Source organism: Dipodomys spectabilis, unplaced genomic scaffold, assembly GCF_019054845.1.
Source record: "Dipodomys spectabilis isolate Male_0828 unplaced genomic scaffold, ASM1905484v1 ptg000341l, whole genome shotgun sequence".
Lineage (NCBI taxonomy): Eukaryota > Metazoa > Chordata > Mammalia > Rodentia > Heteromyidae > Dipodomys > Dipodomys spectabilis.
In genome coordinates, this window is record NW_024871018.1 from 1,101,937 (window position 1) to 1,246,115 (window position 144,179).

General features: G+C 41.5%; 2 protein-coding genes and 1 pseudogene across 2 annotated transcripts; 2 read left to right on the forward strand and 1 right to left on the reverse strand.

Annotated features, from left to right (window-relative positions):
• The first annotated feature begins 35,206 nt into the window (after nt 1-35,206).
• LOC122095233 (tubulin beta chain-like) lies at nt 35,207-40,716 on the forward strand. The gene is made up of 4 exons (XM_042665686.1): nt 35,207-35,263; nt 36,113-36,221; nt 38,890-39,000; nt 39,656-40,716. The coding sequence occupies exons 1-4, from the start codon at nt 35,207-35,209 to the stop codon at nt 40,714-40,716; spliced, it is 1,338 nt and encodes a 445-aa protein (XP_042521620.1).
• Nucleotides 40,717-41,352: 636 nt separating this feature from the next.
• On the forward strand, nt 41,353-87,266 carry LOC122095234 (histone acetyltransferase KAT2B-like). The gene is given in 17 exon segments (XM_042665687.1): nt 41,353-41,389; nt 41,483-41,574; nt 47,207-47,388; nt 53,875-54,066; nt 57,724-57,807; nt 57,810-57,829; nt 62,770-62,892; nt 63,145-63,281; nt 66,565-66,773; nt 67,968-68,094; nt 72,426-72,536; nt 73,566-73,709; nt 78,649-78,763; nt 80,841-80,877; nt 81,118-81,181; nt 81,281-81,354; nt 85,508-87,266. Coding segments are annotated over 17 exon segments (1,977 nt in total). The 3' UTR covers nt 85,737-87,266.
• A 3,448-nt stretch (nt 87,267-90,714) lies between these two features.
• On the reverse strand, nt 90,715-104,089 carry LOC122095240 (annotated as a pseudogene).
• Nucleotides 104,090-144,179: the final 40,090 nt, after the last annotated feature.

Sequence of the window (144,179 nt, forward strand, 5' to 3'; positions counted from 1 at the left end):
CTTGGAACATACTAGTGCTTGGTGGCTTGAAAGATTGAAAACTAATAAAGGAACAGGTAACCCCATGTGATTCAGCCATACAATTGAAGTATGTTTTCATTATACATTTCAGAGTGGGAAGTGTTGCTTTAAACTTTTGTTAATGTCAGCTTTTACATTACTCTGTTTATGCTTTCTAGAATGTCATTTAGAATTGTGAAGTAGATTGACATTCTTTTTAATAATTTTTTTATTGTGAAGATACTGTACAGTGGGGTTACAATCACATGAGCAAAGTAATAAGTACATTTCTTATCAAGCATTGTTGCTTCCTCCTTTGTTTTCCCCCTACCATCCCTTCCCTCCCACCTATACAATTTACCCCCCCCCAAATTGTAAAGTTCGTTTTTCTTTTTTTGGGGGGGGGGTCCAGTCATGGGGCCTGAACTCTGGGCCTGGGCACTGTCCCTCAGCTCTTCAGCTTAAGCCTAGCGCTCTACCACTTGAGCCACAGTGCCACTTCTGGCTTTTTTCTTTTTGCTTATGTGGTGCTGAGGAATCGAACCCAGGCCTCATGCATGCAAGGCAAGTGCTCTACCACTGAGCCACCTTCCTAGCCCTTAAAGTTTGTTTTTTGACATAGCATCTTGTACATGTCATTGTTGCAATGGGTCAGCCTGTGTCCCTGTTTAAACAATTTATTTTTTCCCTTCTGCTTCCCAAATTATACACTGAAAATGGGTTATACCGTGGGGGAGTGACATAGAAAAAAACAAAAAAAAATCATGTGGTACCTTATAAATATGTTACAAACAATAGCAAGAAAGAAAAAAACCAACTTGATTCCTTATCTTGGAGTTCATTTCACTTAATATCATCTTATTTGACCTTTTCTGCTTGTCTCAGATATATACTAGTTATAGCAAATAAGGAAAACCAATGGGACCTATGTTTCTTTGCACCTGGCTTGCTTCACTTAATTTTCTTTTGGGGGGGGGGGCCTGGTCGTGGGGCCTCAACTATGGATGGGCCTGGCCTCTGTCCCTCAGCTCTTCAGCTTAAGGCTATCACTCTACCACTTGAGCCACAGTGCCACTTCCAGCTTTTTTCTTATGTGGTACTGAGGAATCAAAACCAGGGCCTCATGCATACAAGGCAAGCGCTCTACCCCTGAGCCACCTTCCCAGCCCTAATATAATTTTTTTCCAAGTCTTTCCATTTCCTAACAAATGGGGCAGTGTCATTCTTTCTGATAGAGGCATAGAATTCCATTTTATATATAACACATTTTTTTGATCCATTCATCTACTGAGGGGCATCTCGGTTGGTTCGATATCTTAGCTATAGTAAATAATGCTGTGATAAACATAGTTGGGCTGGTAGCTTTTGTATGGTCTTGTTTGTGATCATTTCAGTAAATGCCCAAAAGTGGGATTGCTGGGTCATAGGGTAGCTCTTCGTGGAGTCTTTTGAGGAATCTCCATAGTATTTTCCAAAGTGGTTGAACAAGTTTACACTCCCACCAACTATGCAGTAGGGTTCTCTTCTGTCCACATCCCCTCCAGCATCTGTTGTTATTAGAGGTCTTGATTATAGCCATTCTAAATGGGGTGAGGTGGTATTTCAATGTTGTTTTGATTTGCATTTCTTCTATCGCTACAGAGGTTGAGCATTTCTTCATGTAGATTTTGACATTCTTTATGTGAAATACTTGGATTAAGATAAGTTTAAGAATTGAGAATTTGGGGATTTGAGGAAGTTAATGGTGGTACATATTCCATGTGTTTTGCTACTGCTAGCATGGCACATAACTTTCTGCAGAGAAATCATAGAAACATGACTGTGTAAAAGAAATGACTGAATTAGCTTTGGTTTTGCAACAAAGTGAGTTTGAAAAAGACACCTTTGTTTTATGGAACTTCTTAGGTTTCAGAGTTGGGAATAAGATTTGGAACCTGTAAAATGTCCGATTTTATATCTTCAGCTGTCTTGAATATGTTATCAACTTATTCAGCTGTGTTGAAGTGTATATGACTGAATGATGGTAATTTTTTTTTAAATGTTTCTTTTAGGTAGATGAAGTTCCTGATGGAGCTGTAAAACTACCTACAAACAAACTACCCATTTTCTTTTTTGGAACTCATGAGACGTAAGTCCTGTTAGCTTTTAGATGCAAATTAGAAGTTTCAGGATTGTGCATAAAATGAAAAAGTAGAGATTAATTTAAAGAGGAATAGGAAAGAAATACAAAACTTTAAAATTATTTTTGAACTTTAGAATAAATTTTCAAGCTACCTCTTTGTGTTGAGGAAGCACTATGTATCTTTTACTTTTTGATAGTAAAGGCACTGTAGGTTTAATTTTGATTGAAAGTTTAATTTTCTTAATCAGGGAAGGAAGCAAAAGAATGGGGGAAAGTTTGTATGGGAAGTTTTTACAGGACATTCAATATTTCTGTTCAGTAAAATTACATCGACTCTTCCCCCCCCCCCCAATTCTGGGATTTGAATTCAGTGTCCTGTACTTGGTAGGCAGGTGCTCTACCATTGAGTCATGCCTCTGGCCCAACTAAGTGATTTCTTCTTTTTTTTTTTTTGTCAGTCATGGGGCTTGAACTCTGGGCCTAAACTCTGTCCCTGCGCTCTTCAGCTCAAGGCTGGCACTCTACCGCTTAAGCCACAGTGCCACTTCCGGTTTTCTAGTGGTTTATTGGAGATAAGAGTCTCACGGAGTTTCCTGCCTGGGCTGGCTTTGAACCTTGGTCCTCAGATCTCAGCGTCCTGAGTAGCTATGATTACAGGCGTGAGCCACCAGTGCCTGGCCCAACTAAGTGATTTCCATAAGGATTATCTTATGCTTTAGGTCTTAGGCTATATTGTACGAAATATGAGAAGATGAAATCTGGACAGTTCCTTTGAGTGTACTAGAGGCTTATGGGTAGTAGAGCCACTCTGATTTGTTCTACTGTCCCTAGTGGATATGGGCACAAACTGATTTGGTGAGACAATTTTAATTTTTCAAAAATTAGCTGAAAATTGAGCTGTTACTTTTGCATGCATAAGATTTTCTGGGAGCTATCTCATGGGTTTCCAATGATTATATTTGTATATACCTATCATTTAATAGCCTTCTAAGTACTATATAATTTGACTGGTTTTGAACTTAAAATAATTTCTGTAGCTTAGGCTTGCTTATTTGGGATGAAGAGAAACAAAGCTTGGTATTCCTCTTCTAATTATAATTATATTCCTAGAAATGGCTACAATGACAATGTCTGATTTAATGTTTCTTAGCAACCAGCTTTCAGTTATTAATGTGTATGTGTGGTACCGAGGTTTGAACTCAGCCTCATGCTTACTAATCAGTTATCTTTCAGCCCTTTTAAATTCTGGTTGTTTTTGGAAAGGGAGTTGTATTTTTGCCTCAGGCTAGTCTTGGACTACAGTCCTACCTGCCCCTCCAGTAACTAGGATTATAATCCTGTACCATTATCCTAGCTCTCACATAATTTTTTCAACAGTTATGTTTCGCTGTGATAATATACACAAAATGTATACCACTAAGTTGATTTTAATACGAATTTCATTAGAGTTTAGCAGTTTCTTGTATTCATGATCATTCCATTCTCTTCAGTTCTAAACAACCACTAATCTACACGGTTGAATCACCATTTCTGGCCATTTCATGTTAGTGGTATTATAAAATACCACACATTATTATTTTTTTGAAACTTAAAAAAATTGTCTTTAGTTGTACAAAGGGATTTCAATTCAACAAATTGATAAATTTATAAGTACAATGCATCATTTTTGTGGGGGGCGGCCTGAACTCTGGGCTTGGGTGCTGTCCCTCAGCTCTTCAGCTCAAGGCTAGCGCTCTACCACTTGAGCCACAGTGCCACTTTGGTTTTTTTCTTTTTATGTGGTGCTGAGGAATTGAACCAGGGCCTCAGGCATGCAAGGCAAGCGCTCTACCAATGAGCCACCTTCCCAGCACTCTACCACTTGAGCCATAGATTATTTTCTGGAGGTCAGAGTTTTATTGACTTGCCTGCTGGTCTGGCTTCAAATTGTGATCCTCAGCTCTCATCCTCTCAGCTTACTTAGTAACCAGGATTATAGGCAGGAGCCTCTGGTGCCCAGCTATTATCAGTGTTCTTTTAAGTATACCATTTACATTTGCAAAGTCAGTACCTCCCAAAAGCTTGGAGAGTAAAGTCATGTGTTGATGATGAATTTGCTTTGTAACACTTGACACAGGATTTAATACAAGTAGATTACAGCAGTCACATTTGCCTATTTTATGTGACTTTCAGCAAATTACTTACCTTTGTGTCCTTCTGAATTTGTAAAATAGGGATATCATCTATCTTAGAACTTTAGGACACAGAAAAGGTGCTTTCATAAATAATTACTTAGACTAATGCTAAGTATGTGTTGAATAAAATGCCAGTAAGAATTGTATGGCTTTGAAAGACTTGTTTTGGGAGCAATACTTGCTGGGATTTATAAATTAATAGTAACATTGCATTTTTTTTTCCTAAGGCTGTTATTGTAGTGTTACTAAGTTTAGATCAGCTCAGTTTGAATTTTGCTGACTAGTTTTGCTAATTGAGAGAATGTCTTCGAACTCTCCAAACTCTTGAAAATTTAGTCATACTTTGCTGCTTTTATCTCTTATTAATGTTCAACTTTAAAAAAATACTATATAGTATAGTGTATAGTATGCATATAATTTTTTTAAATTTTTTATTGTGAAGATACTATACAGAGGGTTACAGTTACATGAGCAAGGGAACGAGTACACTTCCTATTGAGCATTGCTACCCCCACCATTGTTTTCCCCCTACCATCCCCTTACCTCCCTACCTTCCCCGAGGTTCTTTTTTTTTTTAAATTGTGATTAAGTGATTACATAATTTCCCAAATTTCACAGTATTGTGGAATAATGATGCTCATTTAAAGTCACAAGTTCATTCTAACTTTCCTGGAGCAAATTGTCTATCGTGGTCTATAACATATAATGGTGTACACATATGCATATAATTTTTAATTACTGTGAATTTACAGAGATTTCATAGTTGTATTTTTGTACATGCATATAATGTACATTGTTGACATTATGTTCCTTTTTTGGGGGGGGGTCAGTTGTGGGACTTGAACTCTGGGCCTGGGCTCTGTCCCTCAGCTCTTCAACTCAAGGCTAGTGTTCTGCCACTGGAGCCACAGTGTTACTCCAATTTTTTGCTGATTTATTGGAGATTAGAGTCTCATAGACTTTCTGGCCTGGGCTGGCTTTGAACTGTAATCCTCAGATCTCAGCCTCCTGAGTATCTAGGATTACAGACGTAGCTACTGGCACCCAGCTTGTCCTTTCTACTTCTGCTGGTCGTCTTTCCCCAACATTTTACCTTTTACTGTCATAGCATCTATTTATTTATTGAGCCAAGCCTGGGCCTTCACTCAGGGCTTGGACACTGTCTCTGATTTCTCTCTCTCTCTCTCTCTCTTTTTTTTTTTTTTTTGCTCATGGCTTGTACTTTACCGTTTGAGCTGTAGTTCCACTTCTGAATTTTGGGCAGTTAAAAGTCTCATGGGCTTTTACCCATGATCCTCAGCTCTTACCTTCCCAATATGTTAGGATTACAAGTATGAATCACTCGTGCCTGACTTGTTATAAAATTTTAGTAAACATCCTTTTTAAGATTTGTTTCATATTTTGTGATTTTATACTAGGTAAATGAAGCAGCAAGTTAGAGTTGATAACTTGAAAATGAAACGTTGTGTTTAGAAAATACTACTTAACAAAGATAAATGACTTGATCTTGATGTCCTTGTCTCTGATAGGCCTTCATATTTTGATTATGGCCCCTTTGGTTTGACTTAAAAGTACTAAGTTTGGGCTGGGAAGATGGCTCAGTGGTAGAGTGCTTGCCTTGCATGCCTGAGGCCCTAGGTTCGATTCCCTAGCACCACATAAGCAAAAAGAAAAAAGCCGAAAGTGGCGCTATGGCTCAAGTGCAGCGCCCAGGCTCAGAGTTCAGGCCCTATGACTGGACCCCCCCCCCCAAAAAAAAAAAAGTTCTAAGTTTGTGGTGACTTTGTGTGGGCTTTCTTATGGGCATCCATACTGTTTAGTAAAAAGGTAAAATCAGAGACATAACTGCTTTTCTATATATTTGCAAAAGAACTTCAATCCACATAAGTTTACTGTTAGATTTGGAATTTACTGCTTAATTTTCTCATTGCTTTTAAAAAGCAAATAATAAAAGGAAAGTTCTACAATTTAACCACTAAAGAGAAAGAATAATATTTTTATATTTTAGAATTTCTAAACCTGTGTGTTCTGATTTTTTTTTCCTCTGAACTTTCACAATTTTCCTTCCTTCATTCCTTCCTTTCTCTCTCCCTTTCCTATCTCCCTCCCCTCTCTTCTTTCCTTCTTCCCTTTTCTCCCTGCTTTCCTCCCTTTAATCTCTTTCTCGAGCTGGTACCAGCACTTGAACTCAGGGCCTAGGCATTTTCCTTTAGTGTTTTTGTTTTTGGTGCAAGGCTGGTGCTCTGCTACTTGAGCCACAGTTTCACTTCTACCTTTTTGATAGTTAATTGCAGATAAGTGTTTCATGGCCTTTTCTGCTTGAGCTGGGTTCTAACCATGATCCTCAGATCACAGCCTTCTGAATAGCTAGATTACAAGTGTGATCCATGGGTTCCTGGCTTCACAATTTTTTTGTATTTGCTATCAAAATGTAATTAGATTATGTCCTATTTCCATTTTGCATATAAAACACTTTTTGTAGGCCATTTGAAAATGGAACATTTCTAAGAGAAAACCATAGCCACAGCCACCATAAGGTGTTCCTTGGTAACTAGCGGTGGGGTCTCTAGGCTAATTTATGTACTATTCAGGAATCTTAGGGGATTGTATCCCTATGGACAGTTCTTTTGTTCATCAGCTTTGTTTTTGACTTATCAGTCTTGAGCATATTCTTTACCCCACCTATACTTGGAATTGATTGTGAAGATCAAACATTGAGCAGTATATTTACTGTTACAATATTTATTTTATTTTTTTGTGTGCTGATGCTGAATATTGAATTCAAGGTCTTATACTCTTGCTTGGCTTTTTCAGTGGTCTGGTATTTGCTACTACTTGAGCTACACCTGCACTTCCAGGATTTTGCTCATTAATCGGAGAGTCCCTTGGACTTTTCTGCCTGGCTGGCTTCAAACCAACATCAGACTGAGCCTCCTGAGTAGCTAGATTACAGGCATGAGCCACTGGTCCCAGACTCTTAAAATATTGCAGCCTCCTGGCTACTTAGGAGAACTGAGATCTGAGTATCTTGGTTTGAAGCCCAAAGAAAAGTGCTTGGGAATCCCAATTAACCAGCAGAAAAGCAGATTGGAGTGTGTGACTCAAGTGATGGAACACCAGCTGTGAGCAGAAAAAAGACAGCAAGAGTATGAAGCCTTGCCTTGAGTTCAAGCCCTCACTATTGGCACAGAAAAAGTGCTCAAACAATAGATTGATAGGTCCATTTAGCAAAATGTATTAAATAATTACTGACATGAAAATCTGTTCATATTTAATTAGAAGTATATAATGATGTTTAAATTAGATACTTTCTGTTTTTTCACAGTAGTAGAGTTTGAGCTTGAGCTTTGAGACGTTGAGCCTGGTTCGTTTGCTTGGCTGGTTCTCTACCACATGAACCCTGCTTCCAGACCATCTCTTTGCTGGTTATTCAGACTTGGTGATTTTTTTCTCCCCAGCCTGGCTTTGTCCAGTTTGGGGGGGAAGTTTTGTTTTGTTTTGTTTTGTTTTGTTTTTTTTTTGTCGTTCATGGGGCTTGAACTCTTGGCCTGAAAAGCCTGTTCAATTAAACTGAATGAGACCAGGTGCTGGTGATTCCTGCCTCTAATAGCCACATGAGGGTGAGATCTGAGAATTGAGGTTCTTAGCCAGTCTAGGCAGAAAAGTTCATGAGAATCCCATTTTCAGTAACCAGTGGAACTATGCCTCAAGTGGTCTAAAGCTGTAGCCTTGGGCACAAAAGTTCAGGGACAGTGCCCAGGCTCTGAGTTCAAGGCTCAGGATCAGTACCAAAAAAAAAAGTTTATGTAAATGAGATGGTGTTATGGATCTAGGAACTCATTACTGAATTAATAAAGTATATCAGATTGATATGTAGTTCTGTGTTTTAGTGCTTGACTTGTTTCTGTGAGACCCTGGATTCAATCCTTAGTACTGTAAACGAAAAAAAAACAATAGTATTTGGAATAAAATATAGCCTACTTTATCCCTACCTCTAAACAGAAAACATTTATTGTTCTGCAAAGAAATGGAACCTAAAAATCTTTTAGAAGCCAGGTGGCTGGTGTTTCAAACCTATACTCCTAGCTATTCAGCCTGAGATATGAGGCTCAAAATTCTAAGCCAGCCTGGGAAGAAAAGTCTGTGTGGCTCTCTTGTGTTCCAAACTGGAAGTGGAACTATGGCTGTAGTAGAATGACTGTAGCCTTAAGTAAAAAAGCTAAGCAATAGTGGGAGGCTCTGAGTTCAAGCCCCAATATCTGCACATGTACTCCCCCCAAAAAGACTTTTCCAACATTTGTTCTGCCAGTACTTAGAGCCTTCTCATGTCTTGGTGAGATTGTGTTCATTGAAATGAATTCATCAGACTTTATATCCTTGTCTTCCCTTTAATTTGTATTTTATGAAATGCATCATATAATAGTGTTATTTTAGTAATGTACTATGCATATATCTATTTGGGGTTGCATTGCACTTATTATCTTCTTCTGTTTTAGTGCTTTTTTAGGACCAAAGGATATATTTCCTTACTCAGAAAATAAGGAAAAGTATGGCAAACCAAATAAACAAAAAGGTTTCAATGAAGGCTTATGGGAGATAGATAACAATCCAAAAGTGAAATTTTCAAGTGTACAGGTGAGTCATTGGATACCCACTTAGTTTAGTATTATTTATTCAGTCTTGGAGGAAAAAATACCATCATAGCTAGAGGAAAATAAGATGGCATTTAAGAGTCTTAGTAATTTTGGATTAAATTGTGTTCTTATTTATGGAATAAACTTTGACTTTTTATGTCTAGATGAACTACTGAAATTATTATACTGCTAAAGAGACCTCAGAAAACCGAGAAATGCTTGGTTATTTACTCCTAAGAATAAAGTTTAATATATTAGATTTAAAGCCATATGTACTGTCTTTTTTTTTCTTTCTTTCTTTTTTTTTTGTCAGTTGTGGGACTTGAACTCTGGGTCTGTGCACCATCCCTGAGCTCTTCAGCTTAACGCTAGAGCTCTACCACTTGAGCCACAGCACCACTTCTAGTTTTCTGGTAGTTAATTGGTGATAGAGTGTCAGGGACTTCCCTTGCCCAGGCTGGCTTTGAACCTCGATCCTCAGATCTCAGCCTCTTGAGTAGCTAGGATTACAGGCGTGAGCCACCAGTGCCTGGATTCTACTATATTAGCTCCCAGACATTTCCATACATGCATACAAATCGTTGAAAATAAGTTTTATTCTATTTTCACACATGTGTAAAGTACTTAATTTGCCCTCTCCTTGGCCCTCTTCTCTCCTGCTAGTACCTGATCACCCAGAAGAGCCTATATTACTTTCCTATCATTCATTTTTTTAAGTGTGTATTGCACAAAGGAATTTTGCCATGTTATTTCACATATATACATATATGCTATGTTCAGTTCAGGATATTTTTTTGGAGGGGTCGGTTGTGGGGCTTGAACTCTGGGCTTGGGTGCTGTCTCTGCTCTCTTCAGCTCAAGGTGACAGATCAGGGGGTTTGTGTGTGTGTGTGGTGTGTGGTGCATGTGCGAGTGTGAGTGTGGGTGGTGTGTGGTGTGTGTGAGAGTGAGGGGTGTGTGTGTGATGTGATTGAGTGTGAGTGTGTGTGGTGTGTGTGGTATGATTGAGTGACTGAGCGTGTGTGGTGTGTGTGTGGTGTATGAGTGTGAGCATGTGGAGTGAGTGTGGTGTGTAGATGGTGTGATTGTGAGCAAGCATGTGTGGTGTGTGTGATTGAGTGTGAGTGTGGTGTGATTAAGTGAGTGTGAGCGTGTAGTGTGTGGTATTTTTGGTGTGTGGTGAGTGTGAGCGTTAGTGGTATGGTATGACTGTGTGGTGTGAGTTTGGTATGACTGTGAGTGGTGTGAGTGCTGTAGGTGTGGTGTGATTGAGCGTGTGTGGTGTATGTGAGTGAGCGTGTGTGGTGTGTGGTGTATGAGCGTGTGTGGTGTGTGGGTGGTGTGATTTGAATGAGCCTGTGTAATGTGATTGTGAGTGTGAACGTATGTAGTGTGAGTATAATGGGTGGTGTGATTGAGAGTGTGTGTGGTGTGTGGTGTGAGTGGGGTATGGTGTGTGAGTGAGCGTGTGTGTGGTGTAATTGAGTGTGAGCGTGTGGTGTGTGTGGTGTGATTGAATGAGCATGTGTGGTGTGTGTGGTGTGTGGAGTGTGACCGTGTGTGGTGTGTGTGATTGTGTGTGTGGTGTTAGTGTGAGTCATTCCGTTGTCCTAGGTGCTGGGTGTGAATGTTGCCTTATGCTCCGGGCCGCCCTTCCGTGGCTGTCCAGGGAGCTGAGCACAGAGCTTGTGGGTCACCCGCTGCTCTGCGCGGGGCCGGGGTCGTAGGGTCGCTGGGTCAGCGGGGTCAGCGGGGCCAGCGGGGCTGAGGGTTGGCAGGCCCAGCCCGGCCTTGGCTCCCACCCTGACTGTGCCCAATGCCCACCACTCCGTGGTCCCCGCGGTCCCGGAGGCAGAGGTCGGAGGCACTCAGTTGGAGGCAGTCTGGACCAACTTCACCCTCATCTCAGAGTGACTGGTGAGGAGGGCACCTGGCACGGCAGGGAGGCCGGGTGGGGCCCTGTGCCTGGCGGGGGAGCTGCCTGGCCAGGCTCTGGGCCCACCCCCCTGGACAGGGCAGCTGGTGCTGCTCCGCAGGTGGCCGCTGGAGGGCGCTGTCGCCCCGGCCTGCAGAGCCGACAGAGGCCTTGTGCAGCCAGGATCCCATTAGTGGTGAAGGGGTGTCTGGTCCAGTGGGAGGGCGGCCCAGGTCAGGGGGTGACTGGTCAGCCGGGAGTGGGGAGGCCCACACGGTGGGGATGGAGGGGTGCCGTGGGAGCAGTGGGGGGCGTAGTGGGGGCGAGGTGTAGGAGGAGGTTCTGGGTGCAGCATGGGAGTTCTGCCCCTGATGGCTTTCTTCTCTGCACAGCACCTGATGCCTGGCATTTCCTCAAATCATCTTCACAACACATAGGAGGTGGGCACCTCTGCAGCCCCATCTTTTTACACAAGAAGTTAAGTAATTCAGCGTCAGGTAATCACGTGAACTGGCATTGACTTCAGGTCTGCCAAAGTTGGAGAACTTCGTCTCTTTGTTCCAAAGGAAATTGGACTGTCTGTCTCCAGAATGTGGCTTTGCTCTGTTAAATGGCCCCAGGACTGGGAAGGTGGCTTAGTGGTAGAGCTTGCCTTGCATGCCTGAGGCCTTGGGTTCGATTCCTCAGCACCACATAAGCAAAAAGAAAAAAGCCGGAAGTGGCGCTGTGGCTCAAGTAGTAGAGTGCTAGCCTTGAGCTGAAGGGCTGAGGGACAGCACCCAGGCCCAGAGTTCAGGCCCCATGACTGGACCCAAAAAAAAAAAAAAAAAAAAAAAAGAAATGGCTTCAATAAAAGCTGATGTCTTCACTTGAAAGGTAGGGGAATCAGGAGATACTTTAGGTGGGGCATAAAAGCCTGTGCAAACATAAAAGATCATCATTCTATTGTTGATCTATATCCTAGTAAGGACATTTTAAATGCAATGCAAACAACACAGATTCCCTGCTGATGTTTCTAACTTAGTAATTTGTGAGTTCGACTTCTGAGCAGATCTTCATTGAGACACTTGAGTCATAGAGAAAAATAACACTTGGCTTTGGAGTTCATCAACTTGGAAATTTTTTTTTACATTTTTTTTTATTGTGAAAATACTGTACAGAGGGGTTACAATTACATGGGCAAGATAATGAGTACATTTCTTATCAAGCATTGTAGCCTCCTCCTTTGTTTCCCCTTCCCATCCCTTCACATTCCCCCCCTTCCCCCAATCCTCCCCGCCCCCTCCCCACCGAAGTTGTAAAGTTCGTTTTCGACATGACAACTTGTACTTCTCATTGTCGCAAAGGGTCCACCTGTATCCCCGTTTAAATGACTTGTTTTTCCCTTTCCCCTCCACAAATTATACCGACATCAAATATAGTGAAAGCATAGGTTATACTGTGGGGGAAGGACATACAAAGCAACAAAGAAATAATCTTATAAATGCGTTAGAAACAATCGCATGAAAGAAAACATTTGAATACATATCTTAGGGTTCATTTCCCTAACATCACCTCATCTGACCTTTTCTGCTTGACTCAGACATATATTAGATATTGCAAATAAGGGAAACCATGGGACCTATGTTTCTTTGGGCTTGGCTTACTTCACTTAATATAATTTTCAACTTGGAAATTTTTTTATTTTACTTTGTGAAGACAAGGCCTTACATGGAAATGAGAAACTATTTCATAAGTGTACAAGTAAACAGACACAGTTTGTATGCAAGTGTACACAGATGTATTAACTGAAGTATGATATTTGCAGGGGAGAATTCGGATGGTAAAATTCCTCAGGAAAACAAACTCATAGTCCAACGAAATGAATACCAGGAAACTGGCACTTTAAAGGTATGAGTAGGTCAAGGGGAGGGACGGTTCTGTGAAACCAAGAATTGAGAACAGGGCTGGTTTTGGGAGGGTTGGGAGAGAATGATGAAGGGGTGGCATAATCAAGGTGCATTGTATTTATAAACTGATGTGTGGCACCACTGATAGCAAAACCACGATATAAAAGGGGCAGCGAACACTGGGAGACATTGGCATAGGTGAGAATTACCTGCCTGACCACTCATAGAACCACACAGGCATTTCAATGGGGAAAGCCATTTCCCAGAAATCATCTCAGGGAGACAGTGAATGTTTTGTCTTTAGGGGGTATGCAATATTTGGATGTCATAGAAAGGAAGGATTCGAGGCACGAGCAGGGGTGGTGGGGGAGGAATATGCCCGGTCCCTTCCTTTGCTGGTTAGGTGCAGAGGGACAGTAGGGTTGCGGTGGAGGCGTGGGGAGAGGAGGCTAGAGGAGGCCTTGAATGTCACATTGAGGATGGGTTTTGTGCTGCAGCAGCAGGAGTACAGAGGGAAGATTTCCCCGGTGGTGCTGTGGAGGCAGAGACAGGAACCAGAATACTAATTAGGCATTCATTGCTAATATGCTCATAGGAGGGGTGGCCAAGAGAAGGATGTGAGAAATGTGGAAAGTAAGTATGAAAGCACAGCTGAGTTACTCAAAGACAAATTTCCAAGTGGGTAATGAGAAGAGGAGAAACTTTCTGACACAAAAATAGAACAAGGTGAAGGAATTTGGTGGGGGCGGGTGGTTAAGAAGGTGCCTATTTTGAGATAACGAACTTGCTTCTGGATGTAATGAGTTTTGATGTGCTATTAGAATGTGACGTGTAGACATCCACATATAAAATTGCCAAGTGCAGATATCTGAATTCTGATGGTGTGAAGCCCTGGAGTGCCAACGTGAACCGTGAAACCAAGAGCTTCTGAAAAATTTAGGCCCCAAATGCTTTGAGATGTCAAACCTCAACCCATCACTAAATTATTCACATTTGATTTTGTTCTCATAATGAACAGAGCAAAGAATCCGGTTTTTTCTCACAGATTTTTTTTTGAAGTTGGCAAAAATAATGGATTTTAAAGAAGTCATCAATGATCACTGAACTTACTTGGTAGATTCTTTTTTTCTTTTTGGTGAGGAATGACTCACATACTAGAAAGTATAAAATCCAATGGCAAAATATACACACGAGTCCCCCTATACGTACCACTCCCATCAGGAAATGGAACGCTTCCAGCACTCCAAAAAGTGCCTTATAAGTTAAGGTCTCTCCAAGGTGCTACCTTCCAGAATGAACTTTGAACAATATCCACTTAAGTTATTTTTATGCCTTCAGCTCTGTATGAATTGAATCATACAATGATATATCACATACTATATATGATCTTGTATCTGTGATAATATATATCTATCTTTGGCTAAGATGCATTTTTCTAGTATAGTTCATGGAAACAAATCTGGAGATGTGGATGTAATTTACACTTATTGAGGAACCATGCCACCCTAGTACACCAGGCCATCGGCCACGCATAGGGACTTTGTCTGCATTGGTGTACACACACACACACACACACACACACACACACACACACACACACAGACATAGGCTGAAGCACGCGCGCGCGCACACACACACACACACACACACACACACACACACACACACACACACCACACAGACATAGGCTGAAGGCCCCTAGGTGAGGTCATGGCAGACTCAGGCACTGGTTATGGCCCAGGTTTTACCCTCTTTTCTCAAGGGTGGGGGGAATACTCTTACATCTCTCATGTGATCGTCTTAGGGCAAATGAATATTTTTATTTTACCCCCACTCTTGGGGTAGGGACAGGAAAGTTGTTTAGCCTTTGCAAACTGATTTTTTTTATCTAAGTGCTGAAAAATTAGTTTGCTCTTACAATAACATAAATAAACACTCTTGGAGCGAGAGCTCAGTTTTATTCTTCCCTCTTTAGCAAAGCATTAAAAACAAAATCACCTCCATTCTAAACACAGAACCCTAGAATTACAGGAAGGACATCTCATTTATTTAATAGTGGTAAGGAAAGTACTTTATGGAACAAGGATCAAGGACCTTAGATAAGGGGACTAGAGCCACAGCTTCCTGCAGCTGTGCAATGAGTTACAGGCAGGGAGGGAGAGGTGGAGGCCTTGCACAGAAACACCTTTCAGTAATCCAGGAGCTCAGGGCTGCCCAGCATGCTTTGTATTAGAGGCTGGGGACACCATATTTCTTTGTATCATTAGAGTTTCTGTTGCCTTCTGAAACTCTGATACCTCTGATACAACACAAATTGTGTGTGTGTGTGTGTGTGTGTGTGTGTGTGTGTGTGTGTGTGTGAGAAAGAGGAAGCACTTTAGTTCAAATGAGCACTTAATATTCGTAATTTGATCTAATTTTGATAAATTATATATGGGAAATACTGAAAGGGCCACAAAATATTTTATTATTACTATTTTTAAAAATAAAATGTTTTTCTCCATTTCTTCTGTCCCACCTTCAATTTTTTGTTGCTTTTTTTTCTTATGAGCAAGAATTATATCTCCTCAGATTCTCAAAAATTAATCTACTTTAAAATGTTGAGAACATCAAGCCTCCTGTCAGTAAGCAGACAGGGGAAGTTAGGGAGAAGAGCATTGTTTGAAAAAGAAAACTTAGTCATCCTGTCACCTGAATGCATATTTGTATACTGCTTAGATATTGCTGCTCCAAGTGATTCTGAACAGCTTTTCAAAGTGTGCGTTGGTATGTGGCATTTCAGAGGGAGATGAAGCTTAAGTCCACAAAAGGACACATATTAATTGGGGATTTTACTTTATTTTGGCACAGAGTTTTTTTAAAAAAAATCACCCGGGTGGATTTTAAGGTATAGACAACGTTTCAGATCTGGTTTTGGAAACCTGATTGAGAAAGTTCTTTCTCCCCAGCATTTAGGACAGCATGTTCTCTCTAAAGAAAGCTGTCTATTTTTCTTTTCTTTGATGGACCTTCAGTTTAGAACAGACACAAAGCTGGGAACACAACCCAAGGCAGAAAAAATTCACTCCTATGTACTATTGGTCATGTTGACTGTAGGACACAACCTCAAAGGTTATGGATAGGTGGTGGGGCCTTGTCCCTGCGTGAGCATGTTTTCTGGACTTTGGCTGGAGCTGAATTCCTGACTTCTGAAAGGAGGGATGGGTCTGGGTTTCTAGCAGGAACAGCCAATGGGAAGGAAGTAATATTCATTAAGAGTGTCTCAGGCAGGCCACACCGCTAAGGCATGCTCTGAACACACCCTCCTCCACACTCTTCGCCTGTGTTTGAAATCCTTCCAGGATACTGGGGTTACTTTTTTTTTCCAACCAGGAAGAATACATGATTGGATTCTTCTTTTTATCCCTTCCTTCCTTCCTTCCTTGCTTCCCTCCCTCCCTCCCTCACCCATCTCCCCCTCTCCCTCCTGCCCTCCTCTGGAGCTCTTCTTTCCAGCAGGAGCTTGAGAATAAAATTATTATCCAATCAACTCAATAGCAGCCCATATCAGTGTCCACGTGAGCATCTGAACCGAGAAGAGATTCATTTACGACCTGGAAACTGAAGTCTGCTTAGGTCTGTAAATATGAATAAAGCCCATTCTCCTTCATGATGAAGGTAATCTCCAGTAATTTAATTGTCTTTCTTAACTAGTGGGGATAACCCATTTCTCTCCCCGCCCCCCCTCCCCTTACACAAAAACTGTGCCTCTCATAGAGTGATCTTTACAAACACAGGGGAAATATGTCTTTTGGTTAATTGCATTTGAAAGAGCTTCCCCCCCCCCTTTTTTTTTCTTTTTTGTATGAGAGACACTTCTTTCTCTACCACAAATTATGTGTTTTTCTAATAAATATTGTGGTGAGCTGCTGGGGATCTTATGGGCTAAGTGTGGAAATGGTTGGTGTGTGTGGGATGCACTCCTGGCTTGGGTTAGATTTGGTGAAAGTTACTGCTTTGGTTGCTGCTACAGATGAAAGGCAGTTTCTTTCTGTTGCCATTGTTTGTGGAACTTTGGTGGACCTGGAGTGGATTGTGAGACCCCCCCTGCCAGCCCATCCCCTGTGAGCACAGAGCCATTGTCTCTTTCCATGTGTCATGTGCATTTTCCAAAACATTCAGCCTGCCTCTAAGAAAGAAGTACAGCTTCTTAAGATGGCCTAGGAGTGGAGTTGTTTTCTTTTCAATATGGTTTTGGAAAGAAATTATAGATGGGAGGTAGAAATCAAGATGTACAGAAGGACTTAAGTGTAAGCCAGGAATGCAAAGATTAGACTCACTGGTTTAGTTTGGGCAAATAACTTCACTTTGTATTATTTTCTTCTTTTGAGGAAAAAAAAAGTAGATCTGTGTTGAAAGCAGTGTCTGAGGAGACCAGCTTATAACACACAGCAATTGTAGAGACAAGTTAGGTGACACCAAGAGCAAGTGTGTCTAGGCAGTCCCTTTAAAAATACCCCAACCCCGAGGTTATGAAACCACACAGCTTCTTTGAGGAACAACGCATCCAGGGCTAAAGCAGCCTAATTTTATTCAAGGATTTGAAGAGTAAAAAGGGATTTGGTTCTTTACAAAAAGGAAAAAAGAACATCCTAGTGAGGATTATTGATCAGTGAGGGATTAAACATTTGCTGGAATACAAAGCATCAGGAATTATCAACATGGACATCACAGTGGCCGGCCATTCAGCACTTGGAAATGCAAACAGCCCAGTTTCCCACTGATCCAATTTCAGCAGCCTGGAGCTCTTGATTCCCTGTGTGTCCACCTCTGTACTCCCTGCCCCTGGATAGGGATGAGGAGATGGGGTAGGGGTGAAAGGAAACTTACCTTGCTCTTTTAACTTCTGTCTGTGTCCCTCTGGAGCAGGCCAAGCAGAGACCAGAGAGGGAAAGCACTGAGGAGCCTAGGAGAGGTCCTGAGGTCCAGAGAGGATCAGGAGAGCTACCGGGAAGCCTCAACTACCACTTCCTCCTGTTACCAGGGCTGTGGTCCTGTCTGCTTGCCAGCCCGCACCTGCCTCTGTGGTTCACAAGGAAAAGGCACTTGGCACTTGTACAGCTGGCCCCAGGGAGCGGTGTTGGGGCCATCCCGCCCTTTCTGGTTTTGTCATTTTCTTCCCTGTCAGGTGCCACTGGCTTTGAACCATGTAATTGCATCAATAAGCCATCTCTGGGATGGGCGGTGTGTCTGTGTGTCTGTGTGTGTGTGTGTGCGTGTTCTACTGGCAGCCTGGGCTCTGCCACCCTGCCTCCTGGAAGGCTTTGCAGGACTGAGGACATTGGTTTGGATCCTGAGGCTGATTTTTATCACCTCTGCATAAGGCTTAGCCTGTGAGGAGGGAAAGTGAGAGGGAGGGAAGAGGAAGTCTGACTTTGCACTTTCAAGAGCATGTGTGATTTTCCAGGATGTACATCATATACATTGATGCACATGTGTTGTGGGCTCCTGGGGTTTGCCTGTTCTCAGTGCCGAGTGTTTGTGCACCCTGCATACATCCCACCTTTTGGACTGGGGGAGGCAGTGGAAGATGTTGTATAAGAGGACCAGTGTCCTGACCCACGTGCTGGCTGGGTTAAAACAGGCGCACAGATACTTCAAGCTCCAGCCCACGTCTCTACCTATCCCTGGGCAGGAAGAGCCTAGGGTCACCGTCTGCCTCTTGGAGACTCAGTTTCCCCATCCACTGTGAAGTTTTTGATAAAGGCCTTTATTTTGGGTGCCACATTCTCATGCTGAGTCTCCTATTGCCTTCTGTTGTCAACTTGAGGAGCCTTTGAAACTTTGGGGGAGACATTCCCATCTTTTTCTTCCTTCTTTTCCATACATTGGACTGTGTTACTATTTTCAGGCCACAAGTGATGAGACTGAAATGGAAGTGTCTTGATGTGCCAGGTGGGGACATCAGGCCACCTGGCTCAAAAGCTGGAATTCTAGGCCATGTTAACTGTCTGAACCGCAGAGGTAGAGAGAGCACACACAGGGCCACACTCCCTGACCCGTGAATGTCACAGATGTGGCCTTGAGACCATGTCAGCCCTGGTCCAGAGGAGAAAGGACACACTTCACCCACAGCTCTTCTTAGGGAGCTGGGTTTGAGTTCCATCTGTAAAACTGCAAAGTGTTTCTGGGTTCGGAGCCACTTTCTCAGACGTCAAGTAAAGACACACAAGGTTACAATGAGGGTTATGCAAGCCTGTATGCTGGGGTTTGGCTCAGAACAAGCCCTAAAATGAGCACACTGCTGATTTTTGCTGTTCAAAATTTTGGTGATCCTAGGGTTAAACTCAGTGCTTTGCACTTGTTATATGGATGTTTTACCACTTGAACCTTGCCGTTAGGCTTCCTTTGCTTTCTGCCAATGTTGTATGACTGAGTCTGAATCCACCTCCTCTAAGTTCACTGGTGATGTTGGACTTATGGGCCCATGTCACCGCACTGTTTTTCTCCCCCAGAAACTGTCTTGAGGACCTTTCTGCCTGGTCTGTCCTAGAACCTTGATCCTCCTAATGTCAGCCTGCTAAGTAGCTGAGATGATAGTACCAGCCACCAGCATGTAGCTGAGGATGTGTTGTCCCACTGTGATCCTACTGAGCCCAAACCTTAGACGCACCCAGTGGTTGTGTTGGTGAGTTGACATCATCAGATGAGCAGCATATATGGCTTATTTATTGACAGTCCAGGTCCAAGCCCTGACTGGGCTCAAAGCCTTAGCCTCACTCTTGGTCCATGGAGATGGAAGACTATCCAGGCAGATGTGTCTAAAAACAGCAATGCTGCTGAGTTTGGTGTGTGTGGTTGTTTGGGGTGTGTGTGGTTGTTTGGGGTGTGTGTGGTTGTTTGGTTGGGGTGTGTGTAGTTGTTTGGGATGTGTGTGGTTGTTTGGGATGTGTGGTTTTTTGGGATGTGTGGTTGTTTGGAGTGTGTGTAGTTGTTTGGGATGTGTGTGGTTGTTTGGGGTGTTTATGGTTGTTTGGGGTGTGGTTGTTTGCGGGGGTGTGGTTTGGTTTCCTGCTCATCAGCCTTGGTGGGTGCCATCTTCTTCCCTCCCCATAGGATGCTCTCTGCTCACAGTGGTGTGACCTGTACCCCTCTGTATTCTCAGTGTGTGACCTGTATCTCCTCTCTGCTCTTGGTATGACTCTATCCCCTCTCTGCTCTTGGTAGTGTGACTTGTACCCCTTCTCTGTTTTTGGTGTGACCTGTACCCTCTCTGCTCTTGGTAGTGTAACCTGTATCCCCTCTCTGCTCTTGGTTTGACCTGTACCCCAAGGCTAATTTAGACCATTGAGATTTAGAATGCAGTTGGAGGTGGGAAGGAGAGGGGACTGGAGAGGGAGGCTGGGAGAAGAGGTCCCGACCCACACCTGCTCGCTGCTCCTCAGGGCACCTCTGTGCACTCCACAGGGCTACTATGAAGCCTGCTGGGGAGAATGGGAGCTCTATCCCAGCTGTCCAGGGTCCCGCGGAAGGAAAAGCAAGGGAGGAACGCGCTTGAAAATAACATCGTGACTGTTCATTGGGTAGAGTTATGCTTTCGCCAGCTTCATTTTTAATGAAAGGATGGAAATGTCCAGAGGCAGGGCGGTGACTAACGGAGTTGCATTGTCCTCTTCTGATTGGAGTTTCAACAGCAGGGCATCCAAGCTCACTCTCTCAGACTGCGTTCACACCGACATGCAATATGAAGTGGAGTCCCTTCCACATTCACCTCTCTCTAGTCTGGAGCAGCAACTTAGTCTTCACCTGGTCTGATTTGAAGGGATGATTCTCCTGTGCCCTCTCCTTTTTTTATGTTGACAGTGGTGGTGGTGGGGGGGGGAACACAGATTTACATGACAAAGGACATAGATCACCTTTTTCACCTGGGAAGTACTTGTGTTTGTTTTCTGGGTAGATAAACTACATTTAAATGGCATGATGGATTAAATAAAGTGTTATCTTTATTTCCTTACCATTGTTAAGGACTAAGTACTTCTGGGTTTTCTTTTTCTTTTTTACTATCTGGCAGCAAACATGCCAGCTCATGTAGAAGTGTGGTTCAAGTGGTAAAATGCCAGCTTTGGAAGAAAAAGCTAAGGAAGAGTATGAGGCCACCAGATTGAAGTCTAGGCTTCCAGTCCCAGAGGCAGGCTGTGTGTCACAGCCCATTGGGGTCACCCAGCCCAGCACTGCGTAACAGACAAGTGAAAGGGACAGGACATGACTGCCATCGTTTTGTTTTTGTTTTTTTGTTTTTTTTTTGCATGCTAGGCTTTGAACTCAGGGCCATGCCCTTGCTAGACAGAATTTATACTATCTGAGCAATGCTTCCAGCCCTTTTTGCTTTATTTATTTTTCAAATAGGGCTTCCAGGCTGACCCATCAGCACCTCTCATGCATAGTTGGATCATTAATGTCAGCTGCCCATGGCACTCATCCCCTCCCCCCTCAAATCCTTGGAGTCCAGCTGGAGGCTCACTGCGGATACATCCTCATGGCTGCTGTAAATGGAAGGGACCCTGGTCATCAGCAAATGCCAGTGTGAGGCCAAGCAAGGTCAGAACTGGTCAGGAATCAGGACTGGTAATGACCCCTGTGCTTAGGGGCAGGCATAGCTCCTGATGAGTGGGTGGAGGACTGGACTATGTAGCTTCAGTGTATCTGTTTTCGGGCAGTGTGACTGTCATAGACACATCTGGATCTTGTGAGGTTTTTGAGCTGTGAGGATGGAAGTCAGCTTGAGACTCAGAGCTGTGGATGGGTTGGTTGGTCTGCCCCGTGTGCCTGAGACACCTTAGCTTGCTTTGGCAACTACGTAACAAGACTTTCTCAAGTAGAGAGCATATTAAACTCCACAAAGGCACAAGGCTTGACTTGTCCTGGCCACAACTAGTTCCTCCCATTGTCTCCAGACAGAGCAGCAGCTCCACAAATAAGGGATGGGAGGGGGGCATGGGGAACGAGAAGGAAGGGGTGGCATTGCCCTGGAAGCATTGTACTTGTAACCTGACTTCTGGAATTGTTACCCTGGGAGCAACCCCATCAAAATACTAATAAAAAGGGAAGTCATGTTTTCTTATTTGTTATGAACAAATAAGAAAAATAATTTTAAACAACCACATTTTATAACCCATAGATAATTACTTCTATTTTTTTTTTTTAAGAAACAATCATTGTTGGAGAATTTTCTTTGAAATACAGAAACTCTCCTTGAAAGCTTATCTGTGCATTAGACAACAGAGCCCCTGAGTTTGAGTTTGCAAAGACTTGGAAATGGAGACTTTCAGGATGATTGCACTCCTTTCCGGCAGTGTGTTTCCATACCCATGCATTCCCACAAAAATTTCCTCCAGTCATTTTTGGCCTTCTAATCTTTGTTACCTAGTTTAGAAAACAAAAGTTGGGGAAAGTCATGTGAATTGAAAGTTGTGCTTTTCTGTATATGGTTAAAGAAATCTTCCTTTGGGAACTACCTACATTTCTTTGCTGTTTTCGGCAAGTTCTCCTGGCTCTTGCTGCTCTCTTTCTTCCTTAGAGGATTCTCTAAGGTCTATCCATCATCCAGTTACCAAAATGCACCTCACTGGGGAAGGAAAATTAGTTGGCGTACCTGAGTGTTTGAAAGGAAATAGGAGAAAAGAAATCTCTGACATATAATGCCTTCAGTATGCCTCCACACATCGAACCATCTCTGATGCGCTGTTGGAAATTCATAATGACAGATGGGTTGGGAAGAAGGAAGCACACTTCACAGTGGGCTTCCTTTCAGACCCATAGCTCCTTCCAAGGTGTTCTGAGCTAATCTTAGCAACTGGGGCTCCACACATTCACACACACACACCCAGAGGAGAAGACTGTTTGAGGCAGCTTTGTTGCTTAGCATGTTGCTCCAAATAAGAGCCAAACCAGGCAATGCAGGCATAGATGTCGAGAAATCTAGAAGCCTATTTCATAGAACTTGAAGGACCAAGGCACCTGACTTCTCAGGACCTTGCTTCTTCAGTCCTCTAATAGGAGTGTGAAGTTCTTTCTGTCGCATTTCGAATTCTGAAAGAAGTGATGAGAATATTTGTAGGGAATGGTGGAGATAGGAAGGTTCTGTAGTCCCTATCTTTTGGACACTTGCGTGGAAATCATTGAAATTGTTTTCCCCTTCTCTCGTTTATTCAACTCTACCTATCGTTGGTTGATGGCTAAGATTATCTCCCTTCCCACCCCCCCCCCCCACTCCCCAGTGTAGTAATGCATTTCAGGGTAATGCAGAATTTCAATTTGGGGTATAGAGTGATATGGTTTGATCATGTGTCCCCACTCCCCAGTGTAGTAATGCACTTCAGGGTAATGCAGAATTGGGGTGTAGAGTGATATGGTTTGATCATGTGTTACAGAGTTGAAGTTCTGAGACCCCCACCCATGGAGTTAGGAACTTTGCACCATGTAGTCACTCTAAGAGCACCTGTGGATTCTTTCCTAGGCTCTCATACTTAGCCACGGACCATGAGCTTGAGCTCTGCCTCTGAGGGGCACCAGTTGAGTATCCGTTTTCACCGGGAACACATTTGCGTGGACAGGACCTTCTGTTGGGGGCGGGGGCATACTGTGATGGCTGTGGCAAGACAGAGAAAATACCTACGTCTGTAAAGGTATACCTAAGCTGAATCCACAGACTTCTATTCCCAGAACGGCCTCAACTGGTGATTCTCCACATCTGAGTTCCCTGAGTACCCAGGATTATAGGAACCAATCATGGATTCCTGGCATGATGCCTAAATGTTGCAGCGGATGCAAGGAGTTTGAGAAGTGGTGACTGCCTTACAGGGGGTTGCGAACTCCATAGGGACCACAAATGCCTTTGGGAGGGAAGAGGAGGAAAAACCCTAGGATGTCTTTTAATTTAGTATACTTACTGGAGATACCAGGAACCACTGGAAGTGCAGAAACTTAAGCTTTTGACCTTGTTTCTCTGGCCAGAGACTATTCATTGAATTTGCAGCCCCTTATTCTGCTGTGGATGTCAAATCAGAAGCTATCTATCCACCACAGGCAGGTTTATTAGATGTTCAAATTGGTTATGGAAGTGCCCTGCCCTGCACTGGCCTCTCTTTCCCGAACCCAGCTAAGGAGACTCCTTGCAGACACATCCTCATGGCTGCTTTGCCTGCTGTGATCTCCACTCCTTTCCAAATGCTTGCCTGGGCAGCCTTCCCCTCCATTGTGCCTGTGCCTCTTGGACTGGGTTCCCATCGTGGTTGGATATTGAGCTGCTTGCTAGAGGAGGACACAAGGGCTGTTGTGTACAATGGCAGGCCTGAACTGGCCCCGAGGCAGGGCAGACGCTCTCCCTGGTGGGTGGGCCCTGGGTCACTGTGGTGAGCAGCGGTCACACTGGAAATTCTCTCTCTCAGAGAACAGCAGGTTATGTCTGACCAGATTGCCTTCTCTAGGGAATCTGGTTCTCAACCAACTCCTGGGGGATGCCTAGGGCTTGAGTCCATGCCAGGCTCCACTCCTGTCCAGAACTTTTCATTCCAGAAGTTTCAACCACGCAGCCAACCCCCCCTGCCCTTTGCTGCATTCTCTTCTCTGATTCTGTGGCTTACACTCTTCATTTTCTATGAACTGTGAGTTTCCCTTCTGGCTATCCTTGGTTCCTTCTCTTTAGTTTGATTGTGAAGCTTTTAATCAATAGGCGCCTACTTTGCTTCTAGAAACTTCTTTCCTTGTACCTCTCATTTGGGGGATACATCACTATACTCCTTTTGGGGGATTCAAGAGTATTTATGAATTGTTTCTTAAGTGGGCAAACTGCACATACTCTAGAGCAGTGTGTGTGTGTGTGTGTGTGTGTGTGTGTGTGTGTGTATGTGTTGGCGTGTGTGTGTACGTGCACATATGTGCTTCAACACAACTTCAGAAGAGAGGTTCCTCTCCTGATTTCCTGATTCAGAGAATGAGGTACAGAAGATTCAACCCTGAATAGTGAACAGGGGAGGGCCAGTCCGCCTGAGCTCCAGACCTTGTTCTCTGTACATTGCCATCTTATGTGACAATGGTACAAGTCTCAGTGTCAGAGCACCAAAAGTACTGAGTTGAAACATTCAACCAGGGAAATCTTTTACAGATTATGCCCTCATGAAACGGATCGATTTGGCATGGGTTTGGAGTAACACATGTAGGAATTTATTGTAGGAATGTATTGGATCAGTTCTCTTCTCCATCCTGAGACTTTGGGATGGTTGCTGAATGGTTCACTTGCAGGAGTTTTCCTATTCATAGCTCATGAGCAAAACGAGGGTGAGAAAGTGCACAGAGGAAACTGATCATTGACAATGATTTGGGCTCTTCTGCTCCCTCTATCTGATAGTGCCAATGACTTCTTAACTGGCATGGACTGTTTGCTGTAAGATAGTTTCCTCTTTTCACACAAACTGGTAAACTGTCATACTGTGTCTTTTCAGGAGTATCCAAATGTAAAGCGGGATGACAGCTAGTTTGTTGACTCCTAGAAGATAATAGCTATTGTCTCCGAACAGATTTGTTTCAAAGATTCATTACCTGAGTTCTAGAGCCACTTGTGAGGTGAAAGATACCTATCAAGCTGGGAGGAAAGGCCACCATGTTGCGGGTAGCCTGCAGGGAGTAGACTCAGCCATTCTATTTGTATACCCTACATCTCTTTGTGGCTGTGGAGGACCAAAACTTTGAATGCCCTTTCACTATTTGCTTCAAAATGTCCCAGGCTTTTCATATCTTACTTGCTGAATGGCTTTGAATGGTCAATGCAATCTTAGGTATACCCATGGGAACTCAGATAAGCTATACAGGGAATTGTAGTTAATCAAAGACTTCAAACAATAGAAATTAAGAGGCAATGGTGTGTTTGTATATTTAGGTTTCACTCTGTAAAAAAAATAAAACCAAACTGGACAAAAACTGATCTCAGTGTTTAAGAGGAAAATCTGCTTTTAACAACTTCAACAAAGGTTGATCCTTCCCATCTTAAAAAGCCCTGTCAAACTAACTTCTTAATGATTTATTAACCAATAAGGAAATAATATGAGGATTACAATTCCTTTGAATTGTATAAACCTGTATAAAAGATAGATAAAAATGACAGTCCAAGATAAATGAATGTTGAACTGATCTATTGAACTCTTCTAAAACACTCAGGTAGAAAAGAAGCCTAGATCCATGCTACCTACTTAAAAAATAAAAAGACCAGAGCTTTCTAGAATTTAGCTTGAATGAGCACAGGGTTAAGCTTAATTTCCAGCTCTTGTTGGTTCCAGTTGAGGATGTGGATGGTATGCTTTAGTTCCAGGAGGAAGGTCAATCAGCTAAATATGTCAGAATCCTTGGAGCAGAGGGAGAGCTGTGTGGATAGGCCTTGGGTTTGACCTCAGAGCCTCATCCTGGGTAAGCTGGCCACCACCACTTGGCCGGTGCTCATCACAGCCTTATCTTTTGTGTTTTGAATCTGCTTTTTGTCTCGTCATGGTCTGATGAATATTTGCTAAGTTCTTGTTACTGCTGGTACCAGCTGCATGCCATGGCCACTATGGTAAAGAAGACACATGCTTTCTGCCCTTCAATGGTAAGATCTGGATGAGAAAAACCACTTATTCATCATGTATCGCTACACATGCTTGTAATCCAAGCTACTTGGCAGGTGAAGGTAGGAGGATTAGGATCTGCGGTCAGCCTGGGCAAAAGAAGAGACCTTATCTAATAAAAGAAACTAAAAGCAAAAGGAATTGGTGTGGCTCAAGTGATAGAGGTCTTACCCAGCAAACATGAGACCCTGAATTCAATTTCCTACACTGCAAGAGAAGTAGAAGAAGGAGGAGGAGGAAGAGGAGGAAGGAAAGGAGAAGAAGAAGATGGAGGAGGAGGAGAAGCAGCAACAGAAGGAGGAGGAAGAGGAGAAAGGGAGGAGGAGGAGGAAGAAGAGATGGAAAAGGAGGGAGAAGAGGAGGAAAGGAAGAGGAGTATGAGAAGAAGAGGAAGAAGTAGAAAGGAGAGGAAGCAGAAGAGGAAGAGAAAAGATGAGTGAGTTATTTCCAGATACAGAGAAGGCAGTTTGGGAATGGGGATATTCGGTAAGCTCACAAATGGATTTACTGTTACAATAAACACACTATAATTTGAAAGCATCGGAAGTCATAAATACATGAGATACCCGTTATCCACTGAACCTCACAGCTTAGCAGCAACTGTCCACCTTTGTGGTCATGTGGCTGACTAGGGGCTTCTAACTGCAGCCCACTGCCCCAGTTTTGAGAGCAAAGCCTCTTGCATAGTCCTGGCCTGGGAAAAGATCCACATGCAAAGTTCTAAGTGGAACGAGCAGGATCATCCATCTAGAGAAGGACTGGTGTTCTGTCCACTGTATCCTGTCTTCCCTTCAGAGTAGAGGACAGATATCCTTCTCCGCTGTGGTCACAGTTGGGAGGGATTGCTTTGTGGGGAGAGGAGGTGTGGTGTAACAATGCCTTGTGTATGAATAGGGCAAGCTATTTTCTCTTCTGGACTCTGTGATCTCAGGGTTGGCCACACTAGCAAAGGGGCTGAAATTGAATTTGAAAGGGTTGTGGTTGGGGCATAAGATCCCACCTTGAGACAACCAGGAAAGCTAGGAGTCAAAGAGGTTAATCAAATCAAAATCCGCAGGTGGGAGGTCAGGCTGACAAGAGCACCTACAAATTCAAGTGTGACACACCCAGAGAAATCTGGGGCTCACCTTCAATGAGCTGGTGAAATGAGAAGCAAAGCACTTCCAAGAGAGAAAGGTGGATTGCTTGGGGACAGAGGGGCAATGCTGTGCGTGCAGGGACAAGTGGCCAGTGCACGGATGCTCAGAAAAAAGCTGGAAGTGGCGCTGTGGCTCAAGTGGTAGAGTGCTAGCCTTGAGGTGAAGAGCCGCGGGACAGTGCCCAGGCCCAGAGTTCAGGCCCCACGACCGGACCCCCCCCCCCAAAAAAAAGATGTTATCAGCTTGCAATAGGGGCCACCTTCCCAGCCACTCCACATTGTGGGGCCTCTCCCCCAGTCCAGTCCAGTAGATATCCTGATTCAAAGTGTGGTGTGGGCTGCAGTGGAAGGCTGCATGGCACATGGATGCCTTGTGGGAAGTGGTGGTTGGTGATGTGTTGTTCTGTCATTGGATAGGGGGAAGTGTTCTTGCCTTGACCGTGTTGTTTGGTCCAATTGGCCTGCTTTCCATACCCACCCTTCCCCATTTCTGGTAAGTGGGGGGCTTGAGTTGTCACTCTTCCTACCTGGTGTCTGCACTGCCAAGGGGGTGACGAACGGAGACAAGTGTCCTCAGTGTAGCTCAGTCCAAATTCTACCTTTGTGCCCATGAACAAGGGGGTGGCAGGGCTGCTTATGATAAGCTAACTTGTATAGTATTATGGAAATGTAAACCCCAGTTGAATTTCTGCAAACAAAATGCCCAGGTGCATGTGGGCTTTGACTTCGACCCTGGCTGAGCATCCGTGCACTGGCCAACCCTGAGACCCAGAAAGTCTACACATCTGTCTTAGCCTACCCAAAGCCAGCAGAGAACATGCACAATCATTAGACAGCTGGGTAGGTCCGTCTTTCAGCCCACGTGGAGATGAACTAGAAAATGCCTTCAAGCTTCCGTTTGCTACAGAGAATTTAAACCCGAGCACTAGATAGAACATGTGGCCCTTGGGAGGGTTGGATGCAGCCACATGTTATGGTAGTGAAATGATAAACAGGTGGGGATGATGCTAGGAAAATGACCACTCCGAGAGAGTGATAATTCCCAAATGAATGAATGAACTCACATGGCTGCCTTTGGTGGCTTGGCTCTGTAAACTCTCTCTTCTTCCCACAGTCCATTCACAGGCCATGTGGCATAGTTCATCAGCACTCTGTACTGAAGTTCAGTTTGATGAGGATCTAAGGAACTTGAGAGGGAGATGAGGGTGACCAGTCACTCAGGCATGGATGCCCAGTTTGGGCGTCCATTGTCTGGACTTGACATTGGCCCCATTGCATGCTGGCTTTGTGATCCTGGACAACTCACCTGACCTCTCAGGGCGTCCATATCTTCATCTGCAAAAACAGTGATGGTGACATTGGCGCCTACTGCAGAGGGGTGCTGTGAAGACTGAGGGGTTGTGAGACACAAAACTTCGCATGGCACAGATTACCTGGCAAGGTGCACACAGCCAGTGAGTGGGAGCTGCGCGTCTTCTCTCCCCGAGAGCGTGGCAGACATCCTCTCCACAACACCAGCGGACTTAATAGGTTTTCAGTTTCTAAAAGCCTCCCCGTGTTTTCTATCAACCACGCATAGGTAATGAACTTGATGTCTTCATAAAGCATGGTATTTTGTGGTGATTATTTTAAGCTCTCTCATGCATTGTCTCATTTCGTTAGTTAATGATCATTATGACACAACAATAAAAAGAGTCCTTTAAAAATGCTTCTAGTGGTACAGATGTCAAACACCAATTACCATAAACGTGATGGCAAGAGTAGCATTGTTTTTCTCACATGATGCTGTGCAATCGTTTTCATTGTATGATTTAACTTTTTCACTGTAGAAAAATTCCTTTTCTCTACATCCCACCTGCCCTGCTCTTGGTGCCTCTGTCATGGAGGGACATGTGCTTACGAAGTGGACACTTAGCTCCCCACCCCTGGTGGAGGAAACCCCAAGTGGCCAGGGCCTCCACAGCACATGGCATTCTCGATTTCTTCTTATAGTTCCATGGCAGAACTTAAGTCCTCATGTTTTGTCCAGTCTAAGTGTTGTTGGGATTCATGGGAAGGCATGTTGATGTGACTGTCCATGGCCTGTCTGTCCCAGGGCCCATGGATATTTATTTCCTGTGTGGATCTGAGATATGTGATTTGTCATGGGCCATAGTCTTCATTCTTTTTTTTCTGTCGGTTGTGGGGCTTGAACTCTGGGCCTGGGCGCTGTCCCTCAGCTCTTCAGCTCAAGGCGAGCGCTCTACCACTTGAGCTACAGCGCCACTTCCGGTTTTCTGGTGGTTTATTGGAGATAGGAGTCTCATGGTCTTTCCTGCCCAGGCTGGCTTTGAACCACGATCCTCAGATCTCAGCCTCCTGAGTAGCTAGGATTACAGGCGTGAGCCACCAGCGCCCGGCTCGTAGTCTTCATTCTTTATGTCTTCTACAAATGCTGTGATCAGAGCTAAGTGGAACTTAGGATTGAATGCAGGACATCATGGTCACTCCTGGAGCCTTGGTGCGCTCAGCCTTTGAAACATTGCTGCCTGTGTATGGCAATAGTGATGCTACCCTTTGGTTGTATAGTGCTGGACTGATCATTGTGTTCTATATGCAGCATCTCATTTAAGCAGCATGGTTTGGTTACCTTTTTTTTAAATTGCTGGTTTATATGTGGAAATCTAAGAATTGGAAGAGGAAAGGGCTAGCCATTACATGATATTTTATATGCATTCTCTCTTTCAACCTTCATAGTAGCTTTTGAGGTAAGCATATTCCTTCCTTACTAGTAAAATACTCAAGGTTCATCAAGAGTGTGGTGGTACATGTGTGTAATCTCAGCAATCTAGGAGGCAGAAGCAGGAAATGGTGAGCTTGAGGCTAGCTTAGGGAAGCTTAGGGAAGACCTTATGTCAAACAAGTGGTAGAGTGCTTGCTTGGTATGTTCAAGGCCTTGGGTTAATCTCCAGCCTAGCCAAGCTATCAATTGATTAATGAACCATTCAATCCAATCTGAATTTCAAAGGTGCTAATTAATGTTTGGTGCTGGTGGCTCACACTTATAATCCTAGTTACTCAGGAGGCTGAGATATAAGGATCACAGTTTGAAGCCAGCTCTGGTAGGAAAGTCTATGAGACTCTTATCCAGATTCCAGAAGTAGAGCTGTGGCTAAAGTGGTAGAGCACCAGCCTAAAAGAGTTCAGGGACGGTGCCCAGGCCCTGACTTCAAGCCCCAAACCCAGTGAAAAGAAAGTGCTAATTTAGTGTATGATTGAATTGATATTTAAACACTGGTACATTGGGCTATATAACCAATATTCATTCTGTTATCTAGTGGTGGGCCAAACTGTATTATCGAATCAATGTAGTAGAAAGATTTTACTTCTCAGGATTAAAGTTGTTGTTTGAAAGCTCCAGAAACACCAAAATGAAGAAGTGCTGGAGGACAGGGGACATCTTATATCAGCCCTCCTGTGTGTCAGGCCCACCACAGAGAACTCATCCTTTACCATCCCAGTGCACGTGGTGGCGGAGTTCAACACAGACAATTCACACATGGTGGGGCTGGCGTGTCTGTTACTCCACAGAACCCCTAGCTCCAGCAGTACTTGATAGTGTAGCTAAACTCAGCACCGCTCCCCAGTTCCTCTGTGCAGACAGAATGCCACAGACCACCAAGAGGTAGTTCAGGAATGGCTGAGGAAGAGAACAATGGCTTTCCTCCCATATGCTCTAATGTGCATTTCCAGGAAGTGTGCTCCCCAATCCTGAGCAATGACCCAGTTGACCAGACATGTGTTGGCATCAGGGGGCTCTCCCACATAGACAATATCCTGCTTCCCCAGGTGCATCCCATCATTGCATGCTGATGAGCCTGGCCTGAAGGAAGAACCTGGGCATGTGGTCAGAGTCATTGCTTGCTACGTCAAGAGAAAATTCATTTTCCTTGAGGTTTTTTTTTTCCCCCAAGTCACGTTTTATGGCTGGAGTTACTCAGCAAATTACTAGGTATAGAAATGCAAAGCTCTTATTGCATTCTATCGATCTGATTGCAGTGTCATTAATTGAAAGATGGGGTGAGCATGATGGATAGTTGAGAACAGGATTTTACATTCCTGTTGGCCTATGGAAGAAAGCCGCATGGAGCAGACAGAAGGAAGCCTTTTGGTCTGACATGAATGATTCTCTCTTTGTCAGTTCTTGTGAGAGCATTATTCAGCCCTAGTGAGATTTACAATGTGAAAGGGTGAACTGTGACTGCCCTGAAAGGAAAAATCAAAACCCAGGTTGCTTATTTCTGGAGTTGGAAATAATCCATGTTGTATAACTTCCTCTTAGCGATTCCTTATAGATCACATTTACAACACCCCAATCTGACAACAGCTGATTTTAATCCATTTCACTTGTAATAGTGTAGTATTTGCATTCATCCTCATCCCTATGACAGGCCTATGTGAAACTTTAGGAAAGGTGGTATGTGTTTGGGGATATTTGTTTTTAACGTTATTTCCCTTATTTGATCACTTGACCTACTATTCCTTGGAATTTGCCCGTAAATTCAATCGAGGAGTTTTGTGTGTGTACAGAATTGTCCCCATACAAATTTCATGGCTAGTTTGTGTGTGAAGGAAAAATTCTTCAGACTGGAAAAGAATATGCCAGATTATGTTTCACCTGTTTGCAAAGGCAAAGAGCATGATTTTGCTTCCCAGTTCATCGGATGTTAATGAAGCTTGGAGTGAATGGGAGGAACAGCTACATTTAAAGCACATCTAAATAGGCCACAGGTCTTCACCCACTCTTCCTGAGCCACATGCCTTTGAAAACTTGCAGAGTTTGGTCCACATTCTTAATGACTCACCTCCTGTCTCCTCCTCTTGGCCCTCCCATCCATGTTGTTCAGCTTGTCTCTCTCCAGGTGTGGTTTTTTTTTTTTTTTTTTACCTAGCTGTTTGCAGATGTGGGTAGGTAGGATGCAGACATGGTCATGCCTGTGGCATGGTGTCTCTTTGGAGCACCTAATGAAGATGTATGGAGAGCTTTCTGAGCAGAGACAATGGGTGTTGGCAGAGGGTACCACCTCCCTGACCTTAAGAAGGCAAGGAGAGGAGTTTATTCTACACAGCTCTCCACCACATGGAAAACATGTGTGTGAGCAGCTCAGGCAGCCTAAGCCACGTCCCACCCCACTTGAGATGGAGGACTGCTGGGGATCTATGGAGGACTCTTCCAAATGCAGCCCCCAAGGCCAGCACGGCAGCTGCGTCCCAGCCAGAGTGCCCTGCTAAGCCTTTTCCATAAGAGCTATTGGTCCATTTGGCTGTCCTCAATGTATTACTCGGTATGTATTGATAGCACAATTGTCAGCCCAGCAAACTTTTCCCATTTTAATAGTTCACATGAGATGCTTCATTATTGATCTTACAGCACTAAATAAAAATCTCCTTTGTCAAGGGAACATGAAATGGCTTTTAATGGACACAGCCAAATACCTGCTACTAGTTATGGGAAGAAAAATAATCAGCCTGATAGAGGAGATTTGGCTTGGGGATTTTCTGGCCTTTTGGTGACACTGAATATTCCTTCCCCAGCCGACCATCCAAAGGCTGACTCTCAATGAGAGGAGAAAGAGGAGCCGTTGGCCTGAACTTTGCAATGTGCAGGTGGCATGCTTTCTATGCCTCATCTTCCATAGGTCCCCCCACCTCCCTGACAGCCCAAAATGCATGATTCTATCCCCAATAAAAGCAGCTAGGCACTGAAGACATTAACTTCTCACTCAGCCAAAATCTGTTAGTGGATGGTTCCAGGATAGATCCTTCCATCTTGTTGGTTTTCTCCTCACTCCAGTTAGAATGGCAAAAATCAAGAACTCTAACAACAACAGATGCTGGAGGGGATGTGGACAGAAGCGAACCTTACTGCATTGTTGGTGGGAGTGCAAGCTTGTTCAACCACTTTGAAAAGCAGTATGGGGGTTCCTCAAAAGACTTCACATAGAGCTCTCCTATGACCCAGCAATCCCACTTTTGGGCATTTACCCAAATGATCACAAACAAGACCACACTAAAGCTACCAGCACAACTATGTTTATTGCAGCATTATTTACCATAGCTAAGATATGGAACCAACCCAGATGCCCCTCAGCAGAGGAATGGATCAAGAAAATGTGGTATATATACACAATGGAATTCTATGCCTCCATCAGAAAGAATGGCATTGCCCCATTTGTTAGGAAATGGAAAGACTTGGAAAAACTTATATTACGTGAAGTAAGCCAAGCCCAAAGAAACATAGGTCCCATGGTTTCCCTTATTTGCAATATCTAGTATATGTATGAGTCAAGCAGAAAAGGTCAGATAATGTGATGTGAGGAAAATGAACCCTTAGATATGTATTTTAATGTTTTTTTCTTTCATGCATTTGTTTCTAATGCATATATAAGATTAGTTCTTTGTTGCTTTGTATGTCCCTCCCCCACAGTATAAACCCTGCTTTCACTGTATTTGATGTCTGTATAGTTTGTGGAGGGGAAGGGGAAAAACCAGTTGTTTAAATAAGGATACAGGTGGACCTGTTGCAACAATGAGAAGTACAAGTTGTCATGTCCAAACCGAGCTTTACAACGTTGGTACGGGGGGGGGGGAAGGGGGGGAAAGGGAGGGAAGGAGAAGGATTGGGATTAGGGGGGGAGGGGGGAGGCTGGGAAGGGATGTGAAGGGTAAACAAAGGAGGAGGCTGCAATGCTTGGTAAGAAATGTACGCATTATCCTGCCCATGTAACTGTAACTCCTCTGTACAGTATGTTCACAAATAAAATTAAATTAAATTAAAATAAAATAAAATAAAATATGTTTGTGATTTCAAGTAAATATCACTATTCCACAATTCTGTGAAATAAGAGAAATTAAGGTAATCATCTAATCTCAATAATAATAAAAACCTCAGAAAGAGTCACCAGGCCTTAATTTCAAGCCCTTAGTCACTAACCTGCCCCAACTCCGACCAAAAAAAAAAAAAGACACTCTGACTAGGACCTGAGTTCTTACACTAGGAGCAGAAGCCAAATGAAACAAAAAGTAGACTGTAGTAGTCCTATGGCCCAAGGAATAAAGCAAGCTACTTTTAAGAGGAAAGAAAAAGAAAACCTGAGAATGAAGACTAGACCCTAACCCCCTGACTCTTCCCATAATGGAAAGTGAATCAATCATGGAATCTAAGTTTGTGCTTGCTCTTGGGATCACAGCTGAAAATGTCCCTTCAGTTCTAGGCCCTCCAATCAAAAATGGAAGGCAGGCTTGTTCTGGGCTTCTGGCACACAAGGACCTTGTGTAGAGGAAGTTCCTCCTCTTCTTTCCTGGATCCCAGGTTTCAGCCTCTCTTGTGAGTCAGAGTGGGTAGTGGATGGCAGGGTGACCAGAGGATCCAAATAGAATGGGAGCTGTGCTAATGGACTTGCAGCTGGGAGCTGGATACAAGGGTAGGTGGGAACTGGTAGGGCCCTCTGATTACCCAGCAATAGGGAGATTGAGTTGGAGCACCTGCTGGCTCCACCTGTAATCAAGTCCGCCCCACCTCCTCTGCCCCTGTAACAACCAGAGGTATAAATGGGGATCTGAGTTCACTGTGTCAGATTCCTGCTTCCCAGCTCTACCTGTTTGCCTCTGTGGGCACCACTGCTGAAGACACACATCCATCTGTTCTGCAGCCCTGCACCATGAGGGAGATTGTGTACATACAGGCAGGCCAGTGTGGCAACCAGATTGGTGCAAAGGTGAGCATGGCACTGGCCTAGGATCCATGTCTCAAATTTAGGGGAAGGAGAAAAAGGATGGGGTTGGAGTGTGGAGGTGGTGGTGGTCATGGCTAGGCTGAGGTAGGTGGGGCTCCATAGTGGTCCCTAACCTTCTGCAAATGAAGCCCCCCAGATAGCTTCTCCAATTTCCCTAATTTGTGTGGCCCTGGTGGGTGTGGTTTTTAAGCAAGGCTGGGGTGGTTTCAAATCCCTTGCATGTCTTAGTCTTACCTGAGACTCAAGTCTTTGTATTTAGTTTCCTGGGAATAGACTAATGCACGTTTGGTCTGGTTTGAATGAAAGGAATGCAGTGTCTTTGAGCTGAAAGATACAGAGAATTCCCTTTGTGTCAACTGATGAGTGTCAGATAATTGAGAACATTTCTTCTACCTTAATGCAAATTTCTCTGAGTTTCATGCTCCATCTCAGCTCCCTTAAGTTGGGTGTTTTCTAAATCATTGGTTGTCATGTATGCTCTGAGGACACTTGGGGTTCTGGAGACCCTTCTAGCTGAGTCTTCAAGTTACTGCTTTGGTAATTTCATGTCCATGGAAGGCCAGTTACTCATCATAGAATACAAACAGAATATGGTACTGCATAAGATGGAACTCATAGGAGAAACCAGATGTCTTCTATTCAGCCAGATAAAAGAGATTAACAAAACTAAAATACCACCATTTTCTGTGCTTTTTTTAATTTAGAAAATGTAATTATTTTTTACAAATATATTTGTGTCAACAGGACATGAGTTTCTTAGTTACTTTAAAATGCATTTTTTGGACAGTTAACATTCTAGGTCATAATATACTTCTATTTCTTCCATCTCAGTTTTGGGAAATGCTAAGCGATGAGCACAATATTGACTGCACTGGCAACTACTATGGGGACAGCCATTTACAGCTGCAGAGAATCGAGGTGTATTACAATGAGGCAGCTGGTAAGTTTCTTCCATCTTGTTTCCCATACCGTGGCAAAATAGTTCCCAGGGGAATACTAATGAAAAGGAAGGAGTTCCTGCCTTTCTTATGGTAGTATTGTAGTTTTAATTTGGGACCTTGATCTTATAAGTCAAGTGCTGTACCCAACTGAGCCACTCCACCAGATACTTTGTTTTAATTTTTGAGTATACTCTTGTGAATTACCCCAGGAAAGCCTTATACCTGAGTTCCCCCTACCTCTACTTGCTGACTAACCACACCTGGATTTGTTTTTTCCGGTCATGGAGCTTGAACTCTGGGCCTAGGCACTGTCGCTCAACTCTTCAGCTCAAGGCAAGCAGCTCTACCACTTAAGCCACAGTGCCACTTCCAGTTTTCTGGTGTTTTATTGGAGATAAGAGTCTTGCAGGCTTTTTGTGCCCTGGCTGGCTTTGAACCATGATTCTCTGATCTCAGCCTTCTGGGTAGCTAGGATTAAAGGCGTGAGCCCATTTCACATAATTAAAAATGAGACTGCCTAAATATGCATTCTAAAACAATTGATAAAATATAATCCAATGCCATTTGGTTGTGTGCTGATCATCCTAAGCTCAAGCCTGGGCACTAACTATGAGCTTCTTTTGTTTTGGGTAGTTTCTTGGAGATGAGTCTCCAAGCCTTTCCTGCCCCAGCTGAATTCAATCTGCGATGCTAAGGTCTCATCTCAGATTTTTGAGTAGCTAGAATTACACCCTTATGCAACCAGAGCCCAGTTACATTGCCTCTTTAAAATACAGATTAAATTTCTAAAACAATATTTTGAAAAAGAAAATTTTAAAAATTTTAAAGAGGGATGTTCAGTCACTAATATATATGAGAATAGTCCAAATCACAAAGCATAGTCTCACCCTGAAATCTATAAAATTTCTGGTCTTGAGCATTTTGAATATGAATACTTAGCCAACAGTAAATTATTTTTAAGGTTTTTAAAGTAAGAAAACATTCTTGTGATGTAGAAAAAATCAATACTAATTTGTAAACATGGCTTTTAAATGATTCATATTGTCTTTCCTAACATAAACAGCCTAATTGAAGTCTACAGAGTAGATTTTCAGTTTTTGTAACTGTCAATGTAAAGTTCATTTAATTTTATATTGAGTTTCCATTCTACATTATTGTATACAAACAGAATCATGGATAATTGGCTTTCCTGTGTATTAATCCAATGAACAAGTACAAACAAAATTACAAAGCTATTTAATTTATGTGAGTTTTATAGATCTACATTTTGGGATGTCCTCACCTTGGTATTTTGTGTTAATATTGTTGAAGTAACATACAAGGTTTTAATCTTCTGATTCCTTGGTTGAGAGTGGTTGGTTTGGATTGTGTCACTCCTATGAACAGAATTTTAGGTTGTGTCTTTATTAGATCCTGTATATCCAGCAGGATGGTCAGTTTTCTTCATGTGAATATTTAGGAAGGGGGTATTCTAAAACTGGTGTTTACATCATGTTAACTGCTTTCCCTTGGGCCAAATCATGTTAAATGGGAAATTTCAAGTCATTGCCCAAGGTTGCTCTGAGTATTTGAATAAAGGGTATGTGCTATTTGATAACCATTATTGAAACATTATAAGACAAGAAATATATATATTGTATATATGTTTTCTCCAGGAAAGCCTTACACTTGAATTCCCTTACATCTACTTGGTGAATAGCCATACCTGGCTTTTTTTGGCCCGGGGGGGGGGGGGGGTCGGTCATGTGGCTTGGACTCTGGGCCTAGGCACTGTCCGTCAACTCTTCAGTTCAAGGCAAGCAGCTCTACCTCTTGAACCACAGTGCCATTTCTGGTTTTCTGTTAGTTTATTAGAGATAAGAGTCTTAAGGACTTTTCCTGCCCCAGCTGGCTTTGAATAGTCATCCTCTGATCTCAGCCTCCAGAGTAGCTAGGATTACAGGCATGAACCTGGTTCATTTCTTGAGAAAGGTAATTTGGGAAGGGAAGGGATAGTGGGAGAACAACAAAGGAGGGGGCTAACAATTTTTGACAAGAAACGTTCTCATTTCCTTACTCATGTAACCAACTCCTCTATACAGCACCTTTACAATAAAATAAAATTAACAAAAAAGAGGAAGTTTCTTGCTGATAGGCACTGGTGACTCATTCCTGTAATGCTGGCTACTTAGGAGGCTAAGAACTGAGGATCATGGTTCAAATCTTGCCTGAGCAGGAAAGTCCCTGTGACTCTTATCTCCAATAAGAAAACTGAAAGTGGGGTTGTGGCTCAAGTGATAGAGTGCTAGCCTTGAGCTGGAGAGCTGAGGGACAGTGTCCAGGCCCAGAGTTCAAGCCCCACGATGAACCAAAAAAAAAAGGTGTTGTCACCTTTCTTTTGCACCATTAGACTCAAAGCCTGATGCTCATCTTTGCCTCCTGTGTAGCTGAGATTTCAGCCACCATGCCCAAAGCAAAGGAATGAATATTCATGGAAATAGACAACTGCAAACATCCTTAAACTTGCTGAAGCCTCTTGCATGGGGATCCATGCTCAAGATATCTTTTCTGTTTCCATGTCTCAAATGCTGTAATTTTTGTAATGAATGCTGAGAGTCACTTAGAATCATAAGCTCTGCCCTTAGTTCCTTGTCAAGTATAGGCCTAAGTCAACTCTTTTTCTCACAGGCAACAGATATGTTCCTCGGGCCATCATGGTGGACCTAGAGCCTGGCTCCTTAGACTCAGTAAGATCGGGACCACTTGGCCCAATCTTTCATCCAGACAACTTCATATATGGTATGTCATCATGGTCCATGGGTCCTAACATCCAGGCACTCCAGTGCTGGGCTGAGCCTTTATCCACCTAGATATTGTCCTCAGCTAACCCACCTATTCCAGTCCATGGAAGTCATGCCCCTGGCCACTCAGACAGCTCAGATCAGTGCAACTCTGCAAGTTCTCCATGACAAAGAAGCCTCTGAAGGGAAAGAGCAGCAAGCAGAGAAAGCCACCAACAAGGTTTCAGCACTGCTGGTCATTTTAAAGGCCTGGCAATAATAGAACCACTTCAGGACACCAGAAATCAAAGCACAGCTATGTGTGAGCAAGGAGCAGACAAGTGCTTGCAGTTTAGCTTCCCTCTGACCACACTGTGCTCCTGTCCCTGTTGTGAAAGTAATTACATTTCCAGTATTGAGGCAGGCTCAGTTCTTCATTTCTAGAAGTACTTGATTTGGGTTAAAATGTATTTTCCTCCACACTCTCTACTTTTCTTTAGAACCTGGGTGATTTGTAGGGTCCCAGATACATTGGAAACATTTCCTTTATTTCACCATAGTGTATCTAAAATAATAGCAAAGGTTGGCTCAGAACACTCCTTTGTCTTCACAATAGGACAGGCACAGTCATTATTCTTGGAGTGTGTGTCTCATCATGTCTTTATGTCTGATAGGCCAGAGAGGGGCAGGCAATAACTGGGCAAAAGGCCACTACACGGAAGGAGCCGAGCTGTTAGAATCGGTGCTGGATGTGGTACGACGGGAGTCAGAAAGGTGTGACTGTCTCCAGGGTTTCCAGCTGGCTCACTCCCTGGGAGGTGGCACTGGATCAGGCATGGGCACCCTGATTCTCAACAAGATCCAAGAGGAGTATCCAGACCGCATCATGAACACCTTCAGCATCATGCCCTCCCCCAAGGTTTCAGACACCGTGGTAGAACCTTACAATGCAGTCTTATCTATCCACCAGTTGGTGGAAAATGCAGATGAAACTTTCTGCATCGACAATGAGGCCCTGTATGACATCTGCTTCCACAAACTGAAGCTGCCCACACCCACCTATGGAGACCTGAACCACCTGGTGTCAGCCACCATGAGTGGAGTCACCACCTGCCTGCGCTTCCCCGGCCAGCTGAATGCAGATCTGCGCAAGCTCGCCGTGAATCTGGTCCCCTTTCCTCGCCTACACTTCTTCATGCCTGGCTTTGCACCCTTGACCAGCCGGTTCAGCCAGCAGTACAGTGATCTCTCAGTGCGGGAGCTCACCCAGGAGATGTTTGACGCCAAGAACATGATGGTCGCCTGTGATCCCCGCCATGGTCGTTACCTGACAGCAGCTGCCATCTTCCGAGGCCGCATGTCCATGATGGAGGTGGATAAGCAGATCATCAACATGCAGAACAAGAACAGCAGCTACTTTGCAGACTGGATTCCCGACAATGTGAAGACAGCTGTATGTGACATCCCCCCGCGTGGCCTTAAGATGTCGGCCACCTTCATCGGCAACAACACAGCCATCCAAGAACCCTTCAAGCGCACCGCAAAGCAGTTCAGTGCCATGTTCCGGCGCAAGGCATTCTTGCACTGGTACACGGGAGAAGGCATGGATGAGATGGAGTTCACTCTGGCCGAGAGCAGTATCAACGACCTGGTGTCCGAGTACCAGCAGTGCCAAGATGCCACTGCTTATGAACGGTGTGACATTGAAGAAGACTTGGTGGAGGAAGAAGTTTAAGACTTCCCATTGGTAGCAGTGCAACAGGACTGTCAGAGCCTGCCTACTACTTCTCAAATGAATGGTGCTTTCCTGAGATCCTGTTGTCATGCATTGAGGTTCCTGCTGTGTATCATCATGCACAGCCTTTCCGGTCAGGAACTAAATGATGGTGAATGAAAAAAGGCAGATTTCTTTTAAATAGTATTATTTTAAAGCCCTATTTATATAAATAAAGAAGTATACATTTTGTACTCTTGAGTCCTTATTCTTTAGAATCCCTTTTATTCTTTCAATATATTTGAAATATAAAATTGGCCAGAAGGATTTAATCTTAGCAACATAGGACTGGTGCTCAAGAGGAGTTTCAAATTCATGGTGTTCCTATTATTTTGAACAGGAGGATGACAAGTGCCAATGTTGTTTATTTTCCCTGGCCTAGTTTTAAAGTTAGCAGTCTCTCAATAGCATGCCAGTAGCATAATAGCAGTTTGAAGAGAAAGTAAACCAGATTCAGATGTTAAAAAATTGTCCTAGTACCAAAGTGATGTTTGGAGTACTGAAGGGATTGATGTTCAAGACTTGTCTGGGCACTGAGGTAGCAGGGCCTCTTCCTCCTTTATTCTGACACAGGACTTGCTTTACCTGCCCCCTAGTATGCATTCCTCTTTGGGAATGGGACCACAAAATGCAGGTATGAATACTGGCCATTAAGGATCTACTTCTTCAGACAACCACAGGTTCTGGTCTCATGCCCCATCAGAGGGATTTCATTCACATTCCCCAGAAACAGTAGCAGGAACCCCAATCCCTGTGCTTACGGTTCAGTTGGCAGCGAAGCAGCACTCACAAGATGAGTGCAAGATCCTGGTTGCCAGGGTAGTTTCTCAAGTCATCTGGCAGCTCTAAGGACAGAAGTGAGTCTAGCTGTTTGAGAGAGTGAGAAGCTGACCAGTCCCATAGCGTATCAAGATCTGCTTGATTCAGTACTTACAAGTCAAGGAGTGGAAGGGAGACATGGCCCAATGACCTATTCTCATACTCATTTTCCAGCATTCAAAGCTGTCTGAGGCCCACAGAGGGTTGTAAGGGAAAAAGATGCAGCCTGTTGGGTATGTTTACTTTACATGAGTGAGACAGAAATCTCAATTGCTTAGAACCTACACAATGGCCAGGAAGAGGGTGAACACTTCTGTTTTCACCAGAGGCCAAAATCATTCGCTGGTTCTTTTTGCCAGAATCTTTCACTCTTCTTGCAGTGAGGCTCCAGGTAGGTTGTCTGTGTCAGGCATTCCTCCATGGCCACCAATAACTTGTAAGAGCCCCTTTTTCTTCAGAAACAGGACCTATGGGAATCCAGCAACTTTTAGGAAGCTCTAAGGAAAGATACTACTGGGTGAGGTGCAAGTTCCTTGTTTCTAGTAAAGTTGGGAGAGGGCTGGGAAGGTGGCTCAGTGGAAGAGTGCTTACCTTGCATGCATGAGGACCTGGGTTTGATTCCTCAGCACCACATAAGCAGAAAAAGCTGGAAGTGGCACTGAGTGTCAAGTGGTAGAGTGCTAGCCTTGAGCATAAGAGCTGAGGGATAATGCTCACGCCCAGAGTTCAGACCCCACAACAGACAAAATAAATAAATAAATAAAACTCCTTTAACCTTTAACTGTGCCTAGGTGGATTTTCTTGTTCACCAGGTAATTCGCATCAATAAGATAGAGTACTAACTTTGAGCAAAAGGGCTCAGGGACAGTTCGCAGGCCCCGGGTTAAAGCCCCATGGCCAACAACAACAAAAGAATCAGGCTACAAAAGGAAGAGAACAAATGGGCTAAGATTTTAATTCCAGGGGTTCAACTTCCATTTGTATAGTTAAGTTGGTACAGTGGCTTGTTATTCATTACTTTAATGAGGAGGAAAATATTTCCAAATTCCCTTCAGTGGATTCCAAATTAGAGTTGGTAAAAATTTGAAATAAGAAAGTCAATGTGGTGAGCCTGGGAAAGTGGCTCAGTGGTAGAGTGCTTGCCTTGCATGCATGAAGCCCTGGGTTCGATTCTTCAGTACCACTTAACAGAAAAGGCCAGAAGTGGCACTTTGCCCCAAGTGTTAGACCACCAGCCTTGAGCAAAAGAAGCTCAGGAACAGATCTCATGCCCTGAGTTCAAGCCCCAGGACTGGCAAAAACAAAAACCAAAAGCCAAAATCAAAAAGTAAAAAAAGCAACAAAAACAAAACAAAACAAAACAAAAAACTCTGGATTGCTGGTGCAGTTGATTCATACCTATACTTCTAGCTACTAATGACACTGAGATCTGAATGTTCCCATTTGAAGCCAGCCTGGGCAGAAAAGTCTGAGACTCTTATGTCAAATTAATGACAATAATCCAGAAGTGCAGCTGAGGTTCAAATGCCAGAGTTCTAGCCTGTAATACAAGGAGCACAGGGACAGCACCCAAACCAGAGTTCAAGTATCTCTAATTGTTGGAGATTGTGGTTCGGTCTATTGAGCACTAGTCAATGAGTGAAAATGGCAAGTCTTGAGTTCAAGTCCTGGTTTGAGACCAGAAGAAAAAACAGAAAGGAAAATCAAAGAAACAGACATTATAATAATAACTGGGGGCGGGGGAGGTGGTGGTCACAGAGCATAAGCAGGCCCTGCCTCCATTTCTCCTGGATTTTGTTTTTGTTTCCTTTTGCAGTCCTAGGACTTGAACTCAGAACTTGCTGCATACCATGCATGTGCTCTACTGCAGAAGTACATGCTCCGCCCCTAAAGGCTTATTTTTGAATGACTAATGTCTATCCACAGAAGAGGTTATGTTTTGAGTCCTTTCCAAGTTTCTGAACCACCTTAGCACCTGAGCCACTTTAGTTCCTAGAGTAGGCTACTTGATTGCCAAGTTGGAAACATATTTAAGAGAATATATTTGTGCTACACATTGAAAAAATGTAACTCCTCCAAAGAACAGAGTACATGTATACACTAATCTGTATCCTTTTTGCTACACATTGAAAAAATGTAACCCCTCCAAAGAATAGAGTACATGTGTACACAAATCTGCATCTTGGCTAACCTAGTATTTCATTTTGCCTTATTTGATCATAACTCAACTTCTGGTATCCAATCTAGTGATTTACTATAGGTGGCAAATGAATACAATGAAGAAAACATACAACTTAATCTATAGTTAGTATCTGGCTTTGAGTCTAAGAATCAAAAACAACAGAACATAAACTGTAATTGTCAGTTATTTGAGCAGACACAGGGATTGTGAACCTTTAAGTGTAAATAACTGACTTTCTTAATGCCTTATTTTTTAACCTGTTTTGGGGTAGGTTTATAAACAACTTAATAAATCAGTATTTGGAGCCAAGTGCTAGTTGCACACACCTATAATCCTAACTACTTATAAAATTGAGACATGGAGAATCTTAGTTTGAAGCCAGCCTGGACAGAAAAATCTGAGAGTCCCTGCTTCCAAGTAGACATCAAAATGTTGGACTGAGCCTGGCACCGGTGGCTCACGCCTGTAATCCTAGCTATTCAGGAGGCTGAGATCTGAGGATCACGGTTCAAAGCCAGCGTGGAGAAGAAAAGTCCGTGAGACTCTTATCTCCACTAAACCACTAGAAAACCAGTAGATCTATGGCTCAAGCGGTAGAGCACTGGCCTTGAGCTGAAGAGCTGAGGGACAGTGCCCAAGCCCAGAATTCAAAACCCATGACCAACAACAACAACAGAAAATGTTGGACTGAAAGCATGGCTGAGGTAGAAGAGTACCAACTACAAGCAAAAATCCAAATGAGAACACAAGGCCTCTGAATTCAAGCCCTAGTACTGGCACCAAAGTAAATAAGTTTTTAGGAGTATTTGTCCTGTTTTGCTTCCATTTGTTTTGTAGTGCTAGGGATCAAACCCAGGGAGCTGAGTGCTACACAAGCCTTCTATCCCTGGTAGTGTTTTTTTTGAAGGAAGTGATTTCTTCCATTTAAATGGTAGATGTAATTTTTGAGCTTACATCTACATTCCATATGTTGCTCGTTTGACAGCACATTTTATTCAACTGTTTTTAATAAGACTAACACACTGTTACAATTCAAGAATCTTTCCCATTAGAACTCATAATGCATTAAATAACTTATTTAACTCTATTCTTGTCATGCTTTATTGCCATAATTTAAAATTATTGTGACACTAGTGAAGATGATATTGGTCCCTTTGGACCAATTAAAATTTGAAAAGCTTCTTTCATTCCGATAAGCAATAAATCTAATGAATAATACTTAATATGCAACCTCAGCATTTTAATCTTATTCTCTTCTAGGTAACAACATCCATTTTATACATCGTGATAAGAATAGGTTGGATCACAAACCTATAAACTCTGTTTTACAGCTTGTAGGGGTTCAGCAGGTGAACTTCACAAGCAGACCTTCAGTCATCAACGTGAAATTCATATGGAAATCTGCAGCTTACAAATGGGCACTTAAAATGTGATCTTAACATCCTCATGCAGTGTCTACCATGCTGGTTCTCTAGCCATTTAATGGTTAGGAAAATATCTCAAGATCAGTACCAAGTGAACTGCATGCAGACAATATCAGTTGTCAATAAATTTTCAATTTTATAGCTTCCACAGTTTTATGCAAAGTGAATATAAATGCACAAAAGACAATGTCAAAATTATAGAATGTAGTTGGGCGTTGGTGGCTAATGCCTGTAATCCCAGCTACTTCAGGAGACTGAAGTCTTTGGATAGTGGTTCAAAGCCAGCCTGGGCAGGAAAGTCTGTGAGACCCTTGTCTCCAATAAACTACTAGAAAACCGGAAGTGGGGCTTTGGCTCAAGTGGTAGAGCACTCGCCTTGAGCTGAAGAGCGCAGGGACAGCGCCCAGGCCCAGAGTTCAAGCCCCATGACCAATTAAAAAAAATTATAGAATGTATAAACACTATTGCTATAATTATAGCATATTCATTTAATAAAATGTTTTCAGCAATTAAAATATATAAGGGCTAGAAAAAATATATTTTTTATTCAGTGCAAAAAGCCATTAACAAGCCAGGCGCTGGTGGCTCACCAGCTACTCAGGAGGCTGAGATCTGAGGATCGCGGTTCAAAGCCAGCCCGGGCAAGAGAGACTGTGAAACTCCTATCTCCAATAAACCACCAGAAAACCAGAAGTGGCGCTGCAGCTCCAGTGGTAGAGCGCTCGCCTTGAGCTGAAGAGCTGAGGGACAGCGCCCAGGCCCAGAGTTCAGGCCCCACGACCAGACCCTCCCCCTCCCCAAACAACAAAAAAAAGGAAAGAAAAAGTGCTTAACTTGGTATAAGATTTTTTTTCTTCTGATATGATTAATAATAAAGTTTTAAATTTGTAGTGGTTCAGTTCATGGGTAGGTGTGGTTTGTTTATTTATTTATGTATTGGTTTTAACGTTCTTTTTTTTTCCTTTTCTTATTTTTTTTATTTTTATTTTTAATTTTCTTGAGAGAAGGTCTAGCTATGTACTTTAGGCTGGCCTGGAGCTAGACTCTCCTTGCCTTCACCTCCTGAGTTCTGGAACTACAGATGTGTGTCACCATGCCGGGCTAGAAATTTTGTTTAGTTCAGCAGAAGATAAAATTTTGATTAAATTTTTTACAAAGAAAAGCTTTATAATTATCCAAGAACTGCATTATATGTGAATGACTCTGCTGGTAGTAGGATTTATTCTTCAGAAGAGCTATAATTTATTTTTTTAACTTTTATTTCTTTTTGTCGGTTGTGGGCTCGAACTCTGGACCTGGGCACCATCTCTCAGCTCTTCAGCTCAAGGTGAGCACTCTACCACTTGAGCCACAGTGCCATTTCTGGTTTTTTTTGGTGGTATATTGGAGATAAGAGTCTCATGGACTTTCCTACCCAGGCTGGCTTTGAACCATGATCCTCAGATATCAGCCTTCTGAGTAGCTAGGATTATAGGCATGAGCCACTGGTGCCCAGCAATTTATTGTTTAAAAGATTGTACTGGGGCTTGTACTCAGGGCCTGAGTGCTGTTCATTAGCTTTTCTATTCAAGTCTGGTGCTCTTCCACTTACCACAGCTCCACTTTCAGGTTTTTTTGGTGGTTAATTGGAGATAAGCGTCTCACCAACTTTTCTGTCTAGTCTGGTTTCAAACTGCAATCCTCAGAGCTCAGCCTCCTGAGTAGCAAGGATTACAGGTGTGAGCCACTAGTGCCCAGATAGTTCTTGGTTTTTATTTTTGCTTTAATGCCTCAGGATTGAAGCAAACACAGAATAACCACTCCTAGTTTTTTCTATCTTGATCTCTTTTCTACACTGACCTCAGGCACAATTCTCTCAGGACATAGTTGTTTCCTTTCAAGGCCAGAGGAGAAAACTTGGTGAATTAAAAAAAAAAAAATCTGTTCTTTAGTGATAACCCCAGTGGTTATAGATGCTGGTTATAGACGCAGGTGTTTAGAATCATGTGATTGCATAGCTTCAAGAATAATTTGCTCTCCGTTTCAGGGTGTGAATAACTTTGTACAGTACAAATTCTGCCACCTGCCCTCCAAAGAAAGGCAAACAATCATTGAGTTGGCAAAGATGTTCCTAAACCGCATCAACTATTGGCATCTGGAGGCGCCGTCTCAGCGCCAACTGCGCTCTCCCAATAATGACATTTCTGGATACAAAGAAAACTACACAAGGTAAGCTGGTGATGAACCCTTCGCCCGCAGCGGCCGCACAGAGCATGCAATAGACAGGAAATTACTGTGTTCCTCTGTGAGTGGAAGGTTGTCCAGTTATGATGGTGATTCCAGCCATTTGGACAGATGTTTGTATAATGAAGCTTTCCATTCCTGTCACAGTGTTCTAAGGGTCACGAATGGAGATCCTCCATCCAGACCTATGCCATCCAATATGATTGTTTCCTCAGGTGGCACTTGTAAACACTAGAGTGACCGCTTGAGAAGGGGCTAGAGTGACTTGAGATTTCATCTTTAAAAATTCTGTATGTGTATATAAAGTACTTTATTCATGTTCATTCCTAACACTTTCTTCTTCTTCTTCCTCCTCCTCCCCTTCCTCCTCCTCCTCTCTTCCACTTCCTTCTACTCCTCCTCCTTCTCTTCCTTCTCTTCCTCTTTGTCCTCCTCCTTGTCTTCCTCCATTTCTTCCTCTTCTGTGAGGAATCTTGAGATGTGCTCAGGTTGGTGTCTCAAAGATATGATCTTCCTACTTTAACCTCCTAGATGCTAAGACTGCAAGTGAGTGCTACATGCCCAGCTTGAATTGAAAGAGTACACATGTGTGAATGTCACACGACACACATACAGTAACTTTTATATTTTTTTATTGTCATAAAGGTGATGTACAGAGGGGTTACACTTACATAAGTCAGGTAATGAGTACATTTCTTTTTTTTTAACAAAACAAACTTGTTTATTGCTTAGGAAATCCAATAATGCATTCCATATTTAAGAGAGCATTCAGTGTCAATAGTGTAGTTGGCATACTAATCAAATACTTTACGACCAAGTAGTTACATGACACTTGACATTTGAAAAGGATTTTATAATAGTAATGCACTTGCGAAGCTCCAAGAGCTAAGTAATCTGTATTCTTATTTTTTTTCCAAATTCTTTATTGTGATTAAGTGATTACATAACTTCCCAAATTTCACAGTATTGTGGGATAGTGATGCTTAGTTAAAGTCACAAACACATTCTAACTTTCATGGGGCAAATTGTCTATCGTGGTCTGTAACATTTGTGAGTTCTATGAGCTTTGCGATACAGTTATTTCTTCCACATTGGGTGATATGTACATTTCTGTTGTTTTGCATAGCGTCAGCTGTTCCCTCTTTCCCACTGGTTCCCTCCCTCCCATCACTGCCATTGAGTTGCTTAGTTCGTTTTGATCAATGTCCAGTGCAGCTGATGGGTCCTGCTGTTGTATGTTTTTCCCTGATTCCCTCTAGTTCTGTGTCCTCCTCCTGGTTTCCCTCCGGTGTGCACATATATATCATATATGTGATCAGCAGCATGAGGTTATTTAGTAGTGATTCGACCAGATGAGTGGAAGTCCTTTGTTTCTTCAGCCTTGTTAATTTTGACGTATCACCTTACGTTTTGGATTTAACATCCACTTATCAGGGAGACTATGTGCAGTTTGTCTCTGTCTCTTTGCTCTTGGCTTACCACGCTCAACATGATTTTTTCTAGCTCCATCCATTTCCCTGCAAATGCCATTATTTTGTCCTTTCTAATGGCTGCATAATATTCCATTGTGTATAGATACCAGTTTTTGGATCCATTCATCTGTGGTGGGACATCTGGGTTGTTTCCATATCCTGGCTATTGTGAACAGTGCTGCAATAAACATGGAGGTGCATGTGTCCTTGTATCCTGGTTCCTGTTGTTCAGGATAGATGCCTAGAAGTGGTATGACTGGGTCATAAGGGAGGTCAATCTTTAGCTTTCTGAGGACCCTCCAGACTGCTTTCCAAAGTGGTTGTATAAGTGTACATTCCCACCAGCAGTGTAATAGGGTTCCTCTTTCTCTGCATGCCCTCCAACATTTGTCCTTGGCTGACTTGAGGATGTGGGCCATTCTGACTGGGATAAGGTGGTATGTTAAGGTTGTCTTTATTTGCATTTCCTTTACAACCAGGGATGGTGAACATTTCCTCATGTGTTGCTTTGCCAAGTACATTTCTTTTTGAACAGTGTCATCCCCAGACAGTAACTTTTAAATGGTTGGAGACATGGTCCAAGTGGAACAAGTGCAAAACCCTGAGTTCAAATTGCAGTGCTGAGTGAGCCTATTAAAAAAAGGCCTTTGAAAGCTTTGTTTCCATATGCATGCATTTCTATTTGTAGTGGTAGAGACCGAGCAGGGCTTTGCACATGCAGGCTAAGCACTCTACCCCAGTTACATTTCCAGTCCCAGTAGTTATTATTTCTTAATATTGATCACATGCAGAAACAACAGTATTTGTGATATATTGCAGATACCAAGTAGCTGGGGTTATAGGTGAAGCCAGTGACACCTAGCCACAATAACTCTCATGAGAGATAGCAGATCTCTCAAAAATATGTCTTTTAACCCTATAGATGAACAATTGACAAGGTTGAATCTTGTCAAAGCCAAACCTCCAAATGCCTTTGCAACTGATAACCCAGAAAATGATTGCTGCATTGAGAAAACAGCATAAATGTGGAGCAGCAGACACACGCCTTCATTCTAGAAATCAAGATGAAGTCTTGAGCTAGTGGATCATACCTGTAATCCTAGCCACTTTACAGAACTGAGAGTTAGAGGATCGAGGTTCAGAGTCAGTCTGGGCAGAAAAGTCTGTGAGACTTCACCTTTAAAATAACCAGCAAAAAGCCAGGCTGGAGGTATAACTCAAGTGGTACAGTCTAAGCAAGCAATTCCAACAAGCACGATGCCCCAAATTCAAACCCCAGTACCTTAAAAACAACAACAACACAACAAACAACAACAACCACCAAAAACCAAGCCAGGTACAGTATTCAGGAGGCTGAGATCTGACGATGGCAGTTTGAAGCCAGCCTGGGCAGAAAAGTCCTGGTGAGACTCTTATCTCCAATTAACCACTCAACAATCAGAAGTAGAGCTGTGGCTCAAAGTGGTAAAGCGCTAGCCTTGAGTAAAAGAGCTCAAGGACAGTGCCCAGGCACTGTCAAGTTCAAGCCCCAGAACTGACAGACAGGAAAAAAAAATTAAAATCAGGATAAAAATATAGGGCAGTATTTGGAAATTAGTCAGGAACTAAGTTGTACTTACAAATACTTATGGAATAACAAACGAGGCTGTGAATCACTAGGTTTGTTTTGTGGCTGCGTGTCTTCCTAGCTGAGTGAACTTTTGAGAGACCTTATCTCCTCATTTCTTTGACCTCTCATTTTTTCGGTCAAGACTTTTGAGCATTGGGTTCCACAGACATGTGGGAGCAGGGACCCAACAGCTTCAGGAAGATACTACTCATTATTTTCTCCCACAGCCTTGTTCTCTAAGTCAGTTCTTCCTGAGATCAGGCTGGTAAGCTACAGACTTAAGTGGACAGTGAATTGGGAGTATAATTATTTGAATATCACATGTCAGAAGCTAAGATAATAGGGAATGGAAAGATGAAAGAAGAATATTTTACAGCTCAGAATCTGGAGGCAACTCTGAAGATGGAACCGTGGCCAGCCCATGGTGAAGAGATAAGAGGAGCCGGGCGCTGGTGGCTCACGCCTGTAATCCTAGCTACTCAGGAGGCTGAGATCTGAGGATCGCGGTTCAAAGCCAGCCCGGGCAGGAGAGACCGTGAGACTCCTATCTCTAATAAACCACCAGAAAACCGGAAGTGGCGCTGTAGCTCAAGTGGTAGAGTGCTCGCCTTGAGCTGAAGAGCTGAGGGACAGCGCCCAGGCCCAGAGTTCAAGCCCCACGGCCGACCAAAAGAAAAAGAAAAAGAGATAAGAGGAACGGAAATGAATATGTCCTGATGACTTCTGACACCTGCTGATTTCTAGTGGAACAGAATCCAGAGTCCCTATTAGTAATAAATGAGAAAATGAAGGTAGATGATAGCCACATCTGAAGGATCAAACTCTACAAGTTAGGAGGGTCAGGCTCCCTTGCAGAATGAAGACTTACTGCCAGGACTCCATGTGCAAATGGCTATAATCCACACAGCACCCCAGCATGGTGTCTCCCTGATACTAGGGGTCAACACTGGTTAATGTTATTTAAGCTGCAGGCCCCTGGAGGTTTTGTCTTCATGGGTAAGAGAAGCTCAGCATCTCCTGTTGACTCAGATCATCATTTACACCCTGGTGGCAGTTAGAACAAAGGAACCTAAGACTTCTCATGCTCAACATTAGCATGATAATAGGGTGAAACTGGATTCTTTGTGGGAAAGGCTGATTTTATTACCTAGCCAACTAGTGAAACTTCATCTTAAAAAGGATCAGCTAGGTGCCTGTGGCTCATTGTTATAATACTCCAAGCTACTCAGGAGGCTGAGAAGGGAGGATCCCAGTTCAAAGCCAGCCCAGATAGGAAATCCCATGAGATTCTTTTTTTTTTTTTTTTCTTTTTTGCCGGTTGTGGACCTGAACTCTGGGCCTAGGTGCTGTCCCTCAGCCCTTCAGCTCAAGGCTGGTGCTCTACTGCTCGAGCCACAGCGCCACTTCCAGCTTTTTCTGTTTATGTGGTGCTGAGGAATCGAACCCAAGGCCTCATGCATGCAAGGCAAGCACTCTACCAGCCCCATATACTCATGCCCTTCTTTGTGACAAGACATGCAATCACCATGTCAGTTTATTAAAAACAATATCACCCAATTATGGGTATCGACTCAGTCTCCTTATCTTATCTACTATGTACTTGACAGATTATAAAAAAAGGTTAATCCTAGAAATAAAAACAAGGCTGAAAAGCCTAAGTTGATGTCTGTAAAATGACTCAGAGGAAATGAGAGGGAACTGGTTATTTGAACAATTTCACTGGATAATATCAATCTGTGCTGTTTTCCTTCACACTGTGAAGAATGAATGGCCTCTTACGTACTTTTGGATAAAGTGAATGAGTTTCATGATAATATTTATGATCTATAATTTCTGTAGCAGAAATACCATTAGTCTCAGGGTCTCTGGTATCTGTGGACCTGTCAGCAGAGGGAAAATGTTCTTTAGGTTCTAATTCAGCATATAGATGTAGGTGTGAGTCATAAATAAGAGTCTTGTAGACATTTCTGCTTGGCCTGGCTTTGAAGCACTATCCTCAGATCTCAGCCTCCTGAGTAGCTAGGTAGTTACCTGGCTTGAAAATGGTTACTTTCTGAATTACAGAATATAGTATAGTAATTCTATTTCTAGGGTTTTTTTTTTTTTTTTGCTATGAAGATACTTGTTTCTGAGTTGACTGGATACAACACAACACTTAGGATTCTCACTTCAGTATTATAAATATAAAACATTTAGATGTTAGAAAATAGAGATGAGGTGAGAGAAGAAATAGAAGTGGTTAGCAGGGTTTTAAGATTGTGAATTTAGGCAGAGGCAATAACGCTAACCACCACAGGGGTAATGTACAGAATAAGATTTAAAAAAACCTCAAAACCCAAAACAAGGCCAGTGAATATTGCTTCATTCTTTACTCAGGGTTAAAGTTCATCAAGCGCTTCCTGTAATAGCTTGGGCTCAGTTGCTTTCCCTCTTAAATGAGGAGAGGTGGTAGTTTTTGGAAAGGATCCAATGAGTAGAAGAAGGTGATTTGTGTCTGACTGGTCTCAGGGAGTAAGGATCTATATAATACCCCTTCCTGACAGGATTCCCCTGGTTTGGGGCCACCATCTATGACTCGTACTGTTGTATATTATCGCATGTTGCTCTGTCCTGAACTCTTACAGAACTTGAATCTCTAGGAGATGCCTCTCCACAAAGAAGGTGGTCATATCTGAAGGGGCTTTCTAAGTTGAACGGCTTCTGTGGCCCACATACTCCCTGTGCTAAGATCTAAGAACCCCTTAAGGAGCCCCCCTGTGTTCTGGACATTGCTCCAGCCCTGTGAAAATGTGGAAGTGCATTTTTGACATTGAGTCTGAGTCAATGCAAAGCATACTTGGACCATAGCAGTGGGAACTTATTCCTTCCTGCATTTATACTGAGTTTCTGACCATAGTGATATATGAATGCTGAGCAGGCATCTTAAAGAAACTTTACATTTTACTTGGGACTAGGTAGCAGGATTCTGCTTCTCTCCTCAAAGGAGCTTCCTCAGCTTTCTGGTTTTTTTTTAAACATAATCATATCATGCAGGTGATTTAGCAATCCACAAACCCAGTGACATGCTATCATTGTGCCTGTTATCTAGGTAAGGAAGTAGAGACTGAAGAACATAAAAATTTCCAAAGCAAGGTAGTCAGTTAAGTTGCAAAGTGGTAATTGGATCCAAGGACTTGCGGCCTGGTAGAGTCCAATGTTCCCAATAGACTCAGCTCTAAGTACTAGTGTGTGTGTTGGGGGGGAGGGGGAGGGGTTGAATCTAAGCCCAAGTTTCACTAGCTAGTGACTAGTATCTTGGATCAGCACTGAAGACTTGGTTTTGTCTGCTGTGGTTAGCCATGTTTAGAGTCCGGTATTTGTCTTGACGGTACTTGTCTCTTCTTGTTGCAGATGGCTGTGTTACTGCAATGTGCCGCAGTTCTGTGACAGTTTACCTCGGTACGAGACCACCGAGGTGTTCGGGAGAACGTTGCTTCGCTCAGTTTTCACCATTATGAGGCGACAACTCCTGGAACAAGCAAGGCAGGAAAAGGACAAACTGCCTCTGGAGAAACGAGCCCTAATCCTCACACATTTCCCAAAGTAAGGGGAGAACTCTCCACGTGGTTGGGTTGATTCCATTTAGCAACTTGAGGTTGCCAAATACATATACCAAAGATTGCATAAATAATAAAATCAAGAATGACAGAAAAGCATCCAAAGAGGAGAGAGATAAAGGACCCTGACTCCCTTTGTGAATCGTCAATGAATCTTTTCTTAGCATCTCCCATCTTCCCCCTCCCCCACATGGACCATTTTCTATAGTGAGCTTCCATTTTGTTTTAGGTGTGTCCCTAAACTCAGAGCCTGGGCGCTGTCCCTTAGCTTTTTTTTCCTTTTTTTTTTTTTCTCAAGGCTGGTACTCTACCACTCGAGTCACAGCTCCACTGCCAGAAAACCAATATGGGAAATTGGTGACCTGAATGTTTTAGTGTTTTCTGAAGCACTTAGGCCAAAGTTTGAAAGTCTCCCTAAGTCATAGTATGATTTCTGGGCATGCGAATATATTCAGTGGCTGTCTTTCAGATATATTCCTTTCCAAAATATTAAAGCCATTTTACTTATTTCACCATTACAGTTGCTACATAAGTGGCATTTATATTTTTATGTGATAGTTGTCATTGTGTTAATGGTCAAAGGACAAAGAAGGACCCTCCCACCCCAACATTAGGGTAGTAAAAGAGAAATCTTAATTACTTTGCATAGTAAGTTTTTTTTCCCCCATAGTAAATGCATCTTGCAGATATTTGCTAATTATAGTGTGTTTTGTTCCTTCAACCCATAGTTTTGGCATGCTTATGCTATTGAATTTTCTTTTGCTACTAATGGTAGGGTAAAAACTACCACCTACTTCTCCTCAAATCCTTTTTCATCAAATATGACAACATCTGAGACCATTGTGGATCTATACCAACAGCTCTGGCAGTAGAATCACACTTACTGTGGTCTGACGGTGCTTATTTGAGTCTTGATCTCTGTTTCTGGGTGAGAGCTAGGACCCACATCCCAGCACCCAGTGACCCAGTGGGGCCTCTGATTCTCTGATGCATGTTCAAAGTTCAGACCCCCATCTTTTCTATCCTTGTATGCTTTCTCTTCTTTAACTAGTGCCTTCCTCCCCCTAATCTACAAATTATTTACAATTTTCTAATGGCTGATTTCTGTATTTCATTTTTTTTAGTTGTTTGTCTCTTTCTTCCTTCCTTCCTTCCTTCCTTCCTTCCTTCCTTCCTTCCTCCCTTCCTTCCTTCTTTCCTTCCTTCCTTCCTTCCTTTCTTTCTCTCCTTCCTTCCTTCCTTCCTTCCTTTCTTTCTTTCCTTCTTTCCTTCTTTCTTGTCAGTTGTGGGGCTTGAACACAAGGCCTGGGCACTGTCCCTGAGCCTTTTTGCTCAACACTAGCTCTCTACCTCTTGAGCCACAGGTCCACTTTCATGTTTTCTGGTGGTTAATTGGAGATAAGAGTCTCACGGACTTTTCCTCTGCAGGCTGGCTTTGAATCATGTTCCTCAGATCTAAGTCTCCTGAGTAACTAGGATTATAAGTGTGAGCCATCAGTGTCCAGCCTGTTTGGTTTGTCTGAACAAAACAGCCTGGCCGCTGTCCCTCAGCTCTTCAGCTCAAGGCTAGTGCTCTACCACTTGAGCCACAGCACCATTCTGCTTATGTGGTGCTGAGGAATCGAACCCAGGGCCTCATGCATGCAAGGCAAGCACTCTTCCACTGAGCCACCTTCCCAGCCCCTGTTTTATCTTTTTGAGATGGGTCTTGTTCCATAGCCCAGCCTCCTGAGTGTGGGGTATGAGTTAATAGGCCCCACAGTGTCATTCTAAAAGAAGTAAATGTACAGCTTGAAAAATGTACGCTGAAATACTTTTAGATATTTCTATTTTTCATTTATGTATTAGAGAAAAAAACTCAGTAAGCCTAGGTGAGACTTGAATATCTGCCTGTCCACCTACCTTCCCTCCCTCCCTCCTGTCCTTCCTTTCTTCCTTCCCTCTCTCCTGCCAGCACTGGGGCTTGATTCAGGCCCACACACTTTGGCTTGGCTTTTTCAGTCACAGATGATGTTCTAGCACTTTAGCCATGTCTCCAGTTCAGTTTTGCTGATTAATTGGTCCTGGCTAGTGTTGTACCACTTCAACCACACCTCCAATCCAACTTTTTTAAAATTATTTTTTAAAATTTTATTGTAAAGATGATGTGCAGAGGGGTTACAGTTATGTGTCAGGCAATGAGTACACTTCTTTTTGAACAGTGTTTTATTAGTGTACACAGTGAGGGGTTGAACTGAAAGTCTGCCTCATGGCCATCTGGAATTACAGGTGTGAGCCACCACACCTGGATCATTCTTCTTTAGGATTGAATACTACTCCATTGTATGTGTCTACTGAATGTTCTTTATCCCTTATCTTTATCTCCCAGTATCTTTTTCCTTTATCCTTATTTCCTATTTGTTATTTCTTTTTTTTTTTTTGGGTCCGGTCGTGGGGCCTGAACTCTGGGCCTGAGCGCTGTCCCTCAGCTCTTCAGCTCAAGGCTAACGCTCTACCACTTGAGCCACAGCGCCACTTCCGGCTTTTTTCTTTTTGCTTATGTGGTGCTGAGGAATCGAACCCAGGGCCTCAGGCATGCAAGGCAAGCGCTCTACCACTGAGCCAACTTCCCAGCCCCCATTTGTTATTTCTTCATCTTTTGATGGGCACCTAGGTTGATTCTATAGTTTATCTATCCAATCCAACCTTTTGCCAGTTAATTGGTCATAGCTGATGCTCTTCTATTCGATCCATAATTCCAGTCCTGATTTTTGTTCTCTTATTAATGATAGAGTTTTATTTTTCTAGATAGCTTTCACACTTGGATCCTCAGATCTTGACCTCTTCAGTAGCTACGATAACAGATGTGAACCACCAGTACTTGGTTGAGTGTCTGTTTCTACCAACATTTCCAGGTGTTACTTATGGGTCCCAAAACTTTGCTTTATAACATGGTGAGAAGATAAAATAATAATGAATTGCTGGTCACAATTCTGTCCTCACTGTTGTATTTGTCAATTTTTTTTGTGTGTGTGTGCACCAGTACTGGGACTGGTGTGTATGCAGTAGTACTCTGGGACCTGGAAGCTTCTATTTGCCTTTTCATTCGAGGCTGGGACTCTACCACATGAGCTACACCTCCACTTTTGGCTTTTTTTGGTGGTTAATTGGAGAGGAGAGTTTTCTAGACTTTACTTCCCCAGCTGGCTCTGAGCCAAGATCCACTGATCTCAGCCTCCTGAGTACCCAATATTATAGTCATGAGCAACCAGCACCTGGCTTCAGGGTGGGAATTTGACAGTTATTTAACCTCTCTGTACTTGGTCCTTTTCATCTGCAAAATGCATGTAGTAATGATTCTGTTTCAACTGTCCTTATAACAATCTGCTAAATTAATGCACATCAACCCCTTCCAACACTACTTATTGTGTTGCAGTGTATGTGTGATAAGTCAAAATAAATGTATGGGAAGGTGTTTCTGTCTTAGAAGAGATCAGAACTGCCCAATGATGTCATCATTTTAGTTCACACTCTCTAGGATATTTCTGAATTGAAAACCAGACCCCAATGTTAGGGGGATTGTCAAATGTCTCTAGGGCTTTTGCCTCTCTAGTAATACATTAAGGTTTTTTTTTTTTAATCTTGATTTTATTTTTGTGTCTAGGTTTCTGTCCATGTTGGAAGAAGAAGTTTATAGTCAAAACTCTCCCATTTGGGATCAGGATTTTCTCTCAGTCTCTTCTAGAACAGTCAGCTAGGAATCCAAACAGGTGAGCTCCCTTCCTTCCTTCCTTCCTTCCTTCCTTCCTTCCTTCCTTCCTTCCTTCCTTCCTTCCTTCCTTCCTTCCTTCCTTCCTTCCTTCCCTCCCTCCCTCCCTCCTTCCTTCCTTCCCTCCTTCCTTCCTTCCTTCCTTCCTTCCTTCCTTCCTTCCTTCCTTCCTTCCTTCCTTCCTTCCTTCCTTCCTTCCTTCCTTCCTTCCTTCCTTCCTTCCTTCCTGTTTCCTTTTCCTTTTTCTTTGTGCCAGTACTGGAGTTCAGAAGCTGGGTACTATCCTTTAGCATTCTTGCTCAAACACCTGAGCCATCCTCTACTTTTGGCTTTTTTGGTGATTAATTGGAGATAAGAATCTCTGCCTTGATTGGCTTGAACTGTGATCCTCAGATCTCAGCCTCCTGAGTAGCTAGGACTCCAGGCATGAGCCACTGGTACGTGGCTATAGGCAAATTTCTTTTCACAGATCTCAGAGAGCAGCTAAGAAGGTCAACCTGAAGTGTTAGTTGTAGCTCTCATTGCATTTATTTGTGGTTTTTCATTAGGAAAAGAAACAAAAACGCAAAGGCAAATATTTTCACAAATCTTCCTTTGCATTACTGTTAATGAGGAGAAAGTGAGTATAAACCAAAATCTTGCAGTTATGTCTTTGTGGATGCGAAGTGCAGGAATGAACTAAATAGTTAAAATAGTAGTATGTGCAGGAAGGCATGGCTTGCTCATTACAGTTTAATGGGAAGTATAAAATGCCAGGCAGCTCAGCCTTGTAGCCAAACACTGGCTCTTTCTGAAGCCACTTAAAGGCCCAGCCAATGGCTGGATATATCTAGGAATCAGTCTAACTCATCCATGATGTCTGTTTCATGCACAAATTTACTATGAGGGTAATGGTGCCATAGTGAGAAGAGTGGTCTTGGGTCTGGGGATGTGAAGTGTTCCCTCCAGTTGGCCAGTGGCTTCAAATGGCGTCTTGTAAGGGAAGGAGACGGCTGCCTTTTTGATCATTATCGTTCCTGCCTTTGGCATGAGTCACACTCAACGGAGCCTGGTAGAAATACCAGAACATGAATTGATGGCTGGTGATGGCACAAGACAGAAGTCTTCGCTTTGATATCAAGGTTTGGGTGTTTTGTTTTGTTTGAGAACTCTAGTTATTGGTAATATGTTGACTTGCGATGGTTGTATCCAGGAAAGGTAATTTTATTCTTAAGAAGAATTTTAGGCATAATCTCACTATTTTAAAGCCTCATTGTGAAACCCACTAGACACTATACAACTTGGGGAAGAGGGAAGCTGGAAGGGGAAAAATTTGGAGAGAATGAGAGATGGGGTAACACTGTTCAAACGAAAATTTACTCATTACCTCACTTATGTAACTAACCCTTCTGTACATCACCTTTACAATTAAAATGTAAAAATCTAAAAAATAAAAACTCATCATTTCTTAGTATGCCACAGGGGTTTATGTTTTTTGTTGTTGTTGTTCTTTTGTGCTGATACTGGGGCTTGAATTCAGGCCTGGGCACTGTCCCTGAGCTATTTGCTCAAGACTTGCACTCTACTCCTTGAGCCCCAAATACACTTCTGTCCCTTTGGTGGTTAACTGGGGATAAGAGTCTCATAAACTTTCCTGCCCAGACTTACTTTGAACCGAGATCCTCAGATCTCAGCCTCCTGAGTAGCCAGGATTACAGATGTATGCCACAGGTGCCAGGCTACCATGAGTTTTAGCAAGCATATACAGTTGGGTATTACTATCAAATATGGTGCAGTTGCATTACTCTGGACAGATCATCTGTACCCTTTGTAGGGCATTCATCATTCTACCCCAGCCCTGGCAACCTTTTATCTGATGCAGTCTAGTCTTCCAGAATATCAAATGGAAGAGATCATATAGTATATAGTTTTTTGAGTCCAATTACTTTCAGTCAGCAAAAACATTTGAGATGTTTGTTTAATTATTATTTTAAAATCTATTGCCCAACCTTGGATATATGTAATCAAATCCCTGTAAATCACAGTGCTTAGGGAATGAGGTATTTTGATTTGAATCAAAACCTGTTTTGTTTGAATGTTTGGTACCAAACTTGTCCTGTGTCTTTTTTTACTTTAGGTCATAATTTCATGTTTCTTATGCTTAAAACCCTTAGTATGCGCTAAGGTCTATGTGTGTGTAGTGCTGTCTCCTCTGTAGAACTGCACAGTCAAGAGTTGACTGGGCATACTGTGTGGTTCCTGGAGATGTCCACTGTATTTCTCTTTGGACCTGTGCAATTCACTTCACCTTTGTCCTGATCTCACCTAGCATTCGGATGCCACCTCTCCCTCAGTTGCCTAATTCCTCACCTGTTCCCCAGCAAGCACTAGAGCTCCCTTCTTTCAGAGATTCCTACAATCTTTTGTATGTATGTGTGTGTGGAGGGGAGTGGGGTGGGGTACCAGTACTAGAACTTAAACTCAGAACCTCAAACTCAAGGCCTTGCATTCTTTCTTGGTGTTTTCTGATCGAAGCTGGTGATCTACCATCTCAACCAAACCTCCCCTTCCAGCTTTATGGTGGTTACTTGGAGATAAGAGTCTCATGGACTTTCCTTTCCAGACTGGCTTGGAACCACAGTCCTCAGATTTCAGCTTCCTGAGTAGCTGGAGTTAAAGGTGTGAACCCTCAGAGCCCATCTTTCCTAGAAACTGGACCATATGTATCCTGTTCTGGGTGGTGAAACATGACTGTACAATGGAACCATCCATGGATATTTGTGATACTATAAGAGAACATGATTTTCTTAGTCTGGGTTGTTGCTGGACATTGTGGACTTTTTAAAAGCTTTAGGTGATTTTATTTTATTTATTTATTGCTAGTCCTGGGGCTTGAACTCAGAGCCTGGGCACTGTCCCTGAGATTCTTTTGCTCAAGGCTAATACTCTACCACTCGAGCCACAGCACCACTTCCAACCTTTTCTGTTTATGTGGTACTGAGGAATTGAACCCAAGGCTTCATGCATGCTAGGCGAGCACTCTAACAATAAGCCACCTTCCCAGCCGGTTGATTTGAATGTGCAAGCATATCTGAGAACTATTGTGTAATATCATACTCATGTTGCCCTAGGTCCATATTTCTCTCTAATATGAATGCAAGTCTTAGATGGTCAGAGGCCCAGTTTTACCACCACAACAATAACAGATACTGTCAGAGTACTTTGCCTCTGAAACTTCCTCCTGACAAACTCTAGGAAACTAGAATTAATATCCCTTTTACTTGAAGGACATAGAAGATCAGAGAAGGTTAACAAGTTGCCCTAGACCAGATTTTCTATGAGATGGCATTGGGTTCCACTCCCACGCCTAGTTCCTGACTCCTGTAGGACATGAGAAGCCAGAACAAGCACTAAGTGCTCTCCTGTGGCGTGGGCTAGTGTTCAGCGTCGCCGGCTTGGGGAAAGAATGAGCAGAGAATGAACACTGCTTCCTCCCTTGGGCTTGGAACATCAAAGCTGTTCAGCAGGGTCCATTTAGTTCACTTATTGAGGGCCTCCAGAGAGGGTTGCTTTGTGAGTGAGAACTCCCTTTAATCTGTGCCTGCTCAGAATCTTCCCTGTCTGCTCTGCTTCTGGCCACATGTTATCTGCCATTCCATACACAGGCTGGAGCAGGCAGCGGTGATCTCTGGCTGCATGGGAATTTTAAGCTTATTTTTTGTTATTTTTGTTGTTGTTGTTGTTTTTAAGGTTGTGCCCAGTTAAGCTGAAGAGTACACTTCAGTCTTAACCTGAAGGCTATCAGAAGCAAGCTGTCTTGTGTTTCGTCGTAATTGCAATGTGTTCTCTTCAGGGGCGAGAAGAGTGTAATTGTCTTCTTAATTGGCATGTCTGCACATCTGTGCAACTGTGAGAATGACATTTATAATGATGGCTCTAAAGTTTTGCAAGATACTCTTAAGATGTCTTCTGAATCATCCGCGCTTCCTCTTTGATAAAATCCTCTTTGAAATTCAGAAGGCCTGGGTGCTACAAGGAAAAAAAAAAAACCCAAAACATATAGCCTGGCACTTAAGTGGATTTTATTTTGGGGGCCTTCCTGGGGTTTGAACTCAGGGACTTGTATAACTTGAGCTACCCCTTCAGCCTCGTTTTATCCCTGGTTGTTGTTGTTGTTGTTGTTGTTTTGTCGGTCGTGGGGCTTGAACTCTGGGCCTGGGCGCTGTCCCTCAGCTCTTCAGCTCAAGGCTAGCGCTCTACCACTTGAGCCACAGCGCCACTCCCTCCCCTGGTTGTTTTTAAGATAGGGTTTTGCTGTCTGCCTAGGTGTGTGTGCCTGTGCCATACTCTACCTCCTTCCAGGCTTCCTGTAGTTGCTGGGATCATAGAGATACCGCAATGTCCAGGGAACTCTACGGAGATGGAGTCTCATCAGCTTTCTTGCTGGGGCTAATCTAGTATCTTGATTCTCCCAGTCTCAGCCTCTGCCATTCCTGAGATGACAGGGGCTCCTATGGGTTGAGAACGGGGCTTATGCCATTATCTGCTTGGGCTGGCTTCGTATTGCTACTTGTTTCCCCAGGCTTTATTTTTGATTAATTATGTTTTGCCAGTACCGGGGCTTGAATCCAGGACCTGGATGCTACTGTCCCTTGGCTTTTTTAGTCAAGACTAGTGCTGTAACATGTGAGCCACAGCTCTACTTGGAGTTTTATGGTGGTCACTTGAAGAATCTCAGAGACTTTCTTGGCCTTGAGCCAAGATCCTCAGATTCCAGCCTCCTGAGTAGCTAAGATTACAGGTGTGAGCCATTAGAGCCTGGCTTCTGTTCTTACCATCTTGATGCTAAGTGGTTTTTAGTTTAAAGATGACTTTCTATGGTGTTGATTTCAGGTGTTCTTGTTTCCTTGTTGCCTATGCACATAGTCATCTCATATTTTTTTCCCCCTTTTCTTGGGGCGGTTATTAATCCACCTCCTGTGGCTGGGACAGTGTCATACAATTCAAACTCATCTTCCCTGGAGCAGCCAAATGGAGGTAGCACGAGTCCTGCCTGCAAGTCATCTGGGCTTGAAGCAAACCAAGGTAAGCTCTTAAGAGGGGTAAAAGAGAGGACACCCAGATGGAGAAAATGGATCTGCGATTGGCAATTATTATGACCCCGCCCATCACTTTCCCATCTTTTACTGCCCCCCCCTTTCCTCCGTCACAGAGGATATTGACCTCCATTCCGTCAACTCTGTTAGGAAATTAGTTGTATCAGTGGGCATTCACATTTTGTTTTATGTGTATATGATGTGTACCTATCGTTTGCCTTCTAAATTTTGATCTTTGTAGGAGAGAAGAGGAAAATGAATGACTCTCACATTCTAGAAGAGGCCAAAAGACCCCGGGTTATGGGGGATATTCCAGTGGAGTTGATTCATGAGGTCATGTCCACCATCACAGACCCTGCAACCATGCTCGGGCCAGAGGTGAGCAGGGCAAACGGCATCTGGGAGCTGGTAGGCGTCTCCTGTTCTTCCAGCCCCTTAAGCTCTCAGAAATGAAGCCTTCTGTTGTCAGCAGAGAATTAGCCTTCTGTCTAGGTTTGCATGGACCCTGGTGGTCCAGGTGGGAAGGGCAGGGTTGGCTAGTCAAGAGATCATTTCCTTCAAAGAATATCACATCACAGAGCCTCATGCTAATAATCTCTCACAGTTGCAACCCTTTTTATCTTGATGTATTTCTAACCCGGAAAATGTTACAGAATATCTGTGGTTCAAAACATAAAACAAAACTCTGGACTTCTAGATCCCTCTAGTTGTTAACATTAGGCCCCATTTCACTCTATCTTCTGCTTTTCTCTCTTGTGAACCATTTAGAATGGCTTCAGAGTTGAAAAGAGATAAACACTTTACCCTTAGCTTTCATAGGAGCAACGATATTCACTTTCAAAATCACAATGCAGTTAGCACTCTTAGAACATTTAGCTTGGCATATTAGCACTCTTAGCAAAGTTAGCACTCAGAAAATTTGGTTATAAAGTTTTCTAATATAAGGTTGCAGACTATAGTCCACAAACTGGATCTAGCATTCCAGCATTTTCCTTCCTTCCTTCCTTCCTTCCTTCCTTCCTTCCTTCCTTCCTTCCTTCCTTCCTTCCTTCCTTCCTTCCTTCCTTCCTTTCGTTCAAGGCTAGCATTTCACCAACTGAACCACAGCTCCATATCTGGTTTTTGGCAGTTAGAGATAAGAATCACCTGGACTTTCCTTCTCCCATTGACTTTGTGTCTCAATGGTTAGATCTCTGCCTCCTGAGTAACTAGGATTACAGGTGTGAGCCACCAGTGCATGGACTCAAATTTGTGGCTCAAGTGACTCTCCCATGTCAGCCTCCAGAGCAGCAGGAGGCTCCTATGTGTGGCTGTCTTTGCATGTAGTAGCAGGTTTGAGTAACTGGGATCTGCCAAATATATGCATCTCAAAAGCATAAAATACACCCCTCCTACCTTGTATTGAAAAGTTTGCTGGCCCTGGTGTAATATACATCCCATATCTAAATTCCCCATCGGTCTAAATGGTGTCCTTTGTCACAATTATTGCTGTTGTTGAAGGATCAACTAGGGAACAAAGCATTGCATCTAACTTTGATTTCCTCATGCTTTTAAGTGTCTCTCTTTTTGTGGGCGGTGCTCCAGGTTGAACCCACGGCCTTAGTATGCGAGGAAAACACACTACACTCAGCTATATTCCTAGTCTGCTAAGTCTCTTTACTTTAAAGCAGTAATTTTCCAGCTTTTTCTTGGCCTTTTGATATGTTGTTGTTGATTCTTGGTCACCACTTTTGCTGTCTATTTGAATTTGTCTTTGCTTACTGGTTATTAGATTCAAGCACTTTTAGTAAAAGTACTGCTGCTATCTTGTTACATGATACTTATTGCAGAGTGGCTTAAGCCATAGGAAAAATGGCCTGGATATTATTTTATCAACAATTTTTATATCTTCTTACTATAGCTCTATTCAATTAAAAAAAAGATTAAGTTTTGCTTTGCCATTTTTTTTTTTTAGGTATTCTGTGATATTGAGGTTAATTCAGAGAACTGGACTGTTTTAGTAGAAATATATCCTCATGGACTAGGGTTAAAGCCTAACCTACATGAGGCCCCGGGTTTAATCCCTGGCACGACAAAATAATAATAATAAAGCTAGGATTATAGGCTTACGCCTGTAATCCTAACTGCTCAGGAGGCTGAGATTTGAGGATTGTGCTTCAGAGCCAGCCCTGGCAGAAAATTCTGTGAGACTTGTATCTCAAATTATTCGCCAAAAAGCCAGAAGTGGAGTTGTGACTCAAGTGGCAGAGTGCCAGGGAGAACATAATACTCCGAGTTTAACCCCCAGTGCTGCTCCCTCAAAATAATAATAATAGATCTCATCATACGATTATTCTTTCCCATTGTGATGTTTGGTCTGTGAGGACTTCAAGCACTCGTTCTTCTCTTCTCTGAGTCTTTTTTTTTTGTCGGTTGTCTGCCTTGAACTCTGGGCCTGGGCACTATCCCTGAGCTATAGGGGCTATAGCACTTTACCACTTGAGCTACAGCACCACTTCTGGTTTTCTGGTGGTTAATTGGAAATAAGGGTCTCACACAGTCTTTCCTGCCCAGGCTCTGCATCCTGAGTAGCTAGGATTATAGGCGTGAGCCACTGGTGCCCAGCTTCTTCTCTTAGTCTTTTAAGGATTGAATATCTTCACTGATCTTAGTGTTTTGAGTTCTAAAGTGGACTGCAATCATGGTTGAAATTTGTTAGATGGATTTCGTAGTGTGTGGAACTGGCTGGTACTGGCGCATGCATGGAAGTAAGCAGTTAAATTTTAGGAGTTTTCTAAGCTGGTTGTTAAATAGCTTGGTGGCTTGAAATTGATCACAGTGGTGCCTGGTCACATGGACATCCAGCTACTGTAAACCAATGAAAGCAGCAAAGTGCTACCAGTTAGGACTTTTCCTCCCTGAAGAGCTGTTTGTGGAACATTTATTTCCCTGCATTGCACTGATGGATTAAATAAGACGAGGAACACAGAGTACCGGCCCTTGCTGTAATATCTGCTGTGGTTTAGTGAGGGTCAACAGATACTCCTTAGCAAAGAAAACTGTTCTCTGAAAAGAGGTGCTAAAATAGGAATGTGACCACTGTGTTTTGGTCTTTTATGAGAATTTGGGATCTGTCATCACAATGGGTCTTTTAAAACTGAAGTAAATGAGATTATTATTATTATGTTTTTAAACAAGGGACTGGCAAACTATGGCCCATAGGCCAAATGTGATTTACTCTGTTTTATTTTGTGTTCTAGCTAAAGTCTTAACTGGAGTACTAATGCACCTATTCTTTTAGTACATCTGTTCCTTAACAGAGCATCTGTATCTTCCTTTGTACTGTAATAACAGTTGAGAAGTGAAGACAGAGATCTTATGGCTCAAACAGTCTAAGATGTTTTTTCTCAGGCACATGATGGAAAAATTGGCTGATAGCTTATCTGGCACCTTGGTGGTCCTCAGATTTCTCCCACTGCTTTACTTATCTTTCTATTTTGTCTTCAAGACTTGAGGAATGTGTGTGCATGTTCATGCATGTGTGTCTGCATGCATGTGTGTGTATTTGCACCCTGGAAATCCGCAAACGCGTACCTGACTAGAACAAAGAAGAGAAGCTTTGATGTGCCATTGCCTTCACAGAGTAGCTGTGTGTGACCTTTTCCTGTCTCCTGCATCCTAGACCAATTTTCTGTCGGCACACTCAGCCAGGGACGAGGCAGCGAGGCTGGAAGAGTGCAGGGGTGTCATTGAATTCCATGTGGTTGGCAATTCCCTGAACCAGAAACCAAACAAGAAGATTCTGATGTGGCTGGTTGGTCTACAGAACGTCTTCTCCCATCAGCTGCCCCGAATACCAAAAGAGTATATCACACGTCTTGTCTTTGACCCGTAAGCTCTTCCTTCTCTGTTTCCCTGCCCCCCTTGATCCCAAAGCTTGGGTACTGTCCTCAGGGCTGGTGCTCTCCCACTTGAGCCACAGCTGCACTTCTGGCTTCTTTATTGGTAGTTAATTGGAGATGAGAGTCTCATGGAGTTTTCTATCTAGGCTGGTTTGAACTGTGATCCTCAGATCTCAGTCTCCTGAGTAGGTAGGATTATAGGCATGAGCCTCTGGTGCTCAGCTTAAAATGTTCTTGTTAATATGCTCTGTATTTTAAGTTACTATTTGGCTGCCCTGTACTCCATTCATTTAGCAATATACACACTTAGAAGCTATATTAGCTTTTTGGTAATCCACTCATTCTTGGATTAACTACTGTGGTGCCTGATCTGTAATTTTTTTTTTTTTCTTGATCCGGTCCTGGGGCCTAAACTCTGGGCCTGGGCACTGTCCCTTAGCTCTTCAGCTCAAGGCTAGCACTCTACCACTTGAGCCACAGCGCCACTTCTGGCTTTTTTCTTTTTGCTTATGTGGCGCTGAGGAATCGAACCAAGGGCCTCATGCATGCAAGGCAAGCGCTCTACCACTGAGCCACCTTCCCAGACCCTCTGCAGTTAATTCTTACTCAAAAACATTACAGATCAGGTAGAGCGCTTGCCTTGCATGCCTGAGGCCCTGGGTTCAATTCCTCAGCACCACGTAAGCAAAAAGAAAAAAGCCAGTAGTGGCGCTGTGGCTCAAGTGGTAGAGTGCTAGCCTTGAGCTGAAGAGCTGAGGGACAGCGCCCAGGCCCAGAGTTCAGGCCCCATGACCGGACCCAAAAAAAAAAAAAAAAAAGAAAGAAAAAGAATTAACTGCAGAAATGTGTATCATGTTTGTCATGACTTTGAGCTCTCTTCTTGATTCTCACCATGGTTCCCTGGGCATAGGGTATGCCAGTTCCAAAACACCTCCACACATACTTTCTTGCTACTTTTAGACATTGGAACTTACTAGAGGACATTCAATTTTGTTCTGGTGGGTGCTCTGATGATGCCTTTTGTTGTCAAGTCCTAGGTAAAAGTATAGTGGCTAGAATGAAGGAAGTTCCCACAGAAATTCAAGACATATCCCCCCCTCCCCTTTTGGTTAGTTAGTGACCACCCAGAGCATCCTTATAAAACCAAGATTGGTAAGACTTTGACATAATTTTATCCTTTCAGGAAACACAAAACCCTTGCTTTAATTAAAGATGGCCGTGTTATTGGTGGTATCTGTTTCTGTATGTTCCCATTCCAGGGATTCACAGAGATTGTTTTCTGTGCTGTAACTTCAAATGAGCAAGTCAAGGTAAGGAAAACCCAGGGTCTTAGAAGAAAAGTGGGGTGTGGGGTTCGCACCAAAGCTGTGAAGCTTGGAGAAACTCTCTCTATTCTGTGTTCAGAGAAGACTGCAAATAGAGCTTATGGTTTTCTGAGACGAGTCTTCTTACTCTAACTGTGTGTTCATGTAAGACAGACATGGGGGAGAGAAGAGGAAAGTTGGGTTGTCAAAACGCACCCTCACTGTGCAATTCATGATGTACCTGAAGTGTACTCTGTAGCCAATGAAGAGAGCTTTGAAAGTAACGCTCAGTGTTTAACACACACACACACACACACACACACACACACACACACACACACACACACACACACACACACACACACACGGTATCATCAAGCCACCAGAAAGGTTGTAATTGATCTGGATTAGGAAGGTGATTTAGCCAGTTAGACTACAGAAAGATTCTATGATTCCTAAAGTACTTCTATAAAGGAAGTTATGAAGAATTTGAGTGCATTCATGAATCAGCATTCTTGTAGGGTTTGGAATGTGTTGGAGTTTTTATTTTCCCTACTTGTTAACTTATCTCCCCTTATCCTGGGCATGAATCCCTTCCTCCCTGGCAGGTGTGGCTGTTTTATTGCTGTTGTAGTTGGTCTGGCTAGACAACCCATGTGACAAAAAGAGGTCCTATCTAGATTATGTAATGACCTCCTCTGCTGCTCTGAGGAAACAGGGAATCAGAAATAAATCCTGAGAAGATTATGCATTGAGTATTCAGGGAGCTCTAAAAGCTACCATGGAAAAATATTATTGTGGGTGGTGGAAAGATGAGAAGAATGATTGCATGGTCTAAGATAATGTCCAGTAGAGGTCTATTGTAAGCTGAAACGTTGCAGTGATTGCATAGATGAGCTATTGAATCTTCTAATAGCCACATTTTAAAGAGAAGCAAGTGGAAACAGGTGAGATTAGTTATTAATAATATTTTGTTTTGCCCAGAATTCAATGTTATGAAATATTTTTGAGACCTTTTGGGTTCTTTTTTTTTGTTTTTTTTTTAATTTTTTTGTTACTACGTCTTTGAAATCAATTGTATATTTTACACTTCTAGTATGTATCAATTTGGATGAACTATATTTCAATAAGACACATGTGGACCCTGGCTCCTGTATTGAGCAGTGAAGGATGAAATATGTGGTTGATTCCTTCCTCAAAGAAACTGTGTCATTCACAAAAACAAAGAATGAGTATTCTCTGCTCAAAGACATTGGGTACCTCTGATTTCAGTAGCAACCTTGTTCTCTGACCACAGTCGCCATTGTGGCTTCTGTGAAGTGTTTATTCTCACAAAGCACAGTGGAGGTGTGTGAGCACATCCAGGACCAAGTAAGTCAGGTCTTATTATTTGGATTGGGGAAATAAAGAACTAAATTTATTGGAGACTCTGTTTTCCAAAGGATTCTGACAGTATGTCTTTAAATGGTATTATTTGTACTGTTACATTCTCCCCTCCCCCAGCAAAGTGAGAAATGTTCAAGTACCCAGGTGTTTCTAAACATCTAGAGTTTAGGACTTTAAGGCAAATTTTAACTGTTCATAGAGAGAGGTTGTATAACACTTACTTTTTCTCCCTTCCCTTCCCTTCCCTTCCCTTCCCTTCCCTTCCCTTCCCTTCCCTCCCCTCCCCTCCCCTCCCCTCCCCTCCCCTTCCCTCCCCTCCCCTCCCCTTCCCTCCCCTCCCCTCCCCTCCCCTCCCCTCCCTTTCCTTCCTTCCCTTCCCTCCCCTTCCCTGGCTAGCCTTGAATTCTTGATTCTCCTACTTCCTTCCAAGCGCTAAGATTACAGGCATGCCCACCTGGCTCAATTGTATAAATTGTGTTTTTAGAGATAGGTATAACAAGAACTAGGCACTGGTGGCTCACGCCTGTAATCCTATCTACTCTGGAGGCTGAGATCTAAGGATTGTGGTTCAAGGCCAGTCCAGGCAAGAAAGTCCATGAGACTCTTATCTCCAATTAATTACCATAAATCAGGAAGGAGGGCTGTGTGTGGTTTAAGTTGTAGAGAGCTAAACTTAAGCATAAAAGCTTAGGGACAGCACCCAGGCCCTGAGTTGAAGCCCCAGGTCTAGCATGCACATGTGCATGCCTCTGAGAGAGAGAGAGAGAGAGAGAGAGACAGACAGACAGACAGAAACAGAGAGACAGAGACACACAGAGACACACAGACACATAGACACACACAGAGGCACACGGCTATAGCAAGCACCTTGTTTGGAAAGGTTAATTAAGGTTGATTTGGACACTTTTAGGGATGCCACAGGGAAACAGAATATGAGTTGCTGCTTTGTCTTGTTACTTCTCACAAGGGCAGTTTATTGTATTCCCTACACTGTAAAATTTTAAAGACTTGAATGAAGTTGGAAAAAAATGTCATAAATTCAGTAGAAAGCCCTAGAAAAATAAAGTCATTTCTTTGTTAGTGATCTGAAAGTGTCGTTTTAGAAAATGAAGATTAATATTACAAAATAGAACAGGATGAACAAATTGATGAAAGATATTATGTGTATTTATGTGCATAATGGATACATTACCTTTTTAGGGACCAACTGTTTAGTACAAATAGAAATGGGAGAAACAGTTACATCATTAATTTCCTGTCTTTTCATTGCCCCATGTCTTTAGTTAATAATTAATGACCAACTCCGGAGCCAGGTACTACCTTAGATACTTAGATTTTCAAAGGTATCTGCCAACCCCAAACACTGGAACACACAGACATTCTGCTTCACCGTGGGGTAAAACTCAGTGAATCCCAGTGCTAGTAGCACTTGCTTGTGAAGTCAGCAAATCTGTATTTACTATATTAAATGTGTGGCTATGTCTTTAAAATTATATCCAGGGGCCAGAGGTGTGGCTGAAGTGGTAGAACACCAGCTGAGCAAGAGCAAGGCCTTAAGTTCAAACCCCAAAATAATATGTGTGTGTATAAGTAAAAGGAAATAAAATTTTGTCCAGTCATTTAGGTGAATCAAGGTTATCTTTTAATTCCTGTGAGTATTTTAATATTTTCATGTGAGTTTATCTGGTTTAAGAACACATAAAAGGTAATATTTGAAAATATGCCCGAAGCACCTTATCAGGTTTTAGAATATGTTTTTCATCTTAAAACTCCTTGGTCTTGATAAGTTTAAAATTATATAGCTATTTATCTCTATAAAATTATATAGCTAAAATTACATAGCTAGTGTGTTCTGGCTGACCTGGAGATTCTGGGCTTTTCCAGTCCTCTTTTCCTTATTCTTTTTTGCTTGTTTGTTTGTTTGTTTTTTGGTTGGAGACCAGGACTCAAACTCTGTACCTGATTGCCTGATTTGCTCATTGGCCAGCAATCTACCAACTGTGCCCTGCCCCCCCCAATCCCCAGATCTTTCTTGAAAAGGTCTGATGATAGCAGGTTAGAAATTCTGTGTATGCTGGGCGCTCAGGCCCACTCAGGTCTGTAATTCTAACTACTTAGGAGGCTGAGATCTGAGAAGTCACTGTTCAAAGTCAGCACAGGCAGGAAAGTCTTCCTTCAATTAAACACCAAAAAAAAAAAAAAGAAAAAGCTGAAAGTAGAGCTGTGGCTTAAGTGGTAGAACACTAGCCTTGAGCAAAAAAAAAATCTGGGACAGCACCCAGATTCTGGGTTTAAGTCCCAGGACTGGCACCAAAAAAAAAAAAAAAAGAAAAAAGAAAAAGAAAAAATCCCACAGTAATTTTAGAAGGGTTGATATTATGTAATGCAGAGCAAAACACTTGGATTAGTGATTTTCTAGTGATCATTACCACTTTTCATTTATACACTTCTTTAAATCCCAGATTCTGAAATACTTTCAAAATTAAGCAGAAATTCATTAAAAGTATTTACTCCAGGAAAACTTAACATCTTAGCTAGGAATTTTTGTATCTGAGTTTGTAGTTTCAGTGTATTATGGCCAAAGAAGCAAAAACATATTTTCCAATGTTGTTTTTTTATCTTGAACCAAGAATTTTGAAGATTTTTTGTAGTTCTCTCCCTCATTTTCAAAGTTCAGAAATTGTTATAAATTGTTAATATTAGATTTCCCCCAGGAGAGTTTCTGTTGGTAATATACACATATATATGTTATGTTAAAAATATGTTATGATCATATATATATATATATATATATATACACACACACACACACACACACACACACACACACACACATACATATGTATCTCCAAGCACAATCTCTTCAGTTTTCCAACATTTCCTGGCAAGATTGTAGGATTTTCTTTTCTCCAAGACCTAATCCATTTGTCTGCATGCTAACTTGTGCACAGGGCTATGGAACACACCTGATGAATCATCTGAAAGAATATCACATAAAACACGACATCCTCAACTTCCTCACATACGCTGACGATTATGCAATTGGATACTTCAAGAAACAGGTAAATGGCTGGGACTGTGGCTTAGTGAGTAGAGTGCTTGCCTAGCATGCACAAAGACCTGGGTTCAATTCCTCAGCACCACATAAACAGAAAAAGCTGGAAGTGGCGCTGTGGCTCAAGTGTGGCTAGGGTGGCTAGCCTTGAGCAAAGGAAGCTCAGGGACAGTGCCCAGGCCCTGATTTCCAGCCCCAGGACTAACAAAAAAAGAGAAGAAAGAAAGATGAGAGAGAGAGAGAGGGAGAGAGAGAGGGGAGGGAGGGAGGGAGGGAGGGAGGGAGGTTAAGAGAGAGAGAGAGGGATGGAGGGAGGGAGGGAGGGAAGTTAAGTGTCCCTGTGTGGCTGTGTTCAGGTAGACAAGTCTGAGAGACTTCCATCTCTGTGATAGTCAAGCTGGATCATGGGGGCTTGTACCTGTCATCCCAGGGAAGATGGGATGGGTATCACAACAGGAAGTAAGGCTCTATCCTGAAAATAACCAGTGAAAAACAAGATTGGAGGCATAGCTCAGCAAATAGTTCCATAGTTTCAGCCTGTTAAGATTGAGGCTCTGAGTTCAAACCTCAGTAGTACTACCCCCCCACCCCCACCCCCAAAAAAAGAAAAAAATAGATACATTTAAACTTTGAAATGGCCGTAGTTATTAAGTAAAAATTAAATGTCCAGGCTGCCACTGTGCTTGAGATGTCAAGTATATCTTTGTGCCCAGTGATGGCACAAAGGGATCTTGTGACACATTCTGCTTGGGCTAGCCAGAAACTACAATCCTCTGGTTCTTAGACTACCAAGTAATTAGGATTACGGTGGCACGAGCCACAGGTGGCTTGTTATTTGGATAATGTTAAAGTGTTATATAATTTTCTGTTTGCACTATTTGAATGACATGAGTAGTTTTCAAGCTAATCCTCTTCCTAGTATGTCAAGGAGATGGAAGGGAAGCATGCTGGAGTCCTTTCTCTGTGCCTGGATATTGTTAGCACTCAGTAGCTATGTGATCCAGTGTCCATATGAACGAATGGATCTGCTTTGTAGGGTTTCTCCAAAGAAATTAAAATACCCAAAACCAAATATGTTGGCTACATCAAGGATTATGAAGGAGCCACCTTAATGGGATGTGAGCTGAATCCTCGGATTCCGTACACAGAGTTCTCTGTCATCATTAAAAAACAGAAGGAGGTACGAATTGACTGAGCTTTATATCCGAGGTAGATGGTGTTTCACTGGGTTCCATGTATGTTTATCTAATGCTGTCATAATGTTTGCCTGGCTCCTTTTTGGTGTTTTTTTTTTTTTTTTTTTTTGTCGGTCGTGGGGCTTGAACTCTGGGCCTGGGCGCTGTCCCTCAGCTCTTCAGCTCAAGGCGAGCGCTCTACCACTTGAGCTACAGCGCCACTTTGCCTGGCTCCTTTTTGGGTCATTAATCCTTAAGAGAGTCAACCTAAAATGTAGAATATACAATGATATGTTTTATCATTTCCTGCCAAAGGCTTTTACATTCTGGCCTCAATCATCCTTCTCCTTCCCTCTATCTTCCTCTCCCTTCTCCCTCTTTCCCTGTCTCCTTTCCTTCTCTCTTCCTTCTCTCACTTTGTCTGTCTGTCTGTCTGTCTGTCTCCCCCTCTCCCTCTCCCTCTCTCCTTCTCTTCCTCTCTGTCTCAGCTTACATCAGCTTACATTGTTATACAGAAGATTTCATTGTTCTATTTCTACACATATTTATAATATATTCCACTCTAACCCCCTTTATCACTCTCCTTCCCTCTTTCCCGCAGCTTTTACTCCTCTATTTTCATAGTTGCAAATGATCTGCTTCAACTACATCCACCTCTTTCATCCTCTTTGCTAGCCTGGCTCCCTTCCTTCATTGCTTACCACAGCAGTCCACTGCTCTGTCTACATCCATATTTCTCTATTGAGCAATAACTTTTTATTGAGGATCTTTGTGCTGTTTTCATGTGTACTTACAGTGTATTTCAAAATTATTCATCCTCTTCCCTTTCCACCTCTCTCTTTCCCTTCTCCTCCTAAGTAGTCCCTTAGACTAAGCTTCTATATTTATCTATAAATATGTAATTATCTATATGAGTATATATGTATATGTCCATGAGTGTGATATCTTTCAGGTCTAGTCCCCCACATAGGAGTGAGTGAAAACATATAGTATTTTGTTCTTTGAACTGGGCCTGTCTCATTCAACATTCGATTATACATACCTCTTTCCCCTCATCCTATTTGAATTCTCCACCCTCTTGCCGCCCACCCTTTTCTCCAGATATGCAAGGCCCTGCTCTGCTCTCCTCAACCCCTGCTTCTACTCTTCCTGTTTGGGTTCTATTATTCACGTTCCATGGGCATTACTTCAAGTTCTGAAGGCTTCTCTTTAGATACCTGAAGTGATTTGTGATTTGACATCTGAGTAATGAGTTTCATGCATCTTGAGCAATGAAAGAAAGAGACATAGGCATTTTAAATTTCCCAAAAGCAGAACAAATCAAGTAACAACGTAAGAAGAGTCCACATTTGTTAGGAAATGAATGCACATTTTGGTTTCTTCCCAGTACCAGGCTGGAGTTTAGTTTGCTGGTGTTCATGAATCAGGGAGTTCATTTGAACTTACTCTTCTCTTGCAAATTACCAAAGAAACACGTCTGTCTGTCTTCGGCCTACCTTTACTTCTTGTTTTCTGCAAATACCCTTAATCCTGGTTCTTAGTAGCTTAGCGACTGGTCAGGTTTTACCCACATTCACAGCCAGCAAGCTTGTTATTTGATTTGATTTGTTTTCTTTGATTTATAGCAGCTCAAACTTGTTTTTCTGCTTCTATAAACATGAGCAAATTGGCATTTTCTGTTAAATTGGGAAGTTAAAACAAATTTTCTTTGTCTTGGTCACAGAACCTAAAAAAAGGATTCCAAAGAGGGTGAGTGTTTGGAAGAGTTAAGGAAACACAGCAGGCTCCTCTCCAGCCTGCTCTCTCTCAAGAGCTGGCTTTCCTCATTGTTCTCTGGGGCTTAATGAGCGGCTGTGGCAATCTAGGCTGCTGGCCAACTACTGCCTTCAGTGTGCTGTCAGCTGCTCTCTGCCCAATCCTGCCCAGCAGCAATTCAAACCCCAGATTAGCTGAGCACAGGAGTCCCCTGGCAGAGTGTATAAGCATTCATTGATGCTGAGATTTATTGGCCCTTCCTACCTACAGGGTGCACAGAGCTCACAAAGCATTCAGCCTTTTAGAAGACAGGGCTCCCTCCCCCTTTTCTCTCCTGATGGCTCTTGCTCTCTCTCTCTCTCTCTCTCTCTCTCTCTCTCTCTCTCTCTCTCTCTCTCCCCTCTCTCCCCCCTCCTTCCCTCTCTCCCTTTCCCTCTCCCTCTCCCCCTCCCTCTCCTCTTCCTCTCTCCTTACCACTTTGTCACACAAGTCACTGAATGGCTTCTGGAGGTTTGGCGCTGTTAACCTAGTTCCTTTAGAGGAAATCTGAACTTATCATCATAAAATGTTTGGATGCACGGACAAATTTTTCCTTATCCAAAATTATTTGTGTGATGAGAAGTAGTTTAGATTTTGGAATTTTTAGAATTTGGAACAAAATACCAGATTGAGTATCCCTGTTCTGATAATCAAATTTCTTATAACCCCCTAAACATTTACTGGGAAAAAAAAAAGAAAGAAAGAAAGGGAGGGATTAACAATGGCAGTAAACAGCCTGAGCATGGTGGCATACTTCTGGGATCCTAGCACGTGGGAAGATCAGAAGTTTGGGACTAGACAAAGCTATGTAGTGAGATCCCATTCTGAAACAAACAGATCACCTCCCCCCCACCACGCACACACCTCCCAGGGGAGGCTAGGGATGTAGTTCTGTGGTAGATTGCTTGCCTGGCATGTACAAGGCCTTGGGTTTGATTCCAGGTACCACCACTACCACCACTATGACCAGCACCACAAGAGAAGACAGACTTAACAAAAGTCAATGTTCATCTAGAGGAGTAGGAGTCACTAGCCACATGTGGCTATTGAGCATTTGGTCTGTACCTAGTCAGAACTGGGATGTGATGTAGTAGGCCTAGAACGCTCCAACTTCTAAAGACTTTGTTAGGAGTAAATGAATGTCAAGTACCTCTCAACTATTTTTGACACAGTGAGTTCAATGAGAGATGTATTATTATTAAAATCAACGTCACCTGTTTCTTTTTACCATTCGAAAACATGGCTACTAGAAAAAATTTTAATTACAAATTAAATTAATAAATTACATTCGAATTTAAAATGCAGTAGGAATTACAGTATCTATTTCTAATTGGGTAGCACTAATCTTGATTTGCCAAGGATGCACATTTACGATTCCTAGTCATTTGGGGAAGTTGTTGTTCGACAGATAGGACTGTAAATTCATTCTGCAGTGATCACCAGCCATATGTAACTAGAAGAAGAACTGGTGTTCCCTGTCTCCCCCCCCCCCATTATGAATTGAGTAGTGACTTCTATTGTTTTGCAATTCTTCCCTCAAATTTAGATATGCTATGTAATTATTGAGGAGTTTTTAGTTTTTATTTGAGACAAGGTCTAGCTATGTATCCTAGGCTGGCCTTGAACTCACCATCATCTAGCCTTAGCATACCAAGTAATTGTGTGTGTGTGTGTGTGTGTGTGTTGTTTTGTTGTTTTGTTTTTAATTTTATTTGTGTCAGTCCTAGGGCCTTGAACTCAGGACCTGGAGGCTGTCCTTTAGCTTTTTTGCTCAAGGCTAGCACTGAACCAGCCTCAGTTCCACTTCCAGCTTTTTTGATGGTTAATTAGAGATAAGAGTATCATGGACTTCCCCTGGCCCTGCTGGCTTCTAACTGTGATTTTTCAAATCTCAGCCTCCTAAGTAGCTAGGAGGCCTGAGCCACTAGCATGGCTTCCCTGAGCTTTGATTCTCAAGGCTAGCCCTCTACCACTTGAGCCATAGTTCCCACTTCCTGCTTTTTGATAGTTAATTGGAGGTAAGAATTTCTTTAACTTTCCTGCTCCACCCTGGCTGGCTTCTAACGGGGTCCTCAGATCTCAGCATCCTGCATATTTACCTTTAAAGGGATGAGTCACCAGCTCTCCAGTGTTTCTGTTTTTAAAGGAAAACTGTAATGTCTTTGGAATTACTTACCTAAGTTACTTTAGGATTGTTTATAAACTAAAGAAAACAGCTTTCTGAAGTTCTGAATGAATCAAGCATTTCAAGTAACCTTTGATGGTGCTCAGTAGATAGTACTTTAGAACAGCTTTCTAATGAGAATAGCATTCATTGGGGCTCAGCCTTCAAAGATCCTCTTCTCCCTTCTCTTCCCTTCTTCCACCCCCCTCTCGTCGCTCCTCCTCCCTCCTCCCTTCCCAGTTTAAATAATAGCAGGTTATACATTTTCCAGAGTTCTGGGCATTTCTGAGGTCTTTTCACCTGCTCCTCCTGTCTGAAAGGGATAGTCTCCACTATGGGGGGTGAAGAAGTTCTTTCCCTTGGACAAGTGCTGCCAGGAATACACAGCTCTTCTGAACCTGGCTCCTCAGAGAAGCAGAGCAAAGTGGTGGGTTCTTGTGCCCAAGAGGAGAAGTGAAGTATAGGGCAATGCGTTCTCAGCATTGACTTGCTTTGTTAAATAATTTTTTACTACCATATATTTCCTTGTGGCATTCCTGCACATGTATACAATGACAGAGTGCTCACATGCTCCTTTCTAGTACTCTATTCTCCTACACTCCTTTTTAAACTTCTCACAATTGCTTTTATTAGTGTATATTGATTCCTTTTACAAAAATGTGTTCTAAATTATAGTTAACATATGAATTTCACCATAAGTAAACAAGTATCATGCTTTATACATGAACACACTCTCCTTTCCAACTTGTCGCCCCTCCCCTCTTCCCTAAGCACCCTGGTCTGTATATCAGGGCCCAGTGTTTCTGAGATGGATCTGATAAAAGAATGTCTTCATTTCTGACCTGTTCAATAGCATTCATCCTTTCCTGCCATTTTGTACCATGAAATACTCTTGCAAGGAGAATGTTTCCTTCAAGTTGCTGACTTGAACTGTGTCATTGCACAGACTTCTTTCACTCAACGTATTTTATTCCTGTACTTTACAGATAATTAAAAAGCTGATAGAAAGAAAACAGGCCAAGATCCGAAAAGTCTACCCTGGACTTTCATGTATTAAAGATGGAGTTCGACAGATTCCTATAGAAAGCATTCCTGGAATTAGTATGTATAGACATTCTTTTTATCTTTTGGAGATGTCAGAAGTTGTATTTGAAACAATTTCATTCTCATGTGTGTTATTTCTAGTCTTAAAAATTATTACCGTTAGTCAGGTGCCAGTGGCTCGTGCCTGTCATCCTAGCTACTCAGGAGGCTGAACTCTGAGGATTGCAGTTTGAAGCCAGCCTGGACTGCAAGGTCCATGAGACTCTTACCTCCAGTTAACTGTCAGGACTGACACTAACCATCAGGAAAACTGGAAGAGAAGCTGTGGCTCAAAGTGGTAGAGCACTAGTCTTGGAGCACAAAAAGCTCAGGGACAGTGCCCAGGCCCTGAGTTCAAGCCCCATGATGGAGAAAAAAAAATATTATCTTCAAGTAGTTGTACAAAGGGGTTTCAATTCAATCTGCCAGGTTATGAGTAAAATGCATCCTGATCAGTGGCACCCTTTCCATCATTTCTAATCTTTAAGAAGGCAGCAAGCTGGGTATGGCTATATAATCCCAACCACCTGGAGGCAGAGACAGGAGGATTGTGAACTCAAGAATAGTCTTAGGTTTATATAATTAGACCTTGTCATCAACAAACAAAGTAAAGGTAGCAAATGCCTCCCTTTTAATGTCCTTTTTCTTTCAACTCCAACAAATCAATGAAAATTCCTTCTTGTTTTCACTATTAATATCTACCCTTTATTAAGATCTTAGCATTTGTAGCACACTACTGGATGCTAGCAACATGGAACATGGAAAACCGCAGAACTATACATATACAAATGGGGAAACTGAGTCTCAGAATGGTTAGCATTTAATTTTAAATGATTCATTACAGCTAATGGATGAGTTGTACTGGTTGAGCCATCCCAATTAGCTATTTCTTGTACATCAAAAGCTATTGAATATCATTGGAACTTTTACTTGACTCAAATCCAGCTTCTAGTAAAGATTTAATAAACTAAACAAAACCAGACAAAATTCTCCAGAGAAAAAAGATGTTATTTGGAAAAGATAAAATTACCTTATTATATCTTTCCTTATTTTCACTGCTCAACCTATAGTCATTTTTATTCCTACTAATGGTATAATAGCTATCATATTATTATGATCTTGGGCCAAGTATTTTTTCCTTCCTTCCTTCCTTCCTTCCTTCCTTCCTTCCTTCCTTCCTTCCTTCCTTCCTTCCTTCCTTCCTTCCTTCCTTCCTTTCTTCCCTCCCTCTATCCCTCCATTCCTCCCTCCTTCCCTCCCTCCATCCCTTCCTTCCTTCCTTCCTTCCTTCCTTCCTTTCTCTAGCTCTCCCTCCCTCTGTCCCTCTGTCCCTCCCCTCCTTCCTTCCTTGTACTGGAGCTTGAATTCAGGGCCTGTTAGCTGTCACTTAACTTTTTTGCTCAAAGCTAGTGCTCTACCACTTGGGCCACAGCTCCACCTCTAGGTTGTTGGTGAGTAATTGGAGATAAGAATCTCATTGATTTTGCTGCCTGGGTTGGCCTAAAACTGCAATCCTCAGATCTCAGCCTTCTGACTAGCTAGGATTACAGACGTGAACTACATTATTTTTATTATGAACTCATTTCAAAAGGGATCATATCACTTAAGTTTTAGAATTTCATTTTATAGCTTGGTAGCCCGAGATGTAAGAGGATTAAGTGACTTAGGGCATGATAGCCTTTCAGTAGTGAGCAGGAAGAAATCTGTGCTCTGTCTACACTGAAACATCGTGCATCACAAACAGGCCGTGACCAAATAGCACAGAGTTTGTTCTGACCTAAAATAATACCTTCATTATTTTACATTGTGATTAGCAAATAATTTGACTTAGAATTTAAAAAAATATAATACTAAATCTTTGTCTCTAGTGAAAGGTAGAGTTAAAGGCCAGAGTTTCCATTTTACAAAACATACAGTAGCCCGTTTGAGGAATGTTTTGTATTATGAGCTTGATAAGAAAGTGAATAAATGCTGATGATTTAAGATTTCCCAGACATTTCTCGAGGCATGGCCATAATGGATTATACTTTTACCAAGTATGCTATTCTCTTGACCAGAAGCATTTCTCATTTAATGTTTCATTTTCTTGACCTAGGAGAGACAGGCTGGAAACCAAGTGGAAAAGAAAAAAGGTAAGGAAGATGGGTAAGTGGCTGTGAATGGAGGTTGCTTAATTTTTTCCCCTCTTCCAGCAACTTAGAGAAAAAGGGCCAAGTGATTATTATAATGTCTCCCACAGCCCTTGTTGGGGTTTGTTGTTCCTTAGTTCTGGAATGGATTGTATTGGGGTTTCTGTGAGGCCGGGCTGCGTAGAAATAAGCGGGCAGCAGGGTCAGAACTAATCTCTGCTCCTGATGTTTCCTCTTTTCAAGTAAAGAACCCAAAGACCCTGACCAGCTTTACAGCATGCTTAAGGGCATCCTCCAGCAGGTGAAGGTAGGTGTTGCTTTCATTTTTTTCATGCCGGTGTTTTGAAATGACTTCCCACCCGGAACAGTCATATTAGATACCTTCCTTTTCTTTCCTTTACTCAAGAGCCATCAAAGCGCTTGGCCCTTCATGGAACCTGTGAAGAGAACAGAAGCTCCGGGATATTATGAAGTTATACGGTAAGCATTCAGAATTGCAGAAACTGCTACTTGTGCTTATACTATACTAAAATGCATAATTAGTTGAATCAATTTAGAATTCCCAAATTCAATCAACTTGGTACTGTGCAGATGAGAACTAGCTGAAATGAGAGCAGATTCTTCTGTTCCTCTTTTACTTGTAATCCTTTTTTTTTTTTTTGTCAGTCATGGGGCTTGAACACAGGGCTTGTGCCCTATCCCTGAGCTCTTTCACTCAAGGCTAGCGCTCTACCACTTTGAGCCACAGCTCTATTTCTCCTTTCCTGGTGGTTAATTGGAGATAAGAGTCTCACGGGGACTTTTCTGCCTGGGCTGGCTTCATACCCATGATGCTCAGATCTCAGCTTCAGCCTCCTGAGTAGCTAGATGTGAGCCACTGGCTCTCCACTTATGTTTATTTATTGCTTTCTTAGAAGATTTTTTTCTAAAGTGGTTTCTTCTCTTTTTCCCATGTTCTACGACCTCTTTTCTCTCATCTTTATAAATGGGTTTTACCTAGGGAGTGGCAAACTGCAAATTGCCTGAGTAGTCTGAGCCAAGCATGACATCTTCCTACCTGTGATTGCTAGACAGGGTCTTCCTGCTCACCTTTGAAAATGCAGTTCATTTCATTCTACCTCCATATTTGGTACTATCCTTCCTTCCTACATTCCTTCTTTTCTTTCTCTCTTGATGCCAATTCTGGACCTTGAACTCAGAGCCTGGCACTGTCCCTGAGCTTTTTTTTTTTTTAACTCCAGGCTAGTGCTCCAGCACTTAAGTCACAGCTTCACTTCTGGCTTTTTAGATGCTTAATTGGAGACAACAATCTCAGGGACTTCCTACTGAGCCACTGGTGCCTGGTGATGCCAGTGTTTTTTGTTTTGTTTTTTTTTCCTGCCAGTCCTGGGGCTTGAACTGAGGGCCTGGGCACTGTCCCTGAGCTGCTTTTGCTCAAGGCTAGCACTCAACCACTTGAGCCACAGTACTACTTCCAGTTTTTTGTATATGTGGTACTGAGGAATTGAACCCAGGGCTTCATGCATACTAGGCAAGCACTCTACCACTAAGCCACATTCCCAGCCCAGCAGTGTTTTTCTAACCCATGGTGTTTAGTCAATCAAAATAATGTAAGTGGATCAAAGAAAGAAAAATGCTATCTGTAGCATTAGAATAGAAAAATGAATTGTAATTCAGAATGGATTCTAATTCTTTTGGAGGGTCAAACTACCACTATAATTCTGGCTTTGTTTCTGCTACTAGTCTCTTCTTACTTTCCACTCACCCCTACCCCACCTAAATGTTTGAAAGGGCTTTGGACCCTCTTTGTACTTTCCCTCCCTCTTTCCCTCATCCACTTCCTCCCTCCCTCTCTTTTTTAAAAAAAATGATGTGTGTGTGTGTGTGTGTGTGTATGTATGTGTATGTGTATGTACGTATGTGTGTGGTTTGTAGGTTTTGATGCCTGAACTCAGGGCCTCACATTCTTATTTAGCTTTTTGAGTCTGGGCTAGTGCTCTACCACTTGACCACATCTCTAGTTCCATCTTTTTGCTGGTTAATTGGAGATTAGAGTCTCTTGGATTTGTCTGCCCAGGCTAGCTTCAAATTGCCTTTTTAGTTTGTTTTTTTCACAGAACTTAGTTGTTGGTTTATGTTTTTGGTTTTGGCTACATGTTACTTTCTTCTAAAACATTATAAACTTACTGGGCAGCATATCTTAAGAGATAAGAAATTTAGGGAAAAGGAATACAAACACCTGGTTTTACTTAATGAGGAATAATTTTTTATTAAGTTTTTTTTATTGTGAAAATACCATACAGAGGGGTTACAATTACATGAGCAAGGTAATGAGTACATTTCTTATCAAGCATTGTTGTCTCCTCCTTTGTTTTTCCCTTACCATCCCTGCTCTCCCATCTCCATGACTATACTCCCCACCTTCCCCCAAAGTTGTAAAGTTCGTTTTTCAACATAGCATTTTGTACATCTCATTGTTGCAATGGGTCCACTTGTATCCCTATTTAAACAATTTTTTTCCTACCCCTCCCCAAATTTTACCAACATCAAATACAGTGAAAACAGGGGTTATGCCATGGGGGAGGGACATACAAATCAACAAAACTATAGCCAATATAGTGAACCAACCCAGGTGCCCCTCAGATGAATGGATCAGGAAAATGTGGTATATATACACAATGGAATTCTATGCCTCCATCAGAAAGAATGACATTGCCACATTTGTTAGGAAATGGAAAGACTTGGAAAAAATTATATTAAGTGAAGTAAGCCAGGCCCAAAGAAACATAGGTCCCATGGTTTCCCTTATTTGCAATAACTAGTATATGTCTGAGACAAGCAGAAACGGTCAGATAACTTGATGTTAGGCGAAATGAACCTCAAGATAAGGACACAAGTGGTTTTTTCTTTCTTGCGATTGTTTCTAACATATTTATAAGGTGATTGTTTTGTTGCTTTGTTTGAGGCATAAATTTAGTCTTTCTTCCTTAAATGAGAGAACATCTTGATGCTTTCAGCCACACTTAGGTGAGATGTTTAGTAGAGGATTTGTTGAGTCTTTGTTTGTCTTAACATGTTTAGATTTTTTTTTCTGTCTCCAAACTGCTTGTGTTAGAGAGAAAAGAAAAGTTAAAAGTTGAATTTACAGATGTGATGACATGAACTAACAGGGATAGGCGTTAATTAAAAGAGACAAAGAGAAACATATTTTTCCACATTTTTCCTTTGGTGTTTTGTAGTCGGCTTGAGATTTTTGGTGTAAATGAATTCATTCCCCATTCAGGATGTGATGAGTTGTAGAGAGAGAATGCTAGTGTATCTGGTAGCAGATTTTGTTTCCTCTGGAAAATTTGATAATATAGTGGAAATTTTGGATTTTTACAATGCTGTGAAGTTTTGACTTACTTGTATAGTTAACACAGTTACAGTTTTTGGTGATTGAGCTAGACTTAAAGACACCTGAGGACCCTTAAATAGACAAACCTTAGTATCCATTTTGCATTGAGTTGCATAAATTTGTCCTCACCATGAAGATTGAGGAAACTCCATGTATTCTAAGGGAGAGAGATCAAGCATTGTCTTCATTTGCTAATAAGTTATACGATTTAAACAAGTAGATATATTGAGAAAATATATTTCACAAGTCTTGCAAAGTTTATTTACTTTAGAAAAATGACTATGAGGGCTGGGAAGTGGCTTAGTGGTAGAGTGCTTGCCTGGCATGCTTGGAATTTGATTTCTCAGCACCACATACACAGAAAAAGCAGGAAGTGGTGCTGTGGCTCAAATGGTAGAGTGCTAGCTGTTAGCAAAGGAAGGTCTGTGACAGTGCCCAGGCCCTGAGTTCAAGCTACAGGACTGGCAAAAAGAAAAAAAGAAAAATGACTATGAAGTTAGTCATTTTTATTTAATTGATGGAACATGAAAATTTCTTTTTTACTGTTTCATGTGCTGGCACTGAAATAATTTTTTTTGTTTTTGTTTTTGGTTAGTCATGGAGCTTGAGCTCTGGGCCTGGGCTCGGTCTCTGAGCTCTTCAGCTCAAGGTGAGCACTCTACCACTTGAGCCACAGTGCCACTTCCGATTTTTTGTTGGTTTATTAGAGATAAGAGTCTCACAGACGTTCCTGGACGTTCCTGCCGGGGCTGGCTTTGAACCGTGATCCTCAGATCTCAGCTTCCTGAGTAGTTAAAATTATAGGCGTGAGCCACCGACACCTGGCTTGAAATATTTGGAGTTATACCTAATGATTAGTTTTTATACTTTAGTAGAGAATTTACTTTGAACTTAGGGAAACTCAGTCCAATTGTTTTAAGTAATTAAATGATTCAATACAAATGTCTATCTGCTCTGTGTGATGAAGATAGAACCCCTGTATAAATAATAAAATAATGAATAGCTAATAGCAGTCTGTTTACCATACTTAGCTCTTGATAATCTACTTAGCTTCCTTGTGTTCAATGGAGGATTGAACCAGATAACTAATAATGGTCCCTTTAATGATAAAGTGGATCTGATTTTGTTATAAAATCCTCTCAAAAGAATAAAGTAAGATTTAAAAACTGTTTGTTCAACCACATATATTCTTTCCCACAGTTAGTCTTATTTGCTTATATTAGTGCTTAATAAGAGTCAAATATTGTTAATATTTTTTTTTCCCTGTGCAGATCTGAAAACCATGAGTGAACGCCTCAAGAATCGGTACTACGTGTCTAAGAAATTATTCATGGCAGACTTACAGAGAGTTTTTACCAATTGCAAAGAGTACAACCCCCCTGAGAGTGAATACTACAAATGTGCCAATATCCTGGAGAAATTCTTCTTCAGTAAAATTAAGGAGGCTGGATTAATTGACAAGTGATTTCCTTTCCCTCTGCTTCTTAGAAACTCATCAGCAGTGTGCCTAAAGCAAGATGGTTTCATTTTATTGTTTTCTTTTGTTGTTGTTGTTGTTTTATTTTAAAGAACTGAATTGGAGATGTCTTTGAAGAGACTTGTAAATGTAATAATTAGCACTTTTGAGAAAACAAGACAACCTCCTGTTAGCTTTTCAGATAGGTATTTAAATTGAAGTCATAGAACATTTTTATTTGATGGAATAGATTTGAATCTATTTACTGCTAGGATGTACATTTTCTATGACAAGTCCATTAGCCCACTATTCCATGATAGAAGATCAGGGGTTTTCAGACCGTGAATGTGTCCATTTTTTTTTTCCTAATGGAATGTGAGAGTGTAGTTTTATTTTATTCTGAAGGACTTGAAGGAGGAAATAATGATAAAAAGCCCATAAAAGGTGAAATATGTGATGTTTGAAGTCTCACAATAGACTCTACATGGATATTTTTTAAAACACTCATCTAGATGAGGTGCTCTGAGCAGTTCTGAAAAAAATTGCAGGTCCTCAACTGCAGCTGCTTTGATTCCTAAGGAAGAGACTCTAAATAATGCAAACTTTCTTTCTTTTTGTTTTTTTTTTGTAAGCATCTGGGGTTTTGATAATTCTGTCTACATACAACAAACTTGTGAGTACTTAACCACTATTTTACTAATTCTTTACACAAATGTGAGATATCATATTTGACTTTGCTTATGCAGGACATAAGTTCAAAAAAAAAAAAAAAAAGGTAATTTCCCAAGCCACAAAGGCATAAAGTTGAAAACACTTGAAATCGAGACAACATGCCTTTATAGGAAAAAGACATGTATTCTATATGTGTATCAAGCAATCTGGTGGATCCTTGTTCTAATAAGTGAGGATTTTTACTTTTCTATGACATGTGTAACTCCATTAAAAATGTGTATGTGAACATTTTTTTTTCTTCATCTCCAGATTATGTTTATTGTCTGAGATGAATTAAATTCCCACCGAGGGTGGTGTCAGCATTTTAACACCTAATTGCTATTCTGGGTTCAGGGTTATATCCCACTACCATCCATCATACAGTCTATTCCCTAACCTGTCTTGGGATTCCAGCTTAGTGCTTACATTTTAATCCTGATTACACTACAGAGAAAGTGCGACACCTACCATACCCCAACTCTGGGAAAACCAACTAATATACAACCATACAAATGAAGCCATCTCCACAGTGTTGACACTAATTTTTATGATGCAAATTTGTAAACTGATTTTTGTAAAGGATGAGGTTTTAAAAATGTATTTGTTTTCTATCAGCATAAATTAAAATGGGTCACGAATGTTTTTAATGAAAACAGTCAACAGAGATAGCAAGCATGAAGGAAATACCCGTAAAATGGCTATGAAGTTGGAAGTGTTGTTTTTGAGATGTAGGAGATTTTTCAGAATGCTCACAGTGAAACATGCCTCAACTTTTCCAAGTATAAGAAACTACCTTGAGTGGTGTCTTAGATTTCTAATGAAGAAGGATGCTACTAGAAATACAGGTTTTTAGACATCTCCCATATGATCTTGTAATGTTACCTAAAATCCTATCTTATGAAATAAATATTCTGTTCCCCTGGTTTGTGAGGACCCAACACTCAAGACCCCCCTTCCCCCCTCCAGTGCAAATCTGAATGCAGCAGCAATGAAATGAATGAAACTGGGCAGTGGAGAATGTTACTTTCTTTCCTCTGTGGAGAGTAAACTTTTCAACACTGAACCCCAGAATGCTCTGTTGACAGCAGCTCTGCACCACTGCCATCTACCCCAACGAAGGGCAGGGTCTGTATTTAAGCTTAGCTCAAGTCCAGGAAAGTCAGGCACAGGGGGTAGAAGCATGTGTTAGGCGTCCCCAGCACTGGAGGAAGGGATGGGGAGTAGGAAGCAGGGGCTATTAACCCAAAGCCACTTGATAGGTTTGTTTCTATTTAATTCATAATTAAGCAAATGTCTCCCAGGCAGGACTGAATGAGGGGGCAGTGGGAAGCTAGATGATGGATACAAGGAAACTTCTGGAAGTTACTTTACATCCCTACTCCATATATCTATTAAGCATTTACACATTTTCCTCGTTCATTACTCAGCCAATAAAACCTTTTAAATGGCCACTTAGTAAAACAAAATGGTGAAAAGATTTTCAGGTTTCATTTTGCTTGGCAGTAACGTTTGCAATTTTAGACACTCAGAAGTAGAAACAAGATTGGACTGTGGATAAACATACGATTTATTACCCTTCAAGCTGGTATTCTTTTTTTAGGAAGCTGATTGGCAGTAGTCTGTGATTGGAATGTAAAGACTTGTCTACCATAGTGGACATTTGGGTAGCTCCCAGTTTACAGTAAGGATGCTATTGTCACTCGTGTAAGTCTTTTGACTAACAAATACTTTTATGTAAATACCTAGTAGAATTCAAGTCACAAAGTTGATATGGACTAATTTTATAGGGAAACATGTAGTTATTGGCATTAACATCTGAAGGTTTGTCTTTGGTGAATATGTGTATTTGAGACAGGGTCTGGTTAGGTGTATCCTGGGCTGGCCTCACACTTGCAATCCTCCTGAGTAATGGGATTATAGTCATGCATCACACCCAACTTCTTAAAGCTTCTTCCCCACCCTTGTAGTTGTAGCATTCACTGCTGACCATTCCTTCTACGTTTTACATAGACAAGTTTGTCTTTAAGTTACATAAATGTCTTCTCATACCCGTGTTATTTACTTTTTTTGTGGTGATGGGGCTGGAATCAGATCTTGCATGCATGCTTGCATGTTTTACCACTATATACCCCTCGCCGATAATCTTATTACTAATAAAAATTACTGAACAGGATGAAGGAAAGGCTGTAACATCCATTTTGATGCTAGATACCAATTCCCAAGATGCCAAGATCAACATTTCTTAAGTGTAGCTGTATGTGAATTCACCTTAGAGTTCCCCATTGAAGCCACATTTTTCTGTTTTTCCTACAAAAAACAATGCTGGAGATTTAGGTACCTCTAGTTTTTTATACTCCATTATAAGAAGGCATTTCTTCCACATTCTTGATAACCATAGTGCTACTATAAATTAGAAATGCCAGCTTTTAGGGTTAAAGTCTATGAAGAGAAGAAATGTAAGTGGAAGAAAGGCAGCAGGAAGGAAATCAGAGGTAATCAGTGTGAGGTGAGAGCTGGTGTGCTGTGGGGATTAGGAGATGAGGTCACGAAACATAGGTTAGGAACCTGCATCTTAGTACTGAGGTCCAAAAGAGCTATAGATTATTCACTGTGGCACTAATTTGTAAACAATGAAAAAGTGGCAACAAACTGTCAGACAATGCATCAGTTAAGTGTGCTTTATTTACATAATAGTATACAAATATGAAAATACATCTACCAGCATGGACAACCCTCAAAAACAGATTAAGGCCACAGAAGGTAATATATACAGTGTAATTCATATAAAATGTTGAAACACAAGACAATACTTAACACTACAGATATACACACAACACTGAAAGTACAAAATCTACCAGGGGTTTTTCAGAAATGGTTGACTAGGTCTGAAAGAGGGTGAGAATCAAAGCTACATCAGGGAGTTTTGAAACAGTAAAATGCAAACAATCAATGGTGTGGAGCAAGAAATGGCAATCTCTTAACGACAGGGTCTAGCCCAGTCTGGCTTCAAGTCATGATCCTTTTGCCGTACCCCCCCTCAGTTGCTGGGTAGCCTCTCTGCAGTTCATTTTTATGAAATTAAAGAATAGGTATAAAAGCAGCGGTTGAAACCTGTAAGGAAGCCAGGCACCAGTGGCTCCAATAATCCAAGCTACTCAGGAGACTGAGCTCTGAAGATCATAGTTTGAAGTCTTCAGGGGCAAGAAAGTCCATGAGATTCTTATCTCCAATAAACTAGTCAAAAAAAGCTGGAAGTGGTGCCTATGGCTCAAATGGTAGAACCCTAGCCTTGAGGCAAAGAAACTCAAAGACAATGCCCAATGCTAGAGTTCAAACCTTAAGACTGGCAAAAAGAAAGGAAAGGAAGGGAGGAAGGAAAATCGTAAGAATAAGATTGGTGAGAGACTAGGGCAATAGGAAGTAAGGATCAGTGATAGAATGCAGACTTGTAACACATTAAGAATGGCCATCTTGTACATTTAGACAAAAAAAATTTTTAAAGCTCTTCAGCTTAAGGCTAACACTACCACTTGAGCCACAGCGCCTCTTTGGGTTTTCTGGTGGTTTATTAGAAATAAGTCTCATGGACTTTGCTGCCCAGGCTGGCTTTGAACCTTGATCCTCAGATCGCAGCCTCCTGAGTAGCTAGGATTACAGGTCTGAACCTCCAGCGCCCACGGCTTTTGATCCTTTTAGTGATTTGAAGTTTAAAAGGGTATATATAAGTATACATGTTAAAATTTCTAAATTAATTCTCATTGGCTGATTAAAAATAGTCCTTAATATTCACACATCTAAGATGTCTGACTAAAGAGCTTTTCTAAAAGTCTGTAACTTGTGATTTTGCCAAGCAATCATTGAACAACATACACTTAGGGCTCATAACCAGTCACTTATCAGTCACTGAACCTAAATAACCAGTGATTCTCTAATCATGATCCTACAAATGTATTATCTGAAAACTTACATGCAACAGTGGTGCTAGGCTTGGTGGCACATGCCTGAAATCCCCACCTAGGAGGCTGACACAGGACAATTTTAAGTTTGAGGCTAGCCTGGACTACACAGCAATATCTTGGACAAAAAAAAACCAAGATAAAACAAACCCAATAGCGGCACATAAGGGATCCACAAAACTTTACCTGGGAGTACCATGGATTTTTTTTTTCTATTCAAAAATTACATAAGGAGTTTCAAAAGATTCTCATCTTACAAAGTTCTTTACTATAGTATACTTATCAGCCTATGCCTTTAGGAAAAAATAGGCAGATGAATGTAATTTTGTAAAACACAGCTGTTTTGAAGTAAATAGCACAAGAATTCTAAACAATTAAAAAGTATTGTTTTGAAGACATCTTCATGATTTAGTGTCTTGTTAACAAAATATTCAAATATTCTGTTCTATCCACCTGTGCACTACTTCACAGATTCTCTACGTAAAGCAATAGAAAGACGGGGGTAGAGGATAAATTTAAATAGCATCCAACGTTTTTTGTATTTGCTTCGCACTTTTCTTAGAACATCTCAAATCTTTTTTCTGCTTGAAGATGGGCGAATTCAAGAAACACAAATCTGTAAAAGGATCCCCTCTTCTTAGTTTCCTACAAGGGTTAAAAAGATGTTAATTCCAAGTATCCTGTGTTAACTCATTATAAAGTGTTATCAAAACTACCAATTTTAGTGTTCTTCCTTTTCTGTATATGCCAGTACTGAAGCTTGAACTCAGGACCTCATGTTTTTGCTTGGCTTTACTGCTCAAGGCTGGTGCTTTACCATTTGATCCATACATCCACACATGGCTTTTAGCTGACTAACGAGATAAAAGTCTCACAGGCTTTCCTATCTGGGCTGGCTTCAGACTGGGATCCTCAGATATCTGCCTTGTAGCTAGGATTACTGGTGTGAGCCATCAATCCCTGGCTGTTTCTTTTAATCAAACTTTAAAGCTTAATCTAGGACTCATCACTCATTTTGGACAGGTCCTCCCCAAACCATATACTTACGAAGCTAATGTTGGTTCCTTGTAGCTCACCATGGTGGCACACCTGCGCTTAGGAAGAGGTTGTGCTGTGCTTTCTGTATTCCGTTTTGGAGAAAGAGAAAGTCTCCTGGTTTTGACTACAGGATGTAAGGGGACATTGGTGATCTCCTTCAGGCTACAGCGGGGTGTCTGCGGAGCCTCTGGAGGTTCACCTACAAAAAATGACTGTTATCAAGTAGTTCCAAGAAAAAAAACCACAGGAATAAAATTATAATTATATAATCTAAATATAAACAATCTGGCACTTTACATTTTGTGAAGGAAAAAATGTTTCCCTTTTTATCTTGCCTCCCCCCCCCCCACACACACACACAATTATAAAGGTGGTATACAGAAAGGTTACAGTTAACAAGTCAGGTAAAGAGTACATTTCTTTTTGGACAATGCTACCCCTTCCTTCATTCTCTCCCACTTTTTCCCTCCCGTCTCCACCCACAAGATGTACAGTTCATTTTCCATAGAGTGTCTAGTGAGTACCACTGCTACATTTTTTACCCTTTGTCCTCCATTTCTGTGCCTCCTCACCCTACCTCCTTATTCTTCCAAAGACAGATAACACAGAAAAAAACCTCCAGCTGGGAATGCTTGCTTAGCATGCATGAAGCCCTGGGTTTGATTCCTCAGTACCACATAATCAGAAAAGGCCAGAAGTGGCGCTGTGGGTCAAGTGCTAGACTGTTAGTCTTGAGCAAAAGAAGCTCAGTGCTCAGGCCCTAAGTTCAAACCCCAGGACTGATAAAAAAAACAAAAAACAAACCCTCATTTTCATTTCCTGGAATAAATTTAGATAAATATTTTATATGACCAGCAGCACGTAGGCATTGCACCTTTGTGTTACAGAATTTAGAATTATACATTTGAAATAGATACAAAATCTGCCATTTCATAGGTTTTTAGAACTTTCTCCTCTAGGCACTGGTAGCCCATGCCTGTAATCCTAGCTGCTCAGGAGGCTGAGATCTGAGGATCAAGGTTCAAAGAGAGGTGGGGCAGGAAGGTCTCTAAGATTCTTATCTTCAGTTAACCACACACACACACACACACACACACACACACACACACTGAAAGTGGAATTGTAGCGCACGCGCACACACACACGCTGAAAGTGGAATTGTAGCACACACACACACACACACACACACACACACACACACAAGCTGAAAGTGGAATTGTAGCTCAGGTTGCAGAGTTCTAGCCTTGAGCACAAAAGCTCAGGGACAGTGCCCAAGCCCTGACTTCAAGCTCCACAACTGGCGCCTCCTCTACCCCCATACAAAAAAACCTTTCCCATTTTTTGCATCTCTTTCAAGCTAGATAAGTTTGAAATATTAATATGTTAGTAAATTATGACTGTGAGATGACTGTATACTAAGATGCCACATGCTGCAGTGTGAACTGAGTTTCAGATTGTGCTTTTCTGTCACCATAACACACTACATTAATTACCCCAACTTTTAGTATATTTTCTAAGCAACACTATCAGATAAGTTGGTATATTTTAGAACAATGCTTGCCAAACGTTAATGTGTTTAATAAACCCACAGAGACACTCATTCTTACTCAAGGGGTATGGCCCATGATTTAAAACAATTGATGCTTGTATTCTCTCTTTTAGAAAAAAAATTTTTTTTTTCCTTTCAAAACTTAAGATAGCTACCAGGTGGCTCAGGTGGTAGAGTGCTTACCTAGCAAGTACAAGGCAGAGTTCAAACCATACTACCACCAAAACCAAACAAAACTTAGATGTTTTCACATGTATACAAAGATGATAGTAATAGTATAATTAACCCCAAGTACTCAGCTTCAAAAGTTTTTCAACATTTGGTCAATCTTGTTTAATTTATTCTATAATTATTGCATATCTTTTGTATGAACTCAGGGCCTAGATGCTATCCCTTAATTTCTTCTGCTCAAATCTGGTGCTCTACTTCTGCTTTTTTGGTGTTAAGTTGGAGATAGGAGTCCCATGGACTTTCCTTTCTGGGCTGCCTTCAAACTGAAATCCTTAGGTCTTACCCTCCTAAGCAGTTAGGATTACAGACATGAGCCATCAGTGCCCGCTGACAATAATTTTTAAATAAATCATATAACCTGACTACATACGAACTAAAATTCCCAAGTGAACACCTGTGTGGGCAGGTGCAGGCTGCACTACCAACAGATGACCCATGTCTTTTCCTGCCAACCTAGATTTATTGGTCTGATTAGCCCACCTTCATTAACTAGAAAATTATTTAAAATCATGGTCTCTTTCAAATGAAGTACAAAGCAAAGCCATTCAAATGACAAGTCACTAGATTTAAGTTTATAATTTCATTTTCAAGGGAACGTCTCACATGAATGCACAAAAGATCTTTTTATTCGACAGCTCCACAAAGAAGCTTGCTTGCCTCCTCTCAGCTTTTGAGAAGTCTCATTTACTGACAGTAAAAATTATGACTTGTTCATGACAAGGAGCAGACAAGTCATAATTGTTAAAGAAGATTTACATTTGCTTGAATTAGGTCAGAGCAACAACACAACTTGGATTTCTACTCTGCCCCCATTATTTAATCAGACTATAACTTCCTCCCAAAGAGAGGCAGATGGGAAGTATCATAACCTCCCACAGAGAGGCAGATGATAAGTACAGTAAAAGCACTGAGAGTGATCACTTATCAAAAACATTGAAGATGGAGAGAAAGAACAGCATCCATCACTTACTAGTAGGAGTTGTTGGCTGAGAACCTTCCTTGTCTTCTTTATCCATGTACTTCAGTGCTCTTTTAGACCGAGGCCTGGTGACTGGTCTGTCCGGTTGGCTGTCCGGGTTTGAGGTGTACTTGCAAGGGGGTAGACAGAGGTCATCAGAGTCATTTTCTGAAACACTAGTTTCACAATTGCTTGCTTCGGATGGACTGCTACTTTCTTCTCTAGTAGAATCACATTTTTTGACGGAAAGGAGTGAGGGGAACACCCTCTTCCAAATTAAAATTGTAAGCATCATTGGAACTGACAGCATCGTCCATATTTTTTTTGCAAACAGTTTGCTTATTTCCACTTTGGTTTCCTTTATTCTTTGATTTAGATTCTGACCTTCTTTGGGCTTTTCTTTTTTTTTCTCTTTTTCATTGTGTGTTGTTAGAATTACTTTTAATTTGTTCAGGTTTAGGGTCCAAAATGATTTCTTTTGTTTTGGTAAAGTTTCTTGGGTGAATTGGCCTTGGTGACTTGTTAATTTGATCTTTATTCCACTGACAAAACTTTCCTTGTGTATTTTCAAGTATGCGCACGTTTACTGTTGGGTCTATGTATTTAACACTTTCCAGTTCAACAGATGGCCCTGTAAAATGACTGGTTTCAAAATCCTCCAAGGGACTACATTCACTTAAACTATGAAAGTCTTTTCTTAAATGGCGACGGAGAGATACTGTCCTGGGTAAGACATCATCAGAACATTTAGCATCACTTGTATCCAAATCACATCCAAGTGCATCTTGAGAAAAAGTAGGTATTTGCTCTAAGAGTTAAAAAAACAAATAAGAGAAAATTTTAGGTTTTGGAAATGTGAACTTCAAATCCTAAATTTAAAGTTGTAGAAAAGTCATTCTATTAATTTTTTCTACATTTACAATAAGCAAACAAAATTGGGAAAATGTAATATGACCATTATTTGCCATTAAGCAACTGATGGTTTGTATTTAACCTGTGAGAAAATATCATGTACTTTTAAAAACTAGTCTAAGATGAGGTTATACATGCTCTAGGTCCAAGGTTTAAAGGAAAATGAATGATCTCCATAATCTATGAACAGAGAAGGAGAGGAAAAGAGCTTCATATTCCAAAGTGGGGAAAAATATACCAAGAAAGTATAAGCTAAGTTGTTCTATGAAAAGTAAGATGTGGATAATTGGAAGGCCACGAAAATATGGAAAAAAAGGGTATTCATCTGTTTTTGCTTATTCTAAAACTATTTCTTCCTTTTCTTTTTTTGGAGGGGGTAAATGACAGCAAAGAAAAAGATTTGGAAAGCTAGCAACATGTCTCCCTGCCCCCCAGGTGGAGCTAATGTCAATGAACGGCCATCTGAGGGGACTCATCTTTATAGGGAAAGAAAAAAAGAACAGAGGGCAGTGAGCAGGAAAGAACTGTTGACCAGATTGCCAGACGCTACTGCGTGGCCTGATGTGGAGGCTGTCTTAGTTCACTTGTCTTGGTGTCTTCAGTGGTTTTGGAGGCCAGAGCAAGGAGTCTTTGCTGGTGGAGACACTGTAGTCAGAGACAGTCCTGGTAAGGGGGCCAATCTATCCCTCTTCAAAGCTCAGTGTAAGTAGAGGGGGATTGATAATAATCTGGACACATCAATTTCAAAGTAGAAAGGTATGGCTTCAGAGTTGAGTTAAAACCCTACCTCTCACCATCTGGATTACTTTTTGTATAATATTTTACTTTTTTGAAACTGTATAACATGGAGCCAGATGTAGCTTTATTCCTAGCATTTGTGGAGTCTGGGTAGGATAATGTATGTAAAGTGTACAGCCCAGAGCTTAGCATATAGTAGGGCTTAGTAAACTCCAGCCATAGCAATTGACTGGGCTTTTGACTGCAGATTTGGCACAATGGCTTTATTTATTTATTTTTTTTGGTCAGTTGTACTTAGGGGATAGGTGCTGTCCCTGAGCTTTTTTGATCAAGGCTAGTGCTCTACCACTTCGAGCCACAGTTCCACTTCCTGTTTTGAGGTGGTTAACTGAAGATAAGAATCTCACAAACTTTCCTGCCTGGGCTGGCTTTGAACTTCGATCCTAATATCTGTCTCCTGAGTAGCTAGGATTATAGGTGTGAGCCACCAGCCCCTGGCTATTTTTCTTTTTTTTTTTTGAGATAGTATCTCATTTTATATACATCTAGTCCAGGCTGGCCTCAAACTCCAGGTTTTCTTGCTGCTAGTTATTTTTTGGTCATGGGACTTGAACTCTGGGCCTGGGCACTGTCTGAGCTATTCAGCTCAAGGTTAGTGTTCTACCACTTAAGCCACAGCACCACTTCTGGTTTTCTGGTGGTTAACTGGAGGTAAGAGTCTTATGGACTTTACTGCCCAGGCTGGCTTTGAACCACGATCCTCAGATCTCAGCCTCCTGTGTAGCTAGGATTATAGGCATGAGCTACTGGCACTGGCTTTCCTGACTCTATTTCTTAAGTGATGGGACTTACACCAACACCTGACTTTATATATATATACATATATATATATATATATATATATGTATATATATATATATATTTTTTTTTTTTTTTGCCTGTCACTGAGGTTTCATATTCAACACTAGCTCTCTACCATTTGAACCACAGCTCCACTTCTGCCTTTTTGGTGGTTTACTGGAGATCAAAGTCTCACAGTCTGGCTTACTTCACTTAATATAATTTGTTCCAAGTCTTTCCATTTCCTAACAAATGGGGCGGTGTCATTCTTTCTGATGGAGGCATAGAATTCATATGTGTGTGTGTTTGTGTGTGTTTGATATATATATATATATATATATATATATATCACATTTTCTTGATCCATTCATCTACTGAGGGGCATCTGGGTAGAGGGGAAGGGAAATAATAAAATGCTAAAATAAGGATTCAGGATAACCCATTGTAACGAGATGTACAAGACACTGAAAACAAACTATACAACTTTGTAGGGGGTTAGGAAGTTGGGGAGGAATAGAATGGTAGAGGAAAAACAAAGGAGGGAGTAACAATGCTTGATAGGAAATGGACTCATTACCTTGCTCATGTAACCCCTCTGTACAGTATCTTTACAATAAAATATATATTAAAAAAAAAAGTTTCAGATTTTCCTGCCAGGGCTGACTCTGAACCATGATCCTTAGCTCTTAGTTACTTGAGTAGCTGAGATTACAAGTATTAGCCACCAGTGCTCGGCTACATGGATTTATTTTAAACCTGTATTATTTTATGTAAAAGAAATAGATTTGCTTTGAGCAGAATACCAGATGAAGAGATTTAAAATTTAAATTAAAGGCTGGGAAAGTGGCTCAGTGGTAGAGTGCTTGCCTTGCAAGCATGAGGCCCTGGGTTCGATTCCTCAGCACCAGATAAGCAGAAAAATAAAAAAGCCGGAAGTGGCACTGTGGCTCAAGTGGTAGAGCGCTAGCCTTGAGCTGAAGAGCTGAGGGACAGTGCCCCAGCCCAGAGTTCAGGCCCACGACTGGAACCCCCCGCCAAAAAAAAATTTTTTTTTTAAATTAAAAAAAGAGAAATTAGGCTATTTTTTCTTCAAAGCTTGTGCTCCTAATATTTTTAGATTTTTCTTGGATTACCTTCTACTTCGAATGACTCCTTGTGTCCTGGAAGGTCAATTTCTTGAGGAGGAACTTGCCTTAGAAAATGAAAATTAAAAATTAATTTAGCAATTATAAAAGAGAGCCAAAATTTAATATTTTCTAAAATTACATTTTCTCCTTTCCTTAGTATTATTTCATAATTGCATTCCAAACTAATACACATCTGTTCTCCATCAAAGGAAACCAAAACCATTTATAGCAATTATATGGTGACTTATTTGTTACAACTGACATTCAGATCCCATTAGAGAGCTGGAAAGTTCCCCCTGAAAACATGCCATCATTCAATTTCATTTACTGGAAACAACACCCAACTTATACACACACACACACACACACACACACACACACACGCACACACGTTTGTGTGCGTGTGTGTATAATTTTTTCTTTTAATGCTGCTTGGTTGCTCAACTATTTAGGATATGGTTTATCATAGGCTCTACTGTGATTTGTTCGTGAAAATGCTTTAATGGTTTCAACTACTGAACTCTTCTGTAACTGTTTAACATTCACTCTCTTTAAAAACAAAATCAGTCTTAGATTAATGAACCATTTTTTTTAAATATTCAAAACCTATTACAGGAAGCTTAATTCTACTCATAACTTCATTCTTTGTAGAGAATTTCCCACTCTAGCTTATGGGTTAGAAATTGTCTCTGTCAGTACTTGGTGAGGAGAGGGGAGGGAGTTAAAAGCAACAAAGGCAATTGTCTATAGCAACAGTCCTCCTGGGAGCAAGTATGCTTTCTAGGAGATTATCTGCCAATATTTGGAATCATTCTCTACATGGGGCAGGACCATGTTGCTGGTACTGTCAGTAACTAATATACCCCATAATGCTTAGAAACCTGGGCCACATGGTAAGAGTAAGTAATCCTGGGCTGCGCTGAGAGCAATGTTGCATGTTTTTCTTTTGTGTGTGTTTTTTTTTAAACAGGCTCTTGCTATGAAACTCAGGCTGTCTTTGAACTTGAAATCCTTCTAGCCTCTACCTCGTTAAGTGTTGGGATTATTGGCCTGGCTTAAAGTTCCATATTATAATTCAATTTGGGTTTCAATGAGTTAAACTAATCTCAGCAATTCATAACAACCATAAAAGACACTTGATCCAAGAGAAAAGGGTACGTGGGCGGCGGGGGGGGGGGGTCAGATAGAAAAAGGACTTGGATCAATGAGACAGTGTGACGGATATGTTAAAGGTGATGCTTTATTATTATTATTATTTGTTGGTTGTGGGCCTGAACTCAGGGCCTGGGCACTGTCCGTCAGCTCTTCAGCTCAAGGCTAGCGCTCTACCACTGAGCCACCTTCTCAGCCCCAAAGGTGATGTTTTATTATACAGTTTTTCCTAAATCAGACTACTAGTATTATTTGCTGGTCCTTGGGCTTGAACTCAGGGCCTGGGCATTGTCCCTGAGCTTAATTTGCTCATGACTAGTGCTCTATCACCTGAGCCAGCTCCACTTCTGGCTTTTTTGGTAATTTATTAGAAGTAAGTCTCATGGACTTTCCTGCCCTGCCTGGCTTTGAATTGTGAGTCTCAGATCTCATCCTCCTAAGTAGCTAGGATTGCAGATGTGAGCCATCAAAGCCTGGTTGAACCAGATTATTTTTAAGATTGGAAATTTTCATTTTAATGATTGCTTCTTAGAATAAAAACAGTACATATAAGGGAAAAATGACTAAAGGAAAATTAGTTTTAAAATATTTCTGAGTTAGGTCCAATGGTATCCATCTAAGCTACTGAGGGAATTAAAAAAAAAAAAAAAAAAAGACCATGGGGACAGGCTAGACAGGGCAAAAGTGAGACCCTATCTGAAAAGAAACTAAAGCAAAAAGGGCAGGAGCATGGCTCAAGTGGTAGAATACTTACCCAGCAAGAGCAAGGCCCAAAGTTCAAACAATAGTATATAAAAAAAAGTGAATAAAGTAAATAACAAATAAAAGTAAAAGCTGTGAGCATGCACAGTGGTGTATGCCTGTAATTCTAGCACTTAAAAGGTAGAGGAATACTTGTGAGACTTTGTTTTAGAACACAAGAAAATGAACAAATGAACATACAAGATCTAGTGAAGCTGGGCGCCAGTGGCTCATGCCTGTAATCTTAGTTATTCAGGAGGCTGAGATCTGAGATCAAGGTTCAAAGCCAGCCTGGGCAAACAAAGTCCACGAGACTCTTATCTCCAATTAACCACCAGAAAAACCAGATGTGGCAGTGTGGCTCAAGTGGTAGAGCACTTGTCTTGATCTGAATAGCTCTGGGACAGTGCCCAGGCCCAGAGTTCAAGCCCCAAACTGACAAAAACAAAACAAAAAAATAGATCTAGTGAAGCTTCTGTCACCTGGACATTGAAGAGGTAACTAAATATAAGACAAAGAAAGCTCACATTTGGCTATACAGAATTTTAACACATCAAATTTTCTTACATACATTCTAGATATAGCATCAGACTCCATGATACAAACTTTCTTTTGTAAATGGATCACAAAATTAAATCTTTCTCAGTATGTATAACCATACTAATAAATTTGATACTAACCGTAAATCCTTCACTGATAAATCACAGGAACTGCTGTCACCACTGGAGTCCATTTTAGAGGGAGATATCTCCTGGTTCTGTTATGGTATTAAAACAGAAGAAAACAATTAACTGTGTACTATTGTACAAGTGTGTAAAAACACAGTTATAAATGTGCATTACTGAACAAATGAACTCTTTCACCATATCTACTTACTAACAGTCCATTATAGTATCAAGCAGTTTAGGAATTGGGAATAGGACAGATGAGAAGTAATCAAACCCTATCCTCCTAAAGCTTTCATTCTAGGCTTGATATATATAATAAATATAATGGGGCTGGGAAGGTGGCTCAGTGGTAGAGCGCTTGCCTTGCATGCATGAGGCCCTGGGTTCGATTCCTCAGCACCACATAAGCACAAAGAAAAAAGCCGGAAGTGGCACTGTGGCTCAAGTGGTAGAGCGCTAGCCTTGAGCTGAAGAGCTGAGGGACAGCGCCCAGGCCCAGAGTTCAGGCCCCACGACCGGACCAAAAGAATTATGGAGAGGAAAAAACATATACAATATGTTTGGGAAAGAAAAAAATGGGATTGTGTTTTGTACAAACTATGCTTGAGAAGCTTTCCAACTATTTAAGTGGAGATATATAGTAGCAGTTCTCCGTGTGTGTGTGCATAGGTTTTGAGTTATGGACTTGAAAGTTACCAGTAGATGGCATATGAGAGTAGAGCAATTGGCATTTAAAAATTAGCCACCAGCAAGGAGACTGACTGAGAGCAGTAAAGTAGAAAGCTAGCAGGGGGCTTATGCCAAGAAAGACAAGAGATACAAAGTTTCAGATGAAGAGTGTTCTGTTGCATACTACTGCATGTGTGCATGGTCACTAACGTGACTAGAGTGTGGAAATGTGGAGGTTCTGTTGATGTTGATATAGAATGGTAGCAGTAGAAGCCCTACATAAATCAGTGATTTGAAACGAGAATGGAATTAACAGTGCATGTATTTTTTCTGTTGTTTTGTTTTTTAAATTCTTCTCTGAACAAAAATAAAAATGAGGAGATATGACGGGGAGAAGTTTTATTTGCCTTTCCTTTAAAGGAGGATATAGTGAAGACATAAATTTCTAGAAATGTGATGCACAAGGAGAGGGGGCTGGCTTTCAATAGAAGCCACTGTAGCAAAGGGAGATGGAAGACACGTACAGAGACAGAAGCAGAAATAAGAAGAGAGTTTCAGTGTGACTCCTAAGAAGGCATTTGAATTTCATTCAACTGGTTTTTGAAGCTTGATGACCATGTACAATATTGACTTTAATATTGGCTAACACTGTTCTTCAGAAATTAGAAAATGGTATTATTCTTCAAGATAAATAGAGGAAGAATATTCATACAGCAATATTATTTAAATGATTATTATTATTAGAAAATATTGGTAAGCTAATTTCTAATAGGCAAAAGAAACATTCTTACTCATCACTGCTAAGTTGACTTGAACACTAAAGTACAAGTTTAGAATGATGGTTCGGAATGTGTGACAAATACAGTAAGAACATGACAGAAAATAAACCATTGTTTCAAATGCCAAGAATATAACGGCTCAGTATATAATATTGTATTTTAAGGAGTTCTAAAAAGTTGATAAATGTTTTTTTGGTCGGTCGTGGGCCTGAACTCTGGGCCTGGCCACTGTCCCCCAGCTCTTCAGTTCAAGGCTAGTGCTCTACCACTTGAGCCACAGTGCCACTTCTGGCTTTTTCACTTATGTAATGCTGAGGAATCAAACCCAGGCCTTATGCAAGCTTGGCAAACACTCTACCACTGAGCCACCTTCCCAGTCCAAAAGTTGATAAATCTTAAAGAATCTATAATTATGGAATTTTCTCCTCATTGTTTTGTGGTATTATTGAGTATTCAATCTATACTATTCCATTTGATTTCAGCAAAAACTAGAAAGTAAGCAGGAGGATTCATGTATTTGGTGAGCTATTTTACCACCTACAACTGACTGAATAAAGAAAAATTAAAGATTACACATTGAAGAAAAATTTAAATAACGCTTATACAAATGTGAAATCAATCTGTGTATTGTTTTTATATCACATAAAGCGTAAGTACATATATACATGCATATATTATATAATTTATATCACATACTTAAAATAAGGAATCATAAGCTCTTTTATTGACTTTTATCATCACAGCAGTGACTTGAGTTCCTTTCTCAAGCTTGCCCCACAACAGGCTTTTTTAGCTGGTCAGCTGGAATAAGTACCAATGCAATGGAATTTGCTGGCACTGCAAAAACCTGGCTGCTGGGGAGAACATCAACTGTACTGTTGACACTTGACATGCTTCTCTTTTACTCTGCCCTGTGTACTTTCTCAGGCAGTGACTTCTGGGAAAAGGGAAGCAGGAACTAGCTCATCATTACTCTTCTCAGGATTAACCAACAAAAAGACATAAAAAAATATATCCTAAGACAAACTTTGTCCATGTTTGTTGTCTTTTGGCTAGCAGTTCCATATTTGAACCTCTTCTTTATAATCTTGGACACAAATAGAATCAAATAAAAAAATATGGCTACTAAAATGTTCAGAAGGTTTCTTACCTGGAATTTAAGATGTATTCTTACCTATTTAGCTATTTGATATTTCACTTCAATACTCCTGTTCCGGGGAGATATACTGTACACACAGTAGTTCTTACAAAACTCCACTAGATAATAAACTACATAGAAAAGTTCACATAAAAATGAAGATAACCTTGATGAAACTTTTGGACTAGTGTCCCTCAACTATCAGCTTCGACCTTTAGTTGTTGCCTAGTTGTTTGAAACATTCAAAGAGGACCAGGAGTAGCAAAACAGTATTTCTTCTGCACATGGCTTTGCTACCTACTTGAAGAAGCAAGTCAGGCAGGTATAAGCCTCAAAATCATCTACATGCTTGAAATATCCTTACTGGCAACACATCTGTGCCACAGCATAGGTCTACTACTAAAAAAGACGTCAGATATTAACTTAAAAATAAGTGAATTTGCTGGGTGCTGGTGTTTCACATTTGTAATCCTAGCTACTCAAGAGGGTAAGATCTGAGGATCAAGGTTTGAAGCCAGCTTGAGCAGGAAAGTCCCTGAGACTCTTATCTCCAACGAATTACCAAAAACGCAGGAAATGGAGGTGGCTTAAGTGGTAGAGGACAGTCTTCAGCACAAAAAGCTTAGGGACAGCACCCAGGCCCCAAGTTCAAGCCTCAGGACTGGCACAAACAAACAAAGATCTAAAGTGCTTATTATAGGGTATTTTTTTTCAATATTTGCAATAAAAATACCTGAACTGTTTCTTTTGTTTGTTGGGAAGTGAGCTTTTCTTTCAATGCATACAGTTGGCACATGAGGTAGTAGCATTCTTTTCTTACCTGTAGTATCACTTCTTCGGCTTCTCGTACTTTGAATTTTTCATTTTGCAAAGCTACAACTAACATTCTATTGTTGTCCTGGTAATTCTTCAGCAATGTAGAAGTGTTGTCTAGAAGAAGATAAATGAGAATGGTTAGTTATTAACTCTAAACTTAAAAAGTGATGTAACAGGATAATATCAGAACCTCTTACTGATTACTTGGCAGGGTGCAGCTATGAAGGACTTGTGTCTGCCGATCTCTGACAAGTTTTTGTTCCTTTTCTCTTTCATTCGCTTCTTTATGTTTTCAAGACTATCCTGAAAAGACTTTTTCTGGCATCTTTCTTTGGCCATCTTTTACCTACAAATCTAAAAGAGTAAAGAATAATTGTTCTCAGAGATATTTTCAAACACCAAACTCAAGTTTGAACACACAGGTTGCTCATAAATAGGCTGAAGTAGAGATTAACTGTAGAATTACTCAAAGTACCTTAGCTAGGTAATCTGGTCACAGCTTTGATGTTGCAGCTTTAAAAGCTCACTAGTAATAGCATGCTATAGCCTCTGCATGTAATCCCAGCTACTCCAGAGGACAAGGCAGGGGGATCATGGGTTTGAGGCCAGCTTGGGCAACACAGTGACATCCCACCTCAAAAAAACCCCAGAAACCATGTTAGAATTGAGTACATACACATAAAAAAAACTATAAAATCTCAATATTTTTTGACATAATCTTATTTTCCTCCACTATTTTATAGGAAAGATTTATTTTGTCAGTCATGGGGTTTGAACTCAGGGTCTGGGAATTGTCCTTGAGCTCTTTTGCTCAAGGCTAGTGCTCTATGACTTAGAGCCACAGCTCCACTTCCAGTTTTTCTTTTTGTTTTAAGTGGTTATTTGCAAGTAAGAGTATGAATTCATGGGGACTTTTTTTCCCTGCCTGAGCTGGCTTTTGGTCAGATCTTAGCCTCTTAAGTAGCCAGGATTACAGACAAGAGCCGCTAGTGCCTTGCTAGGAAGGCTTTATTAAACAGACTTTTTCAACCCAAAGGATTCCAGAATATATCATTTTTCATTCTTTAATGAATACTCATTGGGCCTACTATACTCATTTTTTTCCTGCATCAGTTTCCCAAAGAGATGGGGCAACAGACATGTACCATTACATCAAGTGTGTGTGTGTGTGTGTGTGTTTGTGTATTATGCCATTATTATTAAGTTTCAAAAATGTTTACAGGTCAGTTTTATGCTTAGGTTGACGGTACTAGTTCACCAAGCAAATACGCATAGTTGAGCTCTATGTTCTAGCTTTTCTCTAGTTATTACTTTATTAGATCAGGTCCTCCAATTACTTGCCTCTCTATGCAGCACTTTTAACCCAGTATCATTTTAGATAGGCACATACACTTAAGGTCAAAGTGATTCCCAAAGGTTTGAACTATGTAGCACTATATACAATTTTAATAGATTACAATTACAGAGCTAGGAAGAGAAGGAACCAGGGCAGAGAGACATGCCAACATTCTCAAAGTCATTGCTGTTACTCAGACTGCTAATTCCCAATATGTTATGAACACAGAACATTGGACATCATTAAACTGACAATTAACTGTAGCAGAACAGGGAGGCCCTGGTGGCTTAGTCCTGTAATCCTAGCTGCTCAGGGTTTAGAGATCTGACGATTCAGGGTGTGAAGCCAGCCTGGCCAAGAGAGTCTATGACTCTTATCTCCAATTAACTACCAAAAAGTCAGAAGTGGAGCTGTGGCTCAAGTGGCAGAGTGCTAGCCTTGAGCAAAAAACCTCTGGTATAAAGATACCACATTTTCTTGATCCATTCATTTACTGAGGGGCATCTGGGTTGGTTCCATATTTTAGCTATGGTAAATAATGCTGCAATAAACATAGTTGTGTTGGTAGCTTTAGTGTGGTCTTGCTTGTGATCATTTGGGTAAATGCCCAAAAGTGGGATTGCTGGGTCATAGGGGAGCTCTATGTGGAGGCTTTTGAGGAACCTCCATACTGTTTTCCAAAGTGGCTGAACAAGTTTACACTCCTACCAACAATGCAGTAGGGTTCCCTTCTGTCCACATCCCCTCCAGCATCTGTTGTTATTAGAGTTCTTGATTATAGCCATTCTAACTGGGGTGAGGTGGAATCTCAATGCTGTTTTGATTTGCATTTCTTTTATGGCTAGAGAGGTTGAACATTTCTTTACTCCTCCATCAGAAAGAATAACATTGCCCCATTTGTTAGGAAATGGAAAGATTTGGAAAAAATTATATTAAGTGAAGTAAGCCGGGCCCAAAGAAACATAGGTCCCATGGTTTCCATTATAACTAGTAGATGTGTAAGACAAGCAGAAAAGGCCAAAAGCTATGTACATAAGACCATATAAGATAATGTTAAAAGAAATGAACCCGGGGGTGGGTGGGGGGTGGGGGGGTGGGATTGGGTGGGGAGTGTGGGGGGTGGGAGGCTCGGAAGGGATGTGAAGGGTAAACAAAGGAGGCTGCAATGCTTGATAAGAAATGTACGCATTAACCTGCCCATGTAATTGTAACTCCTCTGTACAGTGTGTTCACAAAAAAATAAAAATTAAAAAAAAAAGAAATGAACCCCAAGATAGAGACACAAATATCTTTTTTCTTTCTTGCTATTGTTTCTAATGTAATTATAATGTACCATGTGATTTTTTTTGTTGCTTTGTATGCTCCTCCCCCACGGTATACCCCTATTTTCACTGTATTTGACGTGGGTGCCCTGCATCTTGTATATATACTTCTCTAATTTGAGAAGGGAAAGGGAAAAACAAAATGATTAAAGAAGGATACAGGTTGATCCATTGTAACAATGAGATGTACAAAACATTATGTTGAAAAATGAACTTTACAACTTCGGTGGGGGTGAAGGGGATAGTTGTGGAGGTGGGAGGGAAGGGATGGTAGGGGGAAAACAAAGGTGGAGGCAACAATGATCAATAGGAAGTGTACTCATTACCTTGTTCATATAACTGTAACCCCTCTGTCTATACAGCATTTTTACAATTAAAAACATACCAAAAAAAAAAAAGCTTTGGTAGTATCTGGGCCCTAAATTCAAACCCTGGGATAGGCATATACACAAAGAAAAACAAAATAAGTACACTTAATCTTTCTGTGCTGCAAATCAGATATATTTCAGTATGCTAGTTTGTATGACAAACTATTTTTATTACTATTATTTTATCTGTGGTAAGGCCTGAACTCTGGGCCTGGGCGCTGTCCCTCAGCTCTTCAGCTCAAGGCGAGCGCTCTACCACTTGAGCCACAGCGCCACTTCCGGTTTTTCTGGTGGTTAATTGGAGGTAAGAGTCTCATGAACTTTCGTGCCCGGGGCTGGCTTTGAACTGCGATCCTCCAGTCTCAGCCTCCTTAGTAGCTAGAATCTTAGCTACTTGTGAGTCACCGGTGTCCTGCTTAACGAACTACTCTTCCTGAACGATTTTAATACTAGTCTGCACTTTGCAACTCTTACACTCTTACACAGCGGCCCAAACCAGCCCGGGGGACCCCCGGTTCCCCCATGGCTCCGCTCCACACCTCCCGTCCCAGTCGAGCCCTTTACCTCTGGGGGCTTTGTGGTCCAGAGGTCCTTAGACCCCAGAGGCAGCTCCCAGCCTCTGAGTAGGAGGCCCCTAATGAAAACTGTTGGAACCTGAGGGCCTCTAGGAGCCTGGAGAGGGAGGGGGGGAATACCCCGACCCCCGCAGGTGAAGTTTATAACAGCCACTTCCGGGGGCTGAGGAAAGAAGGAACTTCCCTCACACACAGCTTCTAGGACTTTCTCGGGCCTTCCAGGCTATGCCCAAGTCTCACGTCCCCCAACCCCCCACCAGCCGTGGGGCCCGCCTTCTGCTCCCGCCGCCTGCCACCAGCCTCTAGCTTCCCGCCTCCCGCTGCCCTGTGCCGGCAGCTCCAGGATATGTACTCGGAGAACGCCGGGCTCTGATTGGGAGAGCTCACCTGCTTCAGCTTTACCTTCGCCTAGACTGGTGCATGCGCTGTTGCTGCGGAGGGGAAAGGAGAGGGAGGAGGCACCGATGCACCTGCTCGGGGCGTGCACGTGTGATCCTGCACTAGGCTCTCCTCCTCCCCAAGCCTGCCTTCATGCTCACACTGCCATGGCTCCGCAGGGGGTTCTCGGGTCACAGAGACTCTCCTGCTTTTCTGACCCTAATGGGAGCACAGCTTCCCGCTCCTCAGCCCTTTTACCAGCCTACTGAGTAAACATCACCGAAGCCAGAACCCAGCTCCTGCACCTTTACCCCAGCAGGCGAGCCTGAGGGCGCCCCAACCCCCACCCCGGTGCTGGGGGGGCGCAGGACCTCCAGGGACTTCTCTGGGGGGCTGCTACATAGGTGGCTGCATTTCTCTCGCTCTAGTCCCCTCCTCCCATCCTCTTTGTATCCCAGTTTGGGGTGGGGAGGAGACAAACGGGATTGGGAGCATGCAGGTCGATTCAGTGCATCTGTTGATGCTCCTGTTGTTATAAATAGTGTGTAACAGATCTCGATCTCTCTCATATACACACACCTCGATAATGTGTACAGTACTCTGATTTCTCTTGTTAGCTGCTTTGGGGAGATTGGAAAACCAAATCCTCTTTTGTTCCTTGGCTTTTGAAAGCCTATTCCCCAATGAACAATGCAAATTGGCAGGATTTTGATTAAGGATTGTATGCTCCTTTCCAAAAAGGTGTTTAACGCAAAAAAAGCCTTTTATGTTAAACTATTCCGTGTCGATTGTCTTCAACCTGAAACCACGGTGTAGGGGTCGACTTTCCCCAGCTCTCCCTCTGGAGAGGCAATGGTCATAAATGCAAATATAAGTTGAGATTAAAACCTCCTTGATTCTTGTGTCTCTGAAATCTTAATTGGTTTGAGTTTAGTCATTTGATTTAAAAGGAAGATTGTCTCTGTTTCCTAATACTTTGGCTAGAAAAAGGATAATTGCTTCAAAAGAAAGAGGCTGAAGGAAAGAAAAAAGAATTAACCTGCTCCAACATTTACAAAAATAATGGAAAAATACATAAAGCTAGTAACAGTAGGGCTCTTTTTACAAGCTCTAAATCATATTTTGTAATTTCTTATGTAAGTTTTAATAGCATTATAAAAATGTGTAGCAAGAACAAATGGTAAATGTACATTTTTAAATGAAAAATTAGTTCAGGGCTGGGAATGTGACTTAGTGGCAGAGTACTTGCCTAGCATACATGAAGCCCTGGGTTTGCTACCTCAGTCCCACAAAAACAGAAAAAGCCAAAAATGGTGCTCTGGCTCAAGTGGTAGAGTGCCATCCTTGAACAAAAGAAGCTCAGGGACAGTGCCCAGGCCCTGAGTTCAAGCCCCAGGACTGGCAAAAAAAAAAAAAAAAAGACAAGAAAGGAAGGAAGGAAGAAGGGTGGGTATAATGTGAAAGCTTGAAATCTGTTTATTCAATCATTTAGTATCTACAGAATACAGAGTATATACCCAACATGGAGAGACCTAATAGAAATACTAAAGAGAAATGTTTATATCAAGCCTGAACTCCTACAAAGAATTTATAGAGAACTTTCAATTTTATCAGGGAAGACACTTACAGACTCAAAGAAACTGGAAGAAAGACATGGAAGATACAGATATAAACACAAAAAAACCAGCAGGAGGCTGTAAAAGAAGTAGAAACTGTGTGCATGAGGGGACAAAGAGGAGTGAGACCAGATGGAAAAATAATGCAAAACCCATTCACATGACCTTTTAGATTTACTAAAAATTGTAATAATAATTAAAAAATCAGATCAAGCTGAGTGCTAGTGGGTCACACCTGTAATCCTAGCTACTCAGGAGGCTGAGATCTCAGGATCATGGTTCAAAGACAACCTCAGTAGGAAACTAACCACCAGAAAACCAGAAGTGGAGCTGTGGCTCAAAGTGGTAGAGTGCTAATCTTGAGCACAAAAGCCCAAGGACAATGAACATGCCCTGAATTCAAGTGCCACAACCGACCCCCACCCAAAAAATTTTTTTTGTTAAAAACCAGATCATTCCAAAATACCTATATTATTCTGGTAGTTATAAGGTAGTTCTCTCTTGTCTCCTTTAGTTAGCATACTACTTAAGAGACCTGTATGAGGGGCTGGGAAGGTGGCACAGTGGTAGAGCACTTGCCTTGCATGCCTGAGGCCCTAGGTTCGATTCCTCCACACCACATAAGCAAAAAGAAAAAATGCTGAAAGTGGCGCTGTGGCTCAAGTGGTAGAGTGCTAGCCTTGAGCTGAAGAACTGAGGGACAGCGCCCAAGCCCAGAGTTCAGGCCCCACGACCGGACCCCCCCCAAAAAATAAATCCAAATAATATTATTAAACATATACATTCCATGTTCTATGCTAAGTGGCTTCACATCTGTTCTTTTTCAACAATACAAATATATTTATCATTCATTCCAATAATACATGATAATTTTAAAACTGAGTGCAATTACAGAACAGTAAAAGTCTCTCAAAGCACCCAAAATAGGTAAAGAACTCTTAAACTTCAACAATAAAAAGAAAGCAAACCAATTTTAAAAGTTGGCTAAAGGCTTTAAAACACATCAAAGAGGATAAGGCAAACAAGCATATGAAAAAATGTTCCACATCATATTTCATAAAAGAATTGCAGGGGCTAGGAAAGTGGCTCAGTGGTAAAGCGCTTGCCTTGCATGCCTGAGGCCCTGGGTTCGATTCTTCAGCACCACATAAGCAAAAAGCCAGAAGTGGCGTTGTGGTTCAAGTGGTAGAGCAGTAGCCTTGAGCTAAAGAGCTGAGGGGCAGCACACAGGCTCAGAGTACAAACCCCACGACCGGGCTCCCCCCCAAAAAATTGTGGATAAAAGAATCACAGATTAAAAAGAGCCAGGTGCAGATGGCTCATACCTATAGTCCTAGTTACCCAGAAAGCAAACATTAAAGAATCATGGTTCAAAGCCAGCCTAGGCCTAAAAGCCTGTGAGACTCATTTCCAATTAACCAAAACTCCGAGGTAGCCCTATGCCTGAGTTCAAACCCCAAGATTGGCACGAGCGTACACACACACACACACACACACACACACACACACAGAGCACAGCACACTTATCAGAATGGCCAAAATCCAGAACATGGACAACAGTAATTGCTAGGGAGAATCTGGAAGAACAGAAATATTAAGTTCTGGGTTCTACTTAACATTCCACTTTGGAAACCAGTCTACCAGACTAAATAGACTCTTTTTTTCTTGGGGGGGGACAACTAGTTTTGGAGTTTGAACTCAGGGCCTGAGCTGTCCCTGAGCTTTTATGCTTAATGCTTGCACTCTACCATCTAAGACACAGCTCCACTTCCAGCTTTTGTGGTGATTTATTACCAATAAGAGTCTCACAATGGGGCTGAGAAGGTGGCTCAGTGGTAAAGTGCTTGCCTTGCATGCATGAGGCCCTGGGTTCGATTCCTCAGCACCACATAGCAGGAAAAGCTGGAAGTGGCACTGTGGCTCAAGTGGTAGAGCACTAGCCTTGAGCTGAAGAGCTGAGGGACAGTGCCCAGACCCAGAGTTCAGGCCCCACAACTGGCAAAAAAAAAAAAAGAAAAGAAAAAAAAAGAAAACAGAAGAGTCTCACAATGTACAAGTCCTTATGTTGAAAACGAACTTTTGGTGGGGGGGGAGGGTTGGGTGGGAGGGTCGGGGGAGGATAGGAAGGGATGAGAAGGGGAAACAAAGGAGGAGGCTACAATGCTTGATAAGAAATGTACTCATTATCTTGCCCATGTAATTGTAACCCCTCTGTACAGTATTTTCACAAAAAAATAAAAAGAGTCTCACAGACTTTCCTGCTTGGGCTGACTGCAAACCACAATCCTCAGATCTCAGCCTCCTGAGTAGCCAAGATTACCAGTGTGAGCACCCGTGCCCAGTCAAATGTATTGTTACACAATCCAGCAATCATGTTAGATGGACCGCTAAGTTCCATCCTCATAATGAAAAAAAAAAAAAAGACAGGTAAGTAGGAAGAGCTACATTTTTCTATTGCCCATAATTTGCATGAAGTAAACTTTTAAAAAACTTAGCTGAGCCAGGCACTAGTGGCTCACACCTATAATCCTAGCGACTCAGGACGCTGAGATCTGAGGATCGTGGTTCAAAGCTAGCCCAGGCAGAAAAGTCCATTAGACTCTTATCTCCAATAAACCACCAGAAAACCGGAAGTGATACTGTGGCTTACATGACAGAGCACTCTCCTTGAGCTGAAGAGCTGAAGGATAGCGCCTGAGCCCTGAGTTCTAGTCCTGCAGCCGACAAAAAAAAGAGTTGAAATGTTTTAATTAATGTTTTAATTATCCCTCATAAAGTTTTAAATTAAGTTCTTAGGATGGCACACTTCTTTTTTCCTTTTGCGTTTTTTTTTTTTGGGTCCCATCATGCGGCCTGAACTCTGGGCCTGGGCACTGTCCCTCAGCTCTTCAGCTCAAGAGTAGCGCTCTACCACTTGAGCAACAGCGCCACTTCCGGCTTTTTTCTTTTTGCTTATGTGGTGCTGAGGTATCGAACCCAGGGCCTCATGCATGCAAGGCAAGCATTCTACCACTGAGTCACCTTCCCAGCCCTTTCTTTTTCTTTTTTTGTCATTTGTGGGGCCTGAACTTAGGGTCTAAGTGCTGTCCCTGACTTTTTTCCCTCAGTGATCGTGCTCTACCACTTTGAGCCACAATACCACTTCTGGCTTTCTGGCTTTCTGGTGACTAATGGGAAAGAAGAGTCTCACAGACTTTTCTGCCTGGCTTTGAATGGTGATCCTCAGATCTCAGCCTCATGAGTAGCTAGGATTGTAGGCATAAGCCACCAGTACCTGGCTAGGATTGCACAATTCTAATTTTCACAACGGTGATGATATAGTAGTTGTTTTAGGCTTCCACTTTCACAAAAATGGCATCTCTAGATTTTACTAAAGTGTATTAGTTATCAGATAAATGCAAATAATTCTATCATTAACTAGAATAATGTTATATCCCTTTTTACTTATGGACTGGAAAATAAAGAGTGCTGGCAAAAAAGGAAGTAAACGCTCTCATACAATGCTGATACTTCTTTAAACTGCTACACTCTTCCTGGAAGGATACTCAGTAGTATGTATAAATAATTAAAATATGCTGCTAAATCTTGTTCCTCAAATATTCATAATAAAATTCTTGATTGAGCAAAGTTATGTTTAGTAATTTTGCTGAAGAAAAGTAAAATACCTTTGCATGAAAATAAATTACCTCGGTAGTATCTAACAATGGAAAATTAGAGAAAGTTGTTTTTAGGATTCTAGAGCTTGAACTGAATGATTTTAGGGAGTGTTTTGTACGTTAGAGGATTGCCTCATATTGATGAGCAAAGCAATGCATTTGTTTTAAAGCATTTCCTACTCTCTCTTTTTTTAAATTTAGTGTGGGCATGGGAGCTTGAACTCAGAACCTCATACTTTTGCTCTGCTTGTAAAAACATTTCTTCATAAGTCATTATATAGTCTGCTTAGTAAGTTTACAGTTTTATCTTCTGCCAACGAATAATCCTTGTAGCAAAGGAAGTTATTTCTGCTGAATCCAAAACTTTACATAAACTCTAGAAGAAAGTCCAATTCCAGCTGAGAAAATGGCTCATGGTTGTAAGACAGAGATTGAGACGATAGCAATTTGAGACCAAACTGAGCACAAAAAGTTCATGAGACCCTATGTCAACCAATAAAAAGCTGAATTGTAGCCCAGGGCTAGTGGCTCATGCCTGTAGTCTTAGCTACTCAGAAGGCTGAGATCTAAAGATCACCATTCAAAGCCATCCAGAGCAGACAGGCAGTCACTGGACCCTAAACATTTTTTTGCCAGTAGATGGAATGCTATGTTCATCAGCAGAGGGCACTAGAGTGACACTGCCTGGCACACATGCAAAAGGCCCCTTTTTGGTTGGGCTCCAGCCCTCTATTTTTATTCTTCCACACAGTAGCCTAACAAAGGAGTCCCAGCTGTGCCTTCAGGCTAATCTCCATCTCTTTAAGGTCCAGCTCATGTGCATCTACTGGCCATTTCTATAAACTAACCCACTCTGACTCTTCCCCATAAGCATGGTGAACCAGTTCTACAGAAGATTCTAGAAAGTTGTCTTCACTATTGGCAGCTTTGTAGCTGTGTATGTAGTTGACATGTTTTCTTTGAAGAGGTCTGAATTTCACCCTTGGTTTAGGATAGGTAAGAGGAGCTCTTCACTTTTCCCTTATTTCCTTTATTATTCATTCTTCCTTGGTGGGCAAGGTAACTGGTTTTTGTTTGTTTGTTTGTTTGTTTTAGTCCCGGGGCCTGAACTCTGGGCCTGGGCATTGTCCTCTTCAGCTGAATGCTAGTACTCTACAACTTGAGCCACAGCACCACATCCAGCTTTTCCTGCTTATGTGCTGCTGAGGAATACTGAGCCACCTTCCCAGCCCCAGGTAACTGTTTTTCTACACCTGCTTCTTGTGGTGTGTGTGCATGTGCCCATGCACATATGCCAGTCTATTGTTGGAACTCAGGACCTGGGAGCTGTCCCTGTGCTTTTGTGTTCAAGGCTAGTACTCTACTACTTGAGCCAAAGCTCCACTTGCAGATTTTTGGAGGTTAATTGGAGACAAGTGTCTCAGACTTTACTGTCCAGGCTGGATTTGAATTCCAGTCCTCAGATCTCAGCTCCTGAGTACCTAGGATTACAGGCTTGAGCCATTGGTGCTCAGCTCACCTGCTTTGTCTGTATCTATTAATATTCTCATTCATTCCTTTTAGTATTTATCCCCCTTCTACTTAACTAATAATCTTTATATTACACTTCTCCTGCTCAAAATCAGATGTGGCCAAGTATAGAAGCATGCCTATAGTCACAGCTAGTCAAGAGACTAGAATAGGAAGAAGATTGCTTAAGTCCAGTAGTTCAGTCCAGCCTGGCAACCATGTCAGTTAAAAAGAAAAAAGAAAAAAAAAACTTTCCTGAGTGATTTCTAAATGACAAGTCTTTATACTTAAATGTCTACTTTCAGTAGATTTGTTTCCAGTTTAAGTTGCAATGCCTTTGTCAATCAGGGAAAATTTTAATATAACTTCTGATGCAAATCATAAAACCTTACAGTTTCCTTCTTGCCCACTCTGGAGAACCACTGATTATAATCTTACACACACACACACACACACACACACACACACACACACACACACACACACATGGATATGTTACATCTCAAGAAAGAGTTTCACTGTTTTTTATTCTGCTAATGTTCTGAATTGTTTCATGTTAAAGAAGAATCTTCGGGGGCTGGGAAGGTGGTTCAGTGGTAGAGCACTTGCCTTGCATGCATGAGGCCCTGGGTTCGATTCCCCAGCACCACATAAGCAAAAAGAAAAAACGCCGGAAGTGGCACTGTGGCTCAAGTGGTATAGTGCTAGCCTTGAGCTAAAGAGCTGAGAGACAGCGCCCAGGCCCAGAGTTCAGGTCCCACGACCGGACTCCCCCTCCCCAAAAAAAAGAAGAGTCTTCAGAGGAAAACAACCCTTGAAACTGGATGCTACAGAAAACCTCTAGGGCACTAGTACTTATACTTCCTTTTCCCAGAGAGAGACTTAGTCATCCTTAGATAACTAGAAAACATCCGTGACTATGAACCACAAGACCAGGATACTTTTAGTTCCACCTACAATAGAAGATGAAAATAACTACATGACAGTGACAAGTTCCACTCAAGACTCAGAAGCCAGATCTTTACGACTCCAGTCTGATTGTCCAGCTTTACTCCCAATGCTTTTTTTTTTTTTTTTGATGGTCCTGGGGCTTGTGAACTTGGGTCCTAGGTGCTGTCCCTGATCATCTTTGTGCTCAAGGCTAGCATTCTACCACTTGAGCCACAGTGCCACTTCCAGCTTTTTCGGTGATTAATTTGAGGTAAGAGTCTCATAGACTTTCCTGCCTAGGTGGCTTTGAACTGCAATCCTCAGATCTTAGCATCCTGAGTGGCTAGGATTACAGGCCTGAGCTACCAATGCCCATACCTCCCGATGCTTTTGTTCTTTGTTTACTAAGCTATCTTCTTTCCTCTTGATTGCTCTTAGGTTTTGGACTAATTCCAATATCTAGGTTTGGAGTTAAGTCCTCATGTTTCATAGATAAGAACTCTTTAAAGCAGAACCACATCTCCAGCCCTAATATTTGGTGATTATTTTTTAGATAGGGTCTAGCTACCTGCTTAGGTATATCCATCTATGTTAGGCCTCTGGTTTAGCTAAGATAAAAGGTACACACAACAGTATCCAATTCTGCTGAGGAGTCTCTGTAACTTTTCTGCTCTGCTGCCTCAAACCTTAATCCTTCCAATGTTAGCCTTCCATTTAGTTTCCATTTAGCTCAGGTTACAAGCATGAGCAGCCAGCACTATGCACTATGCACTATGCAAAGGTTCTTTTTTTGGTTGGTTGTGGGGCTTGAACTCTGAGCTTTTCAGCTCAAGGTGAGCGCTCTACCGCTTGAGCCACAGCACCACTTCCCGTTTTCAAGTGGTTTATTGGAGATCAGAATCTCATGGACTTTCCTGCCCTGGCTGGCTTTGAACTGCGATCCTCAGATCTCAGCCTCTTGAGTAGCTAGGATTACAGGCTATGCAAAGGTTCTTATCCTTAAGAATACCTTTTGCAACCCAAATACAATGACTCACACCTGTCCTAGTTTAGGAGGGTGAGTTCTGAGGATTGGAGTTCAAAGCCATCCTGGAGAAGGAAGGTCCATAAGACTTTTTTTCCTTATAAGACTCTTATCTCCTGCTAATCACCAAAAAAAATCTAGAAGTGGAGCTCTGGCTTGAGTGATAGAGCACTAGCCTTGAGCACAAAAGCTAGAGGACCGTGCCCAGGTTTTGAGTACAAGCTCTATGTTCAACACACACACATATACACACACACAGAGAGGGAGAGAAAGAGAAAGAGAAGGAGGGAGAAGGAGAGGCAGAGAGACAGACAGACAGACAGACAGACAGACAGACAGATAGACAGACAGAAAAGCCTTGAGTGAAAAACTAAGGGACTGTACCCAGGCCCTGAATTCAAATCCCAGTACTGGCACCAAAAAAAAATTTTTTTTGGTTACTTGGCTACTCCTTTGTTAAAAGCCCAGCACTTGGCCACAATTTTCTTGAAATATTGATAAAAGACAAAATCAAAGAAACTATTAGTTCATAATCATTTTTCCAAATAGATGCTTGCATTTTTCTTTTTACTAGTTCCTTGTAATAAACCAGTAGTTTCCTAGGTAATTGAGTTCAATTACTAGTAACTTTTTAAAGAGTAAACTAGTAGACCAGACAACTATAAGTACAAAATTCATTATCATGTTCCCCACCAAAGAAACAATACTTTGTAATAAAGGATTTGGCTGAGGGCTGGGAAAGTGGCTCCATGGTAGAGTGCTTGCCTTGCATGCATGAGTCCCTGGATTCGATTCCTCAGCACCACATAAGCAAAAAGAAAAAAGCTGGAAGTGGCGCTGTGGTTCAAGTGATAGAGCGCTAGCCTTGAGCTGAAGAGCTGAGGGACAGTCCCCAGGCCCAGAGTTCAGGCCCCACAACTGGCAAAAAAAAAAAAAGAAGAAGAAGAAAACTTTTACCATTCCTGGGCATCTACCTTGAACATCATGAACCCGGATATGATAAAGATTCCTTCACACTCATGTTCATTGCCACACTATTCACAACAGCCAAGATATGAAAACAACACACATGCCCCACAATAGATGAGTGGATCCAAAAAAATGTGGACCTATACACAATGGATTTATACACATCCTTTAGAAATAAGAAAATACTGTCCTTTGCAGGGAAATGGATGGAACAAGAACAAATCATGTTAAGCGAGGTAAGATAAGCTAAGGGTGCATGTCCTCTCTAACATGCACAAATCAGATCTAAAATACACTGGGCTATGATAAATTATACAGGATTCTAGATATTCACACACAGTGAGATTAAAAGAGGTGATTCTTAAGAGAGAAACACGAAAGTGCAATACCTACAAGCCTCGTTGTATTAACATAAAATACTATATAAATAAATAAATATATATATATGTCAAAATGGACTCCAAGATATGGAAACGAGACCTTTTTTCTATATTTTTAGTTTTTGATAATTCTGTCTTCTTTTCCTCATTTATAGTGTATTCACATGTATATCTCCAGGACAGTTGGGGGGAAGATACAGAAGTCAAGGGAAAAGGGTGAAAACTGCAGCAGTGGAGCTCACTAGACAGTGGTGAAAGTGAACTATCCAATTCATAGGTGGAGATGGGAAGGAGGGCAGGGAGAGAATGAGGGAACAGAAGACACTGTACAAAGAGGAATGTACTCATTACCTGACATGTAATTGTACATCATCTCTATAATAACAATAACAAATAAATTTTTTAAAAAGAAGGAAACAGTCAGTCAGAAGATAATCCCACACTCAAAATGCAAGTGTGATGTATAGGGGAAATTAGGATGTCATGGGAACAAAGAATAGTAAACCTAACACAGTGTGAGAACTTAGGAAAGCCTTTCTCCAAAATATGCTTAAAATTGACACCTAATCTTTTTATAGGGTAAGGGTTGTACAAAGAGGGAGGGAGGAAAAGTGAACAAATGCAGTCATGCCATTCAGTATACATATGTGAAAAATGACCTGAGCAACCTGTGGTCAGGGACTGGAGAAGAAAACTGGGGGAAAGCAAAGGAAGGTGTCATGTTGTCCAAAAGAGAGTTGCAGGGGCTGGAAAGGTGGCTCAGCCATAGAGTGCTTGCTAGCATGCATGAGACCCTGGGTTCAATTCCTCAGCACCACATAAACAGAGAAAGCCAGAAGTGGCGCTGTGGCTTAAGTGGTAGAGTGCTCACCTTGAGCTGAAGAGCTGAGGGATAGTGCTCGGGCCCAGAGTTCAGGTCCCACAACCCACCAAAAAACAAAAAAGAATTGTATTCTTACCTGACTTATGAAAGGGCAACCCCTCTGGACAAAATGTTGTTAATAATAATAATGATAAAATTATACTTCAGGTCTCAATAGAGACCTGAAAGATGATGCAGACTAAAAAAATAAAATTAATGAAAAAGAAGACTTGATTGTGCGTGGGGATGGGAGGGAAAAACTGGGAGAAAGTAAAAGGGCAGCGGCGCGCCGGTGGCTCATGCTTGTAATCCTAGCTACTCAGGTGGCTGAGCTCTGAGGATTGCAGTTCAAAACCAGCCCAAGCAGGAAAGTCTATGAGACTCTTATCTCCAATAAAACCACTAGAAAACGAGAAATGGTGCTGTGGCTCAAGTGGTAGAGTGCTCACTTTGAGCTTAAGAGTGCAGGGACAGCATTCAGACCCAGAATTCAAGCCCCACGACCAACCATAAAAAAAAAAAAGAAAGAAAGTAAAGGGGTGACATTGTCCAAAAAGAAATGCATTCTTTACCTGACTTATATAATGTAAACCCTTTTGTATATTTCCTTTATAGTAACAACAAAAAATTTTGAAGAGGGCTGGGAAGGTGGCTCAGTGGAAGAGTGCTTACCTTGCATGCATGAGGACCTGGGTTTGATTCCTCAGCACCACATAAGCAGAAAAAGCTGGAAGTGGCACTGTGTGTCAAGTGGTAGAGTGCTAGCCTTGAGCATAAGAGCTGAGGGATAATGCTCACGCCCAGAGTTCAGACCCCACAACAGACAAAATAAATAAATAAATAAATAAAACTCCTTTAACCTTTAACTGTGTCTAGGTGGATTTTCTTGTTCACCAGTTAATTCACCTCAATGTGATAGAGTACTAACTTTGAGCAAAAGAGCTCAGGGACAGTTCGCAGGCCCCGGGTTAAAGCCCCATGGCCAACAACAGCAAAAGAATCAGGCTACAAAAGGAAGAGAACAAATGGGCCAAGATTTTAATTCCAGGGGATCAACTTCCATTTGTATAGTTAAGTTGGTACAGTGGCTTGTTATTCATTACTTTAATGAGGAGGAAAACATTTCCAAATTCCCTTCAGTGGATTTCAAATTAGAGTTGGTAAAAATTTGAAATAAGAAAGTCAATGTGGTGAGGCTGGGAAGGTGGCTCAGTGGTAGAGTGCTTGCCTTGCATGCATGAGGCCCTGGGTTCGATTCCTCAGTATCACATAAGCAGAAAAAGCCAGAAGTGGTGCTGTGGCTCAAGTGGTAGAGCACTATCCTTGAGCTAAAGAGCTGAGGCACAATGCCCAGGCCCAGAGTTCAGGCCCCAAGACCAACCAAAAAAACTAAAACTAAAACAAAACAAAACAAAAAACACAGAAAGAAAGTCAATGTGGTTACACATAGAAAAAGACAGAGGACCAGTAGCTTCCAATTCATTCTCATTCCCATATACTTCAAAAGTGACCAGGGAGGGGTGGGAGGTTGGCTCAGCACTGTGGCTCAAGTGATAGAGCAGTAGCCTTGAGCTAAAAAGCTGATGGACAGTGCCAAGGCCCAGAGCTCAGCCCTCATGACCAACAACAACAAAAAAGTGACCAGGGACTAATACCTCGGTAGTCAAAATAACCTATTTTTCCTTATAATTTGCTTTCCTCACGTTTTTTGTCATAATGAAGGAAATCTACCACAGGGTTGGCTAAGACACAGAGAGTGAAAGTTTTATTTACTTCACTCGAACTGATAAATGCCACCAGAGGTAGGCTGTGATAAATTATGTATGTACAGGGCAATACTTATTGCAAATATCTATAGAAATCTATAGAAAGAAATTCACTGTACCTATCATCTTAGTATGAGGCAGCATGTTAGTTTCATAATCTGAAGAAATACATTAAAAAAACACTATGAGCTGGGTGCCGGGGGCTCACGCCTGTAATCCTAGCTACTCAGGAGGCTGAGATCTGAGGATCACGGTTCAAAGCCAGCCCAGGCAGGAAAGTCCATGAAACTCTTATCTCCAATAAACCACCAGAAAACCGGAAGTGGCACTATAGCTCAAGTGGTAGAGCGCTAGCCTTGAGCTGAAAAGATGAGGGCCAGCACCTAGGCCCAGAGTTCAAGCCCCAAGACCGAAAACAAACAAACAAACAAAAAAAAAAACCACTATGGACCTGGGTGCTGGTGGCTTATTACTGTAATACTGCCTACTCAGGAAGATAAGAACAGAAGATTGTGGTTTGAAGCCAGCCCATGCAGAGAGTTTGCAAGACTCCATCTCCAAAATAACCAGCAAAAAGCTAGACTGGAAGTGTAGTTCAAGTCGTAAAATGACATCTGGACAAGCAAGTGAACATAATGTCCTGAGTTGAAACACAAGTTATTGGCAAAAAAAAAAAAAAAAAAAAAACACTATGAACAAACTAAAATTCTAATAAAGGCTCAAATAATCATCATCAAGGGTTTGTGGTTTTGTTTTTGTTTTTGTTTTGTCAGTCATGGGGCTTGAACTCTGGGCCTGGGTGCTGTCCCTGTGCTCTTCAACTCAAGGCAAGCGCTCTACCTCTTGAACCACAGCACCACTTCAGTGTTCTAGTGGTTTATCGGAGATCAGAGTTTCATGGACTTTTCTGCCTAGGCTGGCTTTGAACCGTAATCCTCAGATCTCAGCCTCCTGAATAGCTAGGATTACAGGCTTGAGCCACCGGTTCCCGGCAAGAAGGTTTTAAAAAAGTAAAGAAGATTAAAAAACAAAGGAGAGAAAAGGAAGTTAAAATTCCAGAATCCTAAAATCAAAACCTTCATTTAAAATAGTTTTAAATATACAAATTAAAAGTAAGCCTGGTGCTAGTGGCTCATACCTATAATCTTAGCAGCCTCCACCCACTGAGCTATATCACTCATCCCCACTTTAATCATGTTCCACAAAAGGCTTGCATTATGTCTAAAAAAAAAAACTTAGCTACTCAGGAGGCTGAAATCTACAGAACATGTGGAGGCTGGGCAGGAAAGTCTGTGAAACTCATATCCAATTAACCAGTGAGAAGACAGAAGTAGAGCTGTGGCTCAAGTGGCAGAGCACTAGTCTTGAGCAAAAAGGTTCAGAGACAGCACATAGGCCCCGAGTTCAAGCCACAAGACCAGCTAAAATAACCATGGATTTTAAAAAAGGGGGACTGGGAAGGTGGCTCAGTGGTAGAGTGCTTACCTTTCATGCATAAGACCCTGGGTTTGATTCCTAAGCTGTACATAAGCAGAAAAAGCCAGAAGTGGCACTGTGGCTCAAGTGGTAGAGTGCTAGCCTTGAACTGAAGAGCTGAGGGACAGTGCCCCAGGCCTACAGTTCACATCACCCCGACTGACAAAAAACAAAAACAAAAACAAAAAACCAACCAACCAACAAACAAACAAAAAAAAAATGGGCACTGAGAGCTCACGTCTATAATCTTAGCTACTCTGGAGATGGAGATCTGAGGATCACAGTTCAAAGCCAGCCCAAGCAGGAAAGTCCATGAGACTTATCTCCAATAAACCACCAGAAAACTGGAAGCAGTGCTATGGCTCAAGTCAGAGACCTTGCTTTGAGCTGAAGAGCTGAAGGACAGCGGCCAGGCTTAGAATTCCACTCTCATGACCAACACACACACATACACAAAGGGAAGTTGAAATTGAAAAGATAAACTGTTAAAATCATTCAGACTGTGTTCTTTATCTATTTACAGACAATGTGACTGATTGCTTGTGTACAAAATTTCTAGAAATCTACAAAAGAAGAAAAAGAAAAAACATGTCAAACTTGTAATTTAGGCAAGACCTCAAGATATCAAATAAAGGGCTGGGAAGGTGGCTCAGTGGTAGAGTGCTTGCCTTGCATGCCTGAGGCCCTGGGTTCAATTCCTCAGCACCACATAAGAAAAAAGAAAAAAGCTGCAAGTGGTGCTGTGGCTCAAGTGGTAGAGTGCTAGCCTTGAGCTGAAGAGCTGAGGGACAACAGGCCCAGAGCTCAGGCCCCAGGACCGGAGCCTCTACCCCCCCAAAAAAAGATATAAAGTAAATACGCAATAAATAATATAGTAGGTTTAGGAAGGTGGCTCAATAGTTGAGTGCTTACCTTGCATGCATGAGGCCCTGGGTTCAATTCCTTAGCACCACATAAGCAGAAAAAGCCAGAACTGGCACTGTGGCTCCAGTGGTAGATTGCTATTCTTGAACTGAAGAGCTGAGGGACAGTGCCTAGGCCCAGACTTCAGGCCCCATGACCAACAAAATAAATAAACAAATAAGTAATATAGTATTATAACACAATAAATATCTACTTACAATATTTTTATACAGTAACAAATTACACATGCACACTAAAATCAAAACAATAATCACTCCAAAAAATGAAATATTTCTTCGTAAGTCTAACAAGCATGTATGGGACTTGTAAGCTGAAAACTATGCAATGTCAATAAAAGAAATGAAAGAAAAAATAAATTAATGGACAAACTGAGTTTATGGTTTAGAAGACTAAAGCTAATAAATATTAAAAATTTTCTCATATAGATATGTTTCATTTGTATCAGGATTCCAGCAAGATTTGTTTGTATATCTGGACAAACATATCCTAAAATTTATATGGAAAAACAAAGAAACAAGAATAGTGGCGCATACTTGTAACCCTAGCATTTGAGCTGCTGAGACAGGAAGGTTGTAACCTCAAGGATAGCTTGGGCTAGCTACATAGAGACACTGTCTCACCTTTTGGCCTCCACACACACATACAAAGAAGAATATTCCAAACTTTTTTTGTGTGTGTGTTTGACCATGCTGGGGCTTGAACTCAGGGCCTATGTGCTGTCCCTGACTTTTTTGCTCAAGGCTAGTGTCTACCATACCTCCACTGCCAGTTGTTCTGCAACTGCTTATGAATCTATACTGAATACATATATAAACCACACATGGCTTCTTGTGAACTTCCAAGAGACAAGGAAAATCATAGTGAGTGTTAGTAGAAATCACTTAGTTGCTTGCATTTTTCTTTTCTTTTCTTTCTTTTTTTTTTTTTTTTGAGACAAGGTATCCATTTGCAGCCTGGTTGGTCTTGAACTCATGATCCTCTTGCATCAAGCTTCCAGAGTTTTGTGATTACAAATATGGGTCACCATGTCCAGCTCTAAAGCTATTTGTTACAAAAAAAAAAAAAAAGAAAGGACAAAGTGTTACTTATATAGATGTGTTTGTGAAATTCAAACCTGCCACATTCATGTGAATTTTCACTTGAAGAACTTGCATAGATTTGCTGAGTTTTTTCTTTTTTTAGTAACACTTATGGCTTAAGAGAGAAAGCAGATAATAACCCAATTCTATCTCTTCCATCTTTTGAGCTGTAGAGTGAGAAAGACTCCCACATGAGGCACTGGGAAGGTGGCTCAATGGTAGAGTGCTTGCCTTGCATGCATGAGGCCCTGGGTTCGATTCTTCAGCACCACATAAGCAGAAAAAACTGGAAGTGGGACTGAGGCTCAAGTGGTAGAGCCCTGGTCTACAGCTGAAGAGCTGGGGGACAGCGCCCAGGCCCAGAGTTCAGGCCACACAACCAACAACAACAACAAAAATAAGATTCCTACATGAACAGAGTAAATATAGTATTGATAAGAAACACAGAATAAGCCAGGGGCTGGTTGCTCACGCCTGTAATCCTAGCTATTCAGCAGGCTGAGATCTGAGGATCACTGTTAAAAGCCAGCCCTGGCAGGAAAGTCCATGAGACTCTTTTTTTTTTAATTTTTTTTTTATTTTTGGGTCCGGTCGTGGGCCTGAACTCTGGGCCTGGACACTGCCCTCAGCTCTTCAGCTCAAGGCTAGCGCTCTACCACTTGAGCCACAGCGCCACTTCTGGCCTTTTACTTTTTGCTTATGTGGTGCTGAGGAATCGAACCCAGAGCCTCATGCATGCAAGGCAAGCGCTCTACCACTGAGCCATCTTCCCAGCCCTCCATGAGACTCTTCTCTCCAATAAACCACCAGAAAACTGGAAGTGGTGTTGTGGCTCAAGCGGTAGAGTGCTCACCTTGAGCTGAAATGTGCAGGGACAGAGCTCAAGCCCAGAGATCAAACGCCATGACTGACCAAAAAACCCCACCAAACTAACAAAAACAAAAACTCAGAATAGTAAAGTATTTCTCCTTCCTTCTATACAAATACATCTTCTTAGCCATTCTCATTACTCATCTCTAGAACTTGTCATTCACTAATACATCATCTTCACACGGATGAAGTACTACTAGTTAATGAAATTTGACTTTTATAAAAGTTTGTTGTTATTATTATTATTATTTGTCGGTCATGGGGCTTGAACTCTGGGTTTGGGCCCTGTCCCTGCACTCTTGGGCTCAAGGCGAGCACTCTACCACTTGAGCCACAGCACCACTAATGGTTTTCTAGTGGTTTATTGGAGGTAAGAGTCTCACGGACTTTCCTGTCTGGGCTGGCTTTGAACCATAATCCTCAGATCTCAGCCTTCTGAGTAGCTAGGATTATATGCATGAGCCACGGGCCACCAGTTAAGTTTGTTGTTACTATAAAGGTAATGTGCAGAGGGGCTGGCAAGGTGGTTCAGTGGTAGAGTGCTTGCTTTGCATGCATGAGGCCCTGGGTTTGATTCCTCAGCACCACATAAACAGAAAAAACTGGAAGTGGCTCAAATCATAAAGTGCTAGCCTTGAGCTGAACAGCTTAGGGACAGGAGGCAGGCCCAGAGTTCAAACCGCACAACCAACCCCCCATCCTTGCTCAAAGCTGGTGCTCTACCATTTGAGGAATGCCTCTAATCCAGCATTTTGCTGGTTAACGGGAGATGGAGTCTAGGTTTTTTTCTGAATGGATTGGGTTAAAATGTTGAGCAACCTTTGTCCAATGAAGCTTGATTCAAATTTTTTTTTGAGTTTTAGCAAGGATTTTAGCATAACAGGATTAACAGGGGGAAAAAACAGAAAAAGAAACATTTCCTGCTCTCTATGCAGGACATGGGAATTAAAGCCTAGTTTGATTCTTGAAATGCAAATAGAAAATTTCTGAAAACTATTAAATATTTCAAATTGAATTCAATATCTAATGATACATTTTCAAAGCATATTATATCATATAGTTGTTTTTTTTTTTTTTTTGCCAGTTGTGGGCTTGAATTCTGGGCCTGGGCGCTGTCCCCCAGCTCTTCAGCTCAAGGCTCTACCACTTGAGCCACAGTCCCCCTTCAAGCTTTTTCTGCTTATGTGGTGCTAAGGAATCAAACCCAGGGCTTATGCATGCAAGGCAAGCACTCTACCACTGAGCCACTTTCCCAGCCCCATATAGTATTTTTTAGTTAACCTTAATTTTAGTTTATCTCATGCAAGTTAAAAGTTCTACCATATGATTAGAGAAAACAAAATATGCACTAACCACCTTGCTGTGTAGTATTCAACAGATATATTTTTCTTTTTAATTAACTACATGTGTTTTGAAGCTGGACATCTATGGATTACAGCTGTAATCCTAGCTACGTAGGAGACTGAGATCAAGAGGATTGAAATTCAAAGCCAGCTTGATTAGAAAAGTCCATGAGACTTCATGTCTAAAATAACCAGCTAAAAACATGTGCTGGACATATGGTTCAAGTAATAGAGCTCAGCCAAGCCAACCAAGCAAGTACAAGGTCCTCAATTCAAACACACAATACAGCTGGGAAGGTGGCTCAGTGTAAAGCGCTTGCCTTGCATGCTTGAGGCCCTGGGTTTGATTCCTCAGCATTCATAAGCAAAAAAAAAAAAAAAAAGCCGGAAGTGGCGCTGTGGCTCAAGTGGTAGAGCACTAGCCTTGAGCTGAAGAGCTGAGGGACAGCGCCCAGGCTCAGAGTTCAGGCCCACGACAGGACCCAAAAAAACAAAAAACAACCCCCCGCCCACACACAATACAAAAAAATACATATAAAGAGGGAAAAAAAGTGAGTGAGAACATACAAGAAAGAACATCAGCTGGGCACCAGTGGCTCACACCTGTAATGCTAGCTACTCAGGAGGCTGAGATCTGAGCATCATGGTTCAAAGCCATCGTGGGCAGGAAAGTCCATGAGACTCTTATCTACAATAAACCACTAGAAAACTGGAAGTGGTGCTATGGCTCAAGTGGTAGAGTGCTCACCTTGAGCTGAAGAGAGCAGAAGACAGCATCCAAGTCCAGAGTTCAAGCCCCACAACTGACCAAAAAAAAAAAATAGGTGCCATTGGGACAGTAGCATGTAGTCTAGGCAGCACTCATTGGAGACATCACAGGTCACCCATCAATCTCTGTTCTTGCATAGCTTCTTTTCTAATTGGCTGAGCATTCAGACTCATTAAGACTTCTCTTATCCCATGAATCTGAAGACAATATTCTTCAGCCCATTGGCAGACCAGCTTAGAAAGCATATCTAGTCACTGTCTCACAAGCTTGCTTTTTATTTATTTTAAATAAGTTTTTATTGTGAAAATACTGTACAGAGGGGTTACAATCACATGAGCAAGGTAATGAGTACATTTTTTTTTTGTCGGTCCAGGGGCTTGAATTCTGGGCTTGGGCGCTGTCCTTGTACTCTTTAGCTCAAGGCAAGCTCTCTACGGCTTGAGCCACAGCGCCACTTCTGCTTTTCTAGTGGTTTATTGGAGATAAGAGTCTCACGAACTTTCCTTCTCCAGCTGGCTTTGAACCTCAACCCTCAGATCTCAGCCTGCTGAGTAGCTAGATTAAAGGACTGAGCCATCGGTGCCAGGCATGAGTACATTTCTTATCAAGCATTGTTGGCTTCTCCTTTGTCTTTTCCCCTGCCATCCTTTCAGTCCCATCTCCACAACAACATCCCTCCCTGTCCCCCTATTTTTTATTTATTTTTTTTGTTGTTTTTAACCTACTGGTCAAAGCTCTCATTGTTTTTTTTGGGGGGGGTTAACTGGTCCTGGGGCTTAAATTTTGGGCCTGGGCATCCCTTTACTATTTTTGCTCAAGGCTAGTGCTCTACCACTTTAGCCACAGCTCCACTTCCTACATGTCCCTGGTTAATTGGAGATAAAGAGTCTCACAGGATTTCCTGCTCTGGGTACCTTCCAATGGAGATTTCCAACACTCAGTCTGCTGAGAAGCTAGCATTATAGGCACCCAGGTTCTGATTGCTTTTTGATATTCACGGTGGAAAACTTACACTGATTTTATCACGCCTCTGACTGAATTGGATCTTTGATTACTATTCTTACAAAAGTTTATTGTTATAATTATTATTATAAAGGTGAGGTACAGAGGAAGTACAGTTACATTAAGTTAGGAAAACAGTACTTTTATTTTGTCCATTGTGGGGCTTGAACTCTGGGGTTTGGTGTTGTCAGCTCTTCAGCTCAAGGCTTGCACTCTACCACTTAAGCCACAGTGCCACTTCCAATTTTTTCTGCTTATGTGGTGCTGAGAAATTGAGCCCAGGGCCTCATACATGCGAGGCAAGCACTCTACAACTGAGCCACCTTCCCAGCCCCCAAGAGTATATTTCTTTTGGACAATGTCACCTCTTCCCTTTCTCTGTTTTTCCATCCTGTCCTCACCCACAGGTTAACTAGTTCACTTTTTAACATAGTGAATACCACTGTTGCATTTGTTCACTAATGTTCTTTATTTTCATTATATTTCCCTATATTTTTGCTAATTCTCACTATGTTTACATCAGATTTAAAACATCACATGAAATGTCTATAAGTATTATAATATATATAATAATTATATATTATATATAGAGAATATATATATAATTATAAAACCACAAACTGTAAGGTATGTTAGTACTATTGTGTATTAAGATGAATAATTATATTAAAATATAAAGGAAGGGATTGTCATTGTTAGTTTTGGGGGAGTACAGGACTGGGGTTTGAACTCAGTGCATGTACTGGGTCAGTGTTCTACCACTGGAGCCAATACAATGCAAAAGATTTCCATTAAAATGAATGTATTTGTCCTAAAAAAAAAATCAGTGCTAGCCGGGCGCTGGTGGCTCACGCCTGTAATACTAGCTACTCAGGAGGTTGAGATCTGAGGATCGAGGTTCAAAGCCAGCCCGGGCAGGAAAGACTGTGAGACTCCTATCTCCAATAAAACCACCAGAAAACCGGAAGTGGCGCTGTAGCTCAAGTGGTAGAGCGCTCGCCTTGAGCTGAAGAGCTGAGGGACAGCGCCCAGGCCCTGAGTTCAAGCCCCACGACCGACAAAAAAAAAAAAAAAAATCAGTGCTTTTAAAGGGTTAACTTCTTAGTACATGAAAAGTTCATAAAGATAAAATATCCTCATGCATGTGTCTTTGTTCCTGAGAATTAAACCCAGAGCTCTATCACTGAGCTATATTAACCCTCTATATTCTATTTTATTTTTTTTGGTCGGTCGTGGGGCTTGAACTCTGGGCCTGAGCACTGTCCCTCAGCTCTTCAGCTCAAGGCTAGAGCTCTACCACTTGCAGTGCCACTTCAAATTTTCTGGTGGTTTATTTGAGGTAAGAGTTTCACGGACTTGCCAGCCTGGGCTGGCTTTGGACCACGATCCTCAGATCTCAGCCTCCTGAGTAGCTAGGATTACAGGCGTGAGTCCGGGCAACCCTCTATATTGTTTAATACAGGGTCACATTGATTTGCCTAGGCTGGCTTCCAATTCCTGATCCTTCTACCTTCACCTCTATGATAGCTGGGATTATAGGCAAGCACTCTGACCCTCTATGCCTTATCTTTCCATCAAGGTTTATCACCTGCTTCTTCTCATCCATTTAAATATTTGTTAGAAAAATTGATTATATGCCAAGTATAGGCAAAGAATAAGATGATGCCTACTTCTAAGTAGTTTACAACTACCAAGAAAGATTGCAAGTATGCACCACTGGAAGATGAAGCAGAGCCTTTCCAGATGTGATTTTTGGCCTGAGTCATTTCAGAAAGAGTTAGACAGAATGATCGGGTGGTGGAAAACAAGCTAGGGAATGCAGAGGTATACAGGGAAATTATTAGGAAATTTGCAGCATCCTTTACTGATTGCAAGCTCATTGTGCCTGCAGCCATGTAGCCTCTCTACCTTATCTAGAAGCTGTGTAGCATCACCAAAAGGAATGGCTGAGAGGAGGAAGGACTGGAAGGTTGCCTGGGCCTCTAGATTCCACGTAAGACCTTGGACAGGATGCTTAATTTTTAATGGATCTGTTTTCTCATCTGTATAATGGGATGAATAACATCCAGATTACAGGGGAAAAAGTAGGCTATGCTCCAGCGTAACCACACTAAGGTTTTCCACTCTCTCCAGCTTGTTTGGAAGTCAGCTTTCTCCTATGGGGAAGGAGCACTGCTCTTAGTTAAGAAAAACTCTGGAAGTGGCTGTGATGCACCCAACCTTCCCCCAAATCCATTCCCTTGCTTCTCTCCCTCCCCCTGTCCCCCATTCAGATTCAGAACTGCTGCCCCCAGGGATCCTGGCTTCCCCCAAATCCATTCCCTTCCTTCTCCCCCTCCCCCCTCCCCCATTCAGATTCAGAACTGCTGCCCCCAGGGATCCTGGCTTTTGTTCTGTGGAGGCTTAAACTCTGACCTGTTTTTGCCCTGGTTCATTGTTGAAAAGTTATCACCTGCTGTCTGCAGAATATTACAAATTGAAACTGCCAAAATTTATTGGCAGGAAATGCTAAATATCATGCTTTGTTCAATATTTACATATCAATGCTTTTACTCTTTTTTTTTTTAATTTCCTGATGATCCCCTCCTCCATCATAATAACCACTCCCTTTTCACTTGTTGGAATTGTCATTTAGTAACAAAAAGTCCTATTTATGTTCTTATATATTCTTTTAATATTGATTAGAATTTATCAACTTACCTGTCTATATGTGATTTTTTTTCTTTATTTTTGAGACACAGTCTCATTATTACAGGCTGGCCTTCAAAACTATCCTCCTGCCTCAGCCTTCCCAATGCTGTGTAGGAGCTCCCATCTAAGTGATTGTAAGTTCTTACAATCTGTTTTAATATCCTCTGCAACTTGTTTTTCAAGCTTGAATATTCATAAGAGCCATCTGGGAATTTGTTAACATGAAGATTATGATTTAATAAGCCTGGACTTTTAACAAATGCTCAAGTGAAAAGCTAATGTTGTGGGCTATGACCACAGAACCATCCACTGTTGAGAACAAAGGACATGCTGAGAAGCATGATATATATAGATATAGATGTAAATATATATATTTTTATATATTATATATATTTATATATAATATATATTTTTATATATAAATATACACATATTTTATATATTATATATATTTTATATATTATACATATATTATATTTATACTATATATACTATATATAATATATATACTATATTATATTATATATATAATTATATAATATATTATATATATATAATATAAATATACATATATATTATATTATATATATAATATATTATATAATTATATATATAATAATAATATAGTATATATAATATATATAATATATAGTATTATATATAATATTATATATATAATATATAGTATTATATTTAATATTATATATAATATATAGTATAAGTATAATATATAGTATATATATATATATTATATATAGTATATATAATATATATTATATATAGTATATATATTATAAATATAATATATGTATAATATATAATATATAATATATAAAATATGTGTATATTTATATATATTTATATATATAATATATATTATATATAATATAATATATATTATATTATACATTATATTATATATAATATTATAATATTATATATAATATAATATATATTATATATTATATATAGTATATATAAAATATACTATATATAATAAATATAATATATGTATAATATATATAATATATATTATATATATATATATATAAAAACCAGATAGACCTGTATTTGCCATTTTGTATTAGACCTGCTTGAAGAATGCAGCTGCTATTCTACCCGCCCTCAAGCCCCAGACACTCCCGGATCTGGAGCTAAAGTTAACACATTCCAGACCCCTACCCGGGCTTGGGATCAGAGATAGGTGCTGTAACCCTGTGTTGGGGGCCTCTCTCTGCACTCGGAATTAGTGCACAGAGGGGGTCCGTGCTCGAGCTCGTCAATAAATGACTCATTGCCGCTTGCATTCATCTTTGGTCCCTGGTGGTCTTTTCGGGCTCTCCAAGTGTCTGGGTATTACATTTGGTGCATTGGCCCGGAAGCCCCTTTACAGGCCACCCTGATACCTTTATCATTGTGTCGCTAGAAACGTCTGGTAAGTTTTGAGGCATTGCCGATTTATACTGGTTATAACTGAAAGATTAAAAATTAGAGTTATATTTTACAATTGCTAACTGCTGATTTTGCTTTTGTAAACTTGCTCGCCCTAGCACTAACCCCCCATTTTCTGGAAATAAGGAATTGAGTAAAGAGTCTTGGAGCCCAGATACCGGCCCCGGGACAAGGTCTGTGGTCATAAATAAAGAGTAAACAAGTAAATTCCCCAAGTGGCCAAATGGGACCCAAGAATGGGACCCAAGAATGGGACTCAAGAATGGGACCCAAGGTAAGGACCCAAGATAAGGACCACCTGGCAAGTTCAGCAAACTAGGCCAAATGTTAATCAATCACAAGCCTGTAACTATGTAAACTCCCCTCCAGGGTGACCGCTTCCCCTAGACTTGCCCTGAGTCAACTGTTTTACAAAGAGTGTTATAAACTTCTCCGCATAGTAAAAATGATTGCTGGGGTACATAGTGACTTTTAAATGGACCAATCCCAGGGACACCTGGTGTTATATGCTAATCTTGTGGTTTTTGCCTTTAAAAATACCTGTAACCTCGGTTCAGGGCTCCCTCCCTTGCCGGGGCAGAGAGACCGTTTGCGCAAACGCCAAATAAACTCCTCTTGCTTATTGCATCTCCCAGCCTGGAGTCTGAGTTTTCTGGGGTGCCCTCCCGTTGACGAAAGTATCCCAGAAGTCTGGGGTCTTTCAATAACCAATTTGAGAGTTGCTTGCAAGCTTTGTATTTGTGCCAGCAGGGTCAGTGGAAGATATCCCCTGAACCCCTGAACCCTTTGGTGGGCTGCTCCCCAAGGCCTGGTGCCTAGTGCCCGGTCCTTCTCTTTCTGAGAGCCCTTCTGAACAGACTGTCTGAACTCTGGTGGGCTGCTCCCCGAGGCCCAGCGCATAGTGCCCGGTCCTCTCTGTTTGAGAGGACCTTCTGTTTGCATCTGAAAGCCTGCAGGTGTGGTCTTGGGGCTGGTGAATAGCCTTGGCGGACACGCTTTAAGGCTGCCGGCAGAGTCAGTGGGAGACGTCCCCCTGAATCCTCTGGTGGGCTGCTCCCCGAGGCCTGGTGCCTAGTGCCCGGTCCTCTCTGAGAGCCCTTCTGAACAGACTGTCGACCAGCAGTCTGACATGCTCGCTGTTCATATTAAGTGTTGTTGGTGCTTAGAACTGCTCATTGAGGGTGGCAGCCTCGCTGAGTAGTTTTTAAGACCATCCATTGTTTGTCTCTGTGTTGCTATGTTGATTTATGACTGGTTTTTAATTGTCTTAGGAGGTAATTTATGCTTTTGGGACTGGTCTTTGTTGCTACTCAGGTTCACACCCTGGTGTCTACCGAGCTTTCTGGCCTGCTTATGCAGCCTCTTTTTTGACCTTCTTTACTTGCTTGAGTCTATCTGACAAACTTGTTCACTTTGTGCAGCCCATGATTGGTCAGGCTCTAGGACTGTCACTTGGGCGGAAGTAGGGGGACCTCGCTAGAGCATCAATAGGGATGGATGTCTTTGAGTCTAGTGATTTGTGACGCACGCACGAGGGCCCCTACATCAGAGCGCCTGGAGTGACCATACCCCCGACTCCATTCTTCATCCCGTTGCTTTTTCAGACTCGCTGTCTGATACCGGCCCGCAGCTCAGTGCCCTTCCTCCTTATAATTAAGTCTAAATTTTATTCCTTCATTCTGGAAACTGCGAGCAGTGACTTCACCCACCCTCTGGGGGGTGATGACTCCATTCTTCATCCCGTTGCATCTAACCTATTTCTTTTTCCCTCCTAGTCGTTGGTGTATTTGTCTGGCTACTTTTGTTTATAGAGATGGGGCAAGGACAAAGCAAACTTACTCCTCTCAACCTCCTGCTGGTTCATTTCAAAGGGGTAAAAGAGAGGGGGTATATTCATTTAATGGGGTGCTGCGAGTCACACCTGAGCGGTGAAACCCCTTTGAAATGCCTCCTGTGCTCCCTGGAGATCTCAGAAAAATCCTCTGGAATGAGTAGAGGAGGTTTGAATCCCCTGATAAGTGGAGTTGAGATGTAACCCCATTCACTGAGACCTGATTTTGTCTTTGTGGCCACTTGTCTGTCTTGTTTACTTCGGTGTGTTTTCTGTTCTATGTTTCCTGGGGTAGGGAAGTTCTGAGTGAGAGTGGCAGGCTCACTCAGCAGACTCTGGATTCAGCTTGCTGAGTGGGAACAGCACAGAGTTCTGGTAGGGATGAGCTGTGGGTCCATTAGTCCCAAACTCAGCCTTTGGTTGTTGTCTTGTCTAGGTCTTTTTTAGAATTGGTACCAGTTTTAAATGTGGATTCTTGGTTTTTGTGTTTATTTGTGTTTGTGTTTTTTATTTGAACATCTCTAGGGGAATAAAAGTTCCAGCCTCTGGCTGGGCTCGGTCACAGGCCTGCTATGCCCACCCTCCCTGTGAGGCATGGAAGGTTGCTGATCTAGTTTGATTCCCTTCAAGCCTCAGGCTACATTTTCTCCTTGTGGAGGCTGCCGTCAGGGAGGGTTTTGAAGGCTGTTTGCCTGGTTTGGACTTTTTCAGCTAGTACTGACAATGTAACAATTTGTAAAGTGCTCTTATCTAAAATTGGGTAAAAATCAGGCCAGTTTAGTTTCAGGTGATCCCTCCCACCCCCAGCCTTCCTCTGACAGAAGGGGTTCAAAAGACTAATTAGTGAATTGCCTTGCTAAACAAGCAAGCTCTGGAAAAATGAAGCCCAACAAAGGTACCTAGTTTAAAAGAAATACTGTCTTAAATTTTTGTTTAAAAACTTTAAATAAAGTATGTACAACTGATTTTGATTTTTGCATGCTTTAAGATCTGTGTGAGTGTTTTGTGTGTGTGTGTGAACATGTTTAAAGATAAGAATTGTCAGCATGCTGTAACAATTTGGTGAGTTTAAATTTAAAATATAAAAGGTTATGAGGTCTGGACTTTACCAAAATTTTTAAAGAATCTTCACATTGTTTTAAATGGCTTTTTAAAGATTCTTTAACTTGCAAATTAGAAAATCTGGTCTTTTTAAAACTAATATTTTAAAATGCATAAGGCCATTTATACTGTAATCAAGTTATCTGGCTTAACAAAAATGCATTGGCAGTTTGGGATTTAGTTCCCTTGGCTAAAATTTGGGGATAAATATTAAAAATTTAAATGTAAAGGTTAGTTTAACACTGTCAAAGATGTTACCTATTCTATCTGTCTAAAACTGTGTATTTCATTCGTGAACCAAGAGATAAGAAAAGGGAAAACTTAGAAGACCTATCTTTAGAGGTAAGGAGTGGACAGGCAGAAGTGCAGTTCAGCTGGTCATGCATGGTGGGACAGGCCCTAGGAGGAGTCCACGCATGGTGAAAGAGGGCAAGCTGGCACAAATGCAGTTCATCTAACCCTAAAGAGTCAGACTGGGTATGTGCCCATTCCATAGGAGGAGCCAAGTGGCCCATCTTTGTTCTGTCCCTTTTCCCTGTAGATAGACACTGAAATATGATGGTTAAAATTAGTGATGTGATGATCTGTAGTATTGCTAAAACTGCCCCATGGACTTAAAAAGAGAGTTAAAAAGTTTATTTGTATAATGTGACTTGCTTTCAATTATGTTCTTCAATTAGGATGTTTTTAAAAGTTATAAAGGTTTTAAGTATAGCTTCGTGGTATGTGATGGTGACTGTAATTCTTGCATTAAGGAAAAATTGTCATTTGAGTTTAAAAGTTTTAATGTGTAAAAACAAGCAGCCAAGAGACAATGAATGACAACTTGGCCTCAAGATTTTAAGAGATTTTTTTAAAAATGCAAATGAATACTAAAGTATGAAATATTAAAGGTGGTTAATAAGAGACTTTAAAAAATTAGGAATGGATTTTTGGATATAAAGTTTAAATGTAAAATTGTTCTTAACATTGGCCTCAATGTGCACAAAGGAAAAATTAGGATTACCAAAATAATTGTTATTCTAGTTTGCTCTTATAGGTTTTTTTTTAACAGTTTCCAGCAAGCCCAGAGCAAAGCACAGAGGATTCTTACAAGTTTGTTAGATGTAACTTTGGCTTTTAATAAGTTTCAGGTAAGAGCATGCTTAAAAGCTACTTCTATGTTGACCACCTTGTTGCTTTTAATTGGAGTAAAATGGCCTTTTGTAAGACTCATTGATCTGAAACTGGTTCGAAGCCAGCCCAGGCAGAAAATGGTTTCTGTGAGACTGTCACCTCTACTCAGCCAGCAGAGTGCTGAAAGAGCAAGCAAAGTTACTTTGGGACTCAAAGTGGCAGAGTGCTGGCCTTGAGCTGGAGAGCTGAGGGACAGCACTCAAGGCCCTGAGTTCAAGTCCAGTGACCCACTAAGGGAAATGCCAATGAGGAATTTATCACAGTGTAAAGAAGACACACCTGGGACAAGAGCAATGGAGGAGCATCCAGGGGCAGTAAGCCACTGCTTGGATGGCAGAAATGTCAGATCCTAGAGTCATTTGTGTGTGGCCCTTCAAAACTGGTCAGAGCCGGGAGGTCATGGAAAGATAGTTTTTAAGCATGCCTCATGACTACCTTGTAAGGGACAGGAACTTGCCAGTCCCCTGTGATAGTAAAGTTAATGTTATAAAATGTGGGGAATAGTTTAAATCTCAACTCCTTTATGTGCCAAAAGCTCTAATTGGCCGTAACTTTTGAGCTGACATCAGCTACATGAAATTTATCTGCTCAGGAAAAAGTTTGTAAACCTGAGAGTCCATTGATATATGTCTAAAGGCCTGCAAAGATAACAGGCATTGTTAGGGTCACTAGAGATCACATTCCTAAGTCATCCAAAAAGATGTTTTTGCAAACCAGACTGCTAAACAAGCTACACTGCTGTAGCTGGAGAAAAGGTCTGTGCAGTTGTCAAAAGTTAAAATATTGTTCTTAATGACATCTAACCCTGATAACCTCTTTGTAAAATAGGCTAAGGTTATAGGTTCCTGGCTAGGTAGGATCAACGCCCTTGAAGTCAGCTTGAAAAAGTTACAGAAGATGGACCTTCACCCATCAACCCCCTTTTAAGATCAAGAGTCCAGAGTCAGTTTGAGAAAAACGAGGCAAAATAGATAAAATAATAATATTATTTTTTTAAAAAAGCACAAAAATAGTGTTAACAGGTGTGTAAGTGTTGAGACTGCATCTGTTGGAGATGGTTACAAAACTAAGCCTTCTGTGTCTGTTTACAAAAATATCTGGTTAGTAAAAAAAGTTGTGATTTTGGTAAATTGTCCTGGGCTATTGTTTAAAGGTCTTAAAAACCAGCGGGATCAAAACCTGCCAAGCCTACGCAATGTATCCTTAGCCAGTCTGTGTAGGAATTTACAGCCCAGCATGAGGTGTGACAGTCCCTTGGAACCACTGAGAGATCCTGCTGCTGCTGCTGCATGCACACCCCTTTAATGTTTTTGATCTTCAGTGGGGTTTTTTTGTGCTAGTCCCAGAGCTTGAACTCAGGGCCTGGGTGTTCTATTCAAGGCTAGCACTCTACCACTTGAGCCATAGCTTCATTTCTGGAGGTCAGAGTTTTATAGTCTTGCCTGTTGGTCTGGCTTCAAATTGTGATCCTCAGCTCTCATCCTCTCAGCTTACTTAGTAACCAGGATTATAGGCAGGAGCCCCTGGTGCCCAGCTATTATCAGTGTTCTTTTAAGTATACCATTTACATTTGCAAAGTCAATACCTCCCAAAAGGTGGGAAAGTAAAGTCATGGGTTGATGATGAATTTGCTTTGTAACACTTGACACAGGATTTAATTCAAGTAGATCACAGCAGTCGCATTTGCCTATGTTATGTGACCTTCAGCAAATTACTTACCTTTGTGTCCTTCTGAATTTGTAAAATAGGGATATCTACCATCTATCTTAGAACTTTAGCCACAGCTAAGGTGCTTTCATAAATAATTACTTAGACTAATGCTATGTATGTATTGAATAAAATGTTAGTAAGAATTGTATGGCTTTGAAAGACTTGTTTTGGGAGCAATACTTGCTGGGATTTATAAAGTAATAGTAACATTGCATATTTTTTCTAAGGCTGTTATTGTAGTGTTACTAAGTTTAGATCAGCTCAGTTTGAATTTTGCTGACTAGTTTTGCTAATTGAGAGAATGTCTTCGAACTCTCCAAACTCCAAACTCTCCAAACTTTGCTGCTTTTATCTCTTATTCTTAATTTTATTAATGTTCAGCTTTAGAAACTTTAAAAATACTATATAGTATATCTAGTGTATAGTATGCATATAATTTTTAATTACTGTAAATTTACAGAGGTTTCATAGTTGTAGTTTCATACACGCATATAATGTATATTGTTGAAATTATGTTACTTTTTTTTTGGAGGGAGGGTCAGTTGTGGGACTTGAACTCTGGGCCCGGGCTCTGTCCCTCAGCTCTTCAACTCAAGGCTAGTGTTCTGCCACTGGAGCCATAGTGTTACTCCAATTTTTTGCTGATTTATTGGAGATTAGAGTCTCATGGACTTTCTGTCCCGGGCTGGCTTTGAACCGTAATCCTCAGAGCTCAGCCTCCTGAGTATGTAGGATTACAGGCATGAGCCCCCAGCACCCAGCTTATCCTTTCTCCTTCTGCTGGTCTTCTTTCCCCAACATTCTACCTTTTACTGTCATAGCATCTATTTATTTATTGAGCCAAGCCTGGGCCTTGCACTCAGGGCTTGGACACTGTCTCTGATTCTCTCTCTCTCTCTCTCTCTCTATTTGCTCATGGCTTGTACTTTACCATTTGAGCTGTAGTTCCAATTCTGAATTTTTGGCAGTTAATTGTAAAAGCCCCAGGGCTTTTACCCATGATCCTCAGATCTTACCCTCCCAACATGTTAGGATTACAGGTGTGAATCACTCGTGCCTGTTATAAATTTTAGTAAACATCCTTTTTAAGATTTCTGTTTCATATTTTGTGATTTTATAATAGGTAAATGAAGTGGCAAGTTAGAGTTGATAAGTTGAAAATGAAACGTTTTGTTTAGAAAATACTATTTAACAAAGATAAATGACTTGATCTTGATGTCCTTGTCTCTGATAGGCCTTCATATTTTGATTATGGCCCCTTTGGTTTGACTTAAAAGTTCTAAGTTTGTGGTGACTTTGTGTGGACTTTCTTATGGGCATCCATACTGTTTAGTAAAAAGGTAAAATCAGAGACATAACTGCTTTTCTATGTATTTGCAAAAGAAATTCAATCCACATAAGTTTACTGTTAGATTTGGAATTTACCGCTTAATTTTTTCGTTGTTTTTAAAAAGCAAATAATGAAAGGAAAGTTCTACAATGTAACCACTAAAGAGAAAGAATAATATTATTATATTTTAGAATTTCTAAGCCTGTTGTGTTCTGATGGTTTTTTTCCTCTGAACTTTCAAAATTTTCCTTCCTTCATTCTGACCTTTCTCTCTCCCTTTCCTCTCTCCCTCCCCTCCCTTCTTTCCATCTTTCCTTTCCTCCCTTTAATCTCTTTGTTGAGCTGGTACCAGCACTTGAACTCAGGGCCTAGGCATTTTCCTTTAGTGTTTTTGTTTTTGGTGCAAGGCTGGTGCTCTGCTACTTGAGCCACAGTTTCACTTCTACCTTTTTGAAAGTTAATTGCAGATAAATGTTTCATGGCCTTTCTGCTTGAGCCTCCTGAATAGCTAGATTACAGGTGTGATTCATGGGTTCCTGGCTTCACAATTTTTTTGTATTTGCTATCAAAACGTAATTAAGATTATGTCCCATTTCCATTTTGCATATAAAACACTTTTTGTAGGCCATTTGAAAATGGAACATTTCTAAGAGAAAACCATAACCATAGCCACCATAAGGTGTTCCTTGGTAACTGGTCGTGCGGTCTCTAGGCTAATTTATGTACTATTCAGGAATCTTAGGGGATTGTACCCCCATGGACAGTTCTTTTTTTATCAGCTTTGTTTTTGACTTATCAGTCTTGAACATATTCTTTACCCCACCTATACTTGGAATTGATTGTGAAGATCAAACATTGAGCAGTATATTTACTGTTACAATATTTATTTTATTTTTTTGTGTGCTGATGCTGAATATTGAATTCAAGGTCTTATACTCTTGCTTGGCTTTTTCAGTGGCCTGGTATTTGCTACTACTTGAGCTACACCTGCACTTCCAGGATTTTGCTCATTAATCGGAGAGTCCCTTGGACTTTTCTGCCTGGCTGGCTTCAAACCAACATCAGACTGAGCCTCCTGAGTAGCTAGATTACAGGCATGAGCCACTGGTCCCAGACTCTTAAAATATTGCAGCCTCCTGGCTACTTAGGAGAACTGAGATCTGAGTATCTTGGTTTGAAGCCCAAAGAAAAGTGCTTGGGAATCCCAATTAACCAGCAGAAAAGCAGATTGGAGTGTGTAACTCAAGTGATAGAACACCAGCTATGAGCAGAAAAAAGACAGCAAGTGTATGAAGCCTTGCCTTGAGTTCAAGCCCTCATTATTGGCACAGAAAAAGTGCTCAAACAATAGATTGATAGGTCCATTTAGCAAAATGTATTAAATAATTACTGACATGAAAATCTGTTCACATTTAATTAGAAGTATATAATGATGTTTAAATTAAATACTTTCTGTTTTTTCACAATACTAGAGTTTGAGCTTGAGCTTTGAGGCGTTGAGCTTGGTTCCTTTGCTTGGCTGGTTCTCTACCACATGAACCGTGCTTCCAGACCATCTCTTTGCTGGTTATACAGACTTGGTGATTTTTTTTTTCTCCCCAGCCTGGCTTTGTCCAGTTTGGGGGGGAAGTTTTGTTTTGTTTTGTTTTGTTTTGTTTTGTTTTTTGTCGTTCATGGGGCTTGAACTCTTGGCCTGAAAAGCCTGTTCAATAAAACTGAATGAGACCAGGTGCTGGTGATTCCTGCCTCTAATGGCCTCATGAGGCTGATATCTGAGAATTGAGATTCTTAGCCAGTCTGGGCAGAAAAGTTCATGAGAATCCCATTTCCAGTAACCAGTGGAGCTATGCCTCAAATGGCCTAAAGCTGTAGCCTTGGGCACAAAAGTTCAGGGACAGCACCCAGACTCTGAGTTCAAGGCCTAGGATCAGTACTAAAAAAAAAGTTTATGTACATGAGATGGTGTTATGAATCTAGGAACTCATTACTGAATTAATAAAGTATATCAGATTGACATGTAGTTCTGTGGTTTAGTGCTTGACTTTTTTCTGTGAGACCCTGGATTCAATCCTTAGTATTGTAAATGAAAAAAAAAAAACAGTAATATTTGGAATAAAATATAGTCTACCTTATCCCTACCCCTAAACAGAAAACATTTATTGTTCTGCAAAGAAATGGAACCTAAATATCTTTTAGAAGCCAGGTGGCTGGTGTTTCACACCTGTACTCCTAGCTATTCAGCCTGAGATATGAGGATCAAAATTCTAAGCCAGCCTGGGAAGAAAAGTCTGTGTGGCTCTCTTGTGTTCCAAGCTGGAAGTGGAACTATGGCTGTAGTAGAGTGACTATAGCCTTGAGTGAAAAAGCTAAGCAATAGTGGGAAGCTCTGAGTTCAATCCCTAATATCTGCACATGTACTCCTCCCAAAAAACTTTTCCAACATTTGTTCTGCCAGTACTTAGAGCCGTCTCATGTCTTGGTGAGATTGTGTTCATTGAAATGAATTCATCATGCTTTATATCCTTGTCTTCCCTTTAATTTGTATTTTATAAAATGCATCATATAATAGTGTTATTTTAGTAATGTACTATGTATATATTTATTTGAGGTTGCATTGCACTTATTATCTTCGTCTGTTTTAGTGCTTTTTTAGGACCAAAGGTTATATTTCCTTACTCAGAAAATAAGGAAAAGTATGGCAAACCAAATAAACAAAAAGGTTTCAATGAAGGCTTATGGGAGATAGATAACAATCCAAAAGTGAAATTTTCAAGTGCACAGGTGAGTCATTGGATCCCCACTTAGTTTAGTATTATTTATTCAGTCTTTGAGGAAAAAATACCATCATAGCTAGAGGAAAATGAGATGGCATTTAAGAGTCTTAGTAATTTTGGATTAAATTATGTTCTTATTTATGGGATAAACCTTGACTTATGTCTAGATAAACTACTGAAATTATTACACTGCTAAAGAGTCCTCAGAAAACTGAGAAATGCTTGGTTATTTACTCCTAAGAATAAAGTTTAATATATTAGATTTAAAGCCAAATGTACTGTCTTTTTTTCTTTCTTTCTTTCTTTCTTTTGTCAGTTGTGGGACTTGAACTCTGGGCCTATGAACCATCCCTGAGCTCTTCAGCTTAACACTAGAGCTCTACCACTTGAGCCACAGCACCACTTCCAGTTTTCTGGTAGTTAATTGGTGATAGAGTCTCAGGGACTTTCCTTGCCCAGGCTGGCTTTGAACCTCGATCCTCAGATCTCAGCCTCTTGAGTAGCTGGGATGACAGGCGTGAGCCACCCGTGCCTGGCTTCTACTATATTAGCTCTCAGACATTTCCATACATGCATACAAATAATTGAAAATAAGTTTTATTCTATTTTCATATGTGTGTAAAGTACTTAATTTGCCCTCTCCTTGGCCTTCTTCCCTCCTGCTAGTACCTGATCACCCAGAAGAGCCTATATTACTTTCCTATCATTCATTTTTTAAGTGTGTATTACACAAAGGAATTTTGCCATGTTATTTCACATATATACATATATGCTATGTTCAGTTCAGGATATTTTTTGGAGGGGTCGGTCGTGGGGCTTCAACTCTCCCCTTGGGTGCTGTCCCTGAGCTCTTCAGCTCAAGGTGAGCGCGCTCTACTTCTTGAGCCACAGCACCATTTCCAGTTTTCTAGTGGTTTTTATTGGGGATAAGAGTCTCATGGACTTTCCTGCCCAGGCTTTCTTTGTACCGTGATCCTCAGATCTCAGCCTCCTGAGTAGCTAGGATTACAGGTGTGAGCCACTGGCACCCAGCTTCAGTTCAGGATTTTTATAGTGTGTATCAAATTTTATTTTTCTCTTTAATTTTTCTTTTGGGGGGTCTGGTCGTGGGGCCTGAACTCTGGGCCTGAGCACTGTCCCTCAGCTCTTCAGCTCAAGGCTAGCGATCTATCACTTGAGCCACAGCACTGGATTTTTTCTTTTTGCTTATGTGGTGCTGAGGAATGAAACCCAGGGCCTCAGGCATGCAAGACAAGCACTCTACCACTGAGCCACCTTCCCAGCCCCTGACACTTTTTTTTGCCCAATTTGTGTATTTTTTTCTCATGCAATAGGAATTACTGTGTTTCTCTTCATTTTTTTTTCCTGTCCTGGTATTGATGCTATTTTAAACATGTTTTTCTCTATTTTGCCACTTACACTCAAACTATGTAAATACTGTCACATGTCACATGGAAATCCCAAAATTCTTACTATGTATAATCATCATGCTGGTTTTTCTAATAGGGCCAAAGAATTATGAGAGGTGGTCTTTATGAAGTTTAGCTTCTCACTCATCAATAAAAGTCCACTTATTAAGACTTGAGATATTAAAAATAGGGAAGAACATGAATAAACCTAAAAATGGACGTAGCAACAAATTGGACATTCTTTTTTTTTTTTTTTTTTTTGGTCATAGGGTTTGAACTCTGACCCTTAGTTCTTCATATCAAGGCTAGTGCTCTACCACTTGAACCAGAGGGCCACTTTTGGTTTTCTGAGTGGTTTATTGGAAATAAGAATCTCACAGCCTTTCCTGTCCAAGATGGCTTTGAACTGCAATCCTCAGATCTCAGCCTTCTGAGTAGCTAGGATTACAGGCGTGAACCACTGATACCCAGCTGAACATTCTTTAATCCTTAAATTTACCCTTTTTTTTCCATTTTGACAAATCTGCTTTTTCTCACCTTTGAGAACTTTTTACATGCTATGTTATCTTTTCATTGTTAAAATGTATTATATAATTCTTTTGTACTTTTTATCTGTAATTGCCACAAACTATTGTATTCACTCTGTGAATAAAGTCTATGTTTTATGTACCCAGCACTGTTACATGTGTGGGAAAGTTATTAGATGTTTAATGGACACATTTCCCATCATGAGTGTCTTGACATGGATGTGAAAGCATCTGTCTAAATAGATAAAATTGTACCTTGAAACAACATTTTATT

Coding starts and splice junctions, on each gene's coding strand:
- LOC122095233 (XM_042665686.1), top strand. CDS start 35,207: ATGAGGGAGATTGTGTACATACAGGCAGGCCAGTGTGGCAACCAGATT. Junction 35,264..36,112: donor GCAACCAGATTGGTGCAAAG/GTGAGCATGGCA, acceptor CTTCCATCTCAG/TTTTGGGAAATGCTAAGCGA. Junction 36,222..38,889: donor GTATTACAATGAGGCAGCTG/GTAAGTTTCTTC, acceptor TTTTTCTCACAG/GCAACAGATATGTTCCTCGG.